Below are 120,618 nucleotides of genomic sequence, written 5' to 3'. Positions count from 1 at the left end.
CACAGGCCCTGGGGGGACCCACCGCCTGCCCGGCCACTGATCCAACCCACCAGCGACCCCCACCTGGGCCCGGGCCTCCTCTCGGTGCTGGAGCCCCCCTTTCAGCGCCCCCACAAGGCCTCTGGGGCTCCGCCACCAAGCAGCACTGCGTCGGGGCCCCAGAGGCCTTGTGGCAGAACGGACGTCCCCGGCACCAGCAGCAGCATTTGCCGGCGACATTGGCTTATTTTGCCACAGCACCCGCCCGTCAGCACCAAGGATGGTGCACAAAAAAACTGCACAAAAGCCAGGGATCCGACAAACGATTGATGGTTGGAGGAAAGGGGTGTGGCCAAGGGAAGGCGGTATAGCCAGGGAAGGGGCCATCTGGGGAATGCTAGAGGGCCGGATCGTGAGCCCAGGTGGGCCGCCATCTGACCTGCAGCAATACGCTGCAGGCCAGATATTCAATCCCCCTGGGCTAGATGGACCCTTGGTATGCTCCAGTGAGGCTCTTCTTCTGGTGGAGAAGCTATTCCTTAAAGGAACCTCCACGTTTTCCTTTTTCTTTTTTGCAGTGTTTTATCAACGCACAGGTGCCTTAGTAGCATAGTTTACATTTTGCAGCGTTTGATTCATGCATTCTTAACAGAGGTTGGTTTTTGCAGTGTCTGCAGGTGTGTGTTTGGTATTATATATTGCTGTTTTGCAGGGTTTTATCAATGGGCATTATGTATGTTGGTAACAATCAATTTTTTTGCAGTGATTTCTCCATGTATATGTGAGCGTTGGTGACCGGAAGGAGGGAGTGCCAGTAAACAGCAAACTGTGCATTAATTTAATTGTGGAAATTCTCCAAGTGGATTTAGAATTTAGGGGTGGGGGGTGTAACACAGTGCAGAGGACACATCTAAAACAATAAATATGATGTTTTTAATGTAGAATTTTATTGTTTTAAACTGTTTCTAATATTGTACATCGCCCAGACTGGCTAAATTTAATAAATGAATGAATGAATGAATTGAATTGCAGCCTTCTCCCAACCTAGCCCCGCCCTCAGATATTGTTGGACTAGAACTCCCGTAATCCACAACCACAGTCACACTGTCTGGGAATGATGGGAGTTGTAGTTCCACAATGTCTAGAAGTCCCTTTGTTGGGAAGAGGCTGGAACAATGGAGTCATCTTGGAGGAGAATGCATGTGCCCTTTGAAGAAGAAAGGAACAGCTCCTGGTTTTCAGGGGAACCAGTTGGAAACCTGTCCTTCAGTGGAAGCGGTTTTAGTTCGTACTCTTTATGGTGATCACCAGGCTAGTAGCTTATAACTGCACCATTCTAGTGCTTTGCCAGAAAGTTATTCTCCGTTCTTTTCAGCTGTTCTCATTCAATTTGATGGAAAACAAATTGCTTTTGGAAAAAGCATATTCAAAGGAGAAGAAAATTTCAGACAAATTCTCATTAGCTTGGTTCAGGGTTCTTGTGCTTACTGCAGTTGTGAGGTGGCCAAGGAGTGTGTGTGTCTGTCTGGCAGCTCCCCTGGCTACCCACACTTCAATTAGAGCCCAGGGAAAGTCAACCCTTCCCCGTGGGACTTTTCCAGATCAGGAAGTGTGGGCAGCAAGGGAGGCTGCAGAGGGATGGAGAGATGTGTAAGAGAAAGAAAACACCCTCACACACAGCACCCTTGGCCACCCCGCAGTGATTAGGGAAGCTCAGAAAAACACCACCAATGTACTGGCAGCCCAAAAACAGAAAACCCTTAAGGGACAAAAAGCTGCCACTGCTCATGGAAAGCCCCACTCTGAGAAACTTCAGGAGAATGTCTCCCCTGCCTGGAAAAATTAGCTGAAATGCTTGTTTCCCCCCACCCCCACCCCATTTTCTCTGCCCACAAATAAGGTGGAGAATTTCAAAAGGCCTTTTGAACAGAGCTATAATTCTAATAGGGTAATCATGATTCAAGCTTGATTTCTTTCTCTCTTTCTCTGTCCCTTTCTTTCACTTACAACAAAGGCCATTAGGGTCACTAGATCTCAGTGAGGTTTCAAGGTTTAAGCCTCCTTTTCAGGATTTCCAGAGAAAGGTGTAAAATGTCAGGAAGAAGAAGGCTTAATCCATGGGGCGGGCAGGGTAGGGGCAGAGAAGTGAGTTATGTTCCTCTCTGAACTTTGCCATGCTAAAGACTGAGATAAGGATTTGTGTAAGGCTCCCCATGCATTAAAATCAGGAATGGACGCATCAGTGTATTTCTGCTCTGTGGCATGTTCACATGTGTTTACTCACACAGGTCTGTTCCATCCCCTTTCTGCTCTAGTCTGTAATACACACACACACACACACACACACACACACACACTGTTGTTTGTCTTGTTAGAGCCAGGAACAATGAGACAGGGCCAGGCACCAAAAGTAGGCATGATCAGGCATGTGCTGATGTCCCCCACCCCAGCAGGGCCCACGCACAACAGCCCCCTGGACTTGCCCCCCCCCTTCCCCATTGCAACCTGCTCCCACGGTCCATCACCTGGAGCCAGGGGCAAAATAGTAGCTTGGGGTGAGGGCAGACATACGCTTAGCGATAAGGACCAGGGTGCCTGCTCAGCCCCAGGAATGTTTTTTCAGGCTCACAATCATTGGAGGCTGGTGGCCCCAAGGTCAGTGGGGCAGTGAATCCATTCCAGGTTTCAGTCAGAACCAGTCAGAACTCCAAGGAGCTATCCAAGGTCTGCACCTGCATAGCTCCTTTACAGTTCTGACTGAAACCTGGCACCTTTCATGCACAAAACCATTGTGAGTCCATCATCCCCCCCCCCCCCACATTTTTCCTAAGCTCAGTAGCCTAATCTAGAGTGCAGCGGAGGGAAAGAGCCTTCTGTTGTTGTTGTTAAATGACTGGGCATTGCAAAAAACTTGGAGACCTACAAGAGATCTTGAATTCTCTGCTAGCCTTCTTCCTGTTCTAAAGCAGGAGTCTGCAACATTTTTCAAACCCACAACCACCTTTAAGCTCCAATCGATCTGCAACCCGTGTTTTCAAACTGTACACGTATATTTTATCTTACTCAGTCAGTCTTTCTTTCTCCCCCTCTCATTATTCCACTTCTCTTTCCTACCTCCTCTATCTTTCCTTGCCTTCATTCTCTTTGTCTCTGTCTCCTCTTAACTACTTCTTTAAACAAAAAGAAGAAGCAGGGACAACAGAACGGCGGAGATGCTATCCATGTGGCGAAAGTGACTCAGCAAGCACTGCCTGTGAGCCAATGTCATTCCTCCCCACTCCAGCCTTAATCCTTTTCTATAGTATTTCAAAATAAAATGGAGTATATTGAGAGCTTTTCTACATGAGGCTATTAATTGGCTGTTCATCAGCTGTATCTGCTTTCATTTTCATCACAGATTTGAGATCTGAGCACTCAGATCAGTGTTTCCTTTCCTGCTTTTCCACTATATAATCTCTAGGTGGCACTGTGCTATAGCAGAATAATGCAATTACACAAGTAGGAAAATGTTTTCTTTTGCTTTCATAAATAATACCCCATTTCCCCTGCTCTAAAAAAATAATAATAACAAAAACCTGGTGAAAGCTCTCTTTAAAAACAGAACCAAAACTAAAGGGTCATGACATTGTCTAAATAAACCATAAACAAACATGAGTAAGGAATGGCAAAACGACAATAAATGCCCTGTGTAGAAAACCCTTCCTTCCTTGATTCCTGGAGGCTTCATGTTGGGAAGCAGCAAGATTCTTAGTCTAGATATTAATTGCGTTTCTAGATTACTGTCACAACAGTGCCACAAATGGAGGCCTCTTCTAAGTTCAGAGGCTGCATTAACCTGGATAACAGACACTGGGGACAACTGATAGAGGGCGGATGTCAAGGTGGACACTGAGCCCATAGAATCCCAGAGTAGTTCTCATTCTGAGGAAGAGCAGCTGCTCCTAGGAGAGGAGCGCGCTCCTCTTTCCCAGGACCAACAGCTGACGGAGATTCCTTCCATCAGCATTCCTAGTTTAGTTAGCAGTCCAGGCAGTGACCAAGCACAGATAGCAGACTTGGTGGATGCGCGACGCAGATGCAGAGAGTGGCGTCAGATGGAGGGCGCGGAAAGGAGGCGAAGTGCCAGGTTGGCGCGCAAACAACGGCTGCACCCAGAGGCTCCAAGGAAAAAGGGGAGGGACTCTCCCTAGTCCTTAAGTTCAGGGGTCTGGCAGTAATTCCCTTTCAAATGGGGACCAACTGTTCCAACTTAGGGCATAGGTACTGTGCTGCTCAGATCTAGTTGCAATCGGTATAGTTGTTAAGTTGTAAAAGAAGAATAAAGCTTTGAAAGGAATTCCTTTGTCTGTGTCTGAACTTGGCTACTGGTTTAGACAGAGAGAGACCTCCAAGGAGCCCTTGACAGCGGACTTCATTGTCGCATCCTGCTTGTCGCCTATCCCAAAAGCATCCAGCTGTCCGCTACTGGAAACAGAATGTTGGTCTAGACTGATTTTGTCTGATCCAGCAGGGCTCCTCTGATGGTTTGATAGAATTAGCATGGTCACGGAATATAAGGACTTCCCCCCGCCCCCATGCAAATGAAACTCTAGGATCCTGAATATTATTACTACAGGGGGAAAATATCTATCTGACTAGGTTATCAACAGAAATAACAAATCCAAAGGATTCCTACAGGATCTGCTGCCTTTTCCTAGAATCGCTGGATCTCTCCGAAACCTCTTGTTCAGGATTCTAGCCAGCCAGCCAGCCAGCCAGCTATGTCCCGTTTCAGACTCTTCCATTCTGCCCTGCCCTTGTACTTCTATTCCCCCCACTCCCACAACAGTCTATCTGCATTCCATTCCCACCGAACAAGCTCAGGGTCCATTGAGTAGGGATGTGGGGAAATGCAAAACTTGAGCTGGCCAAAGTTCTCCCAATTCCATTTCGAAGCTCGTTCCAACTCAATTCCATATCAGATTGAGAGCTTTGCTGTTTTCGCAGGAAAATACATGCATATTTTCACACATATTTTTCCAAATGGTCACAAAAATTGTGTGCATCTTTGAAATGTACGCATTCTTCCCCCCATTGAATAAAGCGTATTTGTGCACATTTTTCCAAAGGGCACATTTTTCATGTGCATTTTCCAGATGTACACATGGTGTTGAACACATTTTTTGGTCCGCAAAACACACTACAAACTCAGAAATGTATGGACTTCGACCACAGATTGCATCTGGGTCCATGTTTAGTCTGAAAGTTACAAACTGGGTAAATCCTTAAAAAAAAAAAAAAAAAACTGAAGCAAATTTCCCATACATCCCTACCATTGAGCTGTTTTGAGGTTCCATGTTAATGAATTATTTCCTTGTGTGGATTAAGGAGTTATAATCTAGAAATGGAATCTTCCCCTTCTCTGTTTTCATTGACTCTTCCAGCAGCAGTGCCACATGGAGTGATCCTTTCAGAGTTCCTGCCAGCCATGCCCACTTCCACGTTACTCCATTATATCCGCCCCTCCCCAGACACACAACCCGCAATCCCTACCCACTGAGCTCACTCAGTCCTTATTGGACTCTGAAATTTCTTCCCCTTAGGGCTTTTACTTCTAAAGGTTTTTTGTATTTCTTCAAACCTTGGGATCCCTCCCAACCTAAGTTCACCTCCCTCTTGTGAATGATTTTGGCTACACAGGGGTTGGCAGTCAGAGAACCGAGTTTGTAATATGATACGATCAATGGTGCTTTTTGGAGGGGTTGTTTTTAAAGAAGTGACTTTTGTTTCCAGATATACCTTCCGGCTTCATTTTGGGGGTTTTGTATTGATTAGCAATTTATTGATTAGTAAGAGATCAGGAGCATCGAATGAATCCTCAGTATATTATTTGGAGTCTGGTTCTAACCTACACCATAATTGCAGTTTGGGGAGAAATACGTGTTCCATTGGAGCAACATCATTATCTCTAAAAGAAGAGTGTCGTTAGTTTAAATACAAAGTCAAGTGTCATGTTTCTATGATTGTGCCAAAATGAGGCATTTTTAAAGAAAATAATGGAATCTGAAGTGCAACAGAGTTCAAACTTTTTTGATACACAAAAAGACAGACACTCTCTGCATTCCAGGCAGAATCCAACTACTTTTTAACACTTAAATAATCTAATTTGTGGCTTTTGCAAGTATACAAAAAAGTCACTCTGAATGCCACAGTGCATTAATAAATAAGATCACCCATGCCCTCTCCCGCCCCCTGAATCTGGCAGTCTTCCATAGGCCATACAGCGTCGCTGAGGTCAATGTCCAGTCGGCCAAGAGTCCAGGTTGCCTTTCCTCACTTCATCCAAGGCGAGTGAATATTGATTGGCTGTGATTCTCTTCTTAATCATCCGTTCCAGCTGCAGTAAACATGGGTTTCCTGCACTCTATGTGCAGGGTAGGGTGGGAGAGTTGTGTGCAAAAAGAGATCCCCCGTCTGGGCGCAGCGTCAAGCCTCCAAAGTCCACATCACCGGGTTTGTTGCATGCCCAAATGCGGGAAGTAGACGCCAAAAGGGCTCTGCTGGACGTGGTACTTGTCTGCCCTCCGCCTCAGGCAGAAAGCAATCTGATTAGAAAAACAAAGACAAAACATAACTGAACAAGTACATTTTAAAGACATACATCAGGGTGCCAATCCATTCTTGGCCCAAAGGCCAAATTGCCCTCAGGCTGGGACATCGGGGGCCACTGCTCAACATGTCTGGAGCCACTGTGGGCATGTCCCCCCCTCCCATTTTCACACACACACACACGCACGCTATTGACACACAAGCACACTCCGTCCTCACCCCATTTATACACACACACACAGGTATACACCTTCAACACAAAGACTCATCCCATTCTCTTCCTCCCAGTCTCTCTCTCTCTCCCACACACACACACACACACTTCCCAGCTCCACCTCACCGGCTGATATATGTAGTTCGCTGAAAGAAGGGGGGGATTTTGCCTGCCCAGCATGGAGAGAGCCTCTCTTTCTCAATGCTGAGCAGGAAAAGGGCTTATCGCCAACTTGCAGGGTACTGGAGGTTAGGTTTTTCCCCTCTCTTGGCACTGATGCAGGCAAAAGGGACAGGGCCTGGGAGAGGGGGCCTGGAGAATAGCCTCAGTGGACTGCATCTGGACCACAACCCAGAGGTTCCCCATATTTGAGGGGAGACAGAGAGGCCCTCTCCATCGGCCTGGCTGTATCAGGGGGAGAGGGGAGACGGAGAGGCCCTCTCCGTCGGCCTGCCTGTATCAGGGGGAGAGGGGAGACGGAGAGGCCCTCTCCGTCGGCCTAGCTGTATCAGAGGGAGAAGCGAGACAGACAGGCTCTCTCCATCGGCCTGGCTGGGACCAACTGCTTTTTGGATCCCTCTCTCCCAGAGCTGCTTCCATCAAGAAGCTGGGGGCATTTCCCCTGCAAACATTACTTGCAAGTAGTTCCTCCCTCACATCCCATTCCTCCCCCCACCCCCGGTGTGAACCAGTTCTGGGAAAATGCAATTTCCCCACGCTGCATGCGCCTCGTGGCGGTGGCAAGGACATCTCCACTGGTTCCCCCAGAGTGCCATGAATCGCTTGCATTGGAAAGCATTTGTTATCCCCCCATCTCCAACGTACCAAGAACCAGATAAGGAAGAGAAAGATGAAACCCAGAAGGACAGACAGGCATATGAGGATGATCGCCCAAAAAGGAAGCTCTGGAAAGAAAAAAAGATCAATTAACAGCTTTTTTTTTTAATGGGGTGCATAATTAAGCATCTAGGAGATTAAACACTGCCTTCAGGGCTGGGGGTTCTGATGCCCTGGAGGGCCTGACATGGCATTACTGAGCAAAACAAAAGAGGCGGCAGCTTCCGAGACCCAGCTGCTGCTGGGAAGTATGCCCGTGGACCCGGGGGGAACTGGCCAGGGGAGCCAGCACCAGTCTGGAGCCGGCCCTGGGCCCAAAATCCATAGTTACCTTCTTTGTGTGGTACTGGAGCTGCCGCCAAAGAGTACCCTGGAAAGAAACGGGGGATACATCCATCAGGTATGGAAAGGGGAAAAGAAGGTGGGAGAAGGTAGATCCCCACATTCTCACTGAATCCTGAGGTGGCCAGGTGTCCTACTGTGCCGAGGACAGTCCTCTCTTGGAAGGTCTGTCAGAGGGAGCGATGTCAGAGAAATCCGCGGCAGATTCAAATGAGTTTGGATGTCTGTGAAGCTGACCTGCAGACCCTGTGGCGATTGCCTTTTCCCGAGTCACATTCTGGGGAGGTCCTAATTAGCTAATTAGTGCTAATTAGGATGTATAGATATTGTAAAATCTGTTCCGTCTGTTTTTTGTGGACTGACAGGTGCCTTTCATTCCATCGTCCTCTCATTGACAGAATTGGATGATTTCCAATTCCCCAAATTTGTGCAAATTTCCATTTGCACAAATTCGCACTTCTGAAAATGCACAAATCCCACCCCCCATGCACAAATCTCATCCAAAACTGCATGTCATGCTTTACCATAAGGGAGAAATGTGCTTTTTTGGCTGATGTTGTTTTTATTGTATGTGTTTTTCTATGACTAAATTTGCATAAAATTCCAGAAAGTAAACAAAAAGGTCGGCAAGTCCAATGAATCCATGCGTCTCAGGAAAAGCTGCTTGCTGCAGAATCCATGGGTTGGATTCATAGAAATCCAAAATCATTTGATTCCACTGCAGATTTCTCCAACATCCCTAATCCCATTTGCACAAGTGTGCAGTTCTGCTAATGTGCCAATGCGAATTAGCACAAGTATGTACTTGCACTGATGTGCTGATACTCATTAGCGCATGTAGAACTAAAATCTGATTAAAAAAAAAATCTGATTCCTTCAATGAGCAGATGGAGCAAAGGGCACCTGACAGTCTGCAAAACACAGGCAGAACGAAGTTAACAAAATCCATACATCCCTAGTAAGAGGACAGAACCTTATTTGAAAGTGCCAGGAAGGGCTGTTCAGTCCCAAGTCCAGTTTAAAGAATCATAGGAAACTATAAGAAGGGGAATTCGGGGCCTGGAAATTGGCCATCTAGAGTATTTATTTATTTATTTATTACCTTTATATTCTGCCTTTTTATATCCTCCTTACAGCACAATCATCCTCCTCTCCATTTTAGCCTCACAACAACAACCCTGTGAGGCGGGTTGGGCTGAGAGTCTGTGACTGGCCCAAAGTCACCCAGCGAGCTTCCATGGCCGAGAGGGGACTAGAACCCGGATCTCCCGGCTCCCTGTCCAAGACTCTCACCACTGTACCACACTGGCTCTCAGAGTAAGCAGGCACACCATCGCTGGGTCAAACTCTTCCCCACTATGGCAAGATGTATTGTATTTAAATTTTAGTCATTCTTTCTAACATTGCATTCATGGATATAAATTCACATATGCCCTTCTTTTGCAGTGGTGTTCTCTTTTGTCCTCTTTTTTTCCGCAAACTATAACTGGCCACCCTACAGTGGTATTTGCTTTCCCTGTATTTGCCTGGCTCCATCTTACCGCTAACAAGCAAACTGTGGTCATCTAGGGTGTACTTTCCCAGTGTCGAGACACGGCCGGTGAGGTTCTTAAATGTATCATACACACGACCTTTGTCAAAAGCCCTCAAACCGTGAGGCATCGCGAACTTGCAGACAGAATCGATGCCCGTTTGGTTTTTCTGGCCGGTGGGTCTGGAAAAAAGAAAAATAAATGCATTTATATTTATTTATTTGAAGTATTTTTATGCCACTCTCAGCCATAGGAGCTTACATACGAACAATGAAAGAAGACAGTCCCTGCCCACGAGGTTACAGACTAAAAAGACACAGCACACAAGGTAAAACGAATAGGGAAGGTGGGAAGAGGGGGGAAAATACTATTTTAGCAGGGCTGGAGGAATGGCTCTTGTCTCCCTCTCATCTCCCTCAGCTGAGATGCAGGCTGTGAAGAGGGTTGAGAGCCACAGCCAAGGCTCAACAACCAGATCTTAGGAGCTGCATCTGAAAACTGACACTTGATTCTTCCTTCTGGGCCTCCTTGCTCCCGGGCTCTCTGGTGGTGGTGAGAAGGTATCTCTTCCCTGATAGAAGGCTTTTATAAGCAAAAGGCCATTTCACCAGGAATGGCTGCCCCCACACCCCACCCCAAATGCCACCAGAAGGGTGTCTAGCATCTTGCCCAGAGGGGATGGAAGAAGATCCAAATTAGGCTTGACCTCCAAAGAAGAGTGTTCAGAAGAACTGCAGAACACAAAAAGAAAAGAGGCACAGGCCAGCAAAGAAAACAGGCCAGGCCAGAAGGACAATAGCTGCAGTGCAAAGCTTTGTTCAGACGGATATTTTCCCATCTATCTAAATCAAGGATCACCATCATGCTTTTTTCCTCCTCCCTCCCAATCCCTTTCCTTGCGTCTTGTGCCTTTTTAGATTGCAAGCTTTGGGGCAAGGACTGATTGTAGATTGTTCTAAGTCTGGGCGGTCTTTTGACTCCCAGACAGGGTGGGATAGAACTGACAAGAGCCCCCTGGAGTGTTTATTTTTATTTATTTATTTATTTATTTATTTATTTATTTATTTTAACGGCATTTAACGGTCACACGGCCACTCTGGGTGATGTACAATAATACGAACAGTTTAAAAACAAAATTACACATTAAAACATCATTTTCTAAATTTCCCTAGCCCACCCCAAATGTCTGCCTGAGCAACCATGTTTTTAATGCGTGGTGGAAGCTCATTAAAGAGGGGGCATGGCGGAGTTCCCTAGGGAGGGAGTTCCACAGAGTGGGGGCCACCACAGAGAAGGCCCTCTCCCTCATCCTCACCAGCCTAGCTGTCCTGGCTGATGGGACAGAGAGAAGGCCATCTGAGGCTGATCTTGTTGAGCGGCCTGTCTGGTGTTGCTGGAAGCACTCCTTGAGATAGGCTGGGCCGGAACCGTATAGGGTTTTAAAGGTCAAAACCAACATGAATTTGAATTTAGCCTGGAAAACAACTGGTAACCAGTGCAACTAGTTCAGCACTGGAGTGACGTGATCATGCCGGTGGCTGTCTTCCTCTTTACCCTTGCAACCTGCTTATCCCCTGCCTCTCACTCTGGCCCAGGCAACGGAGATAGTGAGAAGGAGAAGGAGAGGCCACTGTTTACTTGCTCCTTGGCTCTCTACCTCTCAAGCGAGCAAACCCTAGCAATTATAAGAAAGAGGATGACGAGGAGGAGTATACCAGCTGGGGACAAGGGTGGTGAGAAGATAGACTCACTGAGAGAGGGGGGTTCCTTTTTTAAAAAAGCCACTAGGGATGGATGGACTTGCTTGCACCTGCCTAGTGCGGGTGCTTGCCTAGTTGCTGCTGACGCCTGCCCCACAAGCTGGGCTACGTGTGCCCTGGAGGGCTTGGCGAGCAGTCCGGGAGGGCCCCGCAGCTCCCACTCCTCAACACAAGCCGCCAGTTTTATGCAAGGTGGCAGCTCTTGATGAGGAGCGGGCGGCTGCAATGATGTTCCCGTCAGCACAGCATCGGGTGGGGGGAGGAGGAGAGGAGAGGTACTCCCTTCTTCCCCTCTCGTCCCTGCTACCGTGGTGGCAACAGGGACATGTTGGTCCTTTAACTTATGTCTCTTACACTTACGTCAAACAACCAGCCTGTAGCTATAGCGGGGGTGGGAGAAGGAGAGGAGAGGAGTTCCATTGTCCCACTCATGTCCCTGTTACCACAGCGGTGGTGGTGACAGGCGGCTCGCTAAGGGAACAGGCGCCCACATGCTTGCCCAACTCAGCCAATGCTGAGTCGGGCAAGAGCTGGGATCTGTGGACTGGTGTCCGGGGGGCCAAGCCGGCGATTTCTCACCGGGCACTGAGCTCCAACCGGATGCCTGTGCCACCCCTAAATGCCACCGCTGCTGCTTCGAGTGTGTCCATGTGGACAGCCTGCCTCCATTTTGCATCCTCCACAATGCCCAGGCCTAGCATTGTTCTGGGGCATTCTGGAGGGGAAATAGCATCCACTACCACAGGGAAATTGTGGAGAATACTGGGAGAAAATTCTGTGAGGTGGTCTTTTTTTCCTAGGCGGGAGTGAAGAAAACAAAGAGGTCAGACATTTTCTCAGGAAAACGTCTTATGAGAAATTACAGCTGAGGAAGAAGTATTGCCACGACTACAATATTGCCCATCTCCAGGGAAACACACGCTGCCTTCCATTTCAGAAAACACACCTGAAGTTTTCCACAGAACATCCTACGAAATCAGGCCCTAAGTCGCTGCCTTGGTATAGCTGGTTGAGCTGTTAAAAACAAAAAAACAAGGGAAAGTGAGGGACACAGGAGCGAAGGCAACAGCAGAAGAGGACTCTGCATTATGGAACATACTGGTGAAAGAACCAGCATGCTTGCTTCTTAAAGTTCTTTCTGTTCATTTGCACCTTCCCCACCACAACTCCCACAGGTTCATGATGCACATGCATGCACCGAGAAATTGTGGGGTGGGGTGGGGGTGGAAATGACACACTCTTCATGTGCCTGTACATAGATTCCTCTTGTGTGGTGCTTCACCACTGCAAACGTACAATTGTGCATGGACAAAACACCGCAAGAAAGCACATTTCTTTGATGTGATCGTACATAAGTACCTTTATATACACTGTTTTACCAATGCACAGGAGTACATACATGCATTGGTAAAACACAGAACAAATAGAATCTTGATGGAGCCATACCTGTGTTCACGTCACAATTGTTTCTCTTTTTTTGCAGGGTTTATCAATGTGCCCCTATGCATAGGTAACAAAGCAGGGGGTGGAGAGATGCAACTGAAAGCACTGAAAGTGGCAGTAAACTGTGCATGCTCCAATTCCAGAATAAATGTTAGAAATCTCCCTCATGAAATCTAGGGATTGGTGCAAAATTTGGTTCATCAGGGTTTGTTTTTGTTTTTAAGTGGATCTCCCCTATTCACACCTCCCAAGGCTTTCAGTGAGCTGAGACAGAGTTGCATCCTGCATTCCACATTTTTGCAAGCTTTTAATCTCAGTATAAATGCGTACATGTGCACATTAACTGAAAGTGTGGACAAAATGCATATATTTGACAATGAGTGTATCTGAATATATATTTGAATATATATGCACAAAACCCCATAGGGCCAGATTGGGACCTCAGGCAGACCTTATATGGCCCCCGAGTCTGTGGTTCTTCACCCTGACTCTACAGGGCACTGCTGTATGTTCTTCCAGGCAAGAACCCTGGACACGTCCATATTCGGAGAAAGTGCACAGATGTGTACATCAGTAGAAAGTGTGCACGTGGTTTCCTGGGCTTCAGCTTCGTCCGACCCTGCCAATGCTCTGCCTAAGTTTCCCCGCACTCTCGGCAGTTTACCTCACTCTCAACACTCGCTTTGGTTTTCTGGTAGAGCTCCGAGTTTACATTCTCCAGTCCTGGCATGTAGGACAGGTTGGTAATGGTGAAATTGACAGTGAAGTCCTTCAGCTTGTGCTTGAGTGGAGGGTTGTGGGTGGCTGCCTCGATGACTGATTCAGGAGCTGAAGAGGAAGCGAAGAAGCAAGATGCAGGAAGCTGCCCAGACCAAGTAAGACCATTTGTACATCTAGCCACGGGTTGTCTGCTTTGATTGGCAGTGGCTCTCTGGGTTTTTAGACAGGAGTTTCCCCAACTCTACCTTGGAGATGCTAAGAACTGGAATTGGTCCCTTCTGCATACAAAGCAGAGACTCTACCACTGATCTATTGCCCCTTCCCTAAACATGAAGTAAGATTCCAGTCCTCATGATTCTGAATAAAAGGCTGTTTTAAACAGGAACATAGAAAGCTGCCTTATACAGAGTCAGACCACTCTCCATGATGCTCCGTATTGCTTACAATGTTGTAAGGCTAAAACTGGGGGGGCATCTCACATCCTGAATTCCTTGAAGGATGGATGGTTACAAGTAGGGCTGCACAGGATATTCATGGGTGAACATTTTAGGAGGGGGGAGATCATCCTTGGAAGACCCCCTTCTTCACACCTGTTTGTCCACTGATTGTTGCCCTCCAGGTAGCTGCTTCAGCTCCACTATTAACTTTCTCTGGGGCAGTTTCTTCCTCAAAATGTGATCCCAGCAAATCAGGGATCACCCGTGGAGATATCACAGTGCTAAAATACCAATTAGCCTTGGCACTGTGACATCACTGAGTGCAAATGTAATGTAGCCAATTCAAAGTCTGAGCAATGCTTTTGGTATCACATGTCCAGCCCCCCACACACTCTGGATGGAAGGGAATGTATGCTGGATATCAGGCAAAACTTTACAGCTCTTCCCAAACACCAAAAGCGAAGAGCCCCTTTTATTGACTACAAAGAGGGGTGCAATTATAGGGCATCTGTTTTAGTTTAACTCTGGATTCAATGCAATAAACAAAAAACACAACACCCCATTAATATATATTGTAAATGTTTGCCATGAACCCCACCCCCTTTCCTCCAGAGTGAGCCATTCTGAACTTCAGACACGAAGGGAGGGATAAAAATTCACAAATATAACAAATTAATAATAATAAAAAAGTTTAACCATAGGCGATGTAAGGATTTCACAGGTTTTTAAAGGTCTAAGGCCTACGCTAATGACTGTAAGCAGGACGGCCATTTTACTCCACATTAGAGATGTCTGTCTCTTGGAAAGCTGACCCTTTGAGGACTCGACAGAGTTCCGTAGCATGCCAACTTAATTTGCACTGGGGAGCTGAGCTACAGGTTTTCCCCAAATTCCAAGGACATTTTACTTTTTTGTTTTATTTTTTGGTGTCGGGCACAATTTGCACCAAATTGCACAATTTGCATCATTTGCACAAAGTAGGGCAGAAATTTGCATAATTTGCACATATTGTGGTTGCACTTAGTGCAATTTGTGCAAATTTGCACAAAAATTCAGCCATAATTTACGCAAATAAATAAACCCGGAAATCTGCTAACTGACCCCAACTCGCTGCAGACCGAGTTGGGCCAGCGAGTGGAAAACGGACAGAAGTCCAGGGGACTCAACTGATGAAAATTCATTGAGCTCCACCCCGCAAAACAGATTATTATTATTATTATTATTATTATTATTATTTGCATTTCTATGCCATCCCATAGGTGAAGTTCTCTGGGTAGTTTACAAGGATTAAAATGCATTAAAATACATTAATATATTGTATATTATATTATACAATATAATATACAATTATATTAACAACGTTAAAATCATTTACATAAAACACACAAACAAGCAGTATACATGAGACAACATATCTAAAAACAGCTTTGAGAACTGACACTTGGCACTGTTATTCTTCTGGCTATTCTTCTTGACACAAACATCTAACAGGGTGATAGCCACTGGTGAGGCCTTTGAATAGTGACATCTCTGCTCCACATCCAAGCGGACATACCTCTCACAGTCACACCCTTGAGCTGGAACCTATTGCCCAGCCACAGTGCTGTGGCGTTCTTTGTTTCTCGCTGAAACGTTTCTTTGACAGTATCTTTGCTGATGTTCTTTGTAGGGTTGAAGTAACACTTACAATCGACCACAATGGAACCATATCTAGACGTAGGCAGGTGGTGGGGGTGGGGTGGGCAGAGGAAAAGAGAGATTAGGGAAGAGTGGAATTCTGAACAAGCAAGAAGCGAATTCCAAAGGTATTGAAAAGAGGCAACCACAAAGCAAATTTAAACAAAATTTCACCAATGTATCATAAGACCAACATGTGTCACATCCTTAAGGAACATTTATTTTATTACATTTATATTCTGCCTTTTTTCCTCTTGCAAGGAACCCAAGGTGGCTTTCATTATCCTCCTCCTCTTCTTGATGTTATCCTCACAACAACAACAACCCTGTGAGGTGGGTTGGGCTGAGAGTCTGTGACTGGCCCAAAGTCACCCAGGGAGCTTCCATGGCCAAGTGGGGACTCGAACCTAGGTCTCCCGGCTCCCAGTCCAGCCCTCAAACCACTACACGTCTCTCATGTGCATAATTCAAAGGATTCAAACCTTATCATATCAATAGATAGCATACACCTAACGATCATGTTAAAGGAACATCAGAGGGATCTCAATTCACACATGGCACGAGCCCTGCTGAAAGACCACTTAAGGTGAAATGCAGTGTATGTTTAGACAGAAAAAAATCCTGCATTGCTGGCTGGGGAATGCTGGGAGTTGTAGGACTATTTTTCTGTCTAAACATACATAGGATTGTGCCCTTAATGTTTTTCCTCTTCCCTTCTCTCCCCTCCTTCCTTTTGTGTCATGTATTTTTGGATTGTAAGCCTGCGGGCAGGGGCTGTCCTCTTTCACTGATTATATGTAAGCTGTTCCGCGAATGTTTTTAGATGAGGAGCAGCATAAAAATTCTTGAAATAAATATATAAATGGCCAAGCTGGGGTTGTGCCCTCTGGCTTGAGGGCCCTGCCTCGGAGAAGGAATGGGGAGCAAAAATCAGTTACATAAAGCACCCTTCCCCATCCTGGCACCATCCCAGTGTGTTGGACTACAGCTCCCATTCTCCCTGCCCACCATGGCCAAACAGACATAGACAAACAGACACAGAAACCTGGACAAGCACCGAGCTGGGTGCTTTTTGCCCATACTGACCTCAGTCCAGTTACAAGGCAAATTTTGAATCCCTGGCTGATGGCACTGCGGCTAAAGAGCTGATTCATCTGAAATGGTTGAAGAAATTGAATTAAGAAATTGAGCTGTAAGACCTCTTCCTTTTATGCCATGTCTTTTTAGACTGTCAGATTTAGATTATATGATTAAATCCAACTTTTATTATTATTATTATTATTATTATAATAAATGTATTATCCAGTTTGTTATTAGTAGTATTATTATAAATGTATGATCCAGCTTTTTATTTATTTATTTTTTATTATTATTATTATTAATAATAATAATAATAAATAAAAAGCTGGATGATACATTTATAATAATACTACTAATAACAAACTGGATAATAATAAAACTCCACTCCTGTTTCCTTTTGTCCAAAAGGAGCAACAAAAACAAACAATGACATTGGGGAAAAGTGCTTGCTTTTGAAGTGCAAATGTTACCTATTAGGACCAAGATGAAATTTCCCATGCATGGGAAATCTGGCAAGGTGGTCAAAATTAGAACCCCAAAGTACAATTGTTTCAGTTTTCATATTTGATTGTAGGGGATCTGGGGGTAGGAGGGCAGGAATTCCATTTGATCAAGATGTTTTTGGGAGAATTTCTAAGCTCCCAGGAGGGCAACTTTTGATACTGTGGACTTCCTCCTATGGGGCTGGAACCCTCGCCGGTATTATGAGGGAAAGGTCCACTGTACTGCCTCTGGTGATCTGTGGGTAGGAGGGCTAAACATCAGGCTTTGGGGAGGAGTGTCAGGAGATCCAAAACCACTTTGTTCTCCCAACACTCCCCTAGGAAATCCAAAAAAGTATGCCAGGTATACTTACTTTCCCTCCCATTAGACTCAGTAGCATGGAAAAAAATTTAAAGGCAGAATGGGAGGGGAGGCTGAATGGAAAATCCGTCCCTCAGCTGGTGTGAGCTAGCAATGGCTTGGGAAGTGGTGGTTTTCCCACAGAATCTCTCCCCACACCTCCACCCACACACCATAGAATTCCTCTGTCAAAAAAACAATGCTAAGCATCAACTGACCACATCCAGTATTTTATACAATGTTGCTTTCGTTCCAATCTCCACTTGGCCATAACGTTTACTTGGCCAGTCACCCTAATCTAATCTGCATAATCATGGTGATTATTATTGCTTATATATCGATGCCATCTTTATACTAGAACCCAATGGGGTCATCCAGTGAAGCTGAATGGTGGGAGTGACAGGACAAAAGAAAGGAAGGATTTCATATGGCACTTAGTGTGAAAACAAAACTGCCAATGTCATATTGCCCTTATACAAATCTATGGTGTGACCAGATTTGGAATACTATGTACAGTTCTCGTCGCCACCCTTAAAAAGTGATATTGTGGAGTTGGAAAGAGTGCAGAAAAGGGCAACTAAAATGATCCAGGGGCTGGAGCATCTCTCCTATGAGAGAAGGTTACAACAGCTGGGATTGTTTAGCTTGGAGAAAAGACAGGTCAGGGGAGACATTAGAGGTGTTCAAAATTATGCCTGGTGTGGGTAATTTGGATAGGAGACATTTTCCTCCTTCTTTCATAAAACTAGAACCCAGTGGGGTCCTCTCATGAAGCTGATTGGTGGGAGATTCAGGACAGACAAAAGGAAAGACTTCTTCACACCGCACAGAGTTAAAATATGGAATTCAGTTCTGCAAAATGTAGTGATGGCCACCAATTTGGATGGCTTTAAAACAGGATTGGACAAATTCCTGGAGGAGAAGGATATCAATGGCTACTCATGGTGATCACTTGTGACCGAGCAAGATTGTCTTTCAAAGATAGAGTCTATATAGATAACTCTTTAAAATGGCTACTAGTCCTGATGGCTCTATGCTGCCTGCAGTATCAGAGGCAGTCTGCCTATGTCCTTTAATTTTTGAAACAATCTGTATTACTTATCTTGGTATAGTAATACACTGAAAATGTACTTACATGAGATTTACATTTTTATATGCAATGTTCTAATAAAACATTAATTGGGAGGGTGCTGTTAAGTTGAAACAAATAGGATTGGCTGCTTTTTGGTATTTAAAAATGATTAACATTTTATTGAAGGTTTTTGAAATTCTAAGAAAGAAAGAAAGAAAGAAAGAAAGAAAGAAAGAAAGAAAGAAAGACTGTGAAGCTGAGAGGGGAGACAGGACAAAATGGACCACTCCACCACTGGGAATTGATATTCTCCAGGAGTAGGCCATTATGAAGTTGCAGTTACTTCAAGTGGGTTACGACTGGGAGAGGTGGATGAGGATGAAGAGGGTTAGTCTGAAATCATTATGAAGAAAGAGGAGGTTGAAGGAAGGCACGTAACAGGGGGTAGAGATGTATGAGAAGTTTGTTTCAGTTCATTTTTGATCAGGATTTACCCAGTTTGCATCTTCTGGACCAAACATGGACTCAGGTGCAATCTCCAGTTGAAGTCCAGACATTTCCGAGCTTGCATCGTATTTTATGGACCCCCAAAATTTGTGTTCAACAGCACACATACATTTGAAAAATGTGCATGAGAAAGATGTGTACTTTTGAAAAATGTGCACAAATACACTTTAATCAATGGGGGAAGAATGTGCACATTTCAAAGATGAGCACAATTGATGCCTACATTTGGAAAAAATATGGATGGATTTTCACGCATAAAGAAAAAAACAAAGCTAGCAATCTGATACAACTCGAGTCAGAACAAGCTTCAGGATGGAATTTGGAGGACCTCGGTGAGCTCGAGTTTTGCTGATTCGCATATCTCTGACAGGGGCAATCATCCCCACCCAACACTACCAATTATGTCTCCTCCAGTGTTTTGTGTCTGGGATAGAGAAGGCGAAATCACAAATCCTCACCTTGTTCCCAATGTCGGTTGCAAGTTGCTTGTATTCTGGAGAGGAAGGATCTGTGTTGGTCAAGTTCTTATTGACGATTGTGAAGCCCAGCTCATAACCCACGCTATCCGGAGTGGAAATGGGAGGCTGGGATCCAGAGGATGGGTATCCTGAAAGAAGAAGAGAGAAGACAATAATTGTTAATTAACAAGGCTGGCTGAGAATTTCATTTCAGTTTGGTTCTGATAAGAATTTACCAGAATTTGCAAAGTTCTCCATATTTGGATCAATAAGAACTTGAGGTTAACAAAAATTGAATCTGGGAGAAACCAGAACTGACAAATTTGTCCATCCAGGCCCACAGCTTTAAGTGCTTAGCTCTTAAAAGTCTGAGACTGAATCCCTGTGTGTGCATACCATAGTTAGTTAACCATGTTAGCCAACCATGGTTAGTTAACCATGCTTAGTTAACCATGGTTAGTTAACCATGTTAGCCAACCATAGTTAGTTAACCATGTTAGCCAACCATGGTTAGTTAACCATGCTTAGTTAACCATATTAGTTCTTAATTAGGGTTTCCAGCTCTTTTTGGTGGAGGCGGGGACAGGCTCTTCATCAGCTATATGGCAGGCAGGCACCTCATGGTCCCCTCCATGCTGAAAATAGCTGAGTTTAGCTACACCAGGGGTGAGAATAATGTTTTCAGTTCGTTTTCAATCAGAATTTACCAAAATTTGCAATGTTCTTCATATTCAGGAGAGAAAGATCTTGAGGTTTTAGGAATGTGAATGTTGGAGAAAGCAAAATGGACAGATTCACACCAGGGATGTCGGAGAATTCTGTTTGGGGGATGGAGGTTAATGGGTTTTCCTAGGTCTGGCCCCCTGGATTTCATTCTGGTTCCTGCTGTGGTGCCCGACTCGCAGTGAGTCAGGCCAGTGTGCAGATTTGACAGGCATTTTGCACATTTTTACTGCAGATTCTGCAATTGGCACACATTTCTGAGCAATTTGCACAAATTACTGCTGAACTTGTGCAAATTATGGCTGAATTTGCACAAATTGCCAAGAAATGTGCACAAATTGCTCAGAGATTTGCACAAATTGCAGAACCTGCAAAAAATGTGCAAAAAGAGTTCCCAGAGTTCAGGGGCAAGCCTGCAGTTCATTTCACAAATGCAAATTGAGTTGTACATGCCATGGAACTCTGTCAAGTCAAAAAGAACTGGATTTCCCAGCAATGGGCATCCCAAATTCACCCCTACAGAGATAATTAAATAGCCAGTTGCTGCTTGGTGGTGGTGGGGAAAATAGTATCTCACTATTTTTTCGAGTGAAACTCAAAGCAGCTAACGGGCAATTAAAAACAACATCAAAACATAAAGAAAAAATTCAAATGAGGGGTGGGTCATTTCGGTGATTTCTGTGTGGCTGTATGTCGGGAACTTTGGAGGCAGAGTTCTTCTTAGTAGCCTTCCAACCAGCAGCCTCAATTCCCCTCTGCCCCAGAACACCCTATGAAATTGCTGTGGCTGATTTGGAAAAAATCTAAAGAGGGATTTTTTCAGTGCAGCTGATAACAATAATTCTACCAGTCAAGCATCCAAGAAGGTGAGGGGTCTGGAAAGCAAGGCTTATGAGGAAGGGCTGTCAGGTAGGGGTGGCACGGGAGTCCAAGGAGGGGGTGGAGTCTGACGGACTTCCCCCCCCCCCGCAAACCCTGCTTGCCAAGCCGTGGGGCTCTGACGGACCCAGCCACTGAGCACTCCAGAGCCCTGGGAGCTGCTGGGAATACCGTAGAGGACTCATCCTGCCTCCACCAGCTGTCAAGGAAGCCCTTGATAACCGGTGTGGGCAGGAGGGCCCTCACCATTGCCCCAGTGCTCTAGCCCTGTCCTCCTCCCGAGGAGGACAGGGCTAGAGCACTTGGGGGGTGCGCCATACTGAGGACTCCAGCAGTCAAGCCCCTGTGAGCATAAAGCACAAGAAGTTAACTGCCGGAGTCCTTGGTGAGGAGAGGAGGGGCAGCTCAGTGGGCGGGCGGGGCGAGCAGGGAGGCTTGCAGAGCAGGTCTGGGCTGCGTGAGCGGGGGGGGGGGCAGTTCATTGAGCTCCCCCATGCCCCTGACAGAGATGGGTCCATCCATCTCTACTGTCAGGCAGAAAATGGAGCAGACTTGTTCTCTGTTGCTCCAGAGAGTAGGACCAGAACCAAAGGGCAGAAGTTGCAGGGAAGCAGATTTCAGCTAAACATTAGAAGAGACTTCCTAATGGTTAGAGCTTTTTTGCTTTGCCTTCCCCATCTGTTCTCGTATGTGGGATGCAGAGGGCATTGTCCCTGCTACCCCAGGGCTGGTTAAAGACAAGCAAAGGTACTACTGGCTGGCCTCATCTGGCCAAATGGACATTTACCATTCACATGAAGGCTCCCTTTCTCCACGCTATAGTGTCCGATTCGGGTGCCATCCTTAGTCAGATTGTTCAGCTCGCCATAAACCCTCACGTGGTCGAACGGGGCAGGGAGGCGTTCTTTCCAGTAGCTGCATTGGCTGTTCACCATCACAGCACCCCCAGTTTGTGAAGACCTAAGAACACAAGCACAGGTTAGCATTCCATGAGGGGTTGTTCTGCTGCTGCTGCTGCTGCTTCTCCTTCTCCTTTTGGAATTTAATGGCAGATCAAGGCCAAAAAGGCCCCATGACAGCCAACTACTGGGGGGAAAGCAGGGTGGGGGGAACCCACAACTAATTCTTACAAGTGCACATAGATGCCTGTAACTTTAGCAAATCTCCATAGATCTTCTAAGATTCACAGTTTGGAGAGGGGGAGACATTCTCTTCTCAATTGGAGAAAACAAGGCTTTCTTTCCTCCATCTTGAATGAATCACGTGGTCCCACCCAATCAGGAACCACTTCCTGAACAGGATGAAGTCACAATGCTATATACTAGCCTATCAGACCTGTCTGCATGATGATGACACTGAAAACAATTAAAACTGAAAGCAGCATTCACCAGATTTTAAAATATTATTACTTATAGGTGTGTGTGTTTATTATATTGTTCCCCATCCTTTTTCCAAGGAGCTCAAGGCAGCCAAGATGGTTCTGCTCTCCCCCACTCCCCCCGACCCCACTGCCTCTTTATCCATACAACAACATGGTGAGGTAGGCTAGGCTGAGGGAGAGTCCTTGACCCAAGATCACTGAATGGTCTTCACCATGACTGAATGGGAATTTGAACCCAGGTCTCACTCATCCTAATCTGGCCATCGAGATGCTGCGGGCCAACGAGGCAGTGGAGGCTGGTGACTCCAGTTCTGGAGAGGTGGTGATTCCATTCAGGGGTTTAGTTACGACCAGCCAGATGTCTAAAAGAGCTATCCAAGGTGCTGAACCCATTTTGGGGATAAGGTTCAGTACCTTGGATAGCACCATTAGAGCTTTGGCTGGTGGTAACTAAAACCCAGAATGGAATCACTGCCCCTTTGGAACTGGAGTCACCAGGGGCCCCTGCAACCGGTTTTTAGCTCCCATGAGAGCCCCGTCTTGTACAGAAGGTTTGAGAGCTCAATGGGCCATAGCTCAATGGGCAGATCACATGTTTTCCATGAAGAAGGTCCCAGGTTCGATCCCTGACAACTCCAGGGACAGTTAGGAAAGAATCCTGCCTGAAACCTTGGAAAGCTGCTGCCAGTCAGTGTCAACAATACTGGGCGAGATGGACCTGTGGTTTCACTCAATATAAGGCAGCCTCCTATGTTCCTAAATGGAAATTCCATGCACAGAGATAGTCTACATGTGAGTACTAGATACTGAGGAAACCAGTGACAGGGGGTTATCCATCAACTTATACTCTTAATGCTTGGAGGAGGAAGATCTGCCCATGACTTTCACCTAAGATGGAAAAATGGCACCTCCACATTCAACAGCAGTCTACCTCTAAATACCAGGGGGCTAGGTGACAACAGAGGAGGAGAGCTATTGCTTTCAAGCCCTTTTTTTGGCTCTCTGGTGCCATCTGTTTGGAAACAGGAAGCCGTGGCGCTCACGCCCACCCTCTCAGCCTCCTCCACCACCTCTCTTACTGAAAGCTCTCCACTTTGCAGCTGGTAAATGCTGAGCTGACACTCGTGTCCTTGAGAAGCGGTTCCATCTGGGGAAAGAGGGGGGGAAAAGAAGGTTCTCATGAGTCCCTGTCACATACAGAGCAATTTGGAAAGCTTTGGCTGAAAGGCAAGATAAAAATGATTTAAATAAAAAGAAATAAATAGAACTGGGCCCTTAAACAAAATATTGCAATGCAGTGTGATCTCTATTCAGGAATCAAGCCACTCCTTGCGTTCCTCGTCCACCTGGTTTCCCCTGCAACAGTCAGTCGGTATTCCATCCCCACTGAGCACATTCAGTCCACATTTGGACTGATTTTAGGGTTCCTCCCTATTTAAGGCTCCCCTCCCAAAGGCTTTTTGTACTTCTGCTAGCCTTGGAGATCCCCAGACTTGCTGACACCTCCATCTTGTGTTCATGGGTGGTGCCATTTTGGCTACATAAGGAACAGCACTCACAGTATGAACATTGGAACTAGAAGGAATTTTGATGACATGTAGGGAGAGAAAATAACAAAGTTCCCAGGAACTGGAGTGGATCCATCCACTCAGGCTAGCCGTTGACTCGCCTCAACAGAATGTGGCTATAAAGGTTTCCTGTCCAGGCTGGGGGCAACAACAGCTTTTCTTGCCTCTTTGTATGTTCTCTTGCCCAACTCTCAGCCCTCATTTATTGTTCTGAATGTTCAAAAATGTGTACGCCACCCTTCTGGTAACTCTCAGGATGGCTGCGAACACCAGAAACAATAAAATATATTGTGATAAAATTCACTGTTAAAAATGCAGAAGCAGAAGTCACAGAATAAAATCTGGTAGAGGCCCCCCCCCCATTGGTGGAAGACTCTGAGTGATGATCAAATTGCAGGGGGGAAACAGTCCTTTACTTGCCCATGTCCCTAAACCATTTAGGGCTCTGAAGATGATTGCTAGCACTTTCCATTATGCCTGGAAATGGATCAATGGATCGGCACCCAGCACAGTTGTTCGAAGGCTGGTGATAGATAGATAGATAGATAGATAGATAGATAGATAGATAGATAGATAGATAGATAGATAGAAAGAAAAAAACTTAACAGCAATGGTTTGGACTAATTTAAGTTTCTGGACAGCAGTCAAAAGCAGCCCCATGTATGACACGTCGCACTACTCCTGGAGCCTTGAACTTTTCAGCTAAGGGCTGAATTCAGTAGAGAGGTTTGAGGGTGGGAGGGCATTCCAGTGATGGGCAGAGCCAAGGGCAAAGGAGAGCGGAGCCAAAGGCGAAAAGGGTGGGTCTGAAGGCTTACATAATGCTTCAGGGCTTTCTCCGTGGCGTTGAACCTGCGAGAACCAGGCGTCCCCAGATCAGTCATATATGGCATACTGGACAAGGTGTAGTTCACAGTGAAATGCCCCAAAGTTGGAGAGATGTGAGTGGTCACAGCTGGAAGAAGGAAGAACAGTGGGTTCAAGATAGGAAACTATTCAGAATGGGATTTTTAGGCATGCTGCCACAGCCCACATTTCCTGGGAATGTGTCTCAGGGGGACCCATAATGCTCTCCTCAAACCTGGAGTGAGAATTACAAGTGGCAGAATTCTCTGCTCCACAGCTTAATCCTAATTCTGTTCCTTTCTCCCTCTCACACAGCAGACAGCCAAACCCCCACCCTCTCCTGGCATTCAGTTGATCCTTTGGACAACTACATTTCCCAAGTCTAGTTTTGCCTGGCGCACTGCATTTTTTAAAATAATTTTTAATTGTAAATTTCAACAAACCAAAGCAAAGCAAAACCATAAAATAAAATACAAATAAAAAATGCATTGATGTCTCTTTAATGAGGGTTGTCTAAGTTGTCTAATTGCGGGAGGTATAATACTGCTAATGCTTCTCTTAATCATATGTTTGCAATGCCCAACAGGGTTTGTATAAGGGTTTGTATAAGGTTTTAATAAGGGTTTGTATAAGGTTTTAATAAGGGCTTGTATAAGGTTTGTATAAGGGTTTTAATAGGGTTTTAATAAGGGTTTGTCTAAGTTGGCTAACTGCTGGAGGTGTAATACTGCTAATGCTTCTCTTAATCATATGTTTTGGCAATGCCCAATAGTTGCCTCTTTGGGGGAGGAGATTATTATATTGATAAACTTTGTATTGGAAGACTCTTTAATATTTACTGATGTACATCTGCACCTCCCCCTGAAATCAGCTCTGCACCTCCCCCTGAAATCCTAATCCAGCCGGGTCTGCTCCATGGAGATTCTGTGGAGCCGCCGGCTGGGGCCGCCCACAGCCGGACATCCGGCCGCTGGGCAGCCTGCAGGAAAAAAAAACACAGCGTACACAAATGGTGGCGGCTATGGCAGTTTTAGCCTACGTAAATATTTACGTAAGCTATTACGGCGAAAAAAAGGGAATGCAAATGGCGGCTGCCGTAGCCGCCGCCATTTGCGTACGCTGGTTTGTGGTTTTTTTTTGGCTTGCCGTGATAGGCTACGTAAATACTTACGTAGCCTATCATGGCCTCCGCAGGGACGCAAAAGGTGTCCCTGCGTTAGCCGTGATAGGCTATGTAAGTATTTACGTAGCCTATCACGGCTATGATTAAGAAGCGAATGGCAGCAGGTAAGTACTTCGTTTCGTGCACCTTTCGTGGGTTGGGGGGGCAGGGGCTTCGTTCCGCCACGGATTTCGGGGGGCCGAATGCACTCGCATTCGGCCTCACCGAGATCCGTGGCGGAATTCTCTGACATCCCTAATAGATACATATGTGGATATTTGGTCAGCCTTTCTTGAAGTTCATGTATAATTTCTTTTATTTCCTAGAAAGCTGTATTTTCATTCACACAGCAGCAGCACCAATGGGTGGAAAGGAATGGGTGGACTGGGTCTGAGCAGAGGCAAGCCATCCAGTGAGCAATTTATCATCAACATGAAACTGCTGGGGGAAGTCATCAGGAGGTTTGAGCTGAAATGTCATCAGTATCCGGATGATACTCAGCCGTACCTCTCATTTCCATCTACACATCCCAGGGAGGCTGTGAAACTCATGAACCAGTGTCTGGACACTGTTTTGGGGTGGATGAGGGTAAACAAGCTGAAACTTAATCCAGACGAGACGGGGGTATTGTGAGTTGGGAAACCAACTGCTCTGGATGGAGGTTTACAACTGGTCTGAGATGGGGTTGCACTGCCACTGAAAGACCAAGTGTGCAGTCTGGGAGTCCTCCTGGACTCTGTGCTAACAGGGGAAGCCAATGTGTCCAAAAGTGTGTCTTACCAACTTAGACTGGCATGCCTATCTGGAAAGGATGGATCTCACCTCAGTTATACATACACTAGTGATGTCCAGGCTGGACTACTGTGATGCGTTGTCTGTGGAGCTGCCTTTGCAGACAGTTCAGAAACTTCAGCTGGTGCAGAATGTGGCCGCCCGAGCGTCAGTGGGGGAAAGGCAATTTGATCATATAATGCCTATACTGCACCAGCTGCAGTGGTTACCGGTGCGTTTTTGAGCCCAATTTAAAGTGGTGGTTTTGATCTTCAAAGCCTTCAATGGCTTGGGACCAAGTTACTTGAAGGACTGCCTTTACCCCTGCTTGCACTTTAAGATCAGCAAGAGAGGCCCTTCTCACCTCCCTCCTGTGAGAGCACTGAGGTGGGTGACCCCACATGAGAGGGCCTTCTCTGCAGTAGCCCCACACCTCAGGAATAAGTTGCCATCAGGGGTCTGCCAAGCCCCATCTTTGCAGGCTTTTAAAAAGACCTTGAAAACACATTCTTTCACTCTGGCTTTCTCCTGATAGGATTTCTGCTGTTGCTATTATTGTTGCTTTTTTAATCGTTTTTAATATTGTATCAGTTTGATATGTTTTATTGTTGTATGCCGCCTCGGGAGGGCTTTTGCCCTGAAAAGCGGCCAAGAAATATTTTTAATAGTAACAACAATAGTGCCCTCCAGAAGTTTTGGGCGACAGCTCCCATAATCCCACACCATTGGCCATGCTGTCTGGGGCTGCTGGGAGTTGAAGTCCAAAACATCTAGAGAGCACCCGTTGTCTACTTCTGGTCTGGAAGATCATTAGTGGAGGGGGAGGAGTTATGGGGTGTGTGAGGGCAGGGGGAGTAGACTTGGAGGCTCAAAGGGTGGGATGAGGGTGGCATTCCATCACATCCCATATTGAGGCACTATAGGGTCCAGATCAGATCATGTACTGGCTTGAATTAAGCTGTCTTAATTCCCATTTTTTTAGGTGGGGGAATAGGTTGGTTTAATCTCGGTCGATCTGAGTGGGGTGTTTTTGTGTGGAGATATCACCCAATGCTTGAATGTCATGTAGAACTTCTAAATACTTACACGAAAGGCTTCGTGGCTCGTTGTAACCTGAAAACGAAAGATACACTTCAGAGAAATGTGAAGTCAACAAAAATAATTATCAAGGCCTGGGGTCTCCAACCTGGGGCCCAGAGGCACTAATGGGCTTGCAGACACCTCTCTTGGACTTCAGTTCTTGGGCAAGAAACTTTTCTTTTAGTCTCACCTATTCACCTTCTGGAAAATGGGAGTTTTGCGACCAACCATGCCCCTCATGACAGCCATTTCGTGAGAGTGCCTGTAATACATTCTTAAAATTCCAAATGTGCCCACTGACCCAAAGAGATTGGGGATCAACGATTCTCCGGTCGCATGCCACAGGAAGAGTTGAAGTAGGCATATTGGATGCATCCAGCACCCTGTGCCACTCAGTGTGGTAAGGCCCTATTGTCAAGAACTGCTGGATCTGTGCACAGCTGCCCTGTGTGGTGAGACACTGAAGTGTAGGTGATGCCCTTCTCAGTGAAGAGCCTTCCAGACCTGGACTGACTCCACCCACCCAGGCTGGCTATTGGATCTTCCTGGCCAGGAAGGAGTATAAAAGGACTTCCTGTTCTAGTTGAGTCTTGCTCGGGTAACACCATCTTCTTGAGATCACGTGTGTTCCTATATCTAGGAGTCTAGGCTCTTTGAACTAGATATCTGGGCCTTGCTGTGATCCAGCAAACACTGTTTTTATTAGTCCTGTGCCAATAATGTCTTCCACATTTTTTCCATCCATTCTCAATCAACAGAAAAGAAATTGCTTTCAAAAACAAATTCAAAGGAGATGAAAATTTTGGAGAAATTCTCATGGGTTGAGTGACCTTATTTATTTATTTGTCTGCTTGTTTGTTTATTTATTACATTTATATTCCACCTTTTTTCCTCCTAAGGAACCCAAGGTGGCGTACATAATCCTCCTCCTCTCCATTTTATCCTTACAACAACCACCCTGTGAGGTAGGTTGGGCTGAGAGTCTGTGACTAGCCCAAAGTCACCCAGCAAGTTTCCATGGATGAGTGGGGACTAGAACTCCCAGTCCAACACTCTCACCACTACACCACACTTTACTTATGAGATGGCAGGGATGTGTGTGTGAGTGTCCTGTCTTTCATTGTACACTCATCTTTCGGGCAGCCTGTAGGTTCCTGCACTTCCATTAAAGCCCAGAGGAAGACTCCATGAGGTAATTCTTCCCAAAGGGCTTTTTTGGATCAGGATGTGCAGGCAACCTGGGAGGCTGCAGACAATGGAGAGAAGTGTAATAATAATAATTTTTTTAAAACCCACACTACACTATTGGCTACACAAAATTTTCTCCACTCTTTTGTGCTGCCCCCTTCCCACCCACCCACAAAACTGGCTGCACGTAAGCTGCTCCAGGAGACATTTTGGCTGAAAGAGCAGGATAAAAATACTTCGGATAAATAAATACATAATCTAGTTGGGCCACCGTTGGAACCAGAGTGCCAGACTAGGTGGATCCTTGGTCTAATCCAGCCAGGCATTCTTTGGTAGCATGCTTCATTGGGGAAAAATCCACCATTTACCATTCACATAGAGACTGTTCTTGTCCAGCACATATGGTCCCATCTTGGTGAAGCTGCTTGTCTTATTCACGAGTTCATGGTACACCTTCACTCGGTTGAAGAGGGGTGTGGATGTGTCTCTTTTGTAGGTGCAGACGGCATCTATGCCAGTCATCATCCCGTCATTCAAAGATCTGGAAAGAAACATTCAAGTTTATTAATAGTCCACAGACCTTCACAGTCCCCCCCAAACATATATCTGATTCCACACAGTGGGGCAGGGGATGTGAAAGACCAGATGTTACCTTAGATATTTACTGTTGCTTTTCTCTCTCTCCCTCTTTTTACAAATCATTTTAAAAGCTTTTAGATGCAACACTCTCATCTTTTCCTGGAAGGGAGCTTCCCAGATAATGTTCAAAGAGGCATCTGGAGACATTGGGATCTAGATACTGAGCAATGTCTAAATGCAGATTAAATTATCTATTCTATAATAATAAAAGAGGAAGTGTGTGCATCTCTCCATCTGCCGGTCCATCACTGCCATAGCTCCAAGATGGTGAAACCTACACATGTGAAACTTGGCATGCATACTAAGGGGACCCTCAGGGTTTGCACTTTGATGTTATTTTCTTTTTCAAATGCATTCCTTCATTCATTAAAATGCATTTAGACGTATCCATGTGGTTGAAGCCTGCAGTTATATCTTCAGTCACTAATGGGCAGACTTCCCTGCACATTACTTTGCAGTCCATACAGTTTGAAGCCGGAGGAATTAGAAGGCCAAGGGATGGAGTTATATGCTTGCCACTTCCCACCTGAGGCAGCCCTCCCTCAGGGGAATGGAGTGGACAGACCCTTAACGGGTTACAGGGGTGCACCATGGCAGGGGCTGTGCTTGGCTTCACACAGACAAGGTGGCCACAATGTGTCCAACTCTGATAGCTGTACAGTTGCTTGCAGCCTTCACTGTATCAGTGTAAGGACTATCCCAAGCTGTGCGAAGTCAGGTCTGTTCACGAGTAAATGATAAAATAATACATTCATACATTAGCCAAGCAACCAATCACCCACATGATTTTTATGGCTCAGGGCGTTTGTCATGTGAGATCGTGGAAGATTCTGGAACCTCAAGGCATCTTACCTTAAAGATGTAACATTGCACCCTGTATAAGCAGGCCCAATGCTGCCCGTTTTCAGTATTCGGCCCAGCTAGACATAAAAGAATCCTGCATTAGCCAGACCCACACACAAGACATGGATTTATTAAACTCTTAACACAGGCTTGGCCAATGCCAATTTTTCTCCCTATACATGCTGACTGGGGTTATCAGACGTTGCAGTCCAACACATCTGGAGGGCACCAAGTTGGGGAAGATTGGTGGAGACCTGGAAGGCCCGTGTTTAAATCTGCACTGAGCTGTGAAGTTGGCTAAGTGAGCTTGGGCCAATTACTTTATCAGCCTAGCCTATGTCACAAGGGTGTTGTGAGCACAAAATCAGAAATAAACACATATATAATATGTAGATATTATATACGCAGAAAATAGAAACAAAATTGTGACATAAAATCAGAGTAGAGGACTATGTCTGTTTTCCCCAGATTTTCTGGGGAAGGGCAGGATAAAAATGAGGATGAAGATGATGAAAAGGATGTCAGAAAAATCCATTGGGGGATGGAGCTTGGCGAGTTTTTGCTGGCTCAGCCCCCCAGATTCTGGCTTGATCATCTGCAAGTTGGCCTGATTCAGTGTGTGATAAGTCAGGCCAACTCACAGATATTTGGAGGGGGGGGGGTGTTCAAATCATGATTTGCCTCAAATCGTGGCTGTAAATAGTGCAATTTGTGCAAAGCTGTGGCTGCATTTACAGCTGCAATTTTGCGCAAATTGCACTATTTACAGCCTTGATTTTGCACAAATCATGCTGTGATTTTGTGCAAAAAATCCTCAGTAAAGGTCCCGGGTTTCGGGAACTATCATGCAACTTGGCTCACAAAAGCAAGCTGAGCCAGGTCTCTTGCGGGGATCCATCGGGCCCAAGAAGGGCTGGATTTCCACATCATGGACAACCCTAGATGATGATGATGATGATGATCAACAACTGCTTGGGGATTTTATTATATTTAGCGGAATATAAATATCACAGATGGATGGATGGATGGATGGATGGATGGGCAAATCAGTCTCACTGGTCCATGCCAGTTTTGCCTGTGTTCACCTGCAAGCATTCTACCCCATTTCTGGATTAATCAGTGATCTCTTTTTTAAAAATTTAAAAAATCTACATATATTCTCTTTCAGAATACACATTTCTAAATGTATCTTCCTTCAAAATTTTGTATCTTCTGTATTCCTTCAAAGTACACATTTCTAATAGTATTTTGGAAATGGTTTTGAGCTGAGAACTGCACCAGCAAATTTGCAAAAGCCCATGGATGACTCAGGTTGCAAACCTATATGCAGCTACCTGGGATCAAGTCCCACTGAACACACAGGGGTTTACTCCTGAGTAGACATGTATAGGCTTGCACTGTCAGTTCCTGTACACACATTAGGCCTGGATGTGCAGAAGGTCAGTTTGTATCACAGCCTTCCCAACCTGGTGTTCTCCAGAAGTGTTGGACTGTAACTCCTATCATTCCCAGTTAGCCAAGGGCCATGCTGGCTGGGGCTGATGGGACTGCAGTCCAACACATCTGGAGGGCATCAAGTTGGGAAGGCTGTTGCATAGGAATTTGCAAACGATGGAATCTTTCAAACATCCTCACTGATCATGCTTCTGTCACCTTCAGACCACCCGAGACTTACCAGTGTGGTAACAACTTTCTCTGTGGTTGTGAAGGCTTTAGAACTGGGATCCGTCATCTCTGATTTGTATTTAAGATTGGTCAGCGTGAGGTTCACTGTGAATCGTTCACCTCCTGGGTTGTGGGGAGTAGTTGGAACAAAACCTACCGAAAGGGGCAAATGAATATGATAAAAATATAATGTTCAACTGTTGCTTATCAGCAGCCATTCCATCTTGAGCAACATCTCTTGGCTTACATTTAAGTACTGACGAGGACTACTATGAAAGCTGCCTTGGGTTCCTTGTAGGAGGGGAAATGGTGGGACATAAATATAATAATAAAAATAAACTTAGGGAGCAATCCTACGCCCTGAGATAGTGTCTGGGAGGCCATAAGATATTTTGGATTCCTGGCTCCGAGGTCAGAGACAGCGCTCCGACCTCGGAGGGGGGAATCAGAGATCCGACGCTCCTCCCCCTTGCAGCTGGCACAGAAAAAACCATTCTGGCTGCCTCTCCAAGGTTGGGTACACAACCTCAGAGAGGGGGAAAAGGGGGAGATGCAGTGGGTGGGGTAGGGGAGGAGACTAGAGAGGCAAAACAGCCTGTGTAGCGAAAATGTAGGGCAGGAGGACGGGGAGGTGAAGATGACATAGGCTCCAAGTTCGGGGCTCACAAGCATCGCAGGCACAACCCACATGAATGTACCCTTAGACAAGCACATCTGCGGTGGAAGCACACCAGCCCACCAGCCCACCCTAGGAGATCCATGTCGTCATAGAAGATTATGGGATGGACATGCCAGATTGCATACGGCTTTGGGGCTTCGCAGCCAAAGAATGCTGGCGTGGTTGGGGCAACCCAGCTCGGGAATGCCATACTTACCAGGCTGAGGTGGCTCATGATAACCTGGAGTGGGAAGAGAGCCGTGTTAGAAAAGGAGATGATAGAGAACACACTGAGGTGGGAAGCCACCCAGCATCATGAAAAATAGGAGAGGCGATAAACAGAGCATGTGTTTTGCCTGCACCACTCTTTGATGGAGCACCATTCCATTCCCAGCAACCCCAGGTAGGGCTGGAAAACCCCAGCCTGAAACCCTGAAGAGCCATGTCTAGTCAATGTCAAGGAGGTGTTGAACCTAGAATCATAGAATCATGGAACAGTAGGGTTGGAAGGGGCCTACAAGGCCATGGAGTCCAACCGCTGCCCAATGCAGGAATCCAAGTCAGAGCATCCCTGACAGGTGGCTGTCCAGCCTCGTCTTGAAGGCCTCCAGTGTGGGAGATCCCACTGCCTCCCCAGGGAATTGGTTCCATTGTCATATTGCTCCAACAGCCAGGAAGTTTCCCCTGATGTTCAGTCAGAATCTGGCTTCCTGTATCTTGAGCCTCTTCCTGTAACTTGAGCCCATCGTTGTATTGTTCTGACAGTCAGGAAGTTTTTCCTGATGCTCAGCTGGAATCTGGCTCCCTGTAACTTGAGGCCATTATTCAGTGTCCTGCACTCTGGGATGATGGAGAAGAGATCCCGGCCTTCCTCTCTGTGACAGCCTTTCAAGTCCTTGAAGAGCGCTATCCTATCTCCCCTAAAGATACCTCTTTCAGCCCCAGGGCCAAATTCCATTCCAGAGAAGCTCTCAGGGGCCACGTTCCAGTGGTGGGCAGGGCCAAAGGCAATGGGGCGGGGCCCAAAATGCCAGCATGTTTTAGTGTAAAGCTCTCACTGCCGGTAACTAGGGCCTTCAGAGAGGCATTTCAAACTTTTAGAAAGGGGCAGAAATGGTGCAAAAGCCAGGAACCCCCCCCCCAATCAGCAATTGTTGGGGGGATGAGGTGGGGCCAGAGGAAGGGGGTGTGGCTATCTGGGGAACCTGAAGGCTGGAATGGCATGCCAGGAAGGCTGAGGTTCAACACCCCTGGTGTAGACAGTACCAAGCTACACGAACCAATAGTCTGACTGAGAATAAGGCAACTTTCTCTGTTCCTATCTACAAAGTCCCAGGTGCAATGCCCAGTTAAAAGAATCACCGAAGGAACCCAGAGAGCCCCAGCCAATAGCAACAAGGCAGCATTTGGGCTAGATGGGTGAGTGTGGTCTAACTTCATATAAAGTGGTTTCCTATATTCAACAGGGCCGTGGTGGAGGCCCTGCTTTGCCTGCAGATGGTCCCAGGTTCAATTCCCAGCATCTCCCAGTAGGGCTGGGAAACAATCCTGCCTGAAACCCTAGACAGCCATTGCTGCCAGTCAGTGTTGACAGTTGGCTTCCTATGTGTTCCTAGGCTTCGAACACAAAAGCAAAAATCTGCTTCTCACCATTCAAGAAGAGGCTGTTCCTATCCAGGTTGTAGAGACCCATCTTGGTGAACCGGTTGGTGTTGTTGATGAGTTCGTGGTACACCTGCACATGATCAAAAGGGGGAGTTGCAGTGTCTTTTTGGTAGCTGCAAACGCTGTCCATTCCGGTCTTGGTCCCATCATCCACAGATCTTGGAAGAGAAAGGTCAGACTTAAAATTGTGCCCAGATGGGATTCCCTCCCCTCTTTCTCTGACTCAACACTTTTAGTCCTACATCAGATGTAGATCTTCTCAGTGGTTCTGACAAGGAGCAGGAATTATCTACGGAGTACTACCTATTCTTTGAACACATGGGCTGGGAGTGCGCTATGATTTAGAGACAGGAAAACGTCACTTTCGTTCCATAACTATTCCAGAGCTCTGCGCAAACACATTTTCAAAATTCTCAGAATTTCTCTGCACAAAACAACGCATTCTCAAAATTTCTCTGCGCAAAACGCATTCTCAAAATTCTCCACCCTATTTGTGGGTACAGAAATGGTGGTGGCGGGGGGGGGGGGAATGACACAAATTCTCCATCCCACATCGCTTACCTAAAAGCCAAGACGTTGCATCCTCTAAGTGCAGTTCCAACACTGCTTTTCTTTAGTGCTCCAACCAGCTAGGCATAAAGGAAGAGTTCATTGTATATTAGAACAGTGATGCTTTATAATTCATGAAAATGTGGATGTTCACCTGTTCCGGGAGACTTACCAGTGTAGTGAGGGCTCTCTGTGTCAAGTTGAACGCCTTTGATTTGGGGGTTCCCATCTCTGGCTTATACATGAGATTGGTTATGGTGAAGTTCACCGTGAAGTTCACCACCGAAGGCAGGGCAGCTGGAAGAGAGAGAACGGCAGCTCAAATATGCAACAGCCGACAGGGAAGCTGTAGCTACAGGAAGGGATGATGCGGGTACCTGACTGGGTCCAGGAGTCCATCAGACTCCCCCCTGCTCACTCCCCCCAGCGAATCCAGTGAGCTCCCGCTTCTGCCTGCTGAGTTTACGGGACCTGTCTGCTCACACCCAGCAGCCTCCCATCCTCCTTTTAAGCCACCATCTTTTATACAGAATGGGGCTCTATATTTTTGTATATTTACTGTTGTGCACAACACCAGCTGTAAAGGAGCATTTCCACAATGTTTTCCCCGAACTCCAGCAACTTATTCCCATTTGGGGGGGTCAGGTTGCAATTCGTGCAAAAAGAGATTTGCACAAAGTACAGTTGCAATTTGTGCAAATTTCAGCTGCAATGTGCATAATTCGCACAAATCACAACTGCAATTTGGGTAATTTACACAAATTGCTGCTGTACTTTGTGCAAATTATGTAAATTTGCACAAATTGCTGGCATAATTTGCACAAATTTTTAAAAAGCACAGAAAGTCATCTAACTACCCAGATTCACTGTAGACCAAGTCAGGCCAGTTAGTGGGAAAAGGACCAAAGTCTGGGGGATATGAGCCAATGAAAGTTCATCAAGCTCCACCCCTAAAACAGATTCCTCCGACACCTTCGGATGGCATACCTCAAACAGAACCAGAGGTGTAGGTATTTCCCTTCTTTTCCATATCAGTGAAACTATGGGCAAATCTTTGGTCACATCCTTGACTAAAACGCCACAGAGCCATCCCTGAATTAAACCATAGACCACCCCTTAAATCGATTTGTAGCCCACCAGAAACTGTGGTGCATCATCTAGCAACACAAGCAGGCAACATGTTGCAATCCAACCACATGCAACTGATACAAGAGCCTTAACAGGAATGGATTTGCGTGCAACTGGTGCTCTGAACAAGAGCAGAAGTCACATATGCTAGCTACATATTCTGTGTGGGAAAGACAGTCTCCATTCCAACAGGTTGCTAGTTCTCATGGATCAAGTGAGAAAGAGAGATGCTATCACTAAAACCGTTCCCCCTATCTCGTGCACCAACTGCGTCCATTCCTAGAGACGTCTGATCTTGCCACAGTTACACATGCCTTAATTACATCCCATTTGGACCACTGTAATGTGCTCTATATGGGGCTGCCTTCAAAAACTGTCCAGAAATTTCAGCTGGTCTAGAATGCTGTGGCCAGACTGTTGACCAGGGCTGGTTACAAGGAGAACGTGACCACCTTGTTACAACAGCTTCACTGGTTATGTGTCTGTTTCTGGCGCAATTCAAAGTCCTGGGTATGACCTATAAAGCCCTACAGAGCTTGGGATCAAACTGCCTGAAAGACCACCTCCTCCCTTATGAGCCTGCCTAGGTTTTAGGATCTTTGGGGGAGGCCCTCCTATCAGTCCCACCACCATCAGAAGCACATTTTTTCAGGGGTGCACAGATTACTTACCCCGTTCCGGTCTGGGGCATCCGCAGGGAGGGGAGGCGATCTGTCCCTCCCCCTGGAATCCTCCCCCACCAGCTCCGCTCCATGGTGAGTCTGCGGAGCTGCCAGCCAGGCCCGCCCGCAGCCGGACTTCCGACCGCTGCTGGGCTGCGGCCGCAAATGGCGTCCGCTGTAGTGGCCGCCACTTGCGTCCCTGTGTTAGCCGTGATAGGCTACATATATATTTACGTAGCCTATCACAGCAAAGAGCAGGGACGCAAATGGCGGCTGCCACAGCTAACGCAGGGATGCAAATGGTATCGCAGCGGCCACCATTTGCATCCCTGCTCTTTGCCGTGATAGGCTACGTAATACTTATGTAGCCTATCACGGCTAAAGTAGGGAGGCAAATGGCAGCCGCAGACTGGGGCAGCCATTTGTGGGCACAGACCGGGGCAGTGGATGGACCGGACCGGCTGATGCCAGGTAGGGTCCGTCCCAGGAAAATTTCGTGGGGTGGCAGGGGAGAGTGCTCCATTCCGCTACGGCCTCCGGGGGGCTGGATTCTTTAGACTCACTGGAGTCTGTGGCAGAATTCTCTAACATCCCTACATTTTTCAGACATGAGAGAGGGCCTTCTCAGTGGCCACTGCCAGGGTTTGGAACTCCCTCCCAAGGGAGGTTAGGTTCACGCCCTCTCTGCTGCTCTTCTGTTAGGAGGCAAAGGCTACTTTATTGAAGAAGGACTTTGGCATGTAAGTGGGTCTGTTGGGTTGTGTGCTCCTTTATTCTGTTATTGTTGTGCTTTTATTGTATTGTTTCAGTATTGTTTTAATCAAGTTTTATTTATGATGGTAAGCTGTTTGAGTCCCAATTTCTTGATAGAAAGGTGGGGTACAAATGAAATAAATTAATAAATCTTCCTGTTCCACTTCCTATTTGTTACCCTCATCTTCCTGTAAAACTTCCTGTTTCAGTGCTAGTATCAGCAAGGACAGGAGCAAGATGGTTGACGGAAAGTGACTTTGAGAGGGGAGGAGGAGGAATGGATAATCCTGCATGTTAGGGCAGAGGGCCTTCAAGACCAGAGTTCTCACAAACTAAATATCCTTCTGAATACTTACGAGGCAGAGAGGCTGCTTCATGGTAATCTGGAAGGCAAAGGAACAAACGTTAGAAGAAGTGAAGGGATGAGGAAAAGGTAATATGTAACTTTGGTGCTGACAGTGCCTTTGAGAACAGAGCCCCCAACCAAATGGGAAATACCCCCCCTTCAGATTTCAAGGCCTGAATGTTTTCAAATGTTTGTTTCTAGAGTTGTTGTTGTTGTTGTTATTAATATTTCTATACTGCCCCACAGCCAAAGCTCTCTGGGCGTTCACAAAAATTAAAATCACAAAGCGCAGCATAACACCATGTAAAATATGAAAGCTTAAAGCCATCAAGGGTATCACCTTGGTCTTATCCCATGATCCTCTCCTGCTCCTAGAAACAATGGAGGCTGGTGGCTACAATGTCAGTGGGGTGGTAAATCCGCTCCGGGTTTCAGTCAGAACTGTAAAGGAGCTATCCAAGGTGTGGAGCATCTTGGATGGCTCCTTTAGAGTTCTGACTGGTTTGGACTGAAACCCGGAGTGGATTTACCACCCCACTGACATCGGAGCCACCCGCCTCCACTGCCTAGAAATGCAATCATTCAACGTTGTGAAAATCAACCAGTTACCGTTGACGTAAAGGCTGTCCTGCTTGAGATGGTAAGGGCCCATTCTGCTGAAGCCATTGGTCTTGTTTATGAGTTCGTGGTAAACTCCAACTCTGTCAAACGCAGTGACGGAGGAGCTGTTTTGAAAGGTGCAGATGGCGTCCGTTCTGGTGTTGTCCCAACCATTCACGGGTCTAGGAAAGGAAGCAGAGCACGCCTCCACTTGAGGTAAGTGTCTCTATATCCCTCCAAGGCTGCATCTTCTCTAATGCCCCACTATGAGCTCTATGGTCTGTGGAGAAAGGGTCGCCCAGTGGCACCCTCTGTCTAAAAGGAGCAGCTGTAAACTCAGTGGTACAATGTATACCTTACATGCAGAATTCCAGGTTCAATGCCCAGCTTCTCCAGTTAGAATGAGCTACACTAATAACAGCTGGAAAAGCCGCTCCCTGCCTTAAATCTTGAAGAATTACTGCCGGTCAGAGTAGACCAGGGGCCCCGACTATTTTTGTTTGGGGAGGGACTGCAGCTCAGTGGTAGAGCTCCAGCTTTGCATTCAGACAGTCCCTGCTATTTCCTGGCATCTCAGGAAGGGCTGGCAAAACTCTTCCCTGAAACCCTGTAGAGCCACTACCAGTCTGTGTACGCCAGGGTAGTTGAACCTCTCCCAGCCCGACAGAGCACTGTGTTTGTCCAGTTTGCCATAGCTCCCATTTTCCTTTAGCACCTTTGTGTCTTTCCTTCTTCCTCCAACTGAGGGAGAGGCCGTGGCTCAGTGGCAGAGCCCCTGTTTGGCAGGCGGAAGGTCCCAGATTCGATCCTTGGCACCTCCAGGTAGGGCTGAGAAAGAACCCAGCTTGGAACCCTGGAGAGCTGATGCTGTCCATCAGTGTCAGCAATATAGGGCTGGATGGACCCATGGTCTGACTCAGTATAAGGCAGCTTCCGATGTTCCTGTGAGTTGTAGGCCAAAACATCTGGAGGGCAGCAAGTTGCCCATCCTTGACCTAACACAAGGGAGAGGTGAAATACTCAGACCCTCAAGATAATAACTTGGTCAGGTGGGCCTACACTCTAAATGAGCGGTGGGGAACCTCTTTCAGCACTTTTGGTTCTCCTCATTTCGGCAAGACTTTGATTTTCTAAAGGAAGCCTTTTCTATTAACAGCTTCCTTCATACTGCTGGTTGACCATGCTGGTATCCTCTTTGACTTGGTGGTGTCTTTGCTGATCTGCTCTATCCATTCTAGTTGAGCTTCTATTATTGTATTACTGATTAATCCCCAGGCATTCTAGAGAGAGATCTGATCCTCTCAGCTTCCTTTTTACCAGCACCTTAATTTTAGAGAAGTTTCCTCCTTTGAAGACATTTGAATTTTGAGAGCATATTATGAGTGCTTTCACAACGTGGCTGCCTTGTTAAAAGTGTTAAAAAACACTTTTTAAATAAAATTGTTTATGAAACCATTTTTTAGGAATCTTGAGGAATGGAATAAAAATCAGGAACAGCAGGGAACCTGGCAGGGAACCTGGCAGGCAGCAAGAGGAATACCCAGGCACCCTCTTGGAGACACCGTAGGAGCAGACATTTCTGGGCTACATGGATCAGAGATCTGACACAGTACAAGACAGATTCAAATCCTACATCCAAATAGAATTCTGAGCTCAAGAAACATAGAGAAATGCATATTAAAATCTGTGTTTTAGGTTAAAATGTATGTAAATGTATGTAAATGTATCTAAAATGCATACAAAATGCAGCGGAGGCTGGTGGCTCTGATTTTGAAAGGGCTGTGAGTCCATTTCAGTCAGAACCAGCCAGAACTCTGAAGGAGCTGTCCAAGGTGCTGAACCATGTCCCCAAAATAGGTTCAGCACCTTTAATAGCTCCTTGAGAGTTCTGGCTGTTTCTGACTGAAACCTGGAATAGATTCAGTAGCCCACCGAAATCAGACCCTCCAGCCTCCACTGCATTTTAGGATACCATGCATTCAAAAAACATTATTTTAGGGTAAAATGTATACTAATTGCACATTTTGTAAAGAAAAATGTGTTCAAAAACAAAATGATTTTTTTGTGCGGGTCTGTAAAAGAAGTTGCAGACCGATGCGGCAATGGGGCTGACGTACAAATGAAGACGTGCAGAACTGTCCTGGGCCGCCCATGCCTAGATCAGAGCAGAAACGTTCACTCCTCTGGAGGAAGGCTTACCTCAGGCTTGTCACTTTGCATCCCAAATAGGCCGGGCCAATGCTGGTGCCGGCAAATGTTGTGTGAAGCTGGGAAAGAAGGGAGATGTTGAACATGTGAAACAGAGCACTCCTTCCACACCGTTCACACAGTTCTCACTCATGCAAATGGAACTAGGCTTACCAACGTGGTAATGGCTCTTTCTGTAGAATTGAAGGCCATCGAATTGGGAGTCCCCATCTCTGGCCTGTATTTGAGGTTGGTGATGGTGAAATTCACGGTGAAGTGTTTGACTGCCAGGGACGAAGCAGCTGGAGTGACATGGAAAACAAAACAAGCATATGGATTCTTTTCTATTAATATCTTGCCGTTATCAACTATTCCATGCCCCTGTGTTTCCCAATGTTCTTTGTAGGGCTATCACCCAATTAAAGAACACTTAGTCAATTAACTGGATTTGTTTTAATCAGTTAAATCCACATGCTTTTGCATTGTAGTAAGAGGGGCAAAAGGCCCCTCGGTTTGGTTCGCTGGCTAGCTGATGGTCCAATAATCAACTAGACATTGGTAAGCTTCTGGATCAGACACGTGTTTATTACGAGGCTCACAGGCACTCTGTCAGCAAAGGGGCAGACAGCCCCGAATGTTCAGTGGGGCAGGCTCTTATACAGCGAAATACGTCACATATAGGGAAGAACTGTAGCCATGCTCTAGTAGCCGCATTGCCTTTCGCCCCTCTTACCACAGCATATAACTAAAATCATAGTTTTGAGGCGGGAGGGGGGATATTTTTCCTTTGTTTTTAGATGGTACATGTCCATGATGCAGGAGATGCCATCTTAAAAGAGGCATTCCTTTCTGTGCAAATGTGGAGCAGGAAGGCCTCTTTTAAGATGGTGTGTCCCCTCCTCTGTGATACTGGAAGGGGAAGGCCTCTTCCAAGATGGAGTCTGCCAGTGGCAGTTTTTTATTAGCACTTACTAAATGTGTTACCCTTTCCCCCTCCCAATCCTCATCCAAGGTCGTGACACTGACCTTGGAATAGGAGCAGCCACAGAGCTCTCCGTTGCAGCTGGGCATGGGGCAGGGGTGAAGATCTGAGCAGGGATTCTCACCTCCGAGGTCATAGCTCTGTCTACAGCCTTGGAGATTCAAATTTCCAGGATCTTATGGCCCTTCAGACAAGGTCTAGGGGCCACAGGATTGTGCCATTACTCAATTTATCAATTAACCAGTAGGTATGTTGGGCATGTTCCTGGTGGTTCCACAGGGACCCATGGCCCGGTTGGAGTCCAGCAGGAAAAGAGCCTTCAGTGCAGTGGCCCCCTTCCTGTGGAATTCCCTGTCTTTAGAGGTCAGGCAGGTGTCAACACTGAACTTGAGCCAGACATTCTAGAGAGTGAAGTCAAGTGGGCCTTAGGAAGCATTAGTAACAACAAAGCTAGTGGAGATGACAGTATTCCAGCTGAGCTATTTAAAATCCTAAAACATGATGCTGTTAAAGTGCTGCATTCAATATGCCAATAAATTTAGAACACTCAACTATGGCCGCAAGACTGGAAAAGGTCAGTTTACATTCCTATTCCAAAGAAGGGCAACGCCAAAGAGTGTTCAAACTACTGCACAATTGCGCTCAGTTCACATGCCAGCAAGGTTATGCTCAAAATCCTACAAGCCAGACTTCAGCAGTATGCGAACCGAGAACTACCAGAAGTACAAGCTGGGTTTCGAAGACGCAGAGGAACTAGAGATCAAATCGCCAACATTTGCTGGATCATGGAGAAAGCAAGAGAATCCCAGAAAAACGTCTATTTCTGCTTCATTGACTATGCTAAAACCTTTGATTGTGTGGATCACAACAAACTGTGGCAAATTCTTAAAGTGATGGGAGTACCAGACCACCTTCCCTGTCTCCTGAGAAACCTGTACGAGGGTCAAGAAGCAACAGTAAGAACCACACATGGAACAACCGAGTGGTTCCAAATTGGGAAAGGAGTATGACAAGGCTGCATATTGTCACCCTGCTTATTTAACTTATATGCAGAGTACATCATGAGAAACGCCGGGTTGGATGAATCACAGGTCGGAATTAAGATTGCCGGGAGAATTATCAACAACCTCCGATATGAAGACGATACCACCCTAATGGCAGAAAGCAAAGAGGATCTCAAGAGCCTCTTGTTGAGGGTGAAAGAGGAGAGTGCAAAAGCTGGTTTGAAATTCAACATTAAAAAAACTAAGATCATGGCATCTGGCCCCATCACTTCCTGGCATATAGAAGGGGAAGAAATGGAAGCAGTGACAGATTTTACTTTCTTGGGCTCCAAGACCACCGCAAACAGTGACTGTAGCCATGAAATTAAAAGACACTTGCTCCTGGGGAGGAAAGCTATGGCAAACCTAGACAGTATAGTAAGAAGCAGAGACATCACCTTGCTAACAAAGGTCCGTCTAATCAAAGCTATGGTTTTCCCAGTAGTAATGTATAGCTGTGAGAGCTGGACTATAAGGAAGGCTGAGCACCGAAGAATTGATGCTTTTGAACTGTGGTGCTGGAGAAGACTCTTACGAGTCCCCTGGACTGCAAGGAGGTCAAATCAGTCAATCCTAAAGGAAAGCAACCCTGACTGCTCATTGGAAGGACAGATCCTGAAACTGAAGCTCAAATATTTTGGCCACCTAATGCGAAGTGAAAACTCTCTGGAAAAGACCCTGATGCTGGGAAAGACTGAAGGCAAAAGGAGAAGGGGGCGGCAGAGGATGAGATGGATAGATAGCATCACCGATGCAATGAATATGAACTTGAGCACGCTCCGGGAGAGAGCACAGGACAGGAAGGCCTGGCGTGCTATGGTCCATGGGGTCACGAAGAGTCGGACACGACTGAACAACTGAACAACAACAACAAAAGGTGTCAACATTGTGTTCCTTCCGGCGCCTCCTGAAGACGTTCTTTCAAGAGACCTTCCTTGCATGACCAGCTGTGGTTTGTTAAACTTTACTTTGTTGGGGTTTGTCTTTTTTAAAAAATGCTTTAACTCTTTTAACCTGCTCCTAATTTATTTTTTAACTGTGTTCACTGCTCCAAAATCTTCTGATGTGGAGCGACATATAACTATTGCAAATAAATAAATAAATGAATGAATGAATGAATGAATACGAATCTGTCTGGAGGGGGATGAATTTCGCTGAGCTTTCATCAGCTGTGCCCCCCGGACTTAGGCTCATTTCCCTGTAAGCTGGCCCAACTTTATCTGCATCAAGTTGGGCCAGCTTGTGGAGTTTCCGTGGTTTTTTATATGCATAAAAAGAAATTTGTGCAAATCACCCCCAGAATTCATGTAATTCATGCAATTTTCAGCTGTAATTTGCATAATTGTGACTGTTCCAATTTCTTTTTATACTATTTTCTTAAAAAACAGAAAAGTTCCCAGATTTCAGGAAAAGCTGTGCGGCTCGATCCGCAAATGCATGCCAAATCATGTGCTCAGTGGGATTCCGTCAAGCCCCCAAAGGGGCAGATTTCACAGAGACCAACATCCCTAATTAAACACAAGAGTTCTAGTTTCCTGTAATGGAGAATAATTTAAAAAGTTGATGCAACACTTACTTGCTTTCAGCGGGGGCTCATTATACTCTAGGAGAAAGGAAAAGATGGTTGTTAGGGAAGCAGCCTATCAAGGTGAGTAGAGGGGGAAATCCACGAGATTCCAATTTTCCTAGCTTTGCATTTGGGAATCTGTATCCAAAAGCTTCCTTTGCAGCTGAAAGTGATGTAAAATAATGTCCCCAGCAATGGTCGCAGCAAGCTTGCTGAAGCTGTGCTGGTCTAAGTTTCATCAGTGCCTGGATAGGAGACCATTGGGGAAACTGGTTAAGTTGCACTACGGTCTTCAAAGAACTGCATCCTTCAAAGATCCATCGTGCAGAAGACGGAGCAGGTCTGTTCTGTGTTGCTCCAGTGGGCAGGGGCAATTTTGGCTTACCAGATGTTTTGGGTTACAACTCCCAGCAGCCCTACCCAGCACAGTCAATGGTGAGCCATGATGGGAGTTGTAGGCCAAAAATCTGGAGGGCCACCAGTTGACTCTAGCATAGCTAGCACAATGGGAAGCTAGCACTTGATACAGCCATCAGAAACTAGCCCAAATTAGAATTTCCAGAACAGAACAAGTCAGCAGACCTTTCAGAAGGGAGTTCAGCTGTCCTCACCCATTCCGGGAACACTAGTTTGAGCTAGTTCCCAGGGTTGCTGTAGGAACACAGCAATCACACCTAGCTTTTTGTCACACTAGCAGCCATTCCTGCTACTGCTGTAGTGGAATTCTTATTGTACTGCATAGAATGGATAAGAATTAATTGTGTTTTGGAGACGTAACTAGTTCTGTGTGTGTATTATGAGATAACTATGAGTAGTGGAATATATTCTCGGAACTGAAGGAGGGCTTCCATGAGTGAGTCACTCAAATATTGGAAGCAGCATGTTGCTTAGTTTAGCAAGGATACCTTTGTTTAAGTGTTTCTGGTGCCAGCAGCAGGCCAGGCTACACTGAGAACAATGAAAATGGTGGTAAGACCAGGTCTGAAGCTGAAGATGAGGTCGTCAACTTCATGGGGGTTATAAAAGACCAGTGTTTGATCTGTTTGGGAGAGAGATCCTGGGAGAATGAGGAACCTGACATACGTGCTTAGGCTGGCTTCTCCCACCATGCCTTACATCTAGGTAAATATGAAACTTTGATATTGACTGTTAGATTGAGAAGAACTTAAGTTTCACTATGCTGACAATGTGCTTGCTACTATTTTCACTATACTCTTAGCGATCATAACATGTCTGTATTTAGAGGTGTTTGTAATCTGCCTCATCTCACCTAAAGCTTTTTATTCTCTTAGACTGTTTGAGCAATAAATATATATTCTTTGATACCATATTTGTATTTGCCTGGCTTGAGAGAGGTTTTGGGGACCACCACCCATACATTAATTCCTGAAGCCCTAAACACTTAGTTTGCAGATCTACCACTGAGTGGGGTCTGTCCTTAAAGCCGTTGTATCCTCTCTTGATCTGGTGAATCTCAGATACACCTGTTCAAGTTTAAGAAACAAACTAGTCAGATAGAGAGGGAAGAAGTTAGTCATCTCAGAGCAACCTGATGAGTCCTGGACAACTGCCAGACTTGATATGGCCTGGTGACAGCCACATCCCTTCTTTAAAAAGAAAACCTCATCCATGCACACAATCTAACCCAAACCCTTAAAAACTACTTGTTTCACCATTGACATAGAGGCTGTTTTGATCCAGATTGTAGGGTCCCATCTTGGTGACACTTTTGGTCTTGTTGACTATTTCGTGGTACACTTTCACTCTGTCAAACGGGGGCGCAGTGGAGTTGTTTCGGTAAGTGCAGACAGAGTCCATTCTGGTTTCATCCCCATTTCTCACAGGTCTGGAAAGAAAGAATTTTAAAAGAAGCACCCTGAACTGGCTAAGAGAAGAGTAATTCACTGTTGCTGAGGGAAACACATTTTGGGCCCACCCCTTCTGCCTTTGGCCCCACCCACCACTGGAATGTGGCCCCTGAGAGCTTCTCCAAAATGAAATCCATCCCATGGGCTAAAAGAGGTTCAACACGCCTGCACTGGAGGAACTCTTACCTCAGAGTTGTCACTTTGCATCCCAAATATGCAGGGCCAATGCTGATACTGGAGAAGACTGTACCGAGCTGAAAAAGAAGGGATATGTTGAGTAAGTTAAACGGATACTCCACGCTGCTGTAGCACAGATCTTGCCAACTCAAATTGAGCTAGACAGACGTACCAATGTGGTGAGCACTCTTTGGGTAGAATTGAAGGCCTGTGAATTGGGAGTTCTCATCTCTGGTTTATATTTGAGGTTAGTCACAGTGAAATTAATGGTGAACTGTTCAACTAGTGGGGTTGTTGCTTTGGTTGCTGTAGACAAAACAGATGGAATAGAGTGGAAAACAGAACAGCCATCGAATTGACGCTGTTCCCTAGAGCCATTATATCAACCCTTCCATTAGCATCTTTTTCTCAGTGTTTTAATATACTCTAAGAATATTTGAATTATACTTACTTGCTTCCAGAGGGGGCTCATTATAATCTAGGAAAAGAAAAGAAATAAACATTTGTGGGTAGTGGGGTAGAAACAGATTTTCAAAGTGAAACTGGTGGGAAAATACACAGGACCAAATTTTCCTAGCTCTGCTCTGCATCTCAGAATTGTTGTATGTTTCTATTCTCAACTGAAAACTATGTATGTTCTTCTTTGCTGAGACCATGCCTTTTGACCAAAAGAATCCAAGGTAGCTAACAAGACATACTACAAACAACACAAAATCATACATTCTATAAGAATATACTAGAATAATGCCAGAACCCCATGGGGTCACCCCATGAAACTGATTGGTGGGAGATTCAGGACAGTTAAAAAGAAGTTCTTCACACAGCGCAGAGTTAAACTATGGAATTTGCTATCACATGACATAGTCATGGCCACCAGTTTGGACAAATTTTAAAAGGGGTTGGACAAATTCCTGGAGGAGAAGGCTATCAATGGCTACTAGTCCTGATAGCTCTATGCTACCTCCAGTACCAGAGGCAGAGAGCCTATGTGCACCAGTTGCTGGGGAACATGGGTGGCAGGGTGTGTTGCACTCATGCCCTGCTTCTGGGTTCCTGGTCAACAGCTGGTTAGCCACTTTGGGAACAGAATGCTGGTCTAGATGGACCCTTGGTCTGATCCAGCAGGGCTCTTCTTAAGTTTTTATGCTCTTATACTTTTTAAAAACAACAGCAGCACAACATCCTATAAATACTAATTAGCAGCATTAACACTGATCAGCAGATGGAAATCTGAAATGTATAGAGAGAGTCCTCATTGCTCTGGAAATTATGGCAACAATCACAGAGACGAGCTACATTTGCTGCTAATGCATTACTAATACACAATATACTCATAATGAATCCACACAGTCTATCTATATAGATTGTATTTATTTTTTGTGAACCGCTCAGACAGCATTGGCTGTTGGGTGGTATAGAAATGTAATAAATACATATATAAATAAATAAATACTTTAAAATGGAATCTCTTGCACATTTACTATTTAATCGCCATTTTTATCAGGGTACAAGGGAATACTTTGATCTCTCCCCTAACGCAGTAAATTCCTGGTAGATGAAAATAATTACTGCTTGCTTTTGGTCTTGATAGGGTCAATGGCAATTTATTTTTGTCAGTTGCCAAATTCTTCAATGTTGGTATTAATACCAGACCATCAATGCAATACTGGACCATCAATGCAATCGTATTAATACCATACCATGAATACCAGACCATCAAGAATAACCAGAATTATCAAGAATAACCAGAATTCTTATTGTATTGTTCACTGTGTACTATATATATATATTTCCATGACTTCCCTGTGGTTTTGATAAAAATTGTGGCTAAAGCCTTTGATTGTGTGGATCACAACAAACTGTGGCAAATTCTTAAAGAGATGGAAGTACCAGACCACCTTACCTGTCTCCTGAGAAACCTGTACAAGGGTCAAGAAGCAACAGTAAGAACCGGACATGGAACAACCGATTGGTTCCAAATTGGGAAAGGAGTATGACAAGGCTGTATATTGTCGCCCTGCTTATTTAACTTATATGCAGAGTATATCTTGAGAAACGCCGGGTCGGATGAATCACAGGTCAGAATTAAGATTGCCGGGAGAATTATCAACAACCTCAGATACGCAGACGATACCACCCTAATGGCAGAAAGCGAAGAGGATCTAAACAGCCTCTTGTTGAGGGTGAAAGTGGAGAGTGCAAAAGCTGGTTTGAAACCCAACATTAAAACACGAAGATCATGGCATCTGGCCCCATCACTTCCTGGCATATAGAAGGGGAAGAAAGGGAAGCAGTGACAGATTTTATTTTCTTGGGCTCCAAGATCACCACAGATGGTGACTGCAGCCATGAAATTAAAAGATGCTTGCTCCCTGGGAGGAAAGCTATGGCAAACCTAGACAGCATAGTAAGAAGCATAGACATCACCTTGCCAACAAAGGTCTGTATAATCAAAGCTATGGTTTTTCCAGTAGAAATGTATGGCTGTGAGAGCTGGACTATAAGGAAGGCTGAGCACCGAAGAATTGATGCTTTCGAACTGTGGTGCTGGAGAAGACTCTTACGAGTCCCCTGGACTGCAAGGAGGTCAAATCAGTCCATCCTAAAGGAAATCAACCCTGACTGCTCATTGGAAGGACAGATACTGAAGCTGAAGCTCAAATATTTTGGCCACCAAATGCGAAGAGAAAACACACTGGAAAAGACCCTGAAGCTGGGAAAGATTGAAGGCAAAAGGAGAAGGGGACGGCAGAGGATGAGATGGCTAGATAGCATCACTGATGCAATGAATATGAACTTGAGCACACTCCGGGAGAGAACGGAGGACAGGAAGGCCTGGTGTGCTATGGTCCATGGGGTCACGAAGAGTTGGAGATGACTTAATGACTGAACAACAACAACAACAAATATGTATTGTGATTTGTTGACTAATATATCCTGATTGATGATAATAAAATGTTTTAAAACCACTTGACTACCATTGACATAGAGGCTGTATCTTTCCAAGTTGTAAGGCCCCATCTTGGTGAAACTCCTGGTCTTGTTGACGATTTCATGGTACATTTTCACTCGGTCAAACATGGGCGTGGTGGAATCCTTTTGGTAAGTGCAGACAGCGTCCATTCCAGTTTCGTCCCCATTTCTCACAGATCTGGAAGGAGAGACAGAGAATTTAAGCAGAAGCATCCTGAACTGCCCACAGAGACAGGCTAAAGGAGGAAGTAATTGCTGTTAGAGACGTTGCAGACAATAGACTGGGTCTGGGAGTATGTCGGGCCCCCCCATCCCCATTGCTCACAGAACTGGAGGGTGAGGTGGGGAAGAAAGAATTTTAGCAGAAGAATGGTGAACTGAACAAAGTGGTAATCAAACCAGGAGGAAGGCATTGCTGTCTGCAAAGGAATGATGAGAGCAGAGATGGTGACTTATGGCACCCAAACGATAAGAGGCAAGAAACACTTGCCACTGGAGTAACTAGGGCCATAGATATATTGAAGTTGAACTGAAGGAGAACTGCCATGGATACTAAGCTGTGTGGTAAAATTGGCTAAGGCAGGATCCAGCTTGCAAGTTCACCCAACTAGCCTGACCATTGGAAACAGTGCTCTGTCCCTTTTTGAGTCGAGAGAAGCCCTCTTGAATCACTACCTTGCTACAAAGCCCCAGGTGTGTGATACAAGCAAGGTCCAAGGGGTTCCTTTCCCTAGCCCCAGGTCCCAAAGCCCTGGATAGCAAGTCTATGAGTAATAGCAAGTCTATGAGTCCCCTTTCATCATCTTAGTGCCTCCGGGTGGTCAGCAATGGCTATGTTCTATGTTCTATTTTATTCTATTTCTATACACCATACGGTTCCACGTCTCTCCAGCATCAGACTCGTACCACTTACTCGCTCACTCATTCACTCACATACCACTTACTCTCTCTCACACAAACATACCTCTCTCTCTCTCTCACACACACACACACACACACACACTGCTACACAAATGCCAGGACTTGGGGGTGCGGGAGAGAATGGAATTTGAGGATGGCTTACCTCAGAGCTGTCACTTTGCACCCCAAATATGCTGGGCCAATGCTGGTGCCAGCAAATGTTCTGCCGAGCTGGAAAAGAAGGGATATGTTGTGTAACTCAGACTCAGCATGGAAGAATCAGGGATGGTTGAGATCATAAGATTTGCTGAGCTTCATTTCAAAAGTCATTCTGCCTCACTCCCATTTCCACCTGCAACCTGTTTTTCTTTGTGTTTCAAATGCATTTTGGTGTGCATTTTTTAAAAGTGTGCACCGAGTTTAAAATGTCCAGTTTTGAGAAAACGCGCATTTCTCAAAAATGACCGCAAACTCAGGAATGTGAAAGCTTTTTCCAAAAAGAGCACTCCTATTCATGTTTGTGTACGTGGATGCAAACAGGTCAAATTCTGATCATAAATGAATCACAACAAAATGCTTGTACGCCGCCCCTAATTCAAACTAACAGGAGATGGCCATGTTCGCACGACATGACAACCCACCCTGTGAATACGCTTCGCAGTGTGGGTTATTTTAGGAACAACCCACAGTGTACCTGACAGACAACTGGGATCAACATTAATTGTTCTCCTCCTCCCAGTCAGAGCAGTTACTGCGATGGTTACTGCGAATGGGAGCCTGGATCTCTCTTAAAAGGACTTTGCTGGAGACTCGGGGAAGTGTGGAATGAAAGCAGCGCACCCACAAGTGTCACTTCAACACTTAAAACCCTGAGGATCACCTTGATAAGTGGGTGATCTTGTCCCCTTTTCCCAACCTGCCGCTGTCAAATGGTGTGCAAGTTAGCCAATATGCAGTCCTATCTTGTCAGTTTCCTTGTATGTTTCATAATGCACTTCATTCCCTTTGACAGCTGAAACATACAAGGATATTGACAAGGCAAGGCTACACGTATCTGATAGCTACAAGTGCGCACTTCTGGAACTGCAAAAAAAAAAATGGGAAAGCAATAATTAAAAAATTACAAACACATTTGCGCAAATCCCCAGGGCCAAAAAAATAAAATTGGAAAAAAAAATATGGCCCCATTTGTGCAAATGCCGGGGGCCAAAAAGGGGTGGTGGTGAATGAGTGATAGCTCCTCCCAAGTGCCATTTGGGCATTGTTGGAGGGGCTGTCACTGGCAGGAGAGGTTTGAGGCAGCTTGGGCTGGTGTGATCGGGAAGAGCAGCTCTGCACCAGTCACTGCAAACCATGATGGGTTGGCTGTGCCAGGTTTGGATGACACGCCTATAACAAGCCATGGGTTGTCATGTTGTACAAACCCAGTCACTGTATGAGCAAGGGCACTTTGAGTCAGATGGCTCCTAGTGCATCATAGTGCACAATTAAAAAGCATTGTGATTTCATGATGTCATTCCAGGATGGAATGATTCCATCTTTCCCTTCTTAACAGATGTTTCGCCAGAAGACAAAAAAATAGACAGATTGGTGGGAAATCACAGGACAGTTACAAATCAAAGATGTTGTTCTCTGGATGCTAGCCATGGGCGAAAAATTTGTTCAGTTCACATTTTAAGGCAAACTTACCAAATTCGCATTTCCCAAAACTACACATGAGCCTGAATGGAGTTATAGGGCAATATTTGCCCTTTTTTAAATTTTGTGTTACAGTTTGCAAATTAAAAATCTGCAAAAATATTAGAGAAAAGTGGTGACAAAATGTATTATATTATGGAAACAAGCATGTGATTTTTACAGAGAAGTTGCTTGTAAAATTTTTCATATGTTGGAACATGTGTACACAAAAGTGTGTATATTTTTGAGAATACGTGGTAAATGTTCATGAAGACGTTAAAAAAAATTACAAACTGATGCAAAACCAGGATGGAACAAACTTAAGGCTGGGGGAAAAAAAGAAACTGAGTGAAGCAGAGCTTGTCAGGTTTGTCATTCCCTACAAGACCCTTGGTAAAACTCTGGATTTGAAGCAGGGCAATTTCACAATATAAGCCTCACTTGGAAATACTCAAAAAAATTGTACCAGCAGCAATGGAGCAAGACTTACCAGAATGGTGAGGGTTCTTTCTGCAAAACTGAAGGCCTGTGAATTGGGGGTTCCCATCCCTGGCTTGTATTTGAGGTTGGTCAAGGTGAAATTCATGGTGAAGTGTTTCACCTCTGGGGTTGGTGTTTTGGTTACCGTGGGCAAAACAGCTAGAATAGAATGGAAAAACACAACCGCTGTATCAAGGTTCTACAACTGATGTCTTGCCTTTATCTTAATTTCTAGTTTCTTACAATATGGGGTTGTTGTTTTTTGCAATGGACTCTAATTAAGAATTCTAATATGATGCTTACTTGCTTCCAGAGGAGCCTTGTTATAACCTAGGAAGAAGGGAAGAGACATTTGTTACTGAAACATCCAAGGCAGCCATGTTTCAAGCTGAAACTAGAAGAGAAAGCACAGAAGACTCTCCCTTGCCCATCTTCCCTGAGGTGACTTATTTATGTATTCATTGTTATTAACATTTATTTATCTATTTATTGTATTTGTTACATCTATATCCTGCCTTTCCTCCAAGGAGCCCAAGGCTATATGACATTCCTCCTTTCCATCTTATCCTTATTATATTTATATTTTATCATTAAACTTTCTATACTACTTTATTTGCTAAAAAGCCATCAAGCCATCAATTTGAGACAATAAAACCTTTACACAATGAGGAAAAAACCCAAGGACATTAAAAACAGTAAAGCACTAAAACAACTACGGAATTTAAAAGGCTATGGACGCAATCCTATGGCTGCTAGATAGTGTCTAGACAGCCATAGGATGTTTTGGTTTCTGATAACCAAGCTTGGAGCCAGGGCTCTGAGCTCGGTTCACAGAAACTTCACTCCCTGCACCCTCCCCCACTGCCTCACAGGAGGCACAGTTAATCCCTAGATGTGCACTCATAAGAATAGTGCAGAGTGGGCAAAAAGGGGACTTTCCTGGGGGCGGGGAGGGGAGGAGACCATGGAAGCATCATTACGATGCTTCCTATGTGCCATCTGCTCCCCCCCTCCCCAAATCAGCTGTCTAGCCACAAATGCAGGGCACCTGGAGCATGGAGGAGATGATCCCCTCCATGCTCTGCCTGCCCAGCATTGGATAGTTGGCCGCCTCTGAGTTCAGAGGTAGCTGACTATCCTCATAGGATTGCACTCTCCGAGTGCAATCCTATGCATCTTTAGATACTACAGTTCCCATGCTGGGAGTTGTAGGACTTTTTCTGTCTGAACTTGCATAGGATTATGCCCTAAATTAAAAAGATGTGTTTTTATACCCTTGTACACCCCAGATCTTGATAAGCAGATAGATTCAAAATGACAAAGGCTCATACTTAAGACCATGTGACTCAGAAAAAGGTGGCCTGCTGTGGAATTCACTGGTCAGATTTAAACGAATCCAAACTCATTTGAATCTCTTTCAGGTTTCTCCAACATCCCTACAAGAAAGCATGGTAATAACAGAGTCCCTCACAGGACAGGAAAAGCCTGTGTGAACAAGGGTGTTTTCAAGAGTGTTTAAAAGTTGCCACCATTTCTACCTCTCAAACCACATTTGGGAAAGTGATCCAAAGGGTGGGCAACCACCACAGAGAAGGCATGCTTGTTGTTGTTGTTCAGTCGTTAAGTCATGTCCAGCTATTCGTGACCCCATGGACCAGAGCACACCAGGCCTTCCTGTCCTCCACTCTCTCCCGGAGTGTGCTCAAGTCCATATTCATTGCATCGGTGATGCTATCTAGCCATCTCATCCTCTGCCATCCCCTTCTCCTTTTGCCTTCAGTCTTTCCCAGCATCAGGGTCTTTTCCAGAGAGTTTTCTCTTCACATTAGCTGGCCAAAATATTGGAGCTTCAGCTTCAGTATCTGTCCTTCCAGTGAGCAATCAGGGTTGATTTCCTTTAGGAGTGACTGATTTGACCTCCTTGCAGTCTAGGGGACTCACAAGAGTCTTCTCCAGCACCACAGTTCGAAAGCATCGATTCTTCGGCGCTCAGCCTTCCTTATAGTCCAGCTCTCACAGCCATACGTTGCTACTGGGAAAACCATAGCTTTGATTATATGGATCTTTGCCGGCAAGGTGATGTCTCTGCTTCTTACTATGCTGTCTAGGTGTGCCATAGCTTTCCTCCCAAGGAGCAAGTGTCTTTTAATTTCATGGCTGCAGTCACTGTCTGCGGTGATATTGGAGCCCAAGAAAATAACATCTGTCACTGCTTCCATTTCTTCCCCTTCCATATGCCAGGAAGTGATGGGGCCAGATGCCATGATCTTAGTTTTTTTAATGTTGAGTTTCAAACCAGCTTTTGCACTCTCCACTTTCACCCTCAACAAGAGGCTTTTTAGATCCTCTTCGCTTTCTGCCATTAGGGTGGTATCATCTGCGTATCTGAGGTTGTTGATCATTCTCCCGGCAATCTTAATCCGACCTGCGATTCATCCAACCCGGCGTTTCTCAAGATATACTCTGCATATAAGTTAAATAAGCAGGGCGACAATATGCAGCCTTGTCATACTCCTTTCCCAATTTGAAACCAATCGGTTGTTCCATGTGTGGTTCTTACTGTTGCTTCTTGACCCTCATACAGGTTTCTCAGGAGACAGGGAAGGTGGTCTGGTACTCCCATCTCTTTCAGAATTTGCCACGGTTTGTTGTGATCCACACAATCAAAGGCTGGAGCATAGGCAATGAAGCAGAAATAGATGTTTTTCTGGAATTCTCTTACTTTCTCCATGATCCAGCGAATGTTGGCGATTTGATCTCTAGTTCCTCTGCCTCTTCGAAACCCAGCTTGTACTTCTGGTAGTTCTCGGTTCACATGCTGTGAAGCCTAGCTTGTAGGACTTTGAGCATAACCTTGCTGGCATCTGAACTGAGCGCAATTGTACGGTAGTTTGAACACTCTTTGGCATTGCCCTTCTTTAGAATTGGAATATAAACTGACCTTTTCCAGTCTTGTGGCCCCTGTTGAGTGTTCCAAATTTGTTGGCAAATTGAGTGCAGCACTTTAACATCATTGTCTTTTAGGATTTTAAATAGCTCAGCTGGAATACTGTCATCTCCGCTAGCTTTGTTGTTACTAATGCTTCCTAAGGCCCACTTGACTTCACTCTCTAGGATGTCCGGCTCAAGTTCAGTGACGGCACTATCATGGCTATCGGGGACATTCAGATCTTTCCTGTATAGTTCTTCTGTGTATTCTTTCCACCTCTTCTTCATCTCATCTGCTTCTGTTAGGTCCCTGCCTTCTTGGTCCTTTATCATGCCCGTCTTTGCACAAAACGTTCCCTTGAGATCTCCGATTTTCTTGAAAAGGTCTCTAGTCTTTCCCATTCTACTGTTTTCCTCGATTTCTTTGCATTGTTCATTTAAGAAGGCCTTCTTGTCTCTCCTTGCTATTCTCTGGAACTCTGCATTCTGTTGGATATATCCTCCCCTTTCTCCCTTGCTTTTCACTTCCCTTCTTTCCTCAGCGACTTGTAAATCCTCATCAGATAGCCACTTGGCTTTCTTGCATTTCTTTTTCTTTGGGATGGATTGAGTTGCTGCCTCCTGAACAATGTTACGGACCTCCGTCCATAGTTCCTCAGGCACTCTGTCTATCAGGTCTAATCCCTGAAATGTATTCCTCACCTCCACTGTATATTCATAAGGGATATGATTTAGGTCATACCTGAATGGTTTAGTGGTTTTCCCTACGTTCTTCAATTTAAGCCAAAATTTTGCAATAAGAAGCTCATGATCTGAGCCACAGTCAGCTCCAGGTCTTGTTTTTACTGACTGTATAGAGCTTCTCCATCTTTGGCTGCAAAGGACATAATCAATCTGGTTTCGATATTGACCACCTGGTGATGTCCATGTGTAGAGTCGCCTCTTGTGCTGTTGGAAAAGAGTGTTTGCTATGATCAGCGTGTTCTCTTGGCAAAACTCTATTAGCCTTTGTCCTGCTTCATTTTGTACACCAAGGCCATGCTTGCCTGTTATCCCGGTGATTTCTTGACCTCCTACTTTAGCATTCCAATCCCCTATGATGAAGAGGACATCTTTTTTTGGTGTTAGTTCTAGAAGGTGTTGTAGGTCTTCATAGAACCGATCAACCTCAGCTTCTTCGGCCTCAGTGGTTGGGGCATAGACTTGAATTACTGTGATGTTGAATGGTTTGCCTTGGATTCGTACTGAGATCATTCTGTTGTTTTTGAGATTGTACCCCAGTACTGCTTTTCCCACCCTTTTGTTGACTATGAGTGCTACTCCATTTCTTCTACGGGATTCTTGCCCACAGTAGTAGATATGATGGTCACCTGAATTAAATTCAACCATGCCTGTCCATTGTAGTTTGCTGATTCCCAAGATGTCGATGTTCAATCTTGCCATCTCATGCTTGACCACCTCCAGCTTACCTTGATTCATTGATCTGACATTCCAGGTTACTAAACAATATTGTTCTTTACAGCATCGGACTACCTTTTCACCACCAGACACATCCACAGCTGAGTGTCCTTTCGGCTGTGGCCCAGCCGCTTCACTCTTTCTGGTGCTACTTAGAAATACCCTCTGCTCTTCCCCAGTAGTATACTGGACACCTTCTGACCTGAGGGGCTCATCTTCCAGCATCATATCTTTAGCCTTGTGATACGTTCCATGGGGTTTTCTTGGCAAGAATACTGGAGTGGGTTGCCATTTCCTTCTCCAGTGGACCACATTTTGGCATGCTTACATATTGCTAAGTGCTCTCAGGGGTTGAGAGTGCTCAAACTGTAATCATTTTAAGAAAGAGGGGCCATATAATTTCCCCAACCTGGTGCCCTCCAGATGTGTTGAACAGTAACTCCCAGTCAGCATGGCCAATAGGCAGTTGCAGACATCTGGAGAACAACATAGCCTCTGCTAAAGCCTATGGCACCCATGATAGGGCATGGTTAGCCACCAGCTACATTACTGAGATGCAATACACACAACAGACACAGGAATGATCCACTCAAAACAGTTAAAAATCACATGATTACCGTTGACATAGAGGCTATATCTTTCCAACCGATATGGCCCCATCTTGGTGAAAATGTTGGTCTGATTGACGATTTCATGGTACAGTTTCACTCGGTCAAATGTATGCATCATAGAGTCATTTCGATAAGTGCATATAGCATCCATTCCAGTTTCATCCCCATTTTTCACCAGTCTGGGAGGAGAGAGCAAATCTGTGATGACACATTCTCAATTCGCCACAGGGAGGGCTAAGGGAGTATCACTGCTGTCTGAGCAAAAGGCAACGAGAGCAGAAATGTACATCCGTTTGACCAAGGCTTACCTCAGAGTTGTCACTTTGCATCCCAAATACGCCGGGCCAATGCTGCTATTGGTGAGTACTCTGCCAAGCTAACAAAAAAGGGATATTTAAGTGTCAAACTAACAGTCCACAAAGTACCCCAACCGATTTATGCCTGCAGGAATGGAACCAGACTTACCAGAGTCGTAAGGACTCTTTCTGCAGAACTGAAGGCTAGCGAATTGGGCGTTCCCATCTCTGGCTTGTACTGGAGGTTGGTGACAGTGAAATTCACGGTGAACTGTTCGACCACTGGGCTTGGGGTTGGTGATTGAATTGCAGTGGGCAAAACAGCTAGAAGAAAATGCAACGGTTGCATTGGCATACTGCAAGGTACGTCTGGCCATTATCAACACATTCATAGGCCTCTCTTTCTCTCTGCTTTGAATAATTTAATCTACCTACACATTTTTACAGATGAATTTGATACGATACTTACTTGCTTCCAGGGGAACTTCATTAAAACCTACAGAGAATGGAAGACATAATATTTATTTCCAAGCTGACATTTGCGGAAAACTACATAGGAATCAACGGGGGTGCAGGTTGAAGATAAACAAGACAAAAGCCAGTTGATTGATTGAAATATCCCTCCTCTTCCCGCCTTCAGTCAGTCTCATGGAAACCACTACACTCCTCTTGATTACCATTGACATAGAGGCTATATCTTTCCAAGCGATACGGCCCCATCTTGGTGAAAATGTTGGTCTGGTTGACGATTTCATGGTACAGTTTCACTCGGTCAAATGTAGGCATCGTGGAGTCATTTCGGTAAGTGCATACAGCGTCCATTCCAGTTTCATCCCCGTTTTTCACTGGTCTGAGGGGAGAGAGCAAATCTGAGATGACACATTCTCAATGTACATCCATTGCAATTCTCAATGTACATCCATTTGACCAAGACTTACCTCAGAGTTGTCACTTTGCATCCCAAATACGCCGGGCCAATGCTGCTATTGGTGAGTACTCTGCCAAGCTAACAAAAAAGGGATATTTAAGTGTCAAACTAACAGTCCACAAAGTACCCCAACCGATTTATGCCTGCAGGAATGGAACCAGACTTACCAGAGTCGTAAGGGCTCTTTCTGCAGAACTGAAGGCCAGCGAATTGGGCATTCCCATCTCTGGCTTGTACTGGAGGTTGGTGACAGTGAAATTCACGGTGAACTGTTCGACCACTGGGCTTGGGGTTGGTGATTGAATTGCAGTGGGCAAAACAGCTAGAAGAAAATGCAACGGTTGCATTGGCATACTGCAAGGTACGTCTGGCCATTATCAACACATTCATAGGCCTCTCTTTCTCTCTGCTTTGAATAATTTAATCTACCTACACATTTTTACAGATGAATTTGATACGATACTTACTTGCTTCCAGGGGAACTTCATTAAAACCTACGGAGAGTGGAAGACATAATATTTATTTCTAAGCTGACATTTGCGGAAAAGTACATAGGAATCAATGGGGATGCAGGTTGAAGATAAACAAGACAAAAGCCAGTTGATTGATTGAAATATCCCCCCTCTTCCCGCCTTCAGTCAGTCTCATGGAAACCACTACACTCCTCGTGATTACCATTGACATAGAGGCTATATCTTTCCAAGCGATACGGCCCCATCTTGGTGAAAATGTTGGTCTGGTTGACGATTTCATGGTACAGTTTCACTCGGTCAAATGTAGGCATCGTAGAGTCATTTTGGTAAGTGCATACAGCGTCCATTCCAGTTTCATCCCCGTTTTCCACTGGTCTGAGAGGAGAGAGCAAATCTGAGATGACACATTCTCAGTGTACATCCATTGCAATTCTCAATGTACATCCATCATTGCAATTCTCAATGTACATCCATTTGACCAAGACTTACCTCAGAGTTGTCACTTTGCATCCCAAATACGCCGGGCCAATGCTGCTATTGGTGAGTACTCTGCCAAGCTAACAAAAAAGGGATATTTAAGTGTCAAACTAACAGTCCACAAAGTACCCCAACCGATTTATGCCTGCAGGAATGGAACCAGACTTACCAGAGTCGTAAGGACTCTTTCTGCAGAACTGAAGGCTAGCGAATTGGGCGTTCCCATCTCTGGCTTGTACTGGAGGTTGGTGACAGTGAAATTCACGGTGAACTGTTCGACCACTGGGCTTGGGGTTGGTGATTGAATTGCAGTGGGCAAAACAGCTAGAAGAAAATGCAACGGTTGCATTGGCATACTGCAAGGTACGTCTGGCCATTATCAACACATTCATAGGCCTCTCTTTCTCTCTGCTTTGAATAATTTAATCTACCTACACATTTTTACAGATGAATTTGATACGATACTTACTTGCTTCCAGGGGAACTTCATTAAAACCTACAGAGAATGGAAGACATAATATTTATTTCCAAGCTGACATTTGCGGAAAACTACATAGGAATCAATGGGGGTGCAGGTTGAAGATAAACAAGACAAAAGCCAGTTGATTGATTGAAATATCCCCCCTCTTCCCGCCTTCAGTCAGTCTCATGGAAACCACTACACTCCTCGTGATTACCATTGACATAGAGGCTATATCTTTCCAAGCGATACGGCCCCATCTTGGTGAAAATGTTGGTCTGGTTGACGATTTCATGGTACAGTTTCACTCGGTCAAATGTAGGCATCGTAGAGTCATTTCGGTAAGTGCATACGGCGTCCATTCCAGTTTCATCCCCATTTTTCACTGGTCTGAGAGGAGAGAGCAAATCTGAGATGACACATTCTCAATGTACATCCATTGCAATTCTCAATGTACATCCATTTGACCAAGACTTACCTCAGAGTTGTCACTTTGCATCCCAAATACGCCGGGCCAATGCTGCTATTGGTGAGTACTCTGCCAAGCTAACAAAAAAGGGATATTTAAGTGTCAAACTAACAGTCCACAAAGTACCCCAACCAATTTATGCCTGCAGGAATGGAACCAGACTTACCAGAGTCGTAAGGGCTCTTTCTGCAGAACTGAAGGCCAGCGAATTGGGCGTTCCCATCTCTGGCTTGTACTGGAGGTTGGTGACAGTGAAATTCACGGTGAACTGTTCGACCAGTGGGCTTGGGGTTGGTGATTGAATTGCAGTGGGCAAAACAGCTAGAAGAAAATGCAACGGTTGCATTGGCATACTGCAAGGTACGTCTGGCCATTATCAACATATTCATAGGCCTCTCTTTCTCTCTGCTTTGAATAATTTAATCTACCTACACATTTTTACAGATGAATTTGATACGATACTTACTTGCTTCCAGGGGAACTTCATTAAAACCTACGGAGAGTGGAAGACATAATATTTATTTCTAAGCTGACATTTGCGGAAAAGTACATAGGAATCAATGGGGATGCAGGTTGAAGATAAACAAGACAAAAGCCAGTTGATTGATTGAAATATCCCCCCTCTTCCCGCCTTCAGTCAGTCTCATGGAAACCACTACACTCCTCGTGATTACCATTGACATAGAGGCTATATCTTTCCAAGCGATACGGCCCCATCTTGGTGAAAATGTTGGTCTGGTTGACGATTTCATGGTACAGTTTCACTCGGTCAAATGTAGGCATCGTAGAGTCATTTCGGTAAGTGCATACGGCGTCCATTCCAGTTTCATCCCCGTTTTCCACTGGTCTGAGAGGAGAGAGCAAATCTGAGATGACACATTCTCAGTGTACATCCATTGCAATTCTCAATGTACATCCATCATTGCAATTCTCAATGTACATCCATTTGACCAAGACTTACCTCAGAGTTGTCACTTTGCATCCCAAATACGCCGGGCCAATGCTGCTATTGGTGAGTACTCTGCCAAGCTAACAAAAAAGGGATATTTAAGTGTCAAACTAACAGTCCACAAAGTACCCCAACCGATTTATGCCTGCAGGAATGGAACCAGACTTACCAGAGTCGTAAGGACACTTTCTGCAGAACTGAAGGCTAGCGAATTGGGCGTTCCCATCTCTGGCTTGTACTGGAGGTTGGTGACAGTGAAATTCACGGTGAACTGTTCGACCACTGGGCTTGGGGTTGGTGATTGAATTGCAGTGGGCAAAACAGCTAGAAGAAAATGCAACGGTTGCATTGGCATACTGCAAGGTACGTCTGGCCATTATCAACACATTCATAGGCCTCTCTTTCTCTCTGCTTTGAATAATTTAATCTACCTACACATTTTTACAGATGAATTTGATACGATACTTACTTGCTTCCAGGGGAACTTCATTAAAACCTACAGAGAATGGAAGACATAATATTTATTTCCAAGCTGACATTTGCGGAAAACTACATAGGAATCAATGGGGGTGCAGGTTGAAGATAAACAAGACAAAAGCCAGTTGATTGATTGAAATATCCCCCCTCTTCCCGCCTTCAGTCAGTCTCATGGAAACCACTACACTCCTCGTGATTACCATTGACATAGAGGCTATATCTTTCCAAGCGATACGGCCCCATCTTGGTGAAAATGTTGGTCTGGTTGACGATTTCATGGTACAGTTTCACTCGGTCAAATGTAGGCATCGTAGAGTCATTTCGGTAAGTGCATACGGCGTCCATTCCAGTTTCATCCCCGTTTTTCACTGGTCTGAGAGGAGAGAGCAAATCTGAGATGACACATTCTCAATGTACATCCATTGCAATTCTCAATGTACATCCATTTGACCAAGACTTACCTCAGAGTTGTCACTTTGCATCCCAAATACGCCGGGCCAATGCTGCTATTGGTGAGTACTCTGCCAAGCTAACAAAAAAGGGATATTTAAGTGTCAAACTAACAGTCCACAAAGTACCCCAACCAATTTATGCCTGCAGGAATGGAACCAGACTTACCAGAGTCGTAAGGGCTCTTTCTGCAGAACTGAAGGCCAGCGAATTGGGCGTTCCCATCTCTGGCTTGTACTGGAGGTTGGTGACAGTGAAATTCACGGTGAACTGTTCGACCAGTGGGCTTGGGGTTGGTGATTGAATTGCAGTGGGCAAAACAGCTAGAAGAAAATGCAACGGTTGCATTGGCATACTGCAAGGTACGTCTGGCCATTATCAACATATTCATAGGCCTCTCTTTCTCTCTGCTTTGAATAATTTAATCTACTTACACATTTTTACAGATGAATTTGATACGATACTTACTTGCTTCCAGGGGAACTTCATTAAAACCTACGGAGAGTGGAAGACATAATATTTATTTCTAAGCTGACATTTGCGGAAAACTACATAGGAATCAATGGGGATGCAGGTTGAAGATAAACAAGACAAAAGCCAGTTGATTGATTGAAATATCCCCCCTCTTCCCGCCTTCAGTCAGTCTCATGGAAACCACTACACTCCTCGTGATTACCATTGACATAGAGGCTATATCTTTCCAAGCGATACGGCCCCATCTTGGTGAAAATGTTGGTCTGGTTGACGATTTCATGGTACAGTTTCACTCGGTCAAATGTAGGCATCGTAGAGTCATTTTGGTAAGTGCATACAGCGTCCATTCCAGTTTCATCCCCGTTTTTCACTGGTCTGAGAGGAGAGAGCAAATCTGAGATGACACATTCTCAGTGTACATCCATTGCAATTCTCAATGTACATCCATTTGACCAAGACTTACCTCAGAGTTGTCACTTTGCATCCCAAATACGCCGGGCCAATGCTGCTATTGGTGAGTACTCTGCCAAGCTAACAAAAAAGGGATATTTAAGTGTCAAACTAACAGTCCACAAAGTACCCCAACCGATTTATGCCTGCAGGAATGGAACCAGACTTACCAGAGTCGTAAGGACTCTTTCTGCAGAACTGAAGGCTAGCGAATTGGGCGTTCCCATCTCTGGCTTGTACTGGAGGTTGGTGACAGTGAAATTCATGGTGAACTGTTCGACCACTGGGCTTGGGGTTGGTGATTGAATTGCAGTGGGCAAAACAGCTAGAAGAAAATGCAACGGTTGCATTGGCATACTGCAAGGTACGTCTGGCCATTATCAACACATTCATAGGCCTCTCTTTCTCTCTGCTTTGAATAATTTAATCTACCTACACATTTTTACAGATGAATTTGATACGATACTTACTTGCTTCCAGGGGAACTTCATTAAAACCTACAGAGAATGGAAGACATAATATTTATTTCCAAGCTGACATTTGCGGAAAACTACATAGGAATCAATGGGGGTGCAGGTTGAAGATAAACAAGACAAAAGCCAGTTGATTGATTGAAATATCCCCCCTCTTCCTGCCTTCAGTCAGTCTCATGGAAACCACTACACTCCTCGTGATTACCATTGACATAGAGGCTATATCTTTCCAAGCGATACGGCCCCATCTTGGTGAAAATGTTGGTCTGGTTGACGATTTCATGGTACAGTTTCACTCGGTCAAATGTAGGCATCGTAGAGTCATTTCGGTAAGTGCATACAGCGTCCATTCCAGTTTCATCCCCGTTTTTCACTGGTCTGGGAGGAGAGAGCAAATCTGAGATGACACATTCTCAATGTACATCCATTGCAATTCTCAATGTACATCCATCATTGCAATTCTCAATGTACATCCATTTGACCAAGGCTTACCTCAGAGTTATCACTTTGCATCCCAAATACGCCGGGCCAATGCTGCTATTGGTGAGTACTCTGCCAAGCTAACAAAAAAGGGATATTTAAGTGTCAAACTAACAGTCCACAGAGTACCCCAACTGATTTATGCCTGCAGGTATGGAACTAGACTTACCAGAGTCGTAAGGGCTCTTTCTGCAGAACTGAAGGCCAGCGAATTGGGCGTTCCCATCTCTGGCTTGTACTGGAGGTTGGTGACAGTGAAATTCACGGTGAACTGTTCGACCACTGGGCTTGGGGTTGGTGATTGAATTGCAGTGGGCAAAACAGCTGGAACAACGTGAGAAAATGCAACGGTTGCAATGGCACACTGCAAGGTATGTCTGGCCATTATCAACACATTCATAGCCCTCTCTTTCTCTCTGCTTTGAATAATTTCATCTACCTACACATTTTTACAGAAGAATTTGATACGATACTTACTTGCTTCCAGGGGAACTTCATTATAACCTATGGAGAGTGTAAGACATAATATTTATTTCCAAGTTGACATTTGCGGAAAACTACATAGGAATCAATCAGGGTGCAGGTTGACGATAAACAGGACAAAAGCCAGTTGATTGATTGAAATATCCCTCCTCTTCCCACCTTCAGTCAGTCTCATGGAAACCACTACACTCCTCTTGATTACCATTGACACAGAGGCTATATCTTTCCAAGCGATACGGCCCCATCTTGGTGAAAATGTTGGTCTGGTTGACGATTTCATGGTACAGTTTCACTCGGTCAAATGTAGGCATCGTAGAGTCATTTCGGTAAGTGCATACGGCGTCCATTCCAGTTTCATCCCCGTTTTTCACCGATCTGGGAGGAGAGAGCAAATCTGAGATGACACATTCTCAATTCGCCCGAGGGAGGGCCAAGGGAGTGTCACTGCTGTCTGAGCAAAAGGCAATGAGAGCAGAAATGTACATCCGTTTGACCAAGGCTTACCTCAGAGTTGTCACTTTGCATCCCAAATATGCCGGGCCAATGCTGCTATTGGTGAGTACTCTGCCAAGCTAACAGAAAAGGGATATTTAAGTGTCAAACTAACTGTCCACAAAATACCCCAACCAATTTACGCCAGCAGGAACGGAACCAGACTCACCAGAGTTGTAAGGGCTCTTTCTGCAGAGCTGAAGGCCAGCGAATTGGGCGTTCCCATCTCTGGCTTGTACTGGAGGTTGGTGATGGTGAAATTCATGGTGAACTGTTCGACCGCTGGGGTTGGGGTTGTTGATTGAATTGCAGTGGGCAAAACAGCTGGAACAACATGAGAAAATACAACGGTTGCATTGGCACACTGTAAGGTACGTCTGGCCATTATCAACACATCCATGTGCTTCCTTTGTGAACTGTTCAAGCGCTGGCGTTGTCATTGAGTTTGCAGTGGGCCAAGCAGCTGGAACGTAATGGGAAAACGTAACTGTTGTACTGTCGTTCTACAATTGTAATCTTTCGTAAGGAACACTTGTCAGTAGGAAGACAGGAACAGTTTGTAGCGAGCAGTAATCATTTGGAGCTTTTGGCTTTATGAAAACCATGTTAGTTTCTCAGACACATCTGTGCATCTGTCTTGCAGCTTGAAGATGGCGCTATGGGGCGAAATCAAGTAGAATATGGGGCAGAGGCAAGCAAAGACTGTGATCTCCTGCCTCAGCCCAGGGAGTTAGATCTGCACTGAGATAGGGAATGGAAAGTACTGTGCAGTTATCTTATTAGAAAGCCTTTAAGAGTTAATGTTGTGTCATTATTTTATCCCTAAGTAGGTTTCTTTTCTCCTTATTTCTTCCCTGTGGTCTTAAGGCATGGAGAATTTCCTGTCCAAGGGAGTTCGTGCAGGTGCATCATGCTCCCCTTTCATAGAAGAACAGGTGCCCCACATGACAATGGGAAATGAATGGTAATATAAAGATTTACAGTCTCAGTATCGGGTACTTGCAGTTCCCCCACCCCCAAATCGCAAATCTCTCACTTGTCAACTGGGATGTGGTGGACAAAGTTGTAGGTGGCCATTCAGGAGTGGTTGCCACCACCAGAGTCACGTTTGTGGTCCTGTGCGGCGTTACTGGAGGCACAATGGTGGGCAGTGGAGGCTTTGCAAAAGTGCCTGTGCAGGGAACAAAGAAGCAAGGAGTCGACAGGGTGAGGGGAACAGCAAAGAGCTTACTTCCATGGATTACTCTCCCTTTTTCAAAGCCAGAGAAAGAGTTTGTATACAATGCAGAGGCCTTCCTGAGTATTCATGGTGAGGCTTGCAAAGCTTGGATTAGCACCAGAAGTCACTAAAGTCCATTCAGTTCCTGGTCCCATCCGGAAACAATTCCTTTCTGCCTGGAATTCCAAACTCTAGCCTAAATTCCAGCTAAGGAAGGATTCTTAAGCCACCCGTTCTTAACCCTTACTTGTTGTCTCTACAGGCAGTGTAGTAGTCTGTGGAGTTGTGGCATTTTTAACACCGCCAGGTAGTCCCACTGGTTCCTCGGCAGTGGCAGCGTGGATTACAGATTCAGTAACCTGAATTGCTGGATGGAAAGGGTTCACATTAGCACTAGCCGAAAGACATTGCTCTTTACAGACCCAAAGCCTGATGGGGAAAAGATCAAGTGGCCGTGATTTCAGTCTCAAGCTAAATAAGAAGAGGCACAGATATTTATCGTTGCTGATGCAGTATCATTTTATACCTTAAAAAATGACCTGCTGGGTTTGAATTGCAAATCATTTATGTTTTCACAAGTTTTAGATTTTATTTCACTATTTCTAAATATTACTTTGCTGTATACCACTTTATGTGCCTTTTCAGAAGAGATGGTTAATTGTTTCAAAAACAATCCGCAGTATCCTGGATATATTTCAAATCCATTAACTCCCCCAAAATGGGAAGTGTTGCACTTTTGACCTTGATATTGGGAAATTAATACTTTATTTCTTGTTGTTGCTGAACTTGAACCGCAAACCTGAATGACAGCATAAGCTGAAATCCATCCCCAACAACTGAACCGTTATTATGGCAATAATCTTGACCCACAAAGCGATTCTTATTTTCAAAACCAAGTATTTAAAGAAAGGATCTGTACCACATGGGAACATCTGAAAAGCTTCCCATTCCAAAACACTCAGTCAAAATAGTTTGTTTATAATCGCTAAATCCGACTACCCACTTACTTGTGATTGATGTTTCAGTAATAGATGTGACTGTGCTCTTCACTTGGCTTGTAAGCAACTTTTCATCAGGAACTGAGGTGGTGGTCGGAATGGCTATTAAGAAGGAAAAAAAACATTCAAACTTTTGTTTCTAGCTACACAGCCACCAAAAACACTTGGCAATACAGTTGTAGTCATAGGAACTGACCCACCTCTCTCTATGTCTGAAGTAGGCTGAACTGAGGTGACTTCCGAAGTCCCAGGAGGAGAGGTTGCAGACTGTAGTGAAGAGACTTCTGAATTCACAAGAGGAAAAGTCATAGCCTGCACTGAACTGACTTCTGTATTCTCAGGAGGAGAAGTTGTAGGCTGTGTTGAACTGAATTCTGTAGTCACAAGAGGAGAAGTTATAGGCTGAACAGAAGTGGCTTCTGTTGCCTCAGACAGAGATGTTGCAGGTTGCACTGCAGTGACTTCGGTAGTCAAAAGAGAAGTCATAGGCTGAAGTGAAGTGGATTCTGTTCTCTCAGAAAGAGAAGTTGTAGGCTGAACAGAAGTGACTTCGGTAGTCAAAAGAGAAGTCATAGGCTGAAGTGAAGTGGATTCTGTTCTCTCAGAAAGAGAAGTTGTAGGCTGAACAGAAGTGACTTTGGTAGTCAAAAGAGAAGTCATAGGCTGCACTGAAGTGACTTCTGCAGTCTCAGGGGGAGAAATTGTAGGCTGTAGTGAAGTGAATTCTGTAGTCACAATAGCAGAGGTTGTAGGCTGAACAGAAGTGACTTCCATAGTCTCAGGGGGAGAAGTGGTTGGCTGAACTGAAGTGACTTCCATAGTCTCAGGAGGAGAGATTGTAGGCTGCACTGAAGTGACTTCTGCAGCCTCAGGTGGAGAGGTTGTAGGCTGTGGTGAAGTGAATTCTGTAGTCACAAGAGGAGAAGTTGTAGGCTGAACAGGAGTGGCTTCCATAGTCTCAGGGGGAGAAGTTGTAAGCAGAACTGAAGTAACTTCCGAAGTCCCAGGCGGAGAGGTTGTAGGCTGTGGTGAAGTGAATTCTGTAGTCACAATGGGAGAAGTTGTAGGCTGAACAGGAGTGGCTTCCATAGTTTCAGGGGGAGAAGTTGTAAGCAGAACCGAAGTAACTTCCGAAGTCCCAGGCGGAGAGGTTGTAGGCTGTGGTGAAGTGAATTCTGTAGTCACAATGGGAGAAGTTGTAGGATGAGCAGAAGTGGCTTCTGTCATCTCAGACAGAGAGGTTGTAGGCTGCACTGAAATGACCTCAGAAGTCTCAGGAGGAGAAGTTGTAGGCTGTAGTGAAGTGACTTCTGTGGTCAAAAGAGGAGAAGTCATAGGCTGCACTGAAGTGGCTTCCGTAGTCTCAGGAGGAGAAGTTGTAGGCTGTGGTGAAGTGAATTCTGTAGTCCCAAGAGGAGAAGTTGCAGGATGAACAGAAGTGGCTTCTGTTCTCTCAGACAGAGAGGTTGTAGGCTGAAAAGGAATGGCTTCTGTTGTCTCAGACGGAGTAGGCTGCACTGAAGTGACTTCCGTAGTCCCAGGAGGAGAGGTTGTAGGCTGTAATGAAGTGAATTCTGTAGTCACAATGGGAGAAGTTGTAGGCTGAACAGAAGTGACTTCCATAGTGTCAGGGGGAGAAGTTGTAGGCTGAACCGAAGAGACTTTAGAAGTCCCAGAAGGAGAAGTTGGAGGCTGCACTGAAGTGACTTCTGCAGTCTCAGGGGGAGATGCTGTAGGCTGTAGTGAAGTGAATTGTGTAGTCACAACAGGAGAAGTTGTAGGCTGAACAGAAGCAGCTTCTGTCATCTCAGGGGGAGAAGTTTTAGGCTGAACTGAAGTGACTTCCATAGTCTCAGGAGGAGAGGTTGTAGGCTGAACAGAAGTGACTTCCGAAGTCCCAGGCAGAGAGGTTGTAGGTTGTGGTGAAGTGAACTCTGTAGTCACAAGAGGAGAAGTTGTAGGCTGAACAGAAGTGGCTTCTGTTGTCTCAGGAGGAGAAGTTGTGGGCTGAACAGAAGTGACTTCCATAGTCTCAGGGGGAGAAGTTGTAGGCTGAACTGAAGTGACTTCCGAAGTCCCAGGAGGAGAGGTTGTACGCTGCACTGAAGTGACTTCCATAGTCTCAGAAGGAGAGGTTGTAGGGTGAACCGAGGTGACCTCAGAAATCCCAGGAAGAGAGGTTGTAGGCTGTAGTGAAGTGACTCCTGTGGTCACAAGAGGAGATGTCATAGGCTGCACTGAAGTGGCTTCCATAGTCTCAGGAGAAGTTGTGGGCTGAACAGAAGTGACTTTCATAATCTCAGGGGAAGAAGTTGTAGACTGCAGTGAAGTGACTTCCGTAGTCACAAGAGGAGAAATCATAGGCTGCACTGAAGTGACTTCCATAGTCTCAGAAGGAGAGGTTGTAGGGTGAACCGAAGTGACCTCAGAAATCCCAGGAAGAGAGGTTGTAGGCTGTAGTGAAGTGACTCCTGTGGTCACAAGAGGAGATGTCATAGGCTGCACTGAAGTGGCTTCCATAGTCTCAGGAGGAGAAGTTGTGGGCTGAACAGAAGTGACTTCCATAATCTCAGGGGAAGAAGTTGTAGACTGCAGTGAAGTGACTTCCGTAGTCACAAGAGGAGAAATCATAGGCTGCACTGAAGTGACTTCCGTAGTCACAAGAGGAGAAGTCATAGGCTGAACCGAAGTGACTTCCGTAGTACCAGGAGGAGAGGTTGCAGGCTGTAGTGAAGTGAATTCTGTAGTCACAACAGGCAAAGTTGCAGGCTGCACTGAAGTGAATTCTGTAGTCTCAGGCAGAGAAGTTATAGGCTGAAGTGAAGTGACTTCTGTGTTCACAAGAGGAGAAGTTGTGGGCTGCACTGAAGTGGCTTCCATAGTCTCAGGAGGAGAAGTTGTAGGCTGTAGTGAAGTGAATTCTGTAGTCACAAGAGGAGAAGTTGTGGGCTGAACAGAAGGAGCTTCTGTCATCTCAGTGGGAGAAGTTGTAGGCTGCACTGCAGTGACTTCAGTTGTCAAAGGAGGAGAAGTCATAGGCTGAATCGAAGTGACTTCAGAAGTCCCAGGCAGGGAAATTGCAGGCTGCACTGAAATGATTTCTGCAGCCTCAGGGGGAGAAGTTGTAGGCTGAACAGAAGTGACTTCTGAAGTCCCAGGCAGAGAGGTAGTAGGCTGTGGTGAAGTGAATTCTGTAGTCTCAGGGGGACAAGTTGTAGGCTGAACAGAAGTGACTTCTAAAGTCCCAGGCAGAGAGGTTGTAGGCTGCACTGCAGTGACTTCGGTTGTCAAAACAGGAGAAGTCATAGGCTGAAGTGAAGTGAATTCTGTTGTCTCAGGAGGAGAAGTTGTGGGCTGAACAGAAGTGGCTTCCATAGTCCCAGGGGGAGACATTTTAGGCTGAACCGAAGTGACTTCCAAAGTCCCAGGAGGAGAGGTTGTAGACTGTAGTGAAGTGAATTCTGTAGTCACAACAGGCAAAGTTGCAGGCTGCACTGAAGTGCCTTCCGTAGTCTCAGGAGGAGAGGTTGTAGGCTGAAATGAAGTGAATTCTGTAGTCACAATGGGAGAAGTTGTAGGCTGAACAGAAGTGACTTCCATAGTCTCAGGGGGAGAAGTTGTAGGCTGAACCGAAGAGACTTTAGAAGTCCCAGAAGGAGAAGTTGGAGGCTGCACTGAAGTGACTTCTGCAGTCTCAGCGGGAGAAGCTGTAGGCTGTGGTGAAGTGAATTCTGTAGTCTCAGGGGGAGAAGTTGTAGGCTGAACAGAAGTGACTTCTAAAGTCCCAGGCAGAGAGGTTGTAGGCTGCACTGCAGTGACTTCGGTTGTCAAAACATGAGAAGTCATAGGCTGAAGTGAAGTGAATTCTGTTGTCTCAGGAGGAGAAGTTGTGGGCTGAACAGAAGTGGCTTCCATAGTCCCAGGGGGAGACATTTTAGGCTGAACCGAAGTGACTTCCAAAGTCCCAGGAGGAGAGGTTGTAGACTGTAGTGAAGTGAATTCTGTAGTCACAACAGGCAAAGTTGCAGGCTGCACTGAAGTGCCTTCCGTAGTCTCAGGAGGAGAGGTTGTAGGCTGAAATGAAGTGAATTCTGTAGTCACAATGGGAGAAGTTGTAGGCTGAACAGAAGTGACTTCCATAGTCTCAGGGGGAGAAGTTGTAGGCTGAACAGAAGAGACTTTAGAAGTCCCAGGAGGAGAAGTTGGAGGCTGCACTGAAGTGACTTCTGCAGTCTCAGGGGGAGAAGCTGTAGGCTGTAGTGAAGTGAATTGTGTAGTCACAAGAGGAGAAGTTGTAGGCTGAACAGAAGCAGCTTCTGTCATCTCAGGGGGAGAAGTTTTAGGCTGAACTGAAGTGACTTCCATAGTCTCAGGAGGAGAGGTTGTCGGCTGAACAGAAGTGACTTCCGAAGTCCCAGGCAGAGAGGTTGTAGGCTGTGGTGAAGTGAACTCTGTAGTCACAAGAGGAGAAGTTGTAGGCTGAACAGAAGTGGCTTCTGTTGTCTCAGGAGGAGAAGTTGTGGGCTGAACAGAAGTGACTTCCATAGTCTCAGGGGGAGAAGTTGTAGGCTGAACTGAAGTGACTTCCGAAGTCCCAGGAGGAGAGGTTGTACGCTGCACTGAAGTGACTTCCATAGTCTCAGAAGGAGAGGTTGTAGGGTGAACCGAAGTGACCTCAGAAATCCCAGGAAGAGAGGTTGTAGGCTGTAGTGAAGTGACTCCTGTGGTCACAAGAGGAGATGTCATAGGCTGCACTGAAGTGGCTTCCATAGTCTCAGGAGGAGAAGTTGTAGGCTGAACAGAAGTAGCTTCTGTCGTCTCAGGGGGAGAAGTTGTAGACTGCACTGCAGTGACTTCGGTTGTCAAAACAGGAGATGTCATAGGCTGAAGTGAAGTGGCTTCTCTTGTCTCAGGAGGAGAAGTTGTGGGCTGTACAGAAGAGACTTCCATAGTCCCAGGGGGAGAAGTTGCAGGCTGAACAGAAGTGGCTTCTCTTGTCTCAGGAGGAGAAGTTGTGGGCTGAACAGAAGTGACTTCCATAATCTCAGGGGAAGAAGTTGTAGACTTCAGTGAAGTGACTTCCGTATTCACAAGAGGAGAAATCATAGGCTGCACTGAAGTGACTTCCGTAGTCACAAGAGGAGAAGTCATAGGCTGAACCGAAGTGACTTCCATAGTACCAGGAGGAGAGGTTGCAGGCTGTAGTGAAGTGAATTCTGTAGTCACAACAGGCAAAGTTGCAGGCTGCACTGAAGTGCCTTCCGTAGTCTCAGGAGGAGAGGTTGTAGGCTGAAATGAAGGGAATTCAGAAGTCCCAGGAGGAGAAGTTGTAGGCTGTAGTGAAATGACTTCAGTAGTCACAAGAGGAGAAGTCATAGGCTGCACTGAAGTGACTTCCGTAGTCTCAGGAGAAGTTGTAGGCTGTGGTGAAGTGAATTCTGTAGTCCCAAAAGGAGAAGTTGTAGGTTGAACTGAAGTGGCTTCTGAAGCCCCAGGAGGAGAGGTTGTAGACTGTAGTGAAGAGACTTCTGTAGTCACAAGAGAAGTCATAGGCTGCACTGAAGTGACTTCCGTAGTCTCAGGAGGAGAAGTTGTAGGCTGTAGTGAAGTGACTTCTGTAGTCCCAGAAGGAGAAGTTGTAGGCTGAACAGGAGTGGCTTCTGTTGACTCAGATGGAGTAGGCTGCACTGAAGTGACTTCCGTAGTCCCAGGAGGAGAGGTTGTAGGCTGTAATGAAGTGAATTCTGTAGTCCCAGAAGGAGAAGTTGTAGGCTGAACTGAAGTGACTTCTGTAGTCCCAGGAGGAGAAGACATCGACTGCACTGAAGTGACTTCGATATTCTCACGGGGGGAAGTTGTAGGCTGCACTGAAGTGACTTCCGTAGTCTCAGGAGGAGAAGTTGTAGGCTGTGGTGAAGTGAATTCTGTAGTCCCAAGAGGAGAAGTTGTAGGATGAGCAGAAGTGGCTTCTGTCATCTCAGACAGAGAGGTTGTAGGCTGCACTGAAATGACCTCAGAAGTCTCAGGAGGAGAAGTTGTAGGCTGAACAGAAGTGACTTCTGCAGTCCCAGGCGGAGAGGTTGTTGGCTGTGGTGAAGTGAATTCTGTAGTCTCAGGGGGAGAAGTTGTGGGCTGAACAGAAGTGGCTTCCATAGTCCCAGGGGGAGAAGTTTTAGGCTGAGCCAAAGTGACTTCCAAAGTCCCAGGAGTAGAGGTTGTAGACTGTAGTGAAGTGAATTCTGTAGTCACAACAGGCGAAGTTGCAGGCTGCACTGAAGTGCCTTCCGTAGTCTCAGGAGGAGAAGTTGTAGGCTGTGATGAAGTGAATTCTGTTGTCCCAAAGGGAGATGTTTTAGGCTGAACTGAAATACCTTCTGTCGTCTCAGGGGGAGAAGTTGTAGGCTGCACTGAAGTGACTTTGGTAGTCAAAAGAGGAGACGTCATAGGCTGAAGTGAAGTGACTTCCGTAGTCCCAGGAGGAGAGGTTGTAGGCTGTAGTGAAGCGAATTCTGTACTCACAACAGGAGAAGTTGCAGGCTGCACTGAAGTGCCTTCCGTAGTCTCAGGAGGAGAAGTTGTAGGCTGTGATGAAGTGAATTCTGTTGTCCCAAAGGGAGATGTTTTAGGCTGAACTGAAATACCTTCTGTCGTCTCAGGGGGAGAAGTTGTAGGCTGCACTGAAGTGACTTTGGTAGTCAAAAGAGGAGACGTCATAGGCTGAAGTGAAGTGGCTTCCATAGTCTCAGGAGGAGAGGTTGTTGACTGTAGTGAAGTGAATTCTGTAGTCACATGAGGAGAGGTTGTAGGCTGAACAGGAGTGGCTTCTGTTGTCTCAGCCGGAGTAGATGTAGGCTGCATTGAAGTGACTTCCGTAGCCCCAGGAGGAAAAGTTGTAGGCTGTAGTGAAGTGAACTCTGTAGTCACAAGAGGAGAAGTCATAGGCTGCACTGAAGTGGCTTCCGTAGTCTCAGGAGGAGAGGTTGTAGACTGTAGTGAAGTGAATTCTGTAGTCACAATAGCAGAGGTTGTAGGCTGAACAGAAGTGGCTTCTGTTGTCTCAGATGGGAAAGATGTAGGCTGCACTGAAGTGACTTCGATAGTCTCACGGGGGGAAGTTGTAGGCTGCACTGACGTGACTTCCGTAGTCTCAGGAGGAGAAGTTGTAGGCTGTGGTGAAGTGAATTTTGTAGTCCCAAGAGGAGAAGTTGTAGGATGAACAGAAGTGGCTTCTGTCATCTCAGACAGAGAGGTTGTAGGCTGCACTGAAGTGACCTCAGAAATCCCAGGAGGAGAGGTTGTAGGCTGTAGTGAAGTGACTTCTGTGGTCACAAGAGGAGAAATCATAGGATGCACTGAAGTGGCTTCCGTAGTCTCAGGAGGAGAAGTTGTAGGCTGTAGTGAAGTGAATTCTGTAGTCACAATAGCAGAGGTTGTAGGCTGAACAGAAGTGGCTTCTGTTGTCTCAGATGGGAAAGATGTAGGCTGCACAGAAGTGATTTCCGTAGTCTCAGGAGGAGACATTGTAGGCTGTGGTGAAGTGAATTCTGTAGTCCCAAGAGGAGAAGTTGTAGGATGAGCAGAAGTGCCTTCTGTCATCTCAGACAGAGAGGTTGTAGGCTGCACTGAAATGACCTCAGAAGTCGCAGGAGGAGAAGTTGTAGGCTGAACAGAAGTGACTTCTGCAGTCCCAGGCGGAGAGGTTGTTGGCTGTGGTGAAGTGAATTCTGTAGTCTCAGGGGGAGAAGTTGTGGGCTGAACAGAAGTGGCTTCCATAGTCCCAGGAGTAGAGGTTGTAGACTGTAGTGAAGTGAATTCTGTAGTCACAACAGGCGAAGTTGCAGGCTGCACTGAAGTGCCTTCCGTAGTCTCAGGAGGAGAAGTTGTAGGCTGTGATGAAGTGAATTCTGTTGTCCCAAAGGGAGATGTTTTAGGCTGAACTGAAATACCTTCTGTCGTCTCAGGGGGAGAAGTTGTAGGCTGCACTGAAGTGACTTTGGTAGTCAAAAGAGGAGACGTCATAGGCTGAAGTGAAGTGACTTCCGTAGTCCCAGGAGGAGAGGTTGTAGGCTGTAGTGAAGTGAATTCTGTACTCACAACAGGAGAAGTTGCAGGCTGCACTGAAGTGACTTTGGTAGTCAAAAGAGGAGACATCATAGGCTGAAGTGAAGTGGCTTCCATAGTCTCAGGAGGAGAGGTTGTAGACTGTAGTGAAGTGAATTCTGTAGTCAGAATAGCAGAGGTTGTAGGCTGAACAGAAGTGGCTCCTGTTGTCTCAGATGGGAAAGATGTAGGCTGCACTGAAGTGACTTCGATAGTCTCACGGGGGGAAGTTGTAGGCTGCACTGACGTGACTTCCGTAGTCTCAGGAGGAGAAGTTGTAGGCTGTGGTGAAGTGAATTTTGTAGTCCCAAGAGGAGAAGTTGTAGGATGAACAGAAGTGGCTTCTGTCATCTCAGACAGAGAGGTTGTAGGCTGCACTGAAGTGACCTCAGAAATCCCAGGAGGAGAGGTTGTAGGCTGTAGTGAAGTGACTTCTGTGGTCACAAGAGGAGAAATCATAGGATGCACTGAAGTGGCTTCCATAGTCTCAGGAGGAGAAGTTGTAGGCTGTAGTGAAGTGAATTCTGTAGTCACAATAGCAGAGGTTGTAGGCTGAACAGAAGTGGCTTCTGTTGTCTCAGATGGGAAAGATGTAGGCTGCACAGAAGTGATTTCCGTAGTCTCAGGAGGAGACATTGTAGGCTGTGGTGAAGTGAATTCTGTAGTCCCAAGAGGAGAAGTTGCAGGATGAACAGAAGTGGCTTCTGTTCTCTCAGACAGAGAGGTTGTAGGCTGCACTGCAGTGACTTTGGTAGTCAAAAGAGGAGAAGTCATAGGTTGAAGTGAAGTGGCGTCTGTTGTCTCAGATGGAGAAGATGTAGGCTGCACTGAAGTGATTTCCATAGTCTCAGGAGGAGAGGTTGTAGGCTGTAGAGAAGTGACTTCTTTGGTTACAAGAGGAGAGGTTGTAGGCTGAACGGAAGTGGCTTCTGTTGTTTCAGACGGAGAAGATGTAGGCTGCACTGAAGTGACTTCCATAGTCTCAGAGGGAGAAGTTGTAGGCTGCACTGAAGTGACTTCAGAAGTCCCAGGAGGAGAAGTTGTAGACTGTATCAAAGAGACTTCTGTAGTCACAAGAGGAGAAGTCATAGGCTGCACTGAAGTGGCTTCCGTAGTCTCAGAAGTTGTAGGCTGCACTGAAGTGACTTCTGTAGTCTCAGGGGGAGAAGTTGTAGGCTGAACCAAAGTGACTTCCAAAGTCCCAGGAGGAGAGGTTGTAGACTGTAGTGCAGTGACTTCTGTAGTCACAAGAGGAGAAGTCACAGCCTGCACTGACGTGGCTTCCGTAGTCTCAGAAGTTGTAGGCTGTAGTGAAGTGAATTCTGTAGTCACAAGAGGGGAGGTTGTAGGCTGAACAGAAGTGGCTTCTGTTTTCTCAGACAGAGAAGTTGTAGGCTGCACTGCAGTGACTTCGGTAGTCAAAAGAGGAGAAGTCATAGGCTGAAGTGAAGTGACTTCTGTAGTCTCAGGAGGAGAGGTTGTAGGCTGAACAGCAGGGGCTTCTGTTGTCTCAGACGGAGAAGATGTAGGCTTCATTGAAGTGACTTCGATAGTCTCAGGGGGAGAAGTTGTAGGCTGAACCGAAGTGACTTCTGAAGTCCCAGGAGGAGTGGTTGTAGACTGTAGTGAAGAGACTTCTTTGGACACAAGAGGAGAGGTTGTAGGCTGAAAAGAAGTGGCTTCTGTTGTCTGAGATGGAGAAGATGTAGGCTGCACTGAAGTGACTACGATATTCTCAGAGGGAGAAGTTGTAGGCTGCACTGAAGTGACTTCTGTAGTCACAGGGGGAGAAGTTGTAGGCTGAACCGATGTGACTTCCAAAGTCCCAGGAGGAGAGGTTGTAGACTGTAGTGCAGTGACTTCTGTAGTCACAGGAGGAGAAGTCACAGCCTGCACTGACGTGGCTTCCGTAGTCTCAGAAGTTGTAGGCTGTAGTGAAGTGAATTCTGTGGTCACAAGAGGGGAGGTTGTAGGCTGAACAGAAGTGGCTTCTGTTTTCTCAGACAGAGAAGTTGTAGGCTGCACTGCAGTGACTTCGGTAGTCAAAAGAGGAGAAGTCATAGGCTGAAGTGAAGTGACTTCTGTAGTCTCAGGAGGAGAGGTTGTAGGCTGAACAGCAGGGGCTTCTGTTGTCTCAGACGGAGAAGATGTAGGCTTCATTGAAGTGACTTCGATAGTCTCAGGGGGAGAAGTTGTATGCTGAACCAAAGTGACTTCTGAAGTCCCAGGAGGAGCGGTTGTAGACTGTAGTGAAGAGACTTCTTTGGTCACAAGAGGAGAGGTTGTAGGCTGAACAGAAGTGGCTTCTGTTGTCTGAGATGGAGAAGATGTAGGCTGCACTGAAGTGACTACGATATTCTCAGAGGGAGAAGTTGTAAGCTGCACTGAAGTGACTTCTGTAGTCACAGGGGGAGAAGTTGTAGGCTGAACCGATGTGACTTCCAAAGTCCCAGGAGGAGAGGTTGTAGACTGTAGTGCAGTGACTTCTGTAGTCACAGGAGGAGAAGTCACAGCCTGCACTGACGTGGCTTCCGTAGTCTCAGAAGTTGTAGGCTGTAGTGAAGTGAATTCTGTGGTCACAAGAGGGGAGGTTGTAGGCTGAACAGAAGTGGCTTCTGTTTTCTCAGACAGAGAAGTTGTAGGCTGCACTGCAGTGACTTCGGTAGTCAAAAGAGGAGAAGTCATAGGCTGAAGTGAAGTGACTTCTGTAGTCTCAGGAGGAGAGGTTGTAGGCTGAACAGCAGGGGCTTCTGTTGTCTCAGACGGAGAAGATGTAGGCTGCACTGAAGTGACTTCTGTAGTCACAGGGGGAGAAGTTGTAGGCTGAACCGATGTGACTTCCAAAGTCCCAGGAGGAGAGGTTGTAGACTGTAGTGCAGTGACTTCTGTAGTCACAAGAGAAGAAGTCACAGCCTGCACTGACGTGGCTTCCGTAGTCTCAGAAGTTGTAGGCTGTAGTGAAGTGAATTCTGTGGTCACAAGAGGGGAGGTTGTAGGCTGAACAGAAGTGGCTTCTGTTTTCTCAGAGAGAGAAGTTGTAGGCTGCACTGCAGTGACTTCGGTAGTCAAAAGAGGAGAAGTCATAGGCTGAAGTGAAGTGACTTCTGTAGTCTCAGGAGGAGAGGTTGTAGGCTGAACAGCAGGGGCTTCTGTTGTCTCAGACGGAGAAGATGTAGGCTGCACTGAAGTGACTTCCATAGTCTCAGGGGGAGAAGTTGTAGGCTCTAGTGAAGTGACTTCTGTTATCTCTGGAGGAGAGGTTGTAGGCTGAATGGATTCAATGCCAGTAGATGTAGGTTGTCGCTTTGTGGATTCTGTAGTCTTAGTGGGAGATGATATAATTTGATGTGAAGGGGTTGGCGTAGTCCCAGTGGGATTCATGGACTGTGAAGCAGCATTTGTCTCTGTTGTGATACGGGTCGTGTTTGCATTCAGTAATGTCACACTACTTGCCACTTTAAAAGGGATAAGGAGGTTAGTATTATTTTCTTTGTTCATAAGAATGCAGTCATGTTTAGTGACTAAAATTTGCTAATAAAAACTCGAAGGTTTAATGTTTTTTTCTGGTTTTCTTCAAAGCATTGCTGTCTGGCATATTTTCACATGACTTCATCCATTTGTATTCCCGTGGACTCCATTTTTTAAACTCGCACTGTTATAAAATGTGTAATAGCTTGCATATATTCCAAACCTCTTCCTGATATCCAATTGTTTTAAGTATTCTGTAATTTAAGGGATTCAAAATATGTTTTGCTGCAAATGTTGTGATATAAATTTAGTTTGTGTTCCAATATGTTTGGTATGATGTGTTTTATATATATATATATATATATATATATATATGATCACTTAAGACGCAATCCTATGCATGTTGAGACAGAAAAAAGCCTACAACTCCCAGTTGGGGATGCCGTGGGAGACTGAGTAGGTGGTGGAGTCCATCAGACTCCCCCCCGCTTGGCCTCATGGACTCCATTTGCTGAGCTGCTGCCACTTACTGGGCCTACCACTGAGCGCCTGCACATACTGCATGTGCCCAGTGGTTGCCTGTCCCTTGAGCCGCCATTTTGCATAAAAATGCCGCCTCAGGGTTTTCTGAATATGTAACATTTTCTAAATGGTGGCCATAAAGGGACGATTTACACAACACTGGAAGTATGAATGGACCATACAAAAAATGGTGGCTTGCTAAGAGAATGGGCAGTCCTGCAGCAGGGGTGGGTTGCGGCTTGGTGAGCGCCTGGCGAAACCGGATGGAGGTGAGTCCTTACATCCCTACTTTGGGATTTGGGGATTGTGTAAAAACCATTGTGCCTGTGTTTTGCAGATTGTCAGGTGCCTTTTGTTCTGTTGACTGCCCATCCACAGAATTGAATTTTTTTTGTTTCCAAATTTGCACAAATGTGCATTCATGCAAATGCGCAGTTGTCTGATTTTGCATGTGTGAAAAAGTGCACATTCCCCCAAAATGCACATTTTCATGTTCTAGTCTATGGAGGAAATGTGCATTTTTTTTTTTTTTGTATTTTTCTAAGACAAAATTTGCACAAAATTCAGAAAAGTGAGAAAATTGGTTCACAAGTCCATGGAATCCGCCTGAAAGGGTAAAAGCTGATCCACTGCAGAGTCTGCTGGTTGGATTCATGAAAACCTGAACTCATTTGGTTCTGTTGTGAATTTCTCCAGCAACCCTATCAGTATTCCCAGTATATCCCAGCCGGTATGGCTGGCTGAGGAATGCTGGGAGTTGTAGGCCTCTTTTCTGTCTAAAGCTGCATAGGATTGTGCCCTTAATCTTGGATACATTTTTGGTGCATAGTTTTAAATTGTGTTTAAAATGTGGAAGAAATCTGGACATATGAAACTGACTTGTACTGGCTTGGACCATTGGTCGATCTTGTCTGTTTTGCCTGGCAGCGGACCTCAGTGAGTTCAGACAAGAGGTCTATGTGCCACAGGTCTGCTCTTTGTGATCCATTGCTGGGAACTAAACCTGCATGCAAAGCATGTTGAGAAGGTTTGAGGCCTAGAGAGGCAAAGGGGAAAAAGATCAGGCTCAGTGGTCTGGAGTTTTCTGTTGGGAGGAGGTAACCCTGAGAACAGTAGTTTCATTTCTTCGGCTACATGTCAGTTTCATTTCTCCACTTAAGTTTCATTTCTTCAGGTCTGAAACTTCAGTACTTTTGGTTTTGAGGGAGGAGCTTATATATAAAGAGAGTGAGAGAGCTTGTAAGGGCAGAGACAGCCAGAGTTGGAAGTGAGAGGACAGTCTGAAGAGGAAGCAGGAAGAAGCAGCCTGGAAAAGTCTAAGGGCAGCTAGGGCAAAGGAACTTGCACTTTGCAACTTTTATTTCTTTTAATGCCTGTGTATCACTCAGCTCTATTGTGTGAATACCCTTAGTTGTGATTTGCTTGTTTAAATTTACCAGTAAACTGTTTACTTAGACTTTTCAAGGTTGCTTCTTCCTGCTCACTCTTCAGACTCTGGTCTCACTTCAGGTTCTGGTGGTCTCTGCTCTTCCTGGCTCTCTCTTTATATACCCTCCTCCCTCAAAACCAAAAGTACTGCTTTAAACCTAAAGAAATGAACCTTAAGTGGAGAAATGAATCTGTCACTTAACTGGAGAAATGAAACTATTCTTCTCAGGGTTACCCCTCCCAACAAAAAACTCCAGGCTGCTAAGCCTGATCCTTCCCCCTTTGCCTCGGTAGGCCTCAAACCTTCACAGTGTGTGTGGTTTCTCTCCTTACAGGGAAGGCCACAAGGATGGGGGGATGTGTGTGAAGACATCCGTCAAGCCATCAGACAACAAGATATAGGGTATTGCTAAATGGACAGGAGATGAAGAGGGGGCTATGACCCAGGGCATGACAGTTGCAGCTTTGATAAAGAACCTAAGATACAGCCCAAGTTGGACCTGGGAGATATCACAGAGGCGCCAGAAGGTTGTAACATTGTAAAAGGACAACAACTCCCAGGAACTCATTCCAGATGAGTGCAGTTTGTTCATTTAGAAAGAATGCAATAAAAGAGGCCCTTAAGTGAAGCCCCCCCCTAAGTGAGGCCAGCATAAGTAATGTGTTTGTAGGTATGAATGGGAAGTTAACTGTTACTAACTGTTGCTACTGCATTTCTCTTTGGGTTTGGCTGGCATCCAATCCCACCTGCTATCTTGCGAATACAGCTTTAAGGTGTTTGAAATCCTTGGTGTGTTCCTTATGTCCATCTCTATACGGTTCCACGAAATCCTTTGTGTGTTCCTTATTTTCACCTCTGTAAGGTCCCAAGAACCTCAGCCTGATCAACTGAGATTTCTGGTTTGGTAAAAGGATGTGTCACACGCCACGAACTTAATGTGTGATGTTGGCACTCACTTTATAGGTTGATGCTCATGTCAGCCTGATTCACATGATCTTTCCCTCCTGTTTGAGGGAGGCAAAGATCATGTCATCACAACAAAACCCAGCATCACACATTACATACGGGCTGCCAGGGGACGGGGTGGGTCCCATAGAGTGTCAGCAGCTGGAGAGAAGGGTCACTAGGAGTTTAACCTGAAAGAAGACCACATAATGTCTTTTCTTGTAATGTCAGCTTAACCAAAAGACAACAAAACCATGGCATTTGCCACATTCTCTCTGTGCCCAAGTAAACAACACAAAGAAAGAAGCCAATTAAAGCAATATAAGAAGAGAACTCTTTCTTGGCCAACTGCCTCTTCTCCCTTCTTCATGCTTCAAATCATACCCAAACATTAGGCACCTCCTGCCTTTGACTTTCTCAAAAGAATAGGCCATTATTCTTGAGCATTAGATGACAATTAGATGAACAGAGCATTAGTTCAAAATGGACCAAGATCATGAGCTGGACATTCTATTGGTTCAGATCATCCTCTAACCTTCTCTGAAATGCCTGTCAAGTTTCCTCTTCTATTGAGAATGCAGGGACCCCCAACCTTTTTGGGTCAGTGAGCACATCTGGAATTTTACAAGAGAGTCTTGTGGCTGCTCTCACGAAATGGCTGCCATGGGGCTGGCTTGCCGATTCATTAAATGGCTGCCATGGTGGTATGCCACAAAATACCCATTTACCAGAAGGCAAATGGGTGAGACTAAAAAAAATGTTTCTTGCCCAAGAACTGAAGTCCAAGGCAAAGGTGGGGTCTGGGCTCCAAACCCCAAAATCACTTTATTTGAGCCCAAATAAAGATGGTGCTGAAGGGCAGTACTTTGCCAGCCTCCCAGTTACTTTTTCAAAAAAATTAAAAACAATCTCAAGAAATAAAATAAAAATCAGGAGGGGCAGAGTCTGGCCGGTGCCAAGAGGGGTTCTGTGGGTGGTACCACATTGGAGAACACTTACTGAGATGATGTGAGTGATAGGTTTTGGTGAAAGAAAGACTTGCAAAATATTTTATCCCATTTGGCTGCTCAGAGTGTGACTGTAAAATTGTCCACTTCAGAATCTGAATTTGCACTTTGAATGGGGAATTGTTAGTGACATGTGCATCCCTTGATTGCTTTGGTAGAGTTCCATTCAAGTATAAACTGCTGTGAAATATTCAATGCATGTTGGTAGCCAAATACTATCAAATGCTAAATATTATTTTGCATCAATGATCCATTTCACTTTCAGCCCTATATTAAATACTGTATGGTTTGATCTTTTTCTGCTGGTTTATTCTTGTAGTGTTTTATATATTTCCTGTTTTGGTAGAAAAATGCCCACAAACTCCCTTCAGTCAATGGGGAAAAAACATGTACATTTCAAAAATACGCACAATTGATGCATACATCTGGAGAAATGCCCATAAAAATACACACAAATTTTTGTGCAGAACCCTCCACCTACACAGAGAGAGAGAGAGAGAGAGAGAGCTCGCAATCCAATACTAGCATGAGTCGGAACAAACTTTGAGATGGAAATCAGAGCACTGTAAGTTTTTCCCATTTGTATATCCCTATCTACAATCAGAACTCATTGTATTCTGCAGTGCTGCTGTTTCTGGATAGGTTGGGGTGTTACATAAAGTAAACCCCATGGTGCAACACTAGCTCAATTGCTTAAGAAGCTCAGTTAATCTTGACTCAGGTGTCAATAGCTTGTGACTTACAAGAAGCTGACAGCTGGTGTCACAAGGGATTAGAAGCAACAGGAAAGGCCCTTTCTTAGAATAAATGATCGGTTTTGACACTGGCTCTGACTAAGAGGCAAGACAGAAGAGAAGAATGCCTTCACGTCAAAGAAACCAAACACACAGAACACCGCAGTTTCGTAAGGGGAAAAAAGTGTTTGATTTTCCACGCCCCGACACTGGTTCAGGCCCTCAAGCCTAGTGACATTCTAAACCCGTCTGTCATCTCTAAAAATGGATTGGACACATCTGCAAAGGAGAGAAGCTATTAGCCTTGAGGGCTAAACGGAACCTCCAAGGTCAGAAGTAACGTACCTCTGAATCAGTGCTGAGTCCAGGTTTTAGAGAGCCCTTCAGCAAGACATCCTCAATGGGCCCCCTCCCTCAATGAGTCTAACTTTCCACCACAGTTATCTTGCTGGCTTGACAGGCAGAGAGCCAGGGAGCAAGGAGGCCACAGCGTCTCCTCCTCCTCCTCCTCCTCCTCACCATGACCGTTGTCTGGGCTGGAGTGAGAGGTAGGGGAACACGCAGGTTGCAAGGGTGGAGAGGAGGAGCAAGTCCAGGGGGTTCTTGCTAGAGGGCACAGCTGGGGTGTGGGCCCTCAACAGGTGCCTGACCATGCCTACTGTTGACCCTGGCCCTGCTCTGAATTACTGGCTTGGGACAAGGATGCCTGAAATAGCATCTCCTCCCATATGTACCTACTCAAACCAGAATATCTTCTGCAGAGGCTGTACTCAGAGCAGCCCTGCTGAATGAGATGAGGTGAGGTGGGTAACTACTGGGGAGAAAGTCCTTTTGGTAATGGCATCCCAGTTATGAAACTGCTTTCCCAGAGAGGTTTACCTCTGAATAAGATCTTAAGCTTTGTGTAGGTACACCTGAGGGAAGGCGGTTTCTCAATATAAGACAGTCAAATATAAGACTGGTCCCAAGCCAGTCTTATATTTGCATACATGAGCAAAAAGCACACACAAAATGGCACGTGTCAGGAGAAGTACTCTGGAATATGCATACAAATTTTTATGCCGATGTAAAAAAAAAAAAAAAAAGTACACTGATGCAGAAGCGGGCTGAAATGAATGTAAGGTTGGAAAAATGAGAAATTGGGCAGACCCAAAATTGACAGATTTGCCCATCTTTAGTATTCTGTTCCCAGCCAGGGGAAAAGAAGCAAGCACACAGGTGAGTTAGTTTTACTGTTAGTTTTACTTATGAATGATATTCATTCAAAAGAACAGCAGTTCTCCTGTACCCTAAAACTATTTGTGCAAGCTAGCTCTAAAGTTAAGAAGTTCCCTTTTCTTAATTTGGACATCTTTGCACTCTTAACACACATAACCTTTGATCAGCCCCCCATGCAGGTGGGTTGATACATTCCCAGGTGAAGATTCTAATTTTCTTTTTAAAGGCAGCTTTGAAAACGGACTTCATTACATCTGGCTGGATGTTGATCCGGGGTGAGATGGAGTCCCATCCCAAAAGAATTCTGACAGCCTTTTTTTGCAAATGCACAGGGGAAGATGTCTATCTACCAAGGAGCCTCCATTTTCATAGGCAGTATACCTTTGCAAATGTCAGGTGCTGAAGACAAATAACAGGGCAGGATCTGTTGCCTTCATGCTCTGCCTTTGATCTCCCCCAAAGCATTTGGCTGGTCATGGATGAGGGAAGGGAAGGTCTGTAGCTCAGCGGCAGAGCCCCTGCTTTGCAGGCAGAAGGTCCTGGGTTCAATCCCCAGCAGCATCTCCAGGTAGGATTAGGAAAGAATTCTCCCTGAAACCCTGGAGAGCCATTGCTGCCAGTCAGTGTCGACAATACTGGGCTAGATGGCCCAGGGTCTGACTCAGTAGAAGGCAGCTTCCTATATTCCTCTGTCCCTAACCCCACCCCCACCCCGCTTGATGACCAACCGCCAAACGACCTCTTGCAAAAGGAAACTAGTCGTCCAGCTTGCCTGAACTCCTCTTTATAGTCTGCCATGCAGTGTCCCGCCATTTTCTGCAACGTAGCCAAGGAATGTTTTGGACTGTGGATAACGGATCATAGGACAACTCCCATGTTTCCTGCATATCCTTTGCCAAAAGGGTGGTCCCTAGGGAGGGCCGAACTCACCCCCATCTGCAACATGCACTGCTCGCCAGACCCTTGCTGGCCACCCGACCCTGTTAACCACATGCAGTGAGCCGCCGGGTGGTCCACAGGCACCCGGTGACTGGCGCACAGCCGCTCAATCCCTCACCAAGCCACCATTTTGCATAAGCATAGCGGCTTGGCTTTTTTCATAAGTCCGCATTTTTGCAAATGGTGGCTGTAAAGGGGCCCTTCATGCAAGATTAGAGGCATCCTAGATGGACCAAGCATCTGGCTCAGTATAAGGCAGCTTCTGATGTTCCTATCCAGAATACTGGATCCGCCAAAGAAGGATCTTTGCTGTAGTAAGTTAGAACTCTTGTAGCATTCTACTCACCTCTACAGCAGGAGTGCTGAACCTCTTCCGGCCTGAGGGACGAATTCCATTTTGGAGAAAGCTCCCAGGGGCTGCATTCCAGTGGTGGGCGGGGCCGAAGGCAAAGAAGGCAGGGCCATAAATACCAGTATATTATAGCTGAACACTCTTACTGGCAGTAACTCAGCCTTTCGACAGGCACCTCAATCTTCTAGCATGGGGAAAAACCTGCAGAAATCCGGGTAACCACCAAATGGGGAAAGTGGGTTGGGCCAGGGGAAAGGGGCGTTGCCATCTGGGGAATCCTGGAGGGCCAGGTTGGGACTGCAGGACAGCCTGGCCCTCTGGCCCAAGGTTCTGCAGCCCTGCTTTAGAGGGGAGGAAACGTCTTAAGGGAAAGTCATCTTGTTGTTGTTGTTCAGTCGTTAAGTCGTGTCCGACTCTTCATGACCCCATTGACCATACTGGATGGGAAGAGGTCAGTGGAGGCTGGTGGCTTCAATTTCCATGGGGCTGTGAATCCATTTTGGGTTTTGGTCAGAACCAGCCAGAATTCTAAAGGAACTATCCAAGGTGCTGAATCCTACCCCAAAAATAGGTTCAGCACCTTGAATGGCTCCTTTAGAGTTCTGGCTGGTTCTGATCATACCCAGAATGGATTCACTGCCCTGCCAAAATCAGAGCCTCCTGCCTCCACTGGATGAGCTGGGTCCATCTAGTCCAGTCTCTTGCTGCCCCTAGGGGCCAGCCTGACATCCTCTGGAAGCTTCCCCCAGTGTGAAGGCAACAGCCCTTTCTCCATGGTTGCTCCCCAGTAAATTGCCTCTGAGCATGGAGGTTCATCACAATGATCAGTAGCCATTGATGAGACCGACCCTCCATGAGTTGGTCCATGGGAGAACGTAAGTATGTATACATGAGATGAAAGCAGCGATAGTGTTCTTTCAGTGCAGGAGTTTGGGGCAGGGCCCCACTCAATAGCATGAGCAGTGGGGAGAGGGGCTAAGTGCACCAATACACATTACCATCTACAGACAGCACAAGGCCCATATGTCCATAGCCTAAATTACCGAAGAGCACCACCGGGTTCAGTCAGCCCTGCCCTCAGAGCATGCTGCCGGCAACACTGTCACTCCCGGCAGCACCTCCCTTCTCAAACAGGGCAGAGAGGTTCTGACCCGTTGCTCCCAGCAGGGCGTGGAGGAGAACAGAAGCAGCACCTTCATGGTTCTCCGCCCCAGAGAGTGCAGGCACTCTGGCCACGTGAGATGCATTGCAGGCCATTGTCAGGTCATGACCGGGTCACCACCTTGATTGGCAATTAACTGGCCCTGCTCCTGTACCTTCTAAGAGCACATTGGAATGCAGGAAGTGAACAGGTGAAGCATTGGCTTTCCACTAGGGATGTTGGAGAAATGCATTTGCAGGGGGGAGTTTGACGGGTTTTCCTAGGCTTGGCCCCCCTGGACATTCTGTTGGTTCCTGCTGCAGCGCCTGACTTGATTTGCAACGAGTCAGGCCAGTTCTCAGATTTTCGGGGAATTTTGTGCAGGTTTTTTGGGGGGGTAGGTTCCGCGATTTGTGAACAAATTTGTGCAAATTACAGGCAAATTTGCACGAATTATGGGCAAATTTGTGCGAATCACACAAACAGTGGCTGAATTTGTATAATTTCTGCAAATTTGCTCATAATTTGCATGCATTTGGTCATGAATTGTGGACAACCCCCCCCCCCAATGCCTAAAGAAGTTCCCAGAGTTTGGGGAAAAGCCAGCAGCTCAGCTCGCAGTCGCAATCGAGTCCATCAAGCCAACAAGAACCAGATTTCCCAGCAACAGATGTCCCTACTTACTAGTTACGAACTTGCCTTGGACAGATGGAATTGGATTGTTGGTCTATTGAATTGGCAAGGTCTTTCCCAGCCCTTTAACTGGAGATTGCCAAGGGCTGAACCCAGAATCCTCTCCACACACCTGTGCTCTTCTACTGAGCTATGGAGGATCCTCATGAATGTATGAATCTACCTTGTATGGAACCAGGCTGTTGCTCCATTTACCTCTGTACTGTCTACCCCAACTCACAGCCATTCTCCAGGGTCTCAGGCAGAGAAGGGTCTGCCGTCTGGTCCTTTAACTGGAGATACTGGGAATTGAACCTGGGACCTTCTGCACACAAAGTAGATGCTCTACCACTGAGCCATAGAGTCTACTCTCAACATATGAAGCTCCTTAGTCCATCTAGGTCAGGGCTGTTGAACCCAAGGGCCAAATTCCATTTCAGAGAAGCTCTTGGAGGGAACATTCCACTGGTAGGCAGGGCCAAAGGCAAAAGGGGTGGGGCCAAAATACAACCCACCCACCCCAGCATATTTTAGCTTAAAGCTCTTACTGCCAGCAACTCAGCCTTGGGAGAGGCATCTTGGCCTTTTAGAGTGGGAAAGGACTGCGCAAAAGCCAGGAAACCACCAAGAGATCTGTGGTCTGAGGTTCAGCACCCCTGCTCTAAGTCAACATTATTTTGGTCTAACTTGGTCTGCTTGGACAAGGTCTTAGGGAGAGAGACGTCCCTCCTAGCATAGCTATCGATGAGATAATTTTACCTGGAGATTCTAGAGACTGAACCTGAGCCAAGTGTGGGCCACTGAGCTACAGCCTGAAGCTACCTTATGTCAGAGCATTGCTCTGCCTGGCTCAAATTCCCCAAAGGTCAGAGGTCCTCTCCTGGTTGCAAGAGGATTAATCCTGTTCCAAAGAGGACCTTCCGTACATTTTCCTGGAGCCAAATCCAACTCACATCTTGACATTTAGCGGACAATCCTCAGATCCTCTTTCCCCCAGCACGTCAGCAGTGCTAATCTCTTGTTTTTGTTTTGCTTGCACACTCCATTCCATGTTCATTGTGGCAGGACAAGGCAATTAAGCCAGGGAAAAGTATCACAGCCCCTATCAACACTGCAACGTGGCAGGAGAAAGAAGGAGCCATGCCAGGGATTCAACTTCGGACCTCTTGCACACAAAAAACAGGTGCCCTACCACTGATCCATGGACCCGACTCTAAACATGTCCTTTTTCTTTCCCTAGCCTGGCTACTTGTGAACCTTTTAACCACAGATGGAATCTCGGACCTTCTACATGCAAAATATGCCTTTGATTACAGAATGATAGGCCCTCCCTCTAAGCAAACATGCCCTGAGTCTAACCATTGGTCCTTCTAGCCCTGAGGTCTCCAGCATGGTGCCTCAATGGTCTACAGACATCTCTCTTGGCACCTGCTGGCTCCCTGCCCCTTCTGATTTCTCTTTTCTTTTTTAAGATTGATTTTAACTTTTTAAAAAATTACTGGGAGGCTGGCATGCTGCAAAGTGAGTTCTGGCCTCCAGCACCATTTTTATTCAGGTCCCAAAGAGTGGTGTTGTGTTTTGGAGCTCAAGACCTACCTCTGCTTTCTACTTAGGTTCTTGGGCAAGTTTAGGGATGGATAGACCCACTCACACCTGGCTTTGTCAGGCACTGGCCAACCCACTGCTGAGGCCCACCCCTGCTTGCACCACCATGCAAGCTCCTGGATGACCAATGAGTGCCTTGCAAGTAGGGGAGAGAGTGCGGTTGGAGGGCAACTCCTGCCTTCGCTGCCTATCAAGCCTTCACGGGTTCCTTTCTTACAAGGACCCCATGAAGGCTTCAGTCAGGTGGCAGAAGCAAGAGTCACCCGCCAACCATGCACTCTCCCCTCCTTGCAAGGACGGGAGAGCACATGGCTGGAGGAGTCCCCGTGGCCACACAAGAAACCTTGCAAGGAGGAGACAGCAAGTGATTGGCATGCACCGATGGGGATTCTGGGGGTCACCACTGTGCGCACAATTACAGCTCACTCTGTTCCCTGAACAGGCTGAACTGCCATTTTGTGCACAATAGGGGCACTTCACAATGAGGGCGGGCTGCTCCTGGATGCCTGCTGAGAAAATGTAGGTAATATGTGCAAATTGCAGCTGAAATTTGCACAAATTAAGAAACACCAACACTCTGCAAACTTGCCTGACTCCCTGCAGACTGAGCTGAGCTCTGGAGTGAAAAACGGAACAAACTCCAACAAGGTGGGGAGAGGACCAAGGAAAACATGTTGCACTCCACCCCCAAACAGATTCCTTCAACATCCCTACCCCTCACTAGTTTGCCTCTTGGTGACCAGCCATACCTACCATGGCTGCCATTTTATGAATGGGCAATTCCAACTCCCCCACACCCAATGGCAGCCATGACACTCTCCCAAAATCCAAAATGTACCAACCGATCCAAAAAGTTTGGGGAAACCTTTCTGTCCACTTTTACAAACAGTAATTCTTACAGGGACCTTCCAAGTGCTATGGCCTAAGGAACATTTTGCATGGAGATGCCATGGCTTGAACTCTGGTGCTTTCTACATGCAACGCCTCTCCTCTACCACTGAGCTACTACTGCATATTAAACTGTCTTATATTAAGTAACACCAACTGGCCCACCTAGCACTGTACTGTCTGCTTGGATGGGGCGTGGGCAGCTCTCAGGGTCCCAGGGAAAGAATGGTTCCTTTTCCCAACACTGGCTCTCTGAGATCCATTTCACTGGAAATGGAGGGGATTGAACCTGGAAGTTGTGAAGCCCTCCCAAACCACTTAACTCCATTCATTAATACAGAAAGCCAGGCTATAGAATCATAGAATCACAGAATAGTAGGGTTGGAGGGGGCCTACAAGAGCCTCGAGTCCAACCCCCTGCTCAGTGCAGGAATCCAGGTCAGAGCATCCCTGACAGGTGGCTGCCCAGCCTCGTCTTGAAGGCCTCCAGTGTGGGAGAGCCCACCGCCTCCCTGGGTAACTGGTTCCATTGTCATATTGCTCTGACAGTCAGGAAGTTTAGAATCTTAGAGTCGAAGAGGAAGCCATGTAGGTTCATCCAAACCCCAGCTCAGTGCAGGATATCTACACTTTTGCACCCCAGCAGACATTTGTTCAGCCTCTTCTGGAAGAGTCCACCTCCCCCCACCCCCAGTAATTGGGTTCATTCTCAAGCTGTTCTTACAATCTATACATTTCTAATGTTCGGTCAAAATCTACCCGCCCATAACATAAACCCATGACATCTCGTCCTGTCCTCTGGGACAGCAGCAGAGAACAAGTTTTTGCCATATTCTGTGCAACAGCCCTGCAGGGATTTGGAGAGAGTTATGTCCCCCCTCAGTTTTCTCTTTTCTAGGCTGAACCTACACAGGTCCTTCAACCTTTCTTCATAGGGCTTGTTTTCCATACCACAGACTATCTTCATTGCCCTCCTCTGAACTTGATCCCATGTGACTACGTCCTTCTTAAAGTGCAGCACCCAGAACTGGACAAAGCAGACCAGCTGAGGTTGGACTAGTGCAGAATAAACTCAGTGGGAATTATTACTTGTCATGACTTGGAAACAATGGTTCTATTAATGCAGCCTAAAATCACATTAGCCTTTTGTGCAGCTGCACCACACTGCTGACTCACAGATAGCTTGTGTGGCACGAGGAACTAAGCTAAGTTAACACACTAAGTTAACACGAAACTAAAATGTTGTCACTGAAAAGATTTATCCGTTTTATCCATTCTCTCACAAGTATAGCAAGATCCATTGTGACATTAAGCATTCGTTGTTGTTGTTGTTGTTGTTGTTATTAACAACAATAGAAACTGAAAGGGAGGGAAGCAGTGCTACAATTATGGGGATAAAAGTAGGGGGACTCTTAATGAAATCCACAAGCCCTGTTCCCTGAGACCATCACCCCAATTTAAGCCAAATGATGCCCCCACAAAGGCCCAGACACCTTCTGTTATCCCACACACCCCACAAAATCTAAGCACTGGCAGACAGGGGTCAGGGATCAATTCTTGGTACAATATTCAGGGTGTTACAAGACATACGGATCCTTTATTTTCATCTGTGGAACATGGGAGGGTAGTTTGAACAAACTGCTAACCTTATGTTAAAACTACATTAAAATTGTTGGGCTGACACTTTCTTGACCATTTGTTGGATGTGTGGGAGAGAAATCACCCCTGTCCCAAAAGCACTGCAAGGGAGAAATTCCTTCAAATCTTTTTTGGATGGTGGTGGTTGCCACATTCTTTCACCTCATGAGTTAACTGAAGGGTTTCTTTTCCCCCCCCTTGCTTTTAAAAGTTTTTTTCAAAAAGAACCCTGCCCCACTTCCAGCAGTGCAAGGCTGACTCCATAGATTTCCACGAGCTCTGCTTCCTGGAACATGTAGCAAGTGATGCCGTGTCGTGTCTAGGGATGTACGGACTGAACTCCGCTCTGTCTACGTTTCACGGATTGTCAGGAGCCTTTTCCCCCCTCATCTGCTCAGAGATGGATGTGAATATTTTTTTCATCATGCGGAAAACTATGTAAATAATTACGTAAGTATTTACGTTATTTACATAATTTACCTCAGTACATAACATTTAGGGTATTGTCCCCCATTCCGTTCAATTTTGGCCCAGCCTTAGTTAGAACCCAACCCAAGGAGTTGCCACCCTCTTGTACTATTTTTAGTCTGCACTTTCTGCTTCTTTTCCTTTACAAATTCTATAGGGTGTGTCTGCTTTGTTTTCTCATCTGTGTTTTGAAGCTTCTTCAAGCTCTCTGTTCATGCTGGACAGATATGAAACATGGAAGACAATAATGGGAGATGAAGCAAGAATGAAACAGGTGCATGCCCTCAGAGGCTGACTTCTAGAGACGTCTCCTCTTTGCCTTAACAGACTCAGATCTGCTCCTTCATGTTTCTCAGTAATGAAACCTTTGCCCTCATCTTCAATCCATCACTAGTTCACCCAAGAATTAAAAATTGTTCCATTTAATCAGCTCCATCTGCTGCTAGGAATCTGTCCAGTTCAGTTTCTCTAAATTTCTTATTTTTCCAGCATTAAGATCAGTCTGTCCCAAACTTTTTTAGAGGCTCCCCTACAAACCTCAGAGAACTGTAACACCTATTTTATTCAGTTCATATTGGAATTCGTAAATACAAAATTCTGCAAGAATCCCTAGATCAAGGAACTTTGGTCCAATTCAGCAGGGCTGTCCTTAACATTGGGGAGGTGGACTCTTGGCCTACCCTTGCACTTTTCATTATTATAATACTTTTCATATTTCTATATTAGCAAAATTTGGAATTAAGGGCTTGAAACACAAGAAGAGCCCTGCTCAATCAGATCAGAGATCCTGTTTCCAACAGTGGACAGCCAGAATGCCTCTGAGAAGTCCCCAGCAACTCACATTCAGAGATAGACTGCCTCTAAACATGGAGGCCCTATTAGCTATCATCATGATCACAAGAAAGAGCTCAGTTGGATCAGACCCAAGAGTCTAGTCCAGCATCTGGTTGCCAACAACAGCTGGCCAGAGGCCTCCAGTGGAAACACAGTGGCAGAACGTGAAGGCCATGGCTTTCCCTCCTTTTTTGTCCCCAACGTCTGGTATACAGAGCTAGACTACCACTAGATGTGGAAATATACGGGCAAACAAGCGATGTTCAAGAATGCTAGGATTCTCTGAATGTCATCTCGCTACTCATCCTGTACTGCATTCCTGTTTGCTTTTGGTATTTCTGTTTATTCTACACAAATGGGAAAACTGCACAAATCAAGCAGCTCTCGAACATGAAATATGTGCCCATTTCCCCAAATTTGCACACATTTCCTAATTTGTGCAACTTTTCTCCGTAGACTAAATTGGAGCTTTCAGTCTGCAGGGGAAATTGGTGCAAATTAGGACATTTGCGCAAAATCGAACTGGGAAACATGTTCGGCAATTTGCAAACATTTTCAGTGGATGCGTGCTTGCACTCACAACCATGTTTGGGGCTAGAACACGGTATGCTTGCATCTCTTGTGAGCAAAAATGAAATTCCTTGTACATCCCTAGACATGGAGGCTTTATTCTAATCTTCCTGCCCCAGGGTACAGCCTGAAGGCACATGATACATCAAATGTGCAGAAGCTAAGCATGTTCTGTGCCTGGTAGCTATGCATCTATTTATCTATCTATCTATCTATCTATCTATGTCTATCTACGCGCACGCACACACATACACACACACACACACACAGATGATAAATAGACAACAGATCCAGATAGACAGATGCCAGATGCAAACAGATAAATAGGATGGAGATGGATGGATGGATGGATGGATAGATGGATGCAGGGGATAGATAAATTGATGATAAACAGACAGATAGATCCAATAGACAGAAACCTATTCAGGTATTATAAAATTGTAATGGGACACACACACAGAGTCTAGGTTGAACTGAAAGGTCTGGGAAACACACAGTGGTAACAGTAAGGCACAATAAAATATGCCATCTTGACACTATCTATTTTCAGGTCATTGTTATGTTTAAAAAGAAGCAAACTGGATTTTGGAATGTCATTGCTTTCTATTTTAAATTGGAATCCAATTTCTATTGGTTTGATCAGAAATTACTTAACCCTGCTATTTTAAGTGAAATGTTTTTAGATTTTGGTTTTAAACATTTTTACAATATTAACCGTAAACTGCCTTGAGAAAACGGCCTATAAATTCCTAAATAATGATAAATAAAAACAAATAACGTGTTCTAAAAAAATTTAAAGTATAAGGCTTTGCAATCATTTTGCAAATGCTGATTTGTAAGGTATTTGCAGGTTGTTCTTTTTATATATATATATCATTTTTATACCACTCAATAGCCAGAGCAAATCACCTAAGTGCATTCAGCACTGAAAAGACAAAAAGTCCCACTTACCCAAGAGATAACAGACAACCGAGAACTTTCCCATATCCTGGAAATTGCAACTTTGCAAAGTGCACCTTGAAATTAAAGTTCTACTCCTTTTTCTCTTGCATCCAACCTCTTTGAAAATGCCATGCACTAATTCGCACTTTCTCTCTCTCTCTCTCCCTCTCTCTCAACTCTTTGACACTTGCTAGAATATGATGAGACCACTCTCCTTGATCCGGTGTTCTCCTACTGCCATCACTTGCTGGGTTGGTCCTGCTCTTTGTTAAGGTGCAAGTGAACAAAGACACACCTCTTTGTGTCTCATCACACAGGACTCTTAGAATTATACCTTCCCCACCTTTGATAAGAGGAATTAAAAAATAAAACCTTCCGTTTTTAAAAGGTCAGTGTACCTTATTCTGAGCATTAAGCCATGACAGCAGAGCGTGACTAATCAAATGCCTGTTCTAATAGAATTGTTGATTGCATACATTCATCCCTCAAATATTTAAGCTATCCCTATTATTATTATTATTATGATTACGATTACTGTTATTATTTTCAAGTTATTCTTTCATTACATCATTCCAAATAAATCTATCAACTAACTCCCATATTACATCCATTCATAAACAAATGTATAAACAAAAAAAACCCTATAAACAGTGGTGTAATGGAGGTAGGGCTCACAGGGGCGAAGCCCTGGCACTTTTTGATTAGCAGACATGCTGATGTTATCTGCCACCCTGTCAGGCTTTGCTGTTCCTTTTCATCTTGGCTGCAATCCTCACAGTAGCTGGGTGGTGGGGGGTGGGATGAATTTTCCCAGCAACAAGATATTATTCCCTGTTATAATGCAAAGTAGTTTGGGTTGGACTGGTCTGGGCAATGAAGATCCATTTGCTTTACAAAAGATTTGCTCCTAGTAGAGATACAACTGATAGAACTGGTTTGTTGACACGGATCCATTCCCTGCATTTTTTAACTCCTTCCACCTATAGCTTATTGCAGATGTCAGTAAATGAGTAGTCATTTTCACATTGTCAATCAGGATTGTATCCTTAATAAATCCAAATAAAAATACCAGTGGGTCTAACGAGAACTCAATTTTCATAATTTCATTCTTTCCCAGCCTCCAAAAATTTACTGTTTTGAGCTGGACTCCCCCCCCCCCCACACACACACACACCATGGAATATATTTGCTCTATTGGATCCACAGCTCTTATCCTCTACTTCCGGGGTGGGCAGAAGGTAGCTCTCCAGAAGTTTTGGAGTTCAACTCCCAGAAGACCCTGACTGGAATGCTGGGAATTGGTCTAAAACATCTGAAAATCTACTTTCTGCTGGGGCATGCTGGGTGTTGAAGTCCAGTGCATCTGGAGGACACCTGGATGGGGAAAGTCACTCTACCAACTAGTATCATCAAGCAACCACCATCACTGCGGATGGCTTGCTCAAAACATTTTTTTTCACACAAGCTTTCCTTGAGTGGTGACCCAGCATATATGCCTACCATTTGGGACTTTTTAAAGTCTGGCCTTAGGTGTATCAGTGCCAGCTCCAGGTTTCTGAGGGCCCTTGGGCAAGACTCCTTCTATTGGCCCCCTGCTTCAGTGAGTCTACCTTCTCAGCACCATTGTCACCAGCTGCTCTTTCTCCACATTCTGTTTTTCATCATGGCTATCACTTGCTGGCTTGGCAGGCAGAACGTCAGTCAGAGAGTAGGCAGTGACATCTTCCTTAAGAACATAAGAACATCAGAAGAGCCCTGCTGGATCAGACCAAGGGCCCATCCAGTCCAGCATTCGGCTCACACAGTGGCCAACCAGCTGTCAACCAGGAAACCCACGGGCAGGACAGGAATGCAACAGCACCCTCCCACCCCTGTTCCCCAGCAACTGGGGTACATAGCCACACTGCCTCTGATACTGGAGGTAGCATAGAACCATCATGACTAGCAGCCATTGAAAGCCTTATCCTCCATGAATTTGTCCAACCCCCTTTTTAAGCCATCCAAATTGGTGGCCATCACTATATTCATGGATTTGACCACTTTGGTTTAGAAGTTAAAATTAGCTTCGTGCTGATGATCTTTTGTTGTTTATCTCGTCAGTTCCAGGTATTCCTTTCGTGCATTGTTCGGCTATTCAATTAATTGGTCAAAGTCAGAAATAATGCCAATTAGAGATAGGGTATACTCTAGTGTATTAGCCAATTGGCAATTTCGACAGTGCCCAGAGCTTATTACTTACTTGGGAATAATTATCCCTAGAGATATATCTCAAATGATTAGGTTAAATTTAAACAATTGATTAATGATATTTCATGAGATATAGATAGATAGGCATCTTTAAAGTTGAGTTTATGGGGTAAGGTGAATACATTTAAGATTAATACCATACCTTGAATTATTTATGTTATATGTGGTATTTATACCTGGCAAATATTTCCAAAAACTTAATGCTTTGTTTCACAAATTCTGTTAGGGTTCCTTTCCACCAAGAATATCTTTGAAAGGATGCAGCTTCCAATAAATGAAGGCTGGTTTGGTTTTCCAGATCTAGCTATGTACCAGCATCGGGCCTATTTGCTGACCTATACTAAATTTTGGTCTTTTCCACTCAGATTAGATTTTCCACCTTGGTCAATGTTGGAATCTTCTTGCCTGGAGCCTCTCTTTAAATGGATGGCATTAGGTTCTCAGCATATTAAGGTAGACAGAGCTCCTCCCACAGCTCCGGCAGTTAGAGAAGTGTGGCGTATAATGTCACGTCAACTACAGTTTGATCCATTCCCATGCTAAATGACTTCATGGGGAAGTCCAGATTTAAGAATTGGCAAGACGATGTTTTTATGGCAGGACTGGACAGATAAAATTATATTTACCCTGGATCATTTAGTGGGGATTGATGATGAGTTTTTGTTATTTTCAACTCTGTGAGATCATTTTGATTTGCCTGCTACAGAGGAATGGCAGTACTTGCAATTGAAGCATTTGTTAGTATCTAGATTCAGTCCTGCTACTTTTACTGCTTCGGAACCTCCTTCGCTACTGGAAATACTTACTGAAATTCATCAGATATATCAACCTATGATTCATGTTTATAAATATTTATTATTAATGAATAAATATGATACAAGTGGTTTACAGCAGGAATGGAACAGGGAATTGGAATTTCCTATTTTGTTTAATCAATGGACCACCTTCTTGGCATCTGTATCAGACATTTCAACAGATTTTCAGTTATGCCTTATCCAGCAGAAACTTTTGTTTTGGATCTATTGGATGCCACAATGTCTTTTAAATAAAGGCTTGTCAAATTTGGCTAATTGTTGGAGGTGTAATACAGTCAATGCTTATCTCATTCATGTTTTGGAAATCCCCACTGTTTGCCTCCTTTTGGGAGGAAGTTATTATATGGATAAATTTTGTATTGGAAAGCTCTTTAATATTTACTGATGTACTTTTGTTCTTGTTTTTGTTAAAATGTTCTTTTAAATTACTTGCCTGCTTTCTGGAATGTAACACATGGTCAGCGTAAATGGATTTTTGGTGCCCTTTTGATTGCTAAAAGACTGATACTACGATACTGGAAGGATAAAAGCTCACCACCTATAATGCAATGGACTGAAGACTTAATAATGCTAGCAACATTTGAAAGAGTGGTATACAGGCGTCACTTGAAAATGGACTTATATGTGGATATCTGGCCTGCTTTTACTGAAGTTTATGTGTAGCCTATTTTTTTCCCATTTTTTCTAGAATATTGTAATATTTGAAACTGAGGATTTTATTATTTTTTATTTTTTATTTTACTTTTTTGGTTTTGTTATGCTTTCTGTTTGTTTTGCTTAGTTAAAATTCACAATTAAAAAATTGGGGGGGGGGAATCACTATGTCTTGTGGAAGTGAATTCCATAATTTAAGTGCTGTGTGAAGGAGCCCTTCCATTTATCAGTCCTGAATCTCCCACCCATCAGCTTCGTGGGAGGACCCCACTGGATTCTAGTATTAGGAGAAGGGAAGAAAAATGGCTCCCTATGCACTTCTTTCTCACCACCACTGTTGTCTGGGCCAGAGTGAGAGGCAGGTGACTCAGCAGGTTGCAGTGGTGAAGAGAAGGAGCATGTCCAGGGGATGCTTGCAAGAGGGCCCCTCCTCTTAGGATGTCGGCCCTCAGCAGCTGCCCCACCATGCCTACCATTGACACTGGCCTTGTTCTGAATAACTAGCATGGGACAAGGATATCTTAAATACCATCTTCTCCAATATGTACCTTAGGGATGGGCAAACTCACCCCAGTCTGGCTTGTGCACCGTTCACCAGACCCCCACCAGCTACCCACCCATGTTCGCCACTCCTGGCAAGCCGCTGGGTGCTCTGCAGGCATTTGGTGAGCAGCACACAGCCACCCGATCCCTCGCTGAGCCACCATTTCGCATAAAATGGCGGCTTGGCCTTTTCCGTAAAGGCCCCTTTCCACCAAGGGCTGCTGTAAAGCAGCCATTTAAGCAAAATTACAGGAGTAAATGGCCCATTCACATCTGTAATTTTGCGTAAATGGCTACTTTATGGCTGCCATTTCCGCAAATGGGCATTAATGAAAAAGGCTGAGCCACCATTTTTAATCAAAATGGCGGCTCAGTGAAGGATCAGGGATCCCTACACTTGCCTGACTGGAGTCTGGGGGGACAAGCAGGGGGATGTCTGCTGGACTCCACCCCCTTCCCAGACTTCCATGATATCCCTAACATACGTACTCAGACCTTAAGTTCTTTTCAGAGGCCCTACTCCAAGCACCCCTGCTGAATGTGAGGTGAGTAACTACTGGGGAGAGGATCTTTTTGGGCAATGGCATCCCAATTATAGAAAGCTTTTCCAGAGAGGTTTGCCTCTGAATAAAGTCTTCTCCCCACACCACACCCCTGCACTAATAGTCCTTTTCAGACTTTCATTCCCCTCTCCTCTCTCCCCATTCTGTGCCCCCTTCCACTTGGCACTGCTCACATCCCAAGCCCTTCAGGAATTAGGGGCCAGGAATTAGGGCCAGTATTAGGGGCAGGTATTACAACTGCAGTTGCAGATTTCTGCACAGAGCAAGGGATTGGAATAGATGACCTTGAAGACCCCTTTCAAGTCTTAACATTCTAGGGTTTGCTGATATATATTTTTCTCCCTCTCTCATCTCTCCTAATGCTCGAAGTCAGAGATCACCCATCGAAATCGGCTCGCATGCATTAGGTGAAAGACTCACTACAACAACACATAATTTACCTATGGAGCATGCTGCCAGCCAGGTGTCGATAAATCATCTTGCTTAGTCGCCTTTAAAGGGGGTTTTGGAAATCCACAGAGGATACTCAAGCAAGCACTGCGTGCCATAATAGCTAAACCGAACTGCAGTGCACAGAGCTAGCCTACCCCTAAAGTGAGGATGGAGAAATTCAGTACCGTTGACCTCAACTCACAGCCATCCTCCAGGGTCTCCGGCAGAGAAGGGTCCGCTGTCTGTTCATTTAACTGAGGATGCGGGGAATTGAACCTGGGACTTTCTGCACACAGAGCACGTGCTCTACTGCGAAGCCATAGAGTCTACTCTCAACATATGAAGCAACTTAGTCCATCTAGGCTAAGGGTGGTGAACCTCTTTCAGCCCAAGGGCCAAATTCCATTTCAGTGGGGCTGTCAGGGGCCACATTCCAGCGGTGGGCATGGCTGAAGGGAAAGGGAGTGGGGCTAAAAATGCCAACATATTTTAGCTTAATGCTCTTACTGCCAGGAAAGAAGCCTTCGGAGAGGCACGTCAACCTTTCGGAAGGGGGGGGGAACTGCACAAAAACCGAGAAAGGGGGTGGGGCCAGGGGAGGTGGTTCTGGCCCTCTGGGGATCCCCTGATTTGGACTCCCAGGCCTATGTTCGGCACGCCTTCTCTAAATACAAGGTGCCAGGTATAAGCAAATAGGAGCTGGCATCAGCATCATATCTGCCTGGGGCGGGGTGCGTGTGTATCTCTGTTGGAATATTAAACTAGATGGCTTTTGGTCTGATTCAGCCAGGCTGTTCTTAGGTCCATCCGCTGAACTTTTAGAGCAGTTCTTATCATTCCCTGTATTTTGAATGTTACGGGGTGAATGCAGTTGCTGAAGTAACCAAAACGACTCCCCACACATAAAAGAGGAAGGTATCAGCAGACACAGGAGAAGCCCAAGGTTTGCAAATGTGCAACCCTCCCCACCAAAATAGCCCACTGAGCATTCTCAGTGGACACCAGCAGCTGGGAGATGTTGAGTGTCGGTTAGAAAGAAGAAAGGAAACTTGGAGGGGAAGGGAGGAATTAGTCTCTTTGAGCCCCTTAAAAGCATTTATTATCTGGTAGGAGAGCATGGCAAACTGCAAACCCGAACAGCAACATTCCTGTTAGGGGGAGAGGATATACTGCAACATTTTGTAGTAAAGCCCTAAACTTCTTGGGACCTGAATACCTAAAGAATCAGCTTTTAACTTGGGAATCATGGCTGGGGAACACAATACCTGATGGAGTGCCTCTCTCCCAGTATGAACCTAGCTGTACACTCCAATCAATATCTGAGCCTGCCTTCCAAGTGCCTCCTCCCAGGGAGGTTTGGAGGATGGCAACAAAGGAGAGGGCCTTCTTGGTGGTAGCCCTCTAATTATGGAATACTCTCCCCAGTGAAGTCCACCTAGTGCTAACATCGCTGTTTTGGTGCCAGGTTAGGACTTTACTCCCAAGCATTTGATGGCATATGATGGGTGTTTTTAATATTGGTTTTTTACTGGGTCCTGGTAGTTTTGTTGTTAATTGTTTTTGTAACTGTTTCAAACTGTTTTAAAACTTTGTACATCAAAGATTTTATATTATGTTTTATCATGTTATGAACTGGCCAGAGAACTCTGGCTCTCGGGCTGTATAGAAATGTAATAAATGAATGAATAAAATGAACCACATCATACTCCTGGTATTCTTCCAGACTGCTGGGTTGTTGATGTTTTTAGGGATGTACGGATTTTGCAAAATCCAATTCGTCTGTGTTTCTCAAATTGTCAGGTGTCTTTCATTCCACCATCTTCTCATTGGTGGAATCAGATCTTTTTTTCCAATTTCCCAAATGTGCGCAAATTCACATTTGCATAAATTGCACTTGCAGAAATGTGCACCCCCCAAAATGCACAAATCCCCCCCAAATGCGCATTTTCATGCTTTAGTCTAAGGGTGAAATGTGCATTTTTAGCTGGCTTCTTTTTTTACTCTACATATTTTTCTATGACTAAATTTGCATAAAAATCCAGAAAGTTTTTTTTTTAAAGGTCTGAGAGTCCATGGAATCTGTGCGATTCGGGAAAAGCCAGTCTGCTACAGAATATGTGGTTTGGATTCATAGAAATCTGAACTCATCTGATTTGTTGTAGATTTCTCCAACATCCCTATAAGAAATTTGGAGACAGTCCAACTGTAAGTCACTTGGGAAGCAATTCATGAAGTTGGTGCCTACCTTCAGAGCCCTACATGGATTGGGACCAGGATACCTGGTGAATCCCCAGACTCTGTATCTGCCTCCCCACACTTTAAGGACTCCTTTGGAGTCTCTCCTCCAGGTACACTGGGCCATGTAGCGATGCAAGAGAGGGCCTTCTGGGCAGTGGCACCCCGGTTGTAGAATGCTCTCCTCATGGAGGGGCCTAGCATTTAATTCATCATTTTTTTCAGTTCCAGGTGAGAACTTTTTAAAAACAATTTCCCAGGGCTTTTAATTATTCCAGAATCCAAGTCCTATGAGCAATGGTTGAAAGAGGTGGGTGTGTTTAGCCTGGCGAAGGGAAGACTAAGGGGAGACATCACAGCAGTCTTCAAATATCTGAAGGGCTGTCATGTAGAAGATGGAGCGAGACTGTTCTCTGTTGCACCGGAGGGCAGGACTAGAACCAATGTGGGGAAATTGCAAGGAAGCAAATTTTGGCTAAATGTTAGGAGAACTTCTTAATGGTAAGAGCTGTTCGACACTGGGACCGATTGTTTCCAGAGGCGTTAGGTTCTCATTTGGTCAAAGTATTTAAGAAGGAGCCGGATGGCCATGAAAGGTGGCCATCTATGAATCTCTGCTGCCCTCTGAAACTGGTTTTACTCTGTTTCTACTTATTATGTCATTTTATAGCCTAGCATTATTCTTTTTTATGGGGGAATTTTTTTGGTAATTGTGAACCACCCTGGGGAAAACCCTTTTGAAGGTAAAATTTGTTAAAACAAACATACCTGAAATATCCCACACCATATATACAATCTTATTCACTCCTTCTTACAGGCTACAGATTAGGGCTTCTTCTTTTTTTTTACCAAGCATAGAAACAATTTTGTTTCCCTCCCTCCCTCCTCTTCCTCCTTCACTTAAAATCCAGCCTAAAGAATTCTGTTGAACTCAAAGAGTTGGCTTGCTTCTCTGTGATGTTTTTGTTGGCCCGATTAAAAGCACTGCCACATTGCCAGCTTGGTTCGGCTGTCATGATTCTAGACTCCCCCCTGCTGGACTCATTTAGGAACCCCATCTGCCAAGAACAGGCATGATGCATTGGTTAATCATCTGAAACCTTGATTTTTGGTCTGTAACAAATGGGAAACTCCCAGATAGTTCATGCCAACGTCATCATCATCGTCACCCCCTCTAATATCAAATATGGGTGTTCCTGTGCCAATCAGATTGGCTGTGAAATAGAGTCAACTACCGACATGTCATGGTTTCCGCATAGTTAGGAGACTCCTCTGGTATGCAAAAGTAAATTGGTTCATGAATTAAGAGGAGGAGGAGGAGGAGGAGGATGAAGATGAAGAAGAAGAAGCGGCGGCAGAGGTGGAGGAGGGGAAGAAGGAGGAGGAGGAGGAGGAGGAGGAGGAGGAGGAGGAGGAGAAGAAGAAGAAGAAGAAGAAGAAGAAGAAGAAGAAGAAGAAGAAGAAGAAGAAGAAGAAGAAGAAGAAGAAAGCTCAACTCTGAATGGCTTCCAGAACACCTGCGTCTAATTATAGATTGTAAACGCCTCAGGGCAGGGAGCTGTCCTCTTGTGCTCTGGAAAGTGCCATGTCCATATTTACTTTATTTACTTCCAAACCAACAAACATCTGAAAATCCAGGTAAACGTCAGAGCTGGATGTCAGAGAAATCATTGGCTATTGATCCCACATGCCAGAATGAAGGGAGACCTGACGTTGGCTATTCCCGGAATTTGCCTTCCAATTTAGAACTCCACTGGTACCTTCTAATGGTGACCTGTATTCCCAACTGGTGTTCATATCAGTAACTGTTTACTAGTGTTGAAGAAAATTGCCATAGGTGAACATTTTGGGTAGGACAAAGACAGCTCGTGGATCCAAAAATATTCCCCAAATGTCGCCTTTTACACATTCCTATTTATGCCCCCTTCAACCTAAGTCAGGTTCCGCCTTCTTTCTGGCCATGTGATCCATCCAATCAGGGATCATCTAGCCAGTGTGATGATGTCATGGAGCCATACAGCCAACCAGATTTGGCTAAGTGATGACATCACAAAGCTAAATCAGGGCGGGTGCAATGCTTCCTGCCCTTGCTCTGAACTGGAGAATGTTTTCACCCTGTTTCGCAGGGCTCAAGAAATACAGGCAAAACTGGGGACCCATTTCACTAGGGGCAATTTGGAGAGCGAGTTTCTGATTTCAGATCAGCCCTATGATAGAACTCCTATCTAGAACTATTTGACCTTCATGGATTCAAACCAGCTTGAACTGAACAAAATGTTCCACTAACTTACTGGGTGTGTCAGTGGTTCCCACAACCTTAATAGAGGATGGCGTAATGGTTGACATTCGAGGCACTGCTTGGGTCCTTGTCTCTCCATGCTCAGCTCCCTGGAGGTCAACTGTGATGAGATGAATGACATCACCTGATAAAAGAGAGGACAACATGGAGGAAATCTATTGGAAACCACTCCCTGTCATTGACTACACTGCTTAGCTTTCACAGAAATCCTATATCTCTGTGTGTACACCCATCGCTGCAAATACGTTTGTAATGCTCATTGGGCTGACTTGGGGGCAGGTTCCTTCCACCCGTTTTTTTCCATTTTGGGTGGAGGCACTTCTGCCAACTCCAGGCTTCCCCAAGCCTGCTGATACCTCCCTTTTGTGCACATGGGTAGTGCCATTTTGGCTAGAAAAGCAACGGCACTCACAGCCTGAACATTGGAAACAGAAGGAATGATAGATTGGCTCTAAAGTGCATCCTGCTCTTTCCTGAGAAGCTCACAGGAGACTATATGGGGATCTTGGTGGTCTCCTATTGGAGCACTGAACACAGTCTCAACCCACTTAAGGTCAACTATGCTACAGGATCGGGCACTCTTAGGCCATTCATGGAGTCACAGTGAACAAATATCATGCAAGTCTTGCACACCCAAAAAGCTATTTTTAGAGCAGTGATTCCCAATCCTGGGTCCCCAGAGATGCTGGACCACAATTTCCATCATCCCTGACCATTGCCCATGCTGACTGTGGATGATGGGAGTTGTAGTCCAACAACATCTTGGGGGCCAAGGTTGGGAAAGGCTGCTTTAGAATGTGAGCAAGTAAGAGCTGCATGCCCTCAGAGGACTTCCAACATCCTGTGTTTCTGTGTGAGTCACTGATCTGGGTGGACCTACTGATTAGAAAAGGAGTATCTCCGATTCATACAAAGATACAACAGGGCAGCCTCTTCTGAAGGTTGGTAATTCAGGTCAGTCTTTGCACCAGAAAGGACTGAACAACTTTAAATGCACCTGGTGCCAAAATGTCACAGAGGAGTGCCTGCATCTCAGAACTGGGAGCACCTGAATGCTACAGGCATACGCAGTTCAGGGATAAAGGCATTCCCAGTATTGACTGAAGAAGAGGAGGCAAAGCCAGAACAGTGACTCATCTGGAAACACCCACTGGGCATCCTTCTGTGAGAGTGGGTCATTCTCCTGTGTCTCTCCACCAGGAGTAAATAACTAATAATCCCATCACACCCAATGCAGAGACACAAACAAATTGCCTGCCCTGGTTAGAAGGAGGCGAGGTTAGAGCAGCGACATGCTGAGAGGCAACAGGCATCCTCGGCGGAGCATGTGCCATTCTAATGTGTCTCTGAATGTTCTAATTACACCCAGCATCAAGACAGTATGGAATTTGGTGCTCCCCATGAGGGCTGATCGGAAGAAAGCAAGGTGAGAGCAGCAGCTTAACCTAACCTACCTCACAGGGTTGTTGCAAGAATAAAATGTGAGAGGGGAAGGACCATTTAACCCCCCCCCCAAGATTTTTGGAGGAAAGGCAGGATATTATAAATGCAATCAATAATAAATAATCTCTCCAAGCTGTACATTCTCACTCCAATGTCACTTTCAAACACATTCAAATTTACTTTGAAGATTTTAAAGATCTTAAATTGTAAGACTTCTGGATGAATCCTAAGGCAATAACAAAATCTGGGGATCAATGGATTTCCCCCTCCATTTTGTCCCTTTCTTGTTTCACTCTACGCTGCGTTCCACTCCTCTTCAATTCCAGTTTAACATGGAAAATGTCTACAATTAATTCCAGAATAGAAACTGTATGGTTTTGCAGCAGCTTTCATACATTTACATCTTCTCTGGGTTACCTAATTGCACATCTGCCTTGATAACAGTGCAAAAATAGAAAAGAAAAAAAGGAGCAAACTTTGATGTGATCATACATACAGTTCCATCAGGTTTCCAGTTTGTTTCACTGATGTGCAGCATGCACTCCTGAGCATTGGCACAACACACCGAAGAAAAATCTTGATGCCATTGTACATATGATCTCATCTGAGGAGTCAGGAGCAGGTAAAGGGAAAATCAGGACCTACTCTAGTTGGACTGTGTCCCCTAAGTCAACTGCCATCAGTTGTCAGAAGGCACATCAGATGCAGGCAACTGTTCCATGGGAGCTGATAGTGTTGTTCAGTATGTATGTATGTATGTATTTTCTTAATCACCCATCTGGCCAGTCACCCAGCCACTCTGGGTGAGGTACAACAATAAAAACAGTTTATACAATAACATTCAACATTAAAAACATCATATTTCTAAAATTACCCTAGCCCATCCCAAATGCCTGCCTGAACAACCATGTTTCCGATGTGTGGTGGAAGCTCACTAAAGAGGGGGCATGATGGAGTTCCCTAGGGAGGGAGTTCCACAGAGTGGGGGCCACCACAGAAAAGGCCCTCTCCCTCGTCCTCACCAGCCTAGCTGTCCTGGCTGATGGGACAGAGAGAAGGCCATCCGAGGCTGATCTTGTTGAGCGGCCTGTCTGGTGTTGCTGGAGGCGCTCCTTGAGATAGGCTGGGCCGGACCCGTATAGGGTTTTCAAGGTAAAAGCCAACACCTTGAATTTGGCCCAGAAAACAACTGATAGCCAGTGCAACTCCTTCAGCACTGGAGTGATGTGATCATGCCGGCAGCTGCCTTTAATCAGGAGAGCTGCCACATTCTGCTCCAGCTGCAGCTTCCGAACCGTCTTCAAGGGTAACCCCATGTAGAGCACATTACAGTAGTCTAGACGAGAGGAGACCAGAGATGGGAGCAGATGGTCGGGAAGGTAGGGGCACAGCCGCCGTATCAGATGGAGTTGGTACAGCGCTGTCCAGCTCACAGCTGACACCTGAGCCTCCATGGACAGCTGGGAGTCTAAAATGACCCACAGGCTGCGGACCTGGTCTTTCAAGGGTAGCCGTACCCCATTCAACACCAGGTCAACATCCCCCAACCTCTCCTTGTCTCCCACCAAAAGTACCTCAGTCTTGTCAGGGTTCAGCTTCAGCTTATTGCTCCCCATCCAGCCACTCACCGTCTCCAGACATTTGGACAGGAATTCTACGGCCAACCCTGGTGAAGATTTGAATGAGAGGCAGAGCTGCATGTCATCCGCATATTGATGACAACGCACCCCAAACCTCCTGATGATAGCCCCCAGCGGCTTCACATAGATGTTAAATAGCACCGAGGAGAGGATGGAACCCTGTGGCACCCCACAAGTGAGCAGCCACGAGTCCAAAACCTCCTCTCCCAGTGCTACGCTCTGCTACCTGCCAGACAGGAAGGACCGGAACCACTGCAATACTGTGTCTCCAATGCCGAACCCCTCCAGGCGGTCCAGGAGTATACCATGGTCAACGGTATCAAAAGCTGCTGAGAGGTCGAGGAGGAGAAGGAAGGAGCATTCGCCCCTATCCAGAGCCCCCCTCATATCATCCACCAAGGCGACCAAGACTGTTTCTGTCCCATGCCCAGGCCTGAAGCACGACTGAAATGGATCTAGATAATCGTGAGCAGCTGTCTATATCTAAAATTATTCCTAGGCTGCCTTTAAGGCTGGAGCCTTCTCTTGTGGTTCTGGCTGTATCTGTTGTATTTTATAATTGTTGTAAGCCATGCTGACTACTCTAGTCAAAAAGTGGAGTAGAAATCTTAATCATCATCGTCATCATCAAAGATAATTTGTTTTGGATTTTTGGTAGCATTTTATCATTGTATGTGCACACATTATAAAGGGGAGAAATTCAAATGAACTGGAGTGGCTAAAAGCTGTAGCAAGGTGCCTAATGCATTGGTATCCACTTCAGCAACAAGGCCAGGTAATTCAAAATTCCAAAATCCCAGGGAGCAATTTGGATGAGAACCGCTGAGGGAGCATCCCTGAATCATAATGTGCAGGATCCATTTGCCAGATCTAACATTGTTTGCATCCAAACATCCTCCCATCTATCCAAAATCCAACTGTTTCCTGAAATCAGAAACACAGGCTAAAATTTCACATTAGGCATTAACATTCTCATCAGGACACTGGAATTAGAAGACTGTGTTGGAGAAGTTCCCATGCCAGTGGGAGCTTGGTTGCATTTCCCAAATGTGTTCAATTACCTGTTCCTTCCATCGAAGTCAGGGGTGCAATGGATGGCTGTGATGGCACATTAGTTTCCTTTCTTGTTCTTTCTGTTGTAGAAGACTTTGTGTCAGTAACCTTCACAATGGCTTCCATGCTGGCTGGTGAAGATGTTATCGGTGTGACCTGGATTATATTGGTTGTTTCTCGGGGCATAGTTCCTTGTTCTTGTGCTAATAAGGAAGTTGTCATCAGCCAATAATCCACTGAGGATGAAGCAACACTTGAAGTCTGGAAAGTTGCATATGTTTCCCTTCTTCTTGTTGATGGACTCAACGGTGTCTCAGTTGTAGCCAATGAACCCATGAGATTTGTACTTGAAACAGAGCTGGTACTCTCTGTCATAGGTGATGGTGTCCCAGTAGACACAGTGGAGCTCCGTCTGCTAAGCTGAGATATTTTCGGGACCAACTCAGTACTTGATGCTGACATAGGAACAGTTGAGATGGATGCAACCATGGTTGGTGCTGCTGAAGTCACAATTATGGAGCTGCCTGGGGCCAGAAGAGAACTTGTTCTTCCTTCAGAGGTGATCTCGAGCAGCGATGGAATATCTTCTTGACTGACAGATGGTGGGGTTGATGTGGATGCTGTAGAAACAACAAAAGAGTTGAGTTCGGGAATAACTTCAGACATGCTGACAAGGGAGCTAGTTGGTAATCCAGTTATCCTAGTGGTGCTTATTATTGGTGTGGATTCAGTTGGGTTAGTCAGAAAGAAACTGGATGTGGGAGACATACTATGAAGTGAATTGGCTGTGTGTTCAGGTGATGTTAAGTTTGCCTTTTCTGTAAGAGATGGGGAAGTCAGCAGGGGAGCAGCTGTCTGTTTAGGCAATGTTGACTCTCCAAAGTCTTTTGGAGATGAGGAAGTTAGGACAAAAGGGGCTGTTTCTGCAGGTGATGTTAACTGTGTCTTCTCAGTGGAAGACATACTCTGAAGAGAACAGGCTGTAGTAGGGATGGACGAAAGTCCCTTACCTTATCCCGCAGCTTGCTTTGCGGTGGGGGGAGGCGCTCCGTCCCTCCCCCCGAAATTCTGGGCGGGGTGGGAGGCGCCCCATCCCTCCCCGTCGAAATTCTGGCTGGGGGGGAGGCGCCCCATCCCTCTGGCCAAAATTCTGGCCATGGGGAAGGCGCCCCGTCCCTTGGGCCGCGAATCCTGGTGTCCTGCCGGGACGCAAACGGCGGCAGCCATAGCCACCGCCGTTTGCGTCCCTGCAGTCAGCCGTGATAGGCTATGTAAATCCTTACGTAGCCTATCACGGCTGACTTTGGGGGGGGAAAAGCGCATATGCAAATGGCGGCGCCCATGGGCGCCGCCATTTGCATTCCTTATTCGGGCACGTGTAGTCTACGTAAACATTTACATAAACTACAGCGAAAATAAGGGCAACGCTATTTGCGTTGCCCTTATTTTCGCTGTAGTCTACATAAATGTTTACGTGGACTACACGTGCCCAAATAAGGAACGCAAATGGCGGCGCCCATGGGCGCCGCCATTTGCATATGCGCTTTTTCCCCCCCCCTCAAAGTCAGCCGTGATAGGCTACGTAAGGATTTATGTAGCCTATCATGGTGTTTTTTGAAAATCTAGCCGTGATAGGCTACGTAAATCTTTACGTAGCCTATCACGTTTGTTGTTTTTTTTTACTTGGAAATGGCGGCTGCAGCAGTTGGTCGGAAGACCGGCCGCCACCGCCGCCAAACCGCCGCCGGGAGCCGCCAGCACCAGGGACATTCGCCAAAGGTAAGTCCCATTCCGGGGGGGGCGGGGGGGCGGACCGTTTCTCCACCAATTTCGGGGGGCCGAATGCGTTGGCATTCGGCCTCCCGGAGATTCATGGAGAAATACTCCGACATCCCTAACTGTATGTTCAGGCGATGCTAAATCTGTATTTTCAGTTGGAGACGAGGAAGTCATGTGAGATGTTAACTCTGTCTTCTCAGGGGCAAACATACTTGGATGAGAAGTGGGGGTCTGTTGAGGTGATGTGTACTCTTTATTTTCTGTCGGAGAAAGGGAAGTACGGGGAGAAGCAGTTGTCTGTTCAGGCAACGTTGACTCTCCCAAATCTTTTGGAGATGAGGACGTTAGGACAGAAGGGGCTGCTTCTTCAGGTGATGTTACTTCTGTCTTTTCAGAGGAAGATGTAATCAGCAGAAAAGTAGCTGTCCCTTCAGGCGACGTTAACTCTGTCTTTTTTGGTAGAGACGAAGAAGTCAGCAGAAAAGTCACTTTCTCTTCAGGTGATGCTAACTCTGTGTTTTCTGTCAGAGAAAGGGAAGTCAGCAGAGAAGTGGCTCTAAGTTCAGGTGATGCTGATGTTCTCAAGTCTCTTGGAGATCGGGAAGTCAGGACAAAAGTGGCTGTCTCCTCAGGAGATGTTATCTCTGCCTTCCCTGTGGGAGACATACTGAGAGGAGAAGTAGTGCTCTCTTCAGGTGTTGTTAACTTTGACTTCTCAGTGGGAGACATACTATGAAGTGAACTGGCTGTGTGTCCAGGTGATGTTAAGTCTGTCTTTTCTGTAAAAGATGGGGAAGTCAGTAGAGGAGCAGTTGTCTGTTCAGGCAATGTTGACTCTCTGAAGTCTTTTGGAGATGAGGACGTTAGAACAGGAGGGGCTGTTTCTTCAAGTGACATTAAATCTCTCTTTTTTGTTGGAGACGAAATACTCAGGAGAGATGTTAACTCTGTCTTCTCAGTGGCAAGCTTAGTCAGGATTGAAGTGGATGACTGTGCAGGAGATGTTGATTCTGTGTTGACTTTGAGAGATGGGGAAGTGATGAGAGATCTTAACTCTATCATCTCAGGGACAAACGTACTCGGATGAGAAGTGACTGTCTGTTGAGATGATGTGTACTCTTTTGTTTCTGTAGGAGTTGGAGAAGTCAGGCGAGAAGCAGTTATTGGTTCAGGCAACGTTGATTCTCCCAACTCTTTTGGAGATGAGGAAGTTAGGACAGAAGGAGCTGTTTCTTCAGCCGATGTTAACTCTGTCATTTCAGAGGCAGAAGTATTCAGGACAGAAGTGGCCGTCCCTTCAAGCGATGTCAACTCTGACTGTCTTGTTGGAGATGAGGAAAGCAGCAGAGAAGTCGCTTTCTCTTCAGGTGATGCTAACTCTGTGTTTTCTGTCAGAGGAAGGGAAGTCAGCAGAGATGTGGCTCTAAGTTCAGGTGATGCTGACGCTCTCAAGTCTCTTGGAGACTGGGAAGTCAGGACAGAAGTGGCTGTCTCCTCAGGAGATGTTATCTCTGTCTTCTCAGTGGGAGACATACTGAGAAGAGAAGTAGCTGTCTCTTCATGGGTTGTTAACTCTGACTTCTCAGTGGGAAACATACTATGAAGTGAATTGGCTGTGTGTCCAGGTGATATTACGTCTGTCTTTTCTGTAAAAGATGGGGAAGTCAGTGGAAAAGTAGTTGTCTGTTCAGGCAACATTGACTCTCCCAACTCTCTTGGAGATGAGGAGGTTAGGAGAGAAGGGGCTGTCTCTTCAGGTGATGTTAGCTCTGTCTTTTTTGTTGGAGACAAAGAAGTCAGCACAGCAGTCACTTTCTCTTCAGGCAATGTTAACTCTCTCTTTTCTGTTGGAGATAAAAAAGTCAGGAGAGATGTTAACTCTATCTTCTCAGTGGCAGGCCTAGTCAGGATTGAAGTGGATGACTGTGCAGGAGATGTTGATTCTGTGTTGTCTTTCAGAGATGGAGAAGTGATGAGAGACGTTAACTCTGTCTTCTCCGGGGGAAACGTACTCAGACGAGAAGTGACTGTCTGTTGAGGTAATGTGTACTCTTGCTTTTCTGTTGGAGTCGGGGAAGTCAGGAGAGAAGCAGTTGTTGGTTCAGGCAATGTTGATACTCCCAACTCTTTTGGAGATGAGGAAGGTAGGACAGAAGGGGCTGTTTCTTCAGGCGATGTTAACTCTGTCATTTTTGGTGGAGACGAAGCAGACTGGACAGAAGTTGCCTTCCCTTCAGGTGATGTTAACTTGGTCTTCTCAGTGGAAGTCTTACTCTGAAGAGAACTGGCTGTGTGTTCAGGCGATGTTAACTCTGTCTTTTCTGCTGGAGACGAGGAAGTCAGGAGAGAAGTTAGCTCTATCTTCTCAGTGACAGGCTTAGTCAGGATTGAAGTGGATGACTGTGCAGGAGATGTTGATTCTGTGTTGACTATGAGAGACGGGGAAGTGATGAGAGATGTTAACTCTGTCTTCCCTGGGGAAAATGTACTCGGACGAGAAGTGACTGTCTGTTGAGATGATGTGTACCCTTTCTTTTCTGTTGGAGATGAGGAAGTCAGCAGAGATGTTAACTCTGCCTTCTCAGTGGCAGGATTAGCTAGGATTGAAGTGGAGGACACTGCAGGAGATGTTGATTCTGTGTTGTCCTTTACAGATGGGGAAGTCATGAGAGATGGTAACTCTGTCTCCTCAGGGGCAAACGTACTCAGACGAGAAGTGACTCTCTGTTGAGGTGATATGTACTCTTTCTTTTTTGTCAGAGTTGGGGAATTCAGGGGAGAAGCAGTTGTCTGTTCAGGCAAAGTTGACTCTCCCAAATCTTTTGGAGATGGGGAGGTTTGGAGAGCAATGGCTGTTTCTTCAGGAGACGTTAGCTCTGTCTTTTCAGAGATAATCAGGAGAGAAGTGGCCGTCCCTTCAGGTGATGTCAACTCTGGCTTTCTGGTTGGAGATGAGGAAGGTAGCAGAGAAGTAACCTTCTCTTCAGGCATTGTGAACTCTATGTTTTCTGTCAGAGGAAGGGAAGTCAGGAGAGAAGTGGCTCTCTCCTCAAGAGAAGTTATTTCTGTTGTCTCAGTGGAAGACCGACTGAATTGAGAAGTAGCTGTCTCTTCAGGTGCTGTCAACTCTGACTTCTCAGTGGGAAACACACTTTGAAGTGAACTGGCTGTGTGTTCATGTGATGTTAAGTCTGTCTTTTCTGTAAGAGATGGGGAAGTCAGTAGAGGAGCAGCTGCCTCTTCAGGCAATGTTGATTCTCCCAAGTCTTTTGGAGATGAGAAAGGTAGGACAGAAGGGGCTGTTTCTTCAGGAGTTGTTAACTCTGTCTTCTCAGTGGCAGGCTTAGTCGGGATTGAAGTGGATGACTGTACAGGAGATGTTGATACTGTGTTGTCTTTCAGAGATGGGGAAGTCATGATAGGTGGTAGCTCTGTCTTCTCAGGGGCAAACGTACTCAGACGAGAAGTGACTATCTCTTCAGGTGAAGTGTACTCTTTAATTTCTGTCAGAGTCGGGGAAGTTAGGAGAGAAGCAGTTGTGTGTTTAGGCAACATTGACTCCACCAACTCTTTTGGAGATGGGGCAGTTTTGTGAGTAGTGGCTGTTTCTCTAGGTGATGTTAGCTCCATCTTTACAGAGGCAGAAATAATCAGGGGAGAAGTGGCCGTCCCTTCAGGCAATGTCAACCCTGTCTTTCTTGCTGGAGATGAGGAAGGCAGCAGAGAAGTCGCTTTCACCTCAGGTGATGCTAACTCTGTGTTTTCAGTAAGATGAGGGGAAGTCAGCAGAGATGTGGCTCTAAGTTCAGATGATGCTGACGCTCTCAAGTCTCTTGGAGCCTGGGAAGTCAGGACAGAAGTGGCTGTCTCCTCAGGAGGTGTTATCTCTGTGTTCTCAGTGGAAGACCGACTAAATTGAGAAGTAGCTGTCTCTTCAGGTGTTGTTAACTGTGACTTCTCAGTGGGAAACATACTGAGAATTGAACTGGCTATGTGTCCAGGTGATGTTAAGTCTGTCTTTTCTGTAAGAGATGGGGAAGCCAGTAGAGAAGCAGCTGTCTGTTCAGGCAATGTTGACTCTCCCAACTCTTCTGGAGATGAGGACGTTAGGACAGGAAGGGTTGTTTCTTCAGGCGATGTTAACTCTGTCATTTTTGGTGGAGACGAAGCAGACTGGACAGAAGTTGCCTTCCCTTCAGGCGATGTTAACTTGGTCTTCTCAGTGGAAGTCTTACTCTGAAGAGAACTGGCTGTGTGTTCAGGCGATGTTAACTCTGTCTTTTCTGCTGGAGACGAGGAAGTCAGGAGAGATGTTAGCTCTGCCTTCTCAGTGGCAGGCTTAGTCAGGATTGAAGTGGATGACTGTGCAGGAGATGTGGATTCTGTGTTGTCCCTTACGGATGGGGAAGTGATGAGAGATGGTAACTCTGTCTCCTCAGGGGCAAATGTTCCATGACGAGAAGTGGTTATGTCTTGAGCTGATGTGTACTCTTCCATTTCTCTTGGAGTTGTGGAACGTAGGAGAGAAGCAGTTGTCTGTTTAGGCAAAGTAGACTCTCCCAACTCTTTTGGAGATGAGGAAGTTAGGACAGAAGGGGCTGTTTCTTCTGGTGATATTAACTCTGTCTTTTCTGTTGGAGACGGGGAAGGCAAGAGAGAAGGAGTTGTCTGCTCAGGGAAGGTTGACTCTCCCAACTCTTTTGGAGATGAGGAAGTTAGGGGAGAAGGGGCTGTTCCTTCTGGTGATGTGAACTCCGTCTTTTCTGTTGGAGACGGGGAAGGCAAGAGAGAAGGAGTTGTCTGTTCAGGGAAGGTTGACTCTCCCAACTCTTTTGGAGATGAGGAAGTTAGGGGAGAAGGGGCTGTTCCTTCTGGTGATGTTACCTCTGCCTTTTCAGTAGCAGAAGTAAGCAGCAGAGAAGCGGCCATCCCCTCAGGTGATGTAATCTCTCTCTTTCCTGTTGCAGATGAGGAAGGCAGCAGAGAAGTGGCTGTTCCTTCAGGCGATGTTAACTCTGTCCTTCCTGTTGGAGATGGGGAAGGCAGGAGAGAAGTGGCAGTCCCCTCAGAAGATGTTATCTCTGTCTTCTCAGTGGCAGACCTACTGAAAAGTGAACTGGCTTTGTGTTCATGTGATGTTAAGTCTGTCTTTTCTGTAAGAGATGGGGAAGTCAGTAGAGGAGCAGCTGCCTCTTCAGGCAATGTTGATTCTCCCAAGTCTTTTGGAGATGAGAAAGGTAGGACAGAAGGGGCTGTTTCTTCAGGAGTTGTTAACTCTGTCTTCTCAGTGGCAGGCTTAGTCAGGATTGAAGTGGATGACTGTACAGGAGATGTTGATACTGTGTTGTCTTTCAGAGATGGGGAAGTCATGATAGGTGGTAGCTCTGTCTTCTCAGGGGCAAACGTACTCAGACGAGAAGTGACTATCTCTTCAGGTGAAGTGTACTCTTTAATTTCTGTCAGAGTCGGGGAAGTTAGGAGAGAAGCAGTTGTGTGTTTAGGCAACATTGACTCCACCAACTCTTTTGGAGATGGGGCAGTTTTGTGAGTAGTGGCTGTTTCTCTAGGTGATGTTAGCTCCATCTTTACAGAGGCAGAAATAATCAGGGGAGAAGTGGCCGTCCCTTCAGGCAATGTCAACCCTGTCTTTCTTGCTGGAGATGAGGAAGGCAGCAGAGAAGTCGCTTTCACCTCAGGTGATGCTAACTCTGTGTTTTCAGTAAGATGAGGGGAAGTCAGCAGAGATGTGGCTCTAAGTTCAGATGATGCTGACGCTCTCAAGTCTCTTGGAGCCTGGGAAGTCAGGACAGAAGTGGCTGTCTCCTCAGGAGGTGTTATCTCTGTGTTCTCAGTGGAAGACCGACTAAATTGAGAAGTAGCTGTCTCTTCAGGTGTTGTTAACTGTGACTTCTCAGTGGGAAACATACTGAGAATTGAACTGGCTATGTGTCCAGGTGATGTTAAGTCTGTCTTTCCTGTTGCAGATGGGGAAGGCAGTAGAGAAGCAGCTGTCTGTTCAGGCAATGTTGACTCTCCCAACTCTTCTGGAGATGAGGACGTTAGGACAGGAAGGGTTGTTTCTTCAGGCGATGTTAACTCTGTCATTTTTGGTGGAGACGAAGCAGACTGGACAGAAGTTGCCTTCCCTTCAGGCGATGTTAACTTGGTCTTCTCAGTGGAAGTCTTACTCTGAAGAGAACTGGCTGTGTGTTCAGGCGATGTTAACTCTGTCTTTTCTGCTGGAGACGAGGAAGTCAGGAGAGATGTTAGCTCTGCCTTCTCAGTGGCAGGCTTAGTCAGGATTGAAGTGGATGACTGTGCAGGAGATGTGGATTCTGTGTTGTCCCTTACGGATGGGGAAGTGATGAGAGATGGTAACTCTGTCTCCTCAGGGGCAAACGTTCTCTGACGAGAAGTGGTTATGTCTTGAGCTGATGTGTACTCTTCCATTTCTCTTGGAGTTGTGGAACGTAGGAGAGAAGCAGTTGTCTGTTTAGGCAAAGTAGACTCTCCCAACTCTTTTGGAGATGAGGAAGTTAGGACAGAAGGGGCTGTTTCTTCTGGTGATATTAACTCTGTCTTTTCTGTTGGAGACGGGGAAGGCAAGAGAGAAGGAGTTGTCTGCTCAGGGAAGGTTGACTCTCCCAACTCTTTTGGAGATGAGGAAGTTAGGGGAGAAGGGGCTGTTCCTTCTGGTGATGTGAACTCCGTCTTTTCTGTTGGAGACGGGGAAGGCAAGAGAGAAGGAGTTGTCTGTTCAGGGAAGGTTGACTCTCCCAACTCTTTTGGAGATGAGGAAGTTAGGGGAGAAGGGGCTGTTCCTTCTGGTGATGTTACCTCTGCCTTTTCAGTAGCAGAAGTAAGCAGCAGAGAAGCGGCCATCCCCTCAGGTGATGTAATCTCTCTCTTTCCTGTTGCAGATGAGGAAGGCAGCAGAGAAGTGGCTGTTCCTTCAGGCGATGTTAACTCTGTCCTTCCTGTTGGAGATGGGGAAGGCAGGAGAGAAGTGGCAGTCCCCTCAGAAGATGTTATCTCTGTCTTCTCAGTGGCAGACCTACTGAAAAGTGAACTGGCTTTGTGTTCATGTGATGTTAAGTCTGTCTTTTCTGTAAGAGATGGGGAAGTCAGTAGAGGAGCAGCTGCCTCTTCAGGCAATGTTGATTCTCCCAAGTCTTTTGGAGATGAGAAAGGTAGGACAGAAGGGGCTGTTTCTTCAGGAGTTGTTAACTCTGTCTTCTCAGTGGCAGGCTTAGTCAGGATTGAAGTGGATGACTGTACAGGAGATGTTGATACTGTGTTGTCTTTCAGAGATGGGGAAGTCATGATAGGTGGTAGCTCTGTCTTCTCAGGGGCAAACGTACTCAGACGAGAAGTGACTATCTCTTCAGGTGAAGTGTACTCTTTAATTTCTGTCAGAGTCGGGGAAGTTAGGAGAGAAGCAGTTGTGTGTTTAGGCAACATTGACTCCACCAACTCTTTTGGAGATGGGGCAGTTTTGTGAGTAGTGGCTGTTTCTCTAGGTGATGTTAGCTCCATCTTTACAGAGGCAGAAATAATCAGGGGAGAAGTGGCCGTCCCTTCAGGCAATGTCAACCCTGTCTTTCTTGCTGGAGATGAGGAAGGCAGCAGAGAAGTCGCTTTCACCTCAGGTGATGCTAACTCTGTGTTTTCAGTAAGATGAGGGGAAGTCAGCAGAGATGTGGCTCTAAGTTCAGATGATGCTGACGCTCTCAAGTCTCTTGGAGCCTGGGAAGTCAGGACAGAAGTGGCTGTCTCCTCAGGAGGTGTTATCTCTGTGTTCTCAGTGGAAGACCGACTAAATTGAGAAGTAGCTGTCTCTTCAGGTGTTGTTAACTGTGACTTCTCAGTGGGAAACATACTGAGAATTGAACTGGCTATGTGTCCAGGTGATGTTAAGTCTGTCTTTTCTGTAAGAGATGGGGAAGGCAGTAGAGAAGCAGCTGTCTGTTCAGGCAATGTTGACTCTCCCAACTCTTCTGGAGATGAGGACGTTAGGACAGGAAGGGTTGTTTCTTCAGGCGATGTTAACTCTGTCATTTTTGGTGGAGACGAAGCAGACTGGACAGAAGTTGCCTTCCCTTCAGGCGATGTTAACTTGGTCTTCTCAGTGGAAGTCTTACTCTGAAGAGAACTGGCTGTGTGTTCAGGCGATGTTAACTCTGTCTTTTCTGCTGGAGACGAGGAAGTCAGGAGAGATGTTAGCTCTGCCTTCTCAGTGGCAGGCTTAGTCAGGATTGAAGTGGATGACTGTGCAGGAGATGTGGATTCTGTGTTGTCCCTTACGGATGGGGAAGTGATGAGAGATGGTAACTCTGTCTCCTCAGGGGCAAACGTTCCATGACGAGAAGTGGTTATCTCTTGAGCTGATGTGTACTCTTCCATTTCTCTTGGAGTGGGGGAACGTAGGAGAGAAGCAGTTGTCTGTTTAGGCAAAGTAGACTCTCCCAACTCTTTTGGAGATGAGGAAGTTAGGGGAGAAGGGGCTGTTCCTTCTGGTGATGTTACCTCTGCCTTTTCAGAAGCAGAAGTAAGCAGCAGAGAAGCGGCCATCCCCTCAGGTGGTGTAATCTCTCTCTTTCCTGTTGCAGATGAAGAAGGCAGCAGAGAAGTGGCTGTTCCTTGAAGTGATGTTAACCCTGTCTTCTCAGTGGAAGGCATACTCTGAAGAGAACTGGCTGTATGTTCAGGTGATGTTAACTCTGTGTTTTTTGTTGGAGGAAGGGAAGGCAGTAGAGAAGTGGCAGTCTCCTCAGGAGATGTTATCTCTGTCTTCTCAGTCACAGACCTACTGAAAGGTGAAGTGGCTGTTTCTTCAGGTGATGTTAAGTCTGTCTTTTCTGTAACAGATGCAGACGTCAGTAGGAGAGCAGCTGTCTGTTCAGGCAATGTTGATTCTCCAAAGTCTTTTGGAGATGAAGAAGTTAGAACAAAAGGAGCTGTTTCTGCAGAAGAACTGGCTGAATGGTCAGGCAATATTAACTCTGCCTTTTCTGTTAGATATGAGGAAGTCAGGAAAGATGTTAGCTCTGTCTTCTCAGTGGCAGGCTTAGTCAGGATTGAAGTGGATGACTGTGCAGGAGATGTGGATTCTGTGTTGTCCCTTACGGATGGGGAAGTGATGAGAGATGGTAACTCTGTCTCCTCAGGGGCAAATGTTCCATGACGAGAAGTGGTTATCTCTTGAGCTGATGTGTACTCTTCCATTTCTCTTGGAGTTGTGGAACGTAGGAGAGAAGCAGTTGTCTGTTTAGGCAAAGTAGACTCTCCCAACTCTTTTGGAGATGAGGAAGTTAGGACAGAAGGGGCTGTTTCTTCTGGTGATATTAACTCCGTCCTTTCTGTTGGAGACGGGGAAGGCAAGAGAGAAGGAGTTGTCTGCTCAGGGAAGGTTGACTCTCCCAACTCTTTTGGAGATGAGGAAGTTAGGGGAGAAGGGGCTGTTCCTTCTGGTGATGTGAACTCCGTCTTTTCTGTTGGAGACGGGGAAGGCAAGAGAGAAGGAGTTGTCTGTTCAGGGAAGGTTGACTCTCCCAACTCTTTTGGAGATGAGGAAGTTAGGGGAGAAGGGGCTGTTCCTTCTGGTGATGTTACCTCTGCCTTTTCAGTAGCAGAAGTAAGCAGCAGAGAAGCGGCCATCCCCTCAGGTGATGTAATCTCTCTCTTTCCTGTTGCAGATGAGGAAGGCAGCAGAGAAGTGGCTGTTCCTTCAGGCGATGTTAACTCTGTCCTTCCTGTTGGAGATGGGGAAGGCAGGAGAGAAGTGGCAGTCCCCTCAGAAGATGTTATCTCTGTCTTCTCAGTGGCAGACCTACTGAAAAGTGAACTGGCTTTGTGTTCATGTGATGTTAAGTCTGTCTTTTCTGTAAGAGATGGGGAAGTCAGTAGAGGAGCAGCTGCCTCTTCAGGCAATGTTGATTCTCCCAAGTCT

The 120,618-nt window shown here is 45.7% G+C and overlaps 2 protein-coding genes across 2 annotated transcripts; both read right to left on the bottom strand.

Moving 5' to 3' along the window:
* Nucleotides 1–5,176: 5,176 nt before the first annotated feature.
* LOC146333703 (mucin-16-like) lies at nucleotides 5,177–58,119 on the bottom strand. Its single transcript, XM_084825702.1, has 37 exons — nucleotides 58,110–58,119; nucleotides 57,912–58,066; nucleotides 57,755–57,822; nucleotides 57,453–57,625; nucleotides 52,753–52,779; nucleotides 52,460–52,608; nucleotides 50,456–50,523; nucleotides 49,398–49,570; nucleotides 46,871–46,897; nucleotides 46,592–46,725; nucleotides 46,429–46,496; nucleotides 46,048–46,220; nucleotides 44,384–44,410; nucleotides 40,957–41,084; nucleotides 40,795–40,862; nucleotides 38,605–38,777; nucleotides 38,006–38,032; nucleotides 35,279–35,403; nucleotides 35,119–35,186; nucleotides 34,543–34,715; nucleotides 33,110–33,133; nucleotides 32,245–32,387; nucleotides 30,579–30,646; nucleotides 29,456–29,628; nucleotides 27,906–27,932; nucleotides 24,859–24,995; nucleotides 23,552–23,619; nucleotides 21,879–22,051; nucleotides 19,490–19,638; nucleotides 16,616–16,683; nucleotides 15,408–15,562; nucleotides 13,360–13,523; nucleotides 12,199–12,266; nucleotides 9,502–9,674; nucleotides 7,950–7,988; nucleotides 7,607–7,686; nucleotides 5,177–6,563 (listed from the first exon to the last, which is right to left on the bottom strand). The coding sequence occupies exons 1-37, from the start codon at nucleotides 58,117–58,119 to the stop codon at nucleotides 6,465–6,467; spliced, it is 3,822 nt and encodes a 1,273-aa protein (XP_084681828.1). The 3' UTR covers nucleotides 5,177–6,464.
* A 259-nt stretch (nucleotides 58,120–58,378) lies between these two features.
* Nucleotides 58,379–64,800, bottom strand: LOC146333702 (mucin-16-like). Its single transcript, XM_084825701.1, has 22 exons — nucleotides 64,780–64,800; nucleotides 64,472–64,666; nucleotides 64,315–64,382; nucleotides 64,028–64,200; nucleotides 63,520–63,674; nucleotides 63,363–63,430; nucleotides 63,102–63,274; nucleotides 62,594–62,748; nucleotides 62,437–62,504; nucleotides 62,176–62,348; nucleotides 61,668–61,822; nucleotides 61,511–61,578; nucleotides 61,224–61,396; nucleotides 60,716–60,870; nucleotides 60,559–60,626; nucleotides 60,298–60,470; nucleotides 59,790–59,944; nucleotides 59,633–59,700; nucleotides 59,346–59,518; nucleotides 58,838–58,992; nucleotides 58,681–58,748; nucleotides 58,379–58,592 (listed from the first exon to the last, which is right to left on the bottom strand). Exons 1-22 carry the CDS (start codon nucleotides 64,798–64,800, stop codon nucleotides 58,379–58,381), a joined length of 2,874 nt encoding a protein of 957 aa, XP_084681827.1.
* Nucleotides 64,801–120,618: the final 55,818 nt, after the last annotated feature.

Source organism: Heloderma suspectum, chromosome Z (genome assembly GCF_057233095.1).
Source record: "Heloderma suspectum isolate Gila_16-S chromosome Z, 16-S_ref, whole genome shotgun sequence".
Lineage (NCBI taxonomy): Eukaryota > Metazoa > Chordata > Lepidosauria > Squamata > Helodermatidae > Heloderma > Heloderma suspectum.
Note: the sequence above shows the minus strand (reverse complement) of the source record. Positions and strands in the feature narration are given on the sequence as shown.

Coding starts and splice junctions, on each gene's coding strand:
- LOC146333703 (XM_084825702.1), bottom strand. Junction 57,626..57,754: donor TGCAAAGTGACAACTCTGAG/GTAAGCCTTGGT, acceptor CTCTCCTCCCAG/ACTGGTGAAAAATGGGGATG. Junction 30,647..32,244: donor AGAAAGTTGTTACCACACTG/GTAAGTCTCGGG, acceptor TTTTATGTCTAG/CTGGGCCGAATACTGAAAAC.
- LOC146333702 (XM_084825701.1), bottom strand. CDS start 64,800: ATGAAGTTCCCCTGGAAGCAA. Junction 62,505..62,593: donor AAAGAGCCCTTACGACTCTG/GTAAGTCTGGTT, acceptor CTTTTTTGTTAG/CTTGGCAGAGTACTCACCAA. Junction 60,471..60,558: donor TGCAAAGTGACAACTCTGAG/GTAAGTCTTGGT, acceptor CTCTCCTCTCAG/ACCAGTGAAAAATGGGGATG.